This window comes from Bombina bombina, chromosome 5, assembly GCF_027579735.1.
Source record: "Bombina bombina isolate aBomBom1 chromosome 5, aBomBom1.pri, whole genome shotgun sequence".
Taxonomy (NCBI): domain Eukaryota; kingdom Metazoa; phylum Chordata; class Amphibia; order Anura; family Bombinatoridae; genus Bombina; species Bombina bombina.
This window is the reverse complement of record NC_069503.1, coordinates 103665125-103809303: the sequence shown is the minus strand read 5'-3', so window position 1 is coordinate 103809303 and position 144179 is coordinate 103665125. Positions and strand designations below refer to the sequence as shown.

Genomic DNA, 144179 nt, shown 5'->3' with positions numbered 1-144179 from the left:
GGCCTCGTCAGTGAGGTGCAGCCATATCCCTCTAGGCACACTGAGCAACGGGTCCACGTCTGGATTCCCGCATCACACTTAGGGAGACTTCCCAAAATGTCATAATTTGCATAAATAAAAAGAGAGAAGCGCTCAACCTGGAAACGAACAATAGCATAATAGCTTGTTCTATGGCTAGTTACCACTCAAGAAGCAGGCTCTTTTTGCTCAAAATGTGCCTTTCACAGAGAAAAACTTTCCTGAAGCATATCAGTCTGATCCTGACTTCACAGTACAGTCCAGCCCCGAAATACCAGGCAATCCTTCTCTGAACAAGAGAAACAGCAAAACCCCAGACGTACGTTTCGGCCTATTGTGGGCCTCGTCAGTGAGGTGCAGCCATATCCCTCTAGGCACACTGAGCAACGGGTCCACGTCTGGATTCCCGCATCACACTTAGGGAGACTTCCCAAAATGTCATAATTTGCATAAATAAAAAGAGAGAAGCGCTCAACCTGGAAACGAACAATAGCATAATAGCTTGTTCTATGGCTAGTTACCACTCAAGAAGCAGGCTCTTTTTGCTCAAAATGTGCCTTTCACAGAGAAAAACTTTCCTGAAGCATATCAGTCTGATCCTGACTTCACAGTACAGTCCAGCCCCGAAATACCAGGCAATCCTTCTCTGAACAAGAGAAACAGCAAAACCCCAGACGTACGTTTCGGCCTATTGTGGGCCTCGTCAGTGAGGTGCAGCCATATCCCTCTAGGCACACTGAGCAACGGGTCCACGTCTGGATTCCCGCATCACACTTAGGGAGACTTCCCAAAATGTCATAATTTGCATAAATAAAAAGAGAGAAGCGCTCAACCTGGAAACGAACAATAGCATAATAGCTTGTTCTATGGCTAGTTACCACTCAAGAAGCAGGCTCTTTTTGCTCAAAATGTGCCTTTCACAGAGAAAAACTTTCCTGAAGCATATCAGTCTGATCCTGACTTCACAGTACAGTCCAGCCCCGAAATACCAGGCAATCCTTCTCTGAACAAGAGAAACAGCAAAACCCCAGACGTACGTTTCGGCCTATTGTGGGCCTCGTCAGTGAGGTGCAGCCATATCCCTCTAGGCACACTGAGCAACGGGTCCACGTCTGGATTCCCGCATCACACTTAGGGAGACTTCCCAAAATGTCATAATTTGCATAAATAAAAAGAGAGAAGCGCTCAACCTGGAAACGAACAATAGCATAATAGCTTGTTCTATGGCTAGTTACCACTCAAGAAGCAGGCTCTTTTTGCTCAAAATGTGCCTTTCACAGAGAAAAACTTTCCTGAAGCATATCAGTCTGATCCTGACTTCACAGTACAGTCCAGCCCCGAAATACCAGGCAATCCTTCTCTGAACAAGAGAAACAGCAAAACCCCAGACGTACGTTTCGGCCTATTGTGGGCCTCGTCAGTGAGGTGCAGCCATATCCCTCTAGGCACACTGAGCAACGGGTCCACGTCTGGATTCCCGCATCACACTTAGGGAGACTTCCCAAAATGTCATAATTTGCATAAATAAAAAGAGAGAAGCGCTCAACCTGGAAACGAACAATAGCATAATAGCTTGTTCTATGGCTAGTTACCACTCAAGAAGCAGGCTCTTTTTGCTCAAAATGTGCCTTTCACAGAGAAAAACTTTCCTGAAGCATATCAGTCTGATCCTGACTTCACAGTACAGTCCAGCCCCGAAATACCAGGCAATCCTTCTCTGAACAAGAGAAACAGCAAAACCCCAGACGTACGTTTCGGCCTATTGTGGGCCTCGTCAGTGAGGTGCAGCCATATCCCTCTAGGCACACTGAGCAACGGGTCCACGTCTGGATTCCCGCATCACACTTAGGGAGACTTCCCAAAATGTCAAAATTTGCATAAATAAAAAGAGAGAAGCGCTCAACCTGGAAACGAACAATAGCATAATAGCTTGTTCTATGGCTAGTTACCACTCAAGAAGCAGGCTCTTTTTGCTCAAAATGTGCCTTTCACAGAGAAAAACTTTCCTGAAGCATATCAGTCTGATCCTGACTTCACAGTACAGTCCAGCCCCGAAATACCAGGCAATCCTTCTCTGAACAAGAGAAACAGCAAAACCCCAGACGTACGTTTCGGCCTATTGTGGGCCTCGTCAGTGAGGTGCAGCCATATCCCTCTAGGCACACTGAGCAACGGGTCCACGTCTGGATTCCCGCATCACACTTAGGGAGACTTCCCAAAATGTCATAATTTGCATAAATAAAAAGAGAGAAGCGCTCAACCTGGAAACGAACAATAGCATAATAGCTTGTTCTATGGCTAGTTACCACTCAAGAAGCAGGCTCTTTTTGCTCAAAATGTGCCTTTCACAGAGAAAAACTTTCCTGAAGCATATCAGTCTGATCCTGACTTCACAGTACAGTCCAGCCCCGAAATACCAGGCAATCCTTCTCTGAACAAGAGAAACAGCAAAACCCCAGACGTACGTTTCGGCCTATTGTGGGCCTCGTCAGTGAGGTGCAGCCATATCCCTCTAGGCACACTGAGCAACGGGTCCACGTCTGGATTCCCGCATCACACTTAGGGAGACTTCCCAAAATGTCATAATTTGCATAAATAAAAAGAGAGAAGCGCTCAACCTGGAAACGAACAATAGCATAATAGCTTGTTCTATGGCTAGTTACCACTCAAGAAGCAGGCTCTTTTTGCTCAAAATGTGCCTTTCACAGAGAAAAACTTTCCTGAAGCATATCAGTCTGATCCTGACTTCACAGTACAGTCCAGCCCCGAAATACCAGGCAATCCTTCTCTGAACAAGAGAAACAGCAAAACCCCAGACGTACGTTTCGGCCTATTGTGGGCCTCGTCAGTGAGGTGCAGCCATATCCCTCTAGGCACACTGAGCAACGGGTCCACGTCTGGATTCCCGCATCACACTTAGGGAGACTTCCCAAAATGTCATAATTTGCATAAATAAAAAGAGAGAAGCGCTCAACCTGGAAACGAACAATAGCATATTAGCTTGTTCTATGGCTAGTTACCACTCAAGAAGCAGGCTCTTTTTGCTCAAAATGTGCCTTTCACAGAGAAAAACTTTCCTGAAGCATATCAGTCTGATCCTGACTTCACAGTACAGTCCAGCCCCGAAATACCAGGCAATCCTTCTCTGAACAAGAGAAACAGCAAAACCCCAGACGTACGTTTCGGCCTATTGTGGGCCTCGTCAGTGAGGTGCAGCCATATCCCTCTAGGCACACTGAGCAACGGGTCCACGTCTGGATTCCCGCATCACACTTAGGGAGACTTCCCAAAATGTCATAATTTGCATAAATAAAAAGAGAGAAGCGCTCAACCTGGAAACGAACAATAGCATAATAGCTTGTTCTATGGCTAGTTACCACTCAAGAAGCAGGCTCTTTTTGCTCAAAATGTGCCTTTCACAGAGAAAAACTTTCCTGAAGCATATCAGTCTGATCCTGACTTCACAGTACAGTCCAGCCCCGAAATACCAGGCAATCCTTCTCTGAACAAGAGAAACAGCAAAACCCCAGACGTACGTTTCGGCCTATTGTGGGCCTCGTCAGTGAGGTGCAGCCATATCCCTCTAGGCACACTGAGCAACGGGTCCACGTCTGGATTCCCGCATCACACTTAGGGAGACTTCCCAAAATGTCATAATTTGCATAAATAAAAAGAGAGAAGCGCTCAACCTGGAAACGAACAATAGCATAATAGCTTGTTCTATGGCTAGTTACCACTCAAGAAGCAGGCTCTTTTTGCTCAAAATGTGCCTTTCACAGAGAAAAACTTTCCTGAAGCATATCAGTCTGATCCTGACTTCACAGTACAGTCCAGCCCCGAAATACCAGGCAATCCTTCTCTGAACAAGAGAAACAGCAAAACCCCAGACGTACGTTTCGGCCTATTGTGGGCCTCGTCAGTGAGGTGCAGCCATATCCCTCTAGGCACACTGGGGAAGTCTCCCTATGGGTGATGGGGGAAAACCAGACGTGGACTCCTTGCCCAGTGTGCTTAGAGGAATGTGGCTGCACCTCACTGACGAGGCCCATAGAAGGCCGAAACGATCGTCTGGGGTTGTCATGTTCCTTGTTCAGAGGAGAATTGCCTAGTATTTCGGGGCTGGACTGACCTTACTTGGCGGGATCAGACTGATATACTTCAGGAAAGTTTTCTTCTGTGAAAAGCACACTGGTCTAAAAGAGGCTGCTTCCGGGTGGTAAATCGCCATAGAACAAGCCACTGAGCTGTTGTTCGTTCCTGGTAGAGCGCTTCTCTCTTTGTATGCAAATTATTATGACCCTGGGGAAGTCTCCCTATGGGTGATGGGGGAAACCAGATGTGGACTCCTTGCCCAGTGTGCTTAGAGGAATGTGGCTGCACCTCACTGACGAGGCCCATAGAAGGCCGAAACGATCGTCTGGGGTTGTCATGTTCCTTGTTCAGAGGAGAATTGCCTGGTATTTCGGGGCTGGACTGACCTTACTTGGCGGGATCAGACTGATATACTTCAGGAAAGTTTTCTTCTGTGAAAAGCACACTGGTCTAAAAGAGGCTGCTTCCGGGTGGTAAATCGCCATAGAACAAGCCACTGAGCTGTTGTTCGTTCCTGGTAGAGCGCTTCTCTCTTTGTATGCAAATTATTATGACCCTGGGGAAGTCTCCCTATGGGTGATGGGGGAAACCAGACGTGGACTCCTTGCCCAGTGTGCTTAGAGGAATGTGGCTGCACCTCACTGACGAGGCCCATAGAAGGCCGAAACGATCGTCTGGGGTTGTCATGTTCCTTGTTCAGAGGAGAATTGCCTGGTATTTCGGGGCTGGACTGACCTTACTTGGCGGGATCAGACTGATATACTTCAGGAAAGTTTTCTTCTGTGAAAAGCACACTGGTCTAAAAGAGGCTGCTTCCGGGTGGTAAATCGCCATAGAACAAGCCACTGAGCTGTTGTTCGTTCCTGGTAGAGCGCTTCTCTCTTTGTATGCAAATTATTATGACCCTGGGGAAGTCTCCCTATGGGTGATGGGGGAAACCAGACGTGGACTCCTTGCCCAGTGTGCTTAGAGGAATGTGGCTGCACCTCACTGACGAGGCCCATAGAAGGCCGAAACGATCGTCTGGGGTTGTCATGTTCCTTGTTCAGAGGAGAATTGCCTGGTATTTCGGGGCTGGACTGACCTTACTTGGCGGGATCAGACTGATATACTTCAGGAAAGTTTTCTTCTGTGAAAAGCACACTGGTCTAAAAGAGGCTGCTTCCGGGTGGTAAATCGCCATAGAACAAGCCACTGAGCTGTTGTTCGTTCCTGGTAGAGCGCTTCTCTCTTTGTATGCAAATTATTATGACCCTGGGGAAGTCTCCCTATGGGTGATGGGGGAAACCAGACGTGGACTCCTTGCCCAGTGTGCTTAGAGGAATGTGGCTGCACCTCACTGACGAGGCCCATAGAAGGCCGAAACGATCGTCTGGTGTTGTCATGTTCCTTGTTCAGAGGAGAATTGCCTGGTATTTCGGGGCTGGACTGACCTTACTTGGCGGGATCAGACTGATATACTTCAGGAAAGTTTTCTTCTGTGAAAAGCACACTGGTCTAAAAGAGGCTGCTTCCGGGTGGTAAATCGCCATAGAACAAGCCACTGAGCTGTTGTTCGTTCCTGGTAGAGCGCTTCTCTCTTTGTATGCAAATCATTAATCTTAGATTAACTGCACATATATCTATATGGGTTTACCAAGTTATAGTATTCTCATTTGATACTGTGCTACAAACCTATATCACATTCATCCATACTAAGCACGCTTGAATCTTACACAAACAAATATTCATTTTGGTGTGGAAGACATCTTTTTTTTTTACCGCTCCGGTCAAGGGGCAGTGCCACAAAGTAAGATTCTAAATACAATTATCTTACTTGTTAGACAATTAATATTAAAACATTGGAAAGCTAAAAAGATGCCCGGCTTCTCAATTTTTATTAAAGAAATTCAGACACAAATTATATTTGAATCTTTCCATCTCTGGGAGGCAAATGAAAAAGAAATTAGAAGGTTCTTATTGGGATGGTTACCCATAATCAAGACATATTCGGAAGATGTACAAAAGACAATATTATACCCATTCTTAAGTTCTGAATGTTTTTGTGATTTGGTTTTATCAGGAGATTTCACGGCAGATTGGGTCTCGAGTTACAGATAGATTAATAGAATTGTTGGTATATTTGCTTTTAAAATGTAATAACATGCATTGCAAAGTGGGCAGGGGTTGATCAAATATAATGCTCAATATTTCTATAATCAAACCGGCACAAACGTTCATTTTTATAGTACAAATCAAGAGAATCTCAGCATAAATGAATTGTATATTTGTTTTTAAAATGTAATCATGTGGAGGGCAAAGTGGGCGGAGTTTGATAATATATAATGCTTAATATCTCCAAAACAAAACTGGTACTACTGTTAATCTTTGAAGCACAGATCAGCACAAACACATCACAAATTATGTTATGCTTGTTTTTAAAATGTAATCATGTGGAGTGCAAAGTGGGCGGAGTTTGATAATATATAATGCTTAATATCTCCAAAACAAAACTGGTACTACTGTTAATCTTTGAAGCACAGATCAGCACAAACACATCACAAATTATGTTATGCTCTTGTTTTTAAAATGTAATCATGTGGAGTGCAAAGTGGGCGGAGTTTGATAATATATAATGCTTAATATCGCCAAAACAAAACTGGTACTACTGTTAATCTTTGAAGCACAGATCAGCACAAACACATCACAAATTATGTTATGTTTGTTTTTAAAATGTAATCATGTGGAGTGCAAAGTGGGCGGAATATAATGCTTAATATGCCCAAAACAAAACTGGCACTAATGTTAATTTTTTAGCACAAATCCGCAGAAACACAGCACAAATGAATGGTATGTTTTTATATACATTTTAAAAACATGGAGTGCCAACTTTACACTGCTGAGGTGAATTGGATGTCGGGTTACATCATTTTCACTGACAAAAAAAAATATTGTTATAACTGAAAAACCAAAGCAGCACAAATAAAAAATGTAACGGCACAAACACAGCACTAAGCAACCAGCCCGGTTTCATGTCTTTTGGCTGTTGTAGGGGGGCTAGGTGATCTGTATTAAATCGCTAATAAGTCAAAAACAAAACAAGATAGAACAGAGATTTAAATGGCACAAATGTAGCACTAACCAACCAGCCGGTTTAATGTCTTTTGGCTGTTGTGGGGGGACTGGGTGACTTTGGTGACCTTTATTTAATCGGTAATAACTCAAAAAACAATTGCTATTTTCGTTAAAAAAAAAGAAGCACAAATCTTAATTTTTGCAGCACAAAACAGCACAAATGTAGCACTAACAAACAGTTAGATTTTTTTATTTGTGACGATTGTAGGGGGCCAGCTTCACACAGCCCCTTTTCGCTTATGTATCCGGCTAAACTCAAGATATTTACAGGAAATACTATAAAGATTTTTTTCCAATCCAGAAGATGCTCAAAAGTTTATGGAGAAAAGAGCAATGAATAAACCCAAGATTTTTCTATCTCTTTTTTTTTAACCCTTTAACGACCAGCGACGTACCCTGTACGATGCTGGCCGTTATGCCCTTAAAGGACCAGTGACATACCCTGTATGTCGCTGCAGTCCTGGGCTTCTCTCTGCCACAATCTCGCTCAAAATTGCGAGATCTTGGGGGCATGGAGCTACATCGTTGTCAGGGTGCCAGGAATCAGACTGAGACGAGAAGTGCAAAAATAGTCACACTTTTATTAATAGCAAAAAATAATAAAAAGTCCACAAGTCAAATAACAAGCCAGGAGTCAAAACCAGAGCTGGTAGTCAGACGAGCTGAGTCAGGAGCCAAAGTGAATAGTCAGACGAGCCGAATCAGGAGACAAAGCAAGTAGTCAGACGATCCGGAATCAGAAACAAGGAAAACAGCAGAGTCAGGAACAAGCCAAGGATCAGGAACCAGGAAGGACGTCAGACAGCCAGGTAATACACAGGAACTCTCACAAACAGGTCTGAGACAACGCAAAGCATACTGAACAGAGGCCCTTTAAATAATAAGTGATGACATCACAATTCTGAGACTGCTTCCTGTCTCACACGGATGATGCACACCAGTCTGGCCATAAAAGGAAGTGCAGGAATGAGCAGCATCCCCCACAATGCACCATAGTCAGCAAGAGAGGTGAGTAAAATGGCTGCCAGCAGCACATGGCAAACAAAACAGGGAAAAAACCCTGAAAGCCGTGCTGGGACATGGCAGCAAGGTAAAGCTCCTGGCCCATATGGGTTTGGAAACACCTACTACTACAAATTTCTTACTATCCTATCCCCTCATCTCCTTACTTATTTCAAAGACATAGACAATAATAAATATTTTCCTCCATCTGCCCTCCAAGCACACATATCCCCAAACCAAACAAGCCTACAGATCAAATCCCTAACTACCGTCTGATTTCATCGCTAAATATTAGAGAAAATGATAACAGACTTAATTAAATTCTACCGCACATAATCCATCAGGACCAAGTAGGTTTCATTCCCAATAGAGATGCAAAAGACAATACTGTACGTAATATCCATTTGATTTTGCATACCAAGGAAATTAAAATACCAACTGTGTGGCTTTGGACAGATACAGAGAAAGCTTTTGACTGCGTTAGTTGGTCCTTCCTAAAAGCAACACTACAGACATTTGTTATAGGAAATACTATGCTACACAGAATCTTCGCATTATACGATTCCCCTAGTGCTCGCATCTCCCTTAACGGTATTCTCTCCCCCTCCTTTAACATTACTAATAGAACCAGACAGGGTTGCCCATTATCTCCCTTGTTATTCTCCTGTTTGTTCGAAACCCTAGCTACCAAAATGAGAAAAAAAGGGCTATTTTTACATTTCTGCTGTGTTTTTGTTTAGCTGTAAATTTCCTATTACTCATTTACTGTACACACACATATTATATACCATTTTCTCACCATTAAATGGACTTTCTAAAGATAACATTATTTTCATCATATCCTATAATTTAATATAAAAAATTATAAAATATGATGAAAAAATGTAAAAAAAACACACTTTTTCTAACTTTGACCCCCAAAATCTATTACACATCTACAACCACCAAAAAACACCCATGCTAAATAGTTTCTAAATTTTTTCCTGAGTTTAGAAATACCCAATGTTTACATGTTCTTTGCTTTTTTTGCAAGTTATAGGGCAATAAGTACAAGTAGCACTTTGCTATTAACAAACCATTTTTTTCAAAATTAGCGATAGCTACATCTGTCTGGAATCCCTGAATAACCCTTCACATGTATATATATATATATATTTTTTTAGTAGACAACCCAATGTATTGATCTAGGCACATTTCGGTATATTTCATGCCATGCCACCTTTTCACCACCAAATACGATCAATTGAAAAAATTGTTAACTTTTTCACTAACTTTTTCACAAACCTTTAGATTTCTCACTGAAATTATTTACAAACAGCTTGTGTAATTATGGCACAAATTGTTATAAATGCTTCTCTGGGATCCCCTTTGTTCAGAAATAGCAGACATATATGGCTTTGGCATTACACCACACTTGTATTATGCCCAGCAGTAAAGGGGTTAATTAGGTAGCTTGTAGGGTTAATTTTAGCTTTAGTGTATGTTATGGTATAACCTGGATATCAAGGGTTAATACCTGATGAAAGATGCCCTGAATACGGGATCAGCAACACACAAACCCAGTTAATTCCCCCCAAACACGAGACCAAGCTCCATCTTGAGGGTAAAACAGAATGTGTTTTATTGAGGGCTATATGCCCAGTATTTATGCAGGTCTCCCACCTGGTTGACACTCCCTAGGTGGGGGATTGGAAGAGTATAGTACATTAGATAGAGGGAAGACGCCCTTTTACAGGATACAATAGAATTACATTACTTAACCAAATAAACAATTAAACACAAGAAAACAAGGGAGTCCTTCTTGACACCTGGCAGTCTGATTAAACAATGTGAACGCTTATCAATTAAACTTAATTACAGTAAACAATAGCTGATGTCAGGAAACCTGTTTTCAGAAAATAGTTTCTCAAAGCTGAACAAAGTTAACCCTTCCAGTACTGACAGAGGGGTCTGTCACACGGCTCCCTCCTGGTGGGACACTCCGGCAGACCCGACTTGACCCTTTGGCAGGTCAACTTGGGGATGACCGGACTAGGAGGTGGTAGGAATGTCAGCTTGCCAGGACAATCCATCTGCATTCCCGTTATGAGAGAGAATTCCTGTCCGTATAAATAAGGGTTCAATTTCTTCAGTGCCCAGACCAGGGCTAAACAGTTCTTCAAGTATTTGTTTTCAGAGACGCTTCTTTCCAGTTGGAGACAAATCTAATTGGCTTCTTTACGAGTTTTTTGTACCTGCACTTTATAGGTATCCACAAGCCCTTCATACTGACGTAAGTTGCCCTTGAGTTGCTGCACCTCACTATGAGCCAGCGTCAGCTTTTTCTCCAGTGTCGCTAAGTTTGTCTCTATTGTTTCATGTTCCACTCTGAAGCTGGTGTTTTCTGCGGTCTGTCGGTGCAGCATGTCTAGCAGAGATTCCCGTTCTAAACGTGCTTTTTCCTCTGCGCTCCTCTTCTCTCCCGCTATCACTGTTACGTGATTGTTTAACGTGACCATTTCATCCTCTACTTGACTCTTCTCCTTCATCACTGCATTATAACGGGACTTCCACGTATCAATAGCAGATAGAGATTTACTGAGCTCAGCATCCTGGAGCTTAGCAGCAGATGGGTCGGTCTCGGCGGCACGGATCTGAGCACGGGTAGTCACAGGGTTAACATCAGTGGGACCCATGGGACCGTAGGCAGAAACAAGGGGGGTCAAGTCATTTCCAAGGAGAACATCAGCTGGTAAGTCCTTCATGACCCCCACATTCACATGTCTAGAGCCCACTCCCCAATCCAAATGTACTCGGGCAACAGGTAGACGGAACACAGTGCCCCCTGCCTCCCTCACAGCCACAGTGTCTCTGGTGTGCTGGTTCTCAGACACCAAGTTCTTTTGGAGCAAAATCATGGTAGCACCAGTATCCTGTAGACCACTGACCTCCTTCCCATTCACTTTAACCAGTTGCCAGTGTTGTTGCCGGTTATCCCGGTGGGCAGCTTGCATGGGGTCTGCTTCATGTAGGATGCCCCAGCATTCTTCCTCCTCTACGCAGTGGGCAGCAGGCTGAGGGTTACGTGGGTTTTCGCTGGCAGGTCTTCTCCAGGACTGTGCTTGGTTCGCTGTGTTTAGGGGACACTCTGGTCTTTTGTGCCCTAGTTGCTTACATCCAAAGCACCGAATAGGTTGTGAGTAGTCCCGTGAGTTGAACCGGGCTGTCTGAGGATAGTTTGTGGCTGGAGGTGGTGTGGTAGAGCGGTGCGCTGGGGGTTGGTAACTGGTAGCTGCTGGGGTGACTGTGGGTCGGTACTCCACTCTGGCAGGGGGCTTAGTGGTAGCAGTGTCCAGTTTGCGGGCATCCATATACTCATCTGCCAGACGAGCAGCTTCATGCATGGTGGAGGGTTTACGGTCCCAAACCCACTCTCTAACTCCTGCTGATAACTTGTCAAAGCAATGTTCCAACAGGAATAGCTGCAGCACCTCTTCCCCAGATACAGATACGGCTTGGCATCCCGCCATCCAGTGAGCTGCTGAGCGGTGCACCTTACATGCCCACTCAACGTAGGAATCTCCAGCTAGTTTAACAGTGTCTCTGAACCGCCTCCTGTATGCCTCCGGTGTAATCGCATACCTGGAGAACAGCGCCTCTTTTACAGCATTATAATCGCCGACTTCCTCATCCGGAATGGCCCGAAAAGCCTCGCTGGCCCGGACGGATAATTTTCCGGATAATATCGTGACCCAGTCCTCTGCGGGTACCTTGTGTAGGGCACATTGCCTCTCAAAATCCGCAAGGTACCCATCAATCTGTCCTTCTTTTTCCAGGAAGTTTTTAAAAGCTGCAAAATGTACCTTTCTCTTTTCCACTGGGGTTGCTGTGACTTGGGCTGCTGCAGCGCCACTTTGGCGAAGTAGGTTGGCCTCCACAGCTGCTATGACTCGGTCGATAATTTCGGCAGACGGGTTGGGGCCATAATGTGCCAGTCTTATTTTAACTGCCTGGTCAAAGCTTGCTTCTTCGGGGGCTCTGTCTGATATGCTGGGCTCATTGGTTCCTTCGGGCCCTGGTACTCCATCCATCTCGGTCAGTATTGTAATAATCTCCCTCTTCCTGAGGTTACTGGCTTGTCGGCCGCGTTGTTCTAGGTCTTTAAGGGTGGCTCTTTTCAGCCTTTCATACGGTATTCCCATTAGGTCCGGATGTGTAGTTGCTCTTCTGGGCGATAAGGATCATCCCGTCGCTTGCCGCCAATTGTTATGGTATAACCCGGATATCAAGGGTTAATACCTGATGAAAGATGCCCTGAATACGGGATCAGCAACACACAAACCCAGTTAATTCCCCCCAAACACGAGACCAAGCTCCATCTTGAGGGTAAAACAGAATGTGTTTTATTGAGGGCTATATGCCCAGTATTTATGCAGGTCTCCCACCTGGTTGACACTCCCTAGGTAGGGGATTGGAAGAGTATAGTACATTAGATAGAGGGAAGGCGCCCTTTTACAGGATACAATAAAATTACATTACTTAACCAAATAAACAATTAAACACAAGAAAACAAGGGAGTCCTTCTTGACACCTGGCAGTCTGATTAAACAATGTGAACGCTTATCACTTAAACTTAATTACAGTAAACAATAGCTGATGTCAGGAAACCTGTTTTCAGAAAATAGTTTTTAAAAGCTGAACAAAGTTAACCCTTCCAGTACTGACAGAGGGGTCTGTCACAATGTAGTATAAAAGACAACCCAAAGTATTGATCTAGGCCCATTTTGGTATATTTCATGCCACCATTTCACTGCCAAATGCGATCAAATAAAACAAATCATTAACTTTTTCACTAACTTTTTCTCACTGAAATTATTTACAAATAGCTTGTGCAAGTATTGCACAGATAGTTTTAAATGTTTCTCTGTGAGCCCCTTTGTTCATAAATAGTAGATATATATGGATTTGGCATTGCTTTTTGGTAATTAGAAGGCAGCTAAATGCCGCTGTGCACCACATTTGTATTATGCACAGCAGTTAGTGGGTTAATTAGGTAGCTTACAGGGTCAATTTTAGCTTCAGTGTAGAAATCAGCCTCCCATTGACACATCACACCCACTGATCTGCCAGTATAAAAATAAAGGTGTTTCTTTTTAAAGATTTTTTTTTTACATCTTTTATTTAATGTAAGATCCCCCAACCTCCCTGATTTCCCCCAAACAGCTATCTAAGCCTCCCCCTCGACCTATTGGCCTCCATCTTAGGTACTGGCGGCTGTCTGCCAGTACCTAGTTTACTACAAAATGTGTCCTTTTTTGTCTAAAAAAATAATAAAACCCCCAATTTCTGTAGTGTAGCTGCCCACCCTAAATACCCAACCTACCCTTCCCCATCCAGATCCCTTCCCCAACATTTTCCCTCCCTCTCCCTTCTTTGACTGTTAACTGAATGTAGCGTGCACACGCTCGCACGCTCCCGACCCCCTGCCTCCTCGCACGCTCCAAGAATCCCAGAGGGGACAGGATCCGGATATCCACAACAATGGGCCACCCACCCACCTCCCTGCTATGGTTCCCACCCACCAACGATCGGCACCATCACTTGCAGATGCAGAGAGGGTCACAGAGTGGCTCTCTCTGCATCGGATGCCTACATTTTTTTATTGCAGGATGCCTCAATATCGAAGCATCACTGCAATAACATGAAAGCGGCTGGAAGTGATCACGAATGCTTCCAGCTCTTGAAAACTCATCCTTGGTCATTATGTGACAGTTTATGTAGGACGTACCCTGTAGGTTAAACAAGATAACACAAATGCGCATTAACGATAACACACACTCAACAGATAAGCCATTGGCACTCATAAACATGCTAAACAATTAAATGGGACACTTTAAATGAACAAGTTTAAATGTTAAAGTTTAATTTGTAATTGTAAAACTGACAACCATTGCATTACAGAACGCATGTAACGATAATTACTGTATTGTTATTCAATTTGTATTACTGTACCAAACTATGTAAAATATAAAGATTGTCAATAAAAGATTATGAAAAAAATTGTGAGATCTCGCTATTTCTGCATGCCACATGAGTGGGGTAATGCAGAAATAGATTTGCAGAGTTACGCATCGGACAGAGGTGGTGTCGATTGTTGGTGGGTGGGAGGGTAAGGATGGAGGCGGGTGGGTGGCCCATCGCTGTAGGGGATGGGAAGAGGACGGGTGCAGACGGGACCGCTACGCCACACTGCAGGGAAGCCAAAAAAATTAAATGCGTAATTGAGGAGGAAGGAGGGAGGTAGGGGCAATGAGGGGGATTCTATGTGGGATCTGTTGCCATACAGGGATTTGGGAGGGGGTAGGGTAATGAGGGGGGGCAGCTACACTACAGAAAAAAATTTGATTTTTTTTTTTTAAATGCTTACAGGAAACACACTTAACAGACACTGAACATGAAAAATGAAAACAGACCTGGGTGAATGAAAAATACTATCTTTAAGAGGGGTGGGGATATTATTGAATAAAAACTGAAATACAAGGTTAAAAAAGTAAAAACCGAAAAGCAAGGGGAATACGTTATAATACACTTAGAAATAGATGAGAAGGATTTGATCATCTGTAACGTATATGGCTCTAATAAAAAAGATCAAACGTTTTGGGCCAAAATTAAAAAAAACATTGATCAAATACATTGAGACAGATATTATTATAGCCGGAGATTTTAACGTAGCTACAAACCCGACTTTAGATAGAACAAATATAAGGGCAAGGGGTAACATAAACAATAAAGTTAATAAATATATAAAAAAGAATAATAGAGGACATATGTAAAGCACTGGGGGTGGAAGATATTTGGAGATAAATAAATCCAGATAATCTTCAATATACCCATTTATCCAGAGTGTATGACACCTCCTCAAGAATAGACTACTTTTTAACACCTAAAAAAAATATACTGATGTAGAGATAAGGGAGATGATAATCTCTGGCCATGCCCCAGTTACAATGTCATTCAATCAGATAACTAGAATGAAGAGAAAAAGGTTCTATTACCCTAATTATCTTAATAACTCTTTAAAAATTAAGAATCACCAAGAGGAACAATGGGATGAATATAAAGAGAACAATAAACTGCATATCAATAATACACAACTGTTTTGGGAAGCAGCAAAAACCGTTCTGAAAGCTGACATTACAAATTATGCTATTAAAATCAATAAGCAGAGAAAAACAACAGAACAAAATGTAACAAAACAATTAGCTGAGTCCTATGCAGAGTACAGTTCTGACCCTTCATAGAAAAATCAAACAAAATACTTCCAAATTAAAAAGCAAAGAGATGAATTCATCTTGGAACAAACACAGGTAGAAATTAAGCGAAATGTAAGAAAATTATATAGATGGGGCAACCATTCTGGCAAATTATTGGCGGCAGTGGTTAAAACCCAAAATATGGATAATAAAATTAGTGCCATAAAGGGCAAGGATAAAATATTAAATGCCACAAATTTAGGATATTTTTGCAGAATATTATAGTCAATTATATAAATCAGAAAAAAAGTGAGAAAATATATGAAAGTAATATATGGGAGAAGATCAAATTACCTAAAATAACAACAGACCAACAAGAAAAAATAAATTTGGTGATAGTAAAAGAAGAGATAATTAAAGCTATCCAAAAATTACCAATGGGAAAAGCAGCAGGGCCTGACGGTTTAGGGTCAGAGTGTTGGCAATGGCGTCACTAGAGGAGTGCGGACCGCACCCGGGTGACACGTTCCAGGGGGTGACACCACCAGGTGCACAGATATCCCCATCAGCAGCAATAATAATATATAGCCTTTGCCTTTTTAATTAGCCGGAATCTGTAGCAAAATTAACACACCCGACTAAGCACTGAGAGTATTCAGTGTATTCTACTGTTTACAGCATAGCGTGATTATTGCTGTGTGTCCCAGAGCTCCTAAAAAAATGTGACCTGGCATGGTGTCAAATGTTAGGCACTGAGGAGAAGAGCAAGAATAACTGCTACACTTCTTCTGGTAGAGGCTTACGTTAGGGTGACCAGGTGTCCCCGATTTCCGGGGACAGTTCCCGGATTGAGGAGACTGTCCCCGGACAAATTATGTCCTCAGAAATGTCCCGGGAAGCAGGCATGCAGAGATATGCTGGGTGCTATCAATATATATGGGTTATGTATCCAATCCACCTTAACCTTAAGGCATCCACCATCCCTGAGTTACCACCTTAACCACCACAGGCTGATGACATCACCCCCTGGTGCCAGGTTGAGTAAACTAGCCCTAACTGTGAAAGTCAAGTAAATCCACCTTATGTAAATTAAATAAACAAAACGACCGTGAGAGCGGCAAGCACGGGGTGTGCAGCTGAGTACTGGTGCAGGTTGTTGGTATATATTATTATTATTATTATTATTCTTTATTTATAAAGCGCCAACAGATTCCGCAGCGCTGTTCATAGGTAACAAAGATAAAAGGACAGTACAATATGAGACACCAGACAAAATTTAACAAACAAATACAGGAGGAATTGGGAGCCCTGTTCCCGTGGGAACTTACAATCTAAATGGGTAGGAGGGTGAGAAACAGGAGGTGGGGACTGCAAAGGTGGGAGTGATGTTAGTGTGCAGTTAGATGAGGGCAACTATTAGGCAAGTGGAATTCATTAGTTACTGATTTGGTTATAGGCTTCCCAGAACAAGAAGGTCTTTAGGGAGCGTTTAAAGGAGGAGAGGTTGGGGGAAAGTCTGACAGCACGAGGAAGTGCGTTCCAGAGGGTTGGTGCCGCACGAGAGAAGTCCTGTAGTCTAGCATGAGAGAAGGTGATGGTAGAAGAGGCAAGGAGTAGATCGTTGTTGGATCTTAGGGGACGGGCTGGAGTATATTTGTTGATGAGTGAGGACAGGTATGGGGGGGCTGCATTGGTAAGGGCTTTGTAGGTCAAAGTGAGAATTTTGAATTTAATTCTGCTGTGAATGGGGAGCCAGTGAAGGGACTCACAGAGGGGTGCGGCAGATACAGAGCGTCGGGAGAGGTGGATTAGCCTAGCAGAGGCATTTAGGATGGATTGAAGGGGGGAGAGGCGGGAGAGAGGAAGGCCAGTTAGTAGGTTGTTACAGTAGTCAAGCCGGTAAATTACTAGGGAATGGATTAGCTGTTTAGTAGTTTCAGCGCTCAGAAAAGGACGGATTTTGGAGATATTGCGTAGGTGGTTGCGACAGGATGAAGAGAGCGATTGGATGTGGGGTATGAAGGACAGATTGGAGTCAAGTGTAACTCCAAGGCAGCGGACTTGGGGTGATGGGGAGATAGTGGTGTCGCCGACAGTGATAATAAAGTTAGAAACTGGAGTAGAATTAGTTGGGGGGATTAGAAGAAGCTCAGTCTTGGACATGTTGATTTTTAGGTGGTGAGAGGCCATCCAGGAAGAAATGCCAGATAAGCAGCTGCTGATGTGGGAAAGGACAGACGGAGAGAGTGCAGGAGTGGATAGGTAGATCTGAGTATCATCAGCATAGAGGTGATAGTTGAAGCCATAGCTACTAATAAGTTGACCCAGCGAGGAAGTATAAATAGAGAAGAGTAGAGGGCCTAGAACAGAGCCTTGAGGTACTCCAACAGACAGAGGCAGTGGAGAGGATGAGTCACCAGCAAATGAGACAGAAAAGGATCTATTAGAGAGATAAGAGTGGATCCAGGAGAGGGCAATGTCACAGAGTCCAAGGGAGCTGAGAGTCCATAAGAGGAGGGGATGGTCAACAGTGTCAAAGGCAGCAGACAGGTCAAGTAAGATAAGTATAGAATAGTGGCCATTGTTTTTAGCAGAAAGAAGATCGTTCGTAACCTTGGTGAGGGCAGTCTCAGTTGAGTGTTGGGGACGGAAGCCAGATTGCAGGGGGTCAAGCAGTGAGTTGGAGGATAGGAAGTGTGTTAGGCGATCGAAAACTAGTTTTTCTAGGACTTTAGAAGCTATATACTAAAGTTACTATAATATTTACCATTATCTTAGCAGTTGCCAACGAATAAAATATATATACGTAACAATATATTTATTATAATCAATATTTATTCCTTAATTCTAGATTAGTTATCGTTTATAGATGTCACGCTCGGCCGCTGGAAGCTCTGGCAGTCCTCTCTGTGTGCTTGATTGACAGGTAGTCTGAGCTGCCCCTTCCTGATGATGTCACGACCAGGCTTTTTATTCCAGGCTTCCTGTTTCTTCAGTGCCCGTTTGTTTGTTCCTCTTTATGGCTTCTGTGAGGAATTTGTTGTGGAAAATCTCTAACTGCTGATTTTCTGTTGCCAATCTCTTCAAGGACTGACTATGCTGGGTTAACCTTCAAACTACCTGATTACCTGTTTCCAAACAATGCAAGTACTGTTTATTCTGTGAAACTCTCTAACTGCATGTTAACCTGCTGCCAAACTCTGCAAATATTGTTTATTCTGTGAAACTCTCAAAGTGCATGTTAACCGGCTGCCAAACTCTGCAAATACTGTTTATTCTTTGAAACTCTCAAACTGCATGTTAACCTGCTGCCAAACTCTGCAAATACTGTTTATTCTGTGAAACTCTCAAACTGCATTTTAACCTACTGCCAAACTCTGCAAATACTGTTTATTCAGTGTAAACCTTCAAACTGCTTGATATCCTGTTGCCAATCTCAGCAAGTACTGATTAATCTGTGTTAACCTTCAAACTACTTGATATATTGTTGCCAGACTCTGCAGGTACTATTCAGTGTTAACCCTCAAACTGCCTGATAACCTGTTGCAAACTCTGCAAGGACTGACTATTCAGTGTTAACCTTCAAAACTGCCTGATAACCTGTTGCAAACTCTGCAAGGACTGTCTACACAGTGTTAACCCTCAAACTGCCTGATATCAAATTACCTACTCCTGCATTATTAACTGTTTCTTGTTTTACCCTTCTTCTGTCTGAGTATAAGTGGACTATCCCTGCTCTCCTGATTCTGTGGAAGACATTTCCTGAAACCAGTTCCTTATTCAGAAGTCTATCTGGCTGATATCTTGAATTACTTTGGACACAGGCTAACCCTGCTCCATATCGTGAGTACATTGTTTTTTTTTAGGTTGTCATGGGGTCACGTCCTGGATTAAACTCAGAGTGCAAGGGTGTTGTTTAAGTTCCCCCTAGCATTTGGGTCTTCTTCTGGACATTTCCTAACCTGACAGTAGAAACGGGCCATAATATGGACACTGATGAGTTATCCAGGGCTGTGGCTCTACAAGGGCAACTTCTAGGAAATCATTCTGCTCCTTTGCAATCTTTGGATTCCAAGCTTGACCAAATTACTGCTCTGCTACATAACCTCTCCGCTCCTTCTCAAGCTACGGCGACTCCTGCTGCCGCTGCTACTAGCTCCAATGCTGTCTTTAAGCCACCTTAACCTGTTGGACAGAATATACCACAAATCCCACTTCCAGATAAATATGACGGTAATCCTGAAGAATGCAGTGGATTCCTTAATCAATGTCGTTTACACTTCCGAAACAATCCCCAAGTTTTTTCCAATTCTACTTCCAAAATCATCTTTATTATTTCCCTCATGAAGGGTAAGGCTCTAGCCTGGGTGTCCCCTCTTTTAGAGAAGAATGATCCTTTACTACAGGATGTGGCATTATTTGTGTCCATTTTTTCTTCTGTTTTTGACAAGCCTGGGAGGTCTGCAGCTGCTGTGGCAGGATTGTTGGATCTGAGACAGGGATCCCTTTTGGTAACTCAATATGCTATTGAATTCAGGACTTTAGCCGCAGAAACTGATTGGAACCATGGAGCCTTACAGGCAGCCTTTCGCAAAGGACTTTGCGAATGCCTGAAGGATGAACTTGTATTTCAGGAACTCCCCGATTCATTGGAGGGTCTTATCAATTTATGTATTACTCTTGACGCCCGGCATTCTTAACATCTTCAGGAGAGAGATAGGAATCGGAGATCCTTTGTTAAATATTCTTTTCGTCCTCCTATTCGAACCTCAAGTCTTTCTAATAATAATTCCCAATCTCCTGAGTCTGTGGAACCCATGGAAGTAGGAGCTATTAAATTGTCAGAAGCTGAACGCCATAGAAGGCGTACTCTTGGGTTATGTCTGTATTGTGGTACCAAAGGACATTTACTGAAGGACTGTCCTATCCGGCCAGTAAAAGCCAAGGCTTAACTTTTGATAGAGGGACAGAGTTAAGCCAGAATCCCATGTCTTCCCTCAATTCTAAACTTTTTGTTCCTGTAACTATCACTTTTGGAAACACCAAGTTTCGAGCTCAAGCACTCATCAGCTCTGGAGCTGCTGGAGTTTTAATTGATTCAAACTTTGCTGACTCTCTCAGGATTCCTCTTCAAGCCAAGAAACAGTTAATTAAGGTAACTACTGTTAGTGGACAGCCTCTAGGTTATGGTATCATACAACATTCTACCATTCCTCTTCTTTTGTCTGTGGGCATACTTCATTCTGAAACTATTTGTTTTGATGTCATCTCTTCTGCCCACATACCATTGATTCTGGGGTTACCTTGGTTGCAGCTTCATGATCCAGTTTTCTCATGGTCTAAAGGAGAACTTATTTCCTGGGGAACTACCTGTTTCAAACATTGCCTGCAAAATCCCTCTAAACCATCTTGTCCTGTCGTAGCTATGGTGGAAGTTCCTGATTTATTGCCTAATTACTATCATGCCTTTAGTGATGTGTTCTCTAAAAAGGAGGCTGAGATGTTACCTCCACACCGGATATTTGACTGTCCTATCAAATTGTATTCAGGGGCTCCTTTACCTAAGGGAAGGACCTATCCCCTCTCTCGTCAAGAAAATGTCTCTCTTGAGGAATACATAAAGGACAACTTAGCAAGAGGATTTATTCATCCTTCCTCATCACCTGTGCGTGCTGGTTTTTTCTTCATTGGGAAAAAAGATGGAGGTCTTCGTCCCTGTATTGATTATCAGGCCTTGAATCAGATTACTGTCAAAAACAGCTATCCTCTGCCGCTCATTTCTGAGTTATTTGATAGTCTTCATGGTGCTTCTATTTTTCCAAGTTAGATCTCCGTGGGGCCTACAATTTGGTCAGAATCCGTAAAGGAGATGAATGGAAGACGGCATTTAACACTAGATTTGGTCACTACGAGTATCTAGTAATGCCATTTGGATTGTGCAATGCACTAGCAGTATTTCAGCACTTTGTTAACGAAATCTTCAGAGATGATCTAAATCAATTTGTTATCATTTATCTCGATGACATTCTGATCTATTTGAAAACATTACAGGAACATGTACATCATGTAAGACTGGTACTTCAGAGGTTACGAGACAATTCCCTGTTCGCTAAATTGGAGAAATGCTCTTTTCATCAGAGTTCCATTCCCTTTTTGGGGTATATCATTTCTGAATCAGGTTTTGAGATGGATCCTGCTAAACTTTCGGCTATCAAGGACTGGCCCAGACCAACTACTCTCAAATCCCTGCAGAGGTTTCTTGGCTTTGCCAATTACTATAGAAAGTTAATAAAGAACTTTGCTGACATCACGTCTCCGCTCACTTCTCTTACTAAGAAAGGGCAAAATTGTAAGAACTGGTCCTCTTCGGCAATACAGGCTTTTGAAATGCTAAAATCAGCATTTTCTTCTGCACCTCTTCTCAGTCATCCAATTCCTGGTCTCCAGTTTATTTTGGAGGTTGACGCTTCCTCTATAGCAGCTGGAGCTGTTCTCTCCCAAAGTGATCTGACTACCAGCAAGATACATCCTGTGGCGTTCTTTTCGAAAAAAAATTCAATACTGCCGAGTTAAATTATGATGTGGGCAATAAGGAGCTTTTGGCTATAACATTAGCTTTGGATGAATGGAGGCATTGGTTAGAGGGTACCAGTCAACCTTTTTTCATTCTGACAGATCCCAAGAATCTTTTATACCTCCAAACAGCTACACGTCTCAATCCTCGTCAGGCTCGGTGGGCCTTGTTCTTCTCCAGGTTTAATTTTGTACTTTCCTATGTTCCTGGTTCAAAAAACTCCAAGGCAGATGCTTTATCTAGGCAGTTCCAATCTTCTGAACCTTCTCCATTGGATTCTGAACCTATACTACGTCCAGTCAAAGTTTTGGCTCAAGTATCCTCTTTTCCAGTACAGGCTTTACATTCTGCTCAAGTCCGGGTAGCATCTTCTTGCAAACTACCTTCTGGTATCCTGTATGTACCCAAAGGATTACATCTTAAGCTTCTATGTTGGGCTCACGACAACATTTCAGCAGGTCATCCTGGAGTAACCAATACTTTGTGGAAACTGAAGCAGCATGTTTGGTGGTCCCCTATGAGGAGGGATGTCAAGGATTATATTGCTGCCTGTAGTTCTTCTTGTGCTTCGAAGAAACAATCTTCTCATCGACCGTTTGGTCTTTTACACCCTCTTCCTATTCCTCATTACCCTTGGTCTCACTTATCCATGGACTTTGTTACAGATCTTCCTGTTTCTGCTGGAAATACGACCATTTGGGTAGTGGTGGATCGGTTCTCCAAGTCTGCTCACTTCATACCTCTTCCAGGCTTGCCTTCAGCTCAAAGACTTTCTGAACTCTTTGTTCTACATATATCTCATTTACATGGTTTTCCCACTGACATAGTCTCAGATCGTGGAGTCCAATTTGTTTCCAAATTTTGGAGGGCTTTTTGTAAGCACTTCGGAATCAACATATCTCTTTCTACTGCACATCATCCTCAATCCAACGGACAGACTGAGCGTGTAAATCAAGCCTTGGAATCTTTTCTTAGACATTATGTAGACCATCACCACTCCAACTGGTCTCAGTTATTGCCTTTGGCGGAATTAGCTCACAACTCACGTTATAACGCCTCATTACAGACCTCTCCCTTTAAGGCAGCTTATGGTTTTGAACCTAGAACCTTTCCTATGATTACCAGTTCTACTGAAGTTCCTGGAGCAGATCGTATAGTGAAAAATCTCAGTAACCACTGGCAACTCATTTGTCAAAATTTACTTTCTTCTTCCTTAAGACATAAGAAATATGCTGATCGCGGAAGGTGCAAGGCTCCATTACTTCATACTGGAGACAGAGTATTTTTATCCACCAGATTCATATGTCTAAAACAACCTTGTACTAAGTTGGGTCCTAAGTACATTGGACCTTTTTGAATTGTTTCCAAAGTTTGTTCTTCTGCATACCGCCTGGCCTTACCCAAGACTCTCAAGATCCATCCAGTGTTTCATGTCTCCCTACTCAAGCCAGTCATCTACAATTGGTACTATATCAAGAGTAAACCACCTCCTCCACTTTCTGTAGAGGGAACTTCTGAGTTTGAAGTCAGCCAGATTCTGGATTCCAAGCTACGGGGCAATCGGCTGTACTACCTGGTCCATTGGAAGGGTTATCCTATCTCTGAACGATATTGGGAACCGGCCTCTCATGTTCATGCTCCAGCTCTTGTCAAGTCTTTTCACAAGAAATACCCTGCCAGGCCCGGTCGGGTCCCCCGGAGGGGTCCTTGAGGAGGGGGCACTGTCACGCTCAGCCACTGGAAGCTCTGGCAGTCCTCTCTGTGTGCTTGATTGACAGGTAATATAAGAAGAAGAAATGGATATACCTGAGCACTCAAGATAAGCTAATAGAAATTAATTCATAATGTGAGTAGATGTGTAGGACTGGGTTATTTATAAATAAAACATAACTTTTATTATTATTGAATAAAAAATATATTGGTGATAAACATTCACTCCGTGTATTGTGTATTAAAATCAATTAAAAAGATGAATGCTGCAGTGCCAAACAATGGCCATACAATGTATGTCAAGTGGGTAACTAACAATCTCAAGCACTATTGAGTGCTTAGCATTAGCAACAATGCCAATCCAATACAAAAAGGGAAGATACACTTCCACAAATTACGATGCTAAGTACAGAGCTCAGCCAATGTGAGCTTGAATTAACATCACACACTCTGCATATAGTTACACACTAGGATTGAGCTATAAAGAAGTATACCTGAATTATGAATCAAGATAAGACCCAATAACAATTGAAAGGTGTGAGTGTATAAGCTATACCGCTAGCATGTATATGTTGCTATAAATAATTATTCCCACAAGAAGTGTGTGCGTGGAGGGTATATCTGGCAGGGGTGTACCACAATATGCTCACGGATTGCACATAAAACTAATCTAAAAAGAGGATTGACCTCGCACAAATTATCTAGCTAGTGCAATACTGGAGCGGTACTACACCTTGTCAGACGGTACTACACCTTGTCAGATTCCCATACTATATATCATATTGCTTAAGAAATACTGGTGACCAGAGTGAAATCAGACACATTAGCCAAGTAAAGGGCTAATGAAATAAAGGGGATACTTCGTAATAAGTATATGACAATGCATCTAAGTGTTTCCCAAATAAGCACACACACACACTATACTACTGTCAACATTCAAATGGAGCGCCTGATGCGCATTTCGCCACCTCCGTGGCTTTCTCAAAGGCTAACCCATCCTGCCTCCACTCGAGCGGTTAAATACCGCTCAGAGCCAATCACGGGTGAGTAATCATACACACCCTTTAACAGCTGGCCAATCATTTGTCATCTACCCTATTAAAATTTGAATGCTGACAGTAGTATAGTGTGTGTGTGTGCTTATTTGGGAAACACTTAGACGCATTGTCATATACTTATTACGAAGTATCCCCTTTATTTCATTAGCCCTTTACTTGGCTAATGTGTCTGATTTCACTCTGGTCACCAGTATTTCTTAAGCAATATGATATATAGTATGGGAATCTGACAAGATGTAGTACCGCTCCAGTATTGCACTAGCTAGATAATTTGTGCGAGGTCAATCCTCTTTTTATGTGCAATCCGTGAGCATATTGTGGTACACCCCTGCCAGATATACCCTCCACGCACACACTTCTTGTGGGAATAATTATTTATAGCAACATATACATGCTAGCGGTATAGCTTATACACTCACACCTTTCAATTGTTATTGGGTCTTATCTTGATTCATAATTCAGGTATACTGCTTTATAGCTCAATCCTAGTGTGTAACTATATGCAGAGTGTGTGATGTTAATTCAAGCTCACATTGGCTGAGCTCTGTACTTAGCATCGTAATTTGTGGAAGTGTATCTTCCCTTTTTGTATTGGATTGGCATTGTTGCTAATGCTAAGCACTCAATAGTGCTTGAGATTGTTAGTTACCCACTTGACATACATTGTATGGCCATTGTTTGGCACTGCAGCATTCATCTTTTTAATTGATTTTAATACACAATACACGGAGTGAATGTTTATCACCAATATATTTTTTATTCAATAATAATAAAAGTTATGTTTTATTTATAAATAACCCAGTCCTACACATCTACTCACATTATGAATTAATTTCTATTAGCTTATCTTGAGTGCTCAGGTATATCCATTTCTTCTTCTTATATTTCTATGTTAATACAGGATATTGAGCACCCCCCTCCTTTACTACTTTGATGAAGGAAAGACAATTTTCCTCCCTATAGATAGGACTTAATTATGTTGGGGAACGTATAAGTACTGCAAATACAGTAATATTCCTCTTCCTTAAATTCTTAAACTATTGATTGACAGGTAGTCTGTGCCGCCCCTTCCTGATGATGTCACGACCAGGCTTTTTATTCCAGGCTTCCTGTTTCTTCAGTGCCCGTTTGTTTGTTCCTCTTTGTTGCTTCTGTGAGGAATTCGCTGTGGAAACTCTCTAACTGCTGATTTTCTGTTGCCAATCTCTTCAATGACTGACTATGCTGGGTTAACCTTCAAACTTCCTGATTACCTATTTCCAAACAATGCAAGTACTGTTTATTCTGTGAAACTCTCTAACTGCATGTTAACATGCTGCCAAACTCTGCAAATATTGTTTATTCTGTGAAACTCTCAAACTGCATGTTAACCTGCTGCCAAACTCTGCAAATACTGTTTATTCTGTGAAACTCTCAAACTGCATGTTAACCTGCTGCCAAACTCTGCAAATACTGTTTATTCTGTAAAACTCTCAAACTGCATTTTAACCTACTGCCAAACTCTGCAAATTCTGTTTATTCAGTGTAAACCTTCAAACTGCTTGATATCCTGTTGCCAATCTCAGCAAGTACTGATTAATCTGTGTTAACCTTCAAACTACTTGATATACTGTTGCCAGACTCTGCAGGTACTATTCAGTGTTAACCCTCAAACTTCCTGATAACCTGTTGCAAACTCTGCAAGGACTGACTATTCAGTGTTAACCTTCAAAACTGCCTGATAACCTGTTGCAAACTCTGCAAGGACTGTCTACACAGTGTTAACCCTCAAACTGCCTGATATCAAATTACCTACTCCTGCATTATTAACTGTTTCTTGTTTTACCCTTCTTCTGTCTGAGTATAAGTGGACTATCCCTGCTCTCCTGATTCTGTGGAAGACATTTCCTGAAACCAGTTCCTTATTCAGAAGTCTATCTGGCTGATATCTTGAATTACTTTGGACACAGGCTAACCCTGCTCCATATCGTGAGTACATTGTTTTTTGGAGGTCGTCATGGGGTCACGTCCTGGATTAAACTCAGAGTGCAAGGGTGTTGTTTAAGTTCGCCCTAGCATTTGGGTCTTCTTCTGGACATTTCCTAAACTGACAATAGAAACCTTGAATTATATTTATGTAGAAACTAGACTATGAACCAATTATATGTCTATGCTGTTACAATAATCTTTACAAAGCAAACCAAAATATACTACTAAAATTGATCTTACCCACAATGAATCGCCCTAAAATATCACAATGAAAATACCAGAATATGGACCGCTATATCCCCCCTCTTTCTCATCCCCTCTTTCCCCCTCTCTCCCCCTCTCTGTCTCTCCCTCCTCTCTCTCTCTCTCTGTCCCCCTCTCTCTCTCTCTCCACTGTCTCTCTCTCCCCCTCTCTTTCTCTCTCTCCCCCTCTCTCTCTCTCTCTCTCTCCTCTCGCCCCTCTCACCCCCCCCCCCAAAAAAAAGTCCCCGTATTTCATTTTAAAAATCTGATCACCCTTACTTTAAGTGACAGTTCCATGAATTCTCAGTCTAACTCCCCTGGCGAAGTTGAAGATAGCAGCGGGGGGCTGGGAATTCAGCATGGAGAAGACAGCAAGCAAGAGTGGTATGTTTACTGTGCAAAATTCCCTGTTTCAGGCTGATAGTTTTATGGCTTTTCCCTCCATGACAACACCATAGTTAGCAAGGCCGGATTGGCCTATGAGGATACCAGAAGATTTCCCAGTGGGCCGCAGCAGGTAGGCTGGAAAACTAAAATTTGAAGGGGTGATTAATGGATGTAATTGGGTTGTAGGTTGCCTATATAACAACACTCTGACACTTTTTTTAATACCAACTAATATAATATAATTCTGGAAATAAACGTTGGTGAAGGAGTATCCCAGTAATCTCCGTTGAGAAAAAGGGGGAGGGCGCATTATATGGAGTACACAGAAAATACGGCTGGTCCCAACATTTTCCAGGGCTGCTTTTTATTCCCAATCTGGCCCTGATAGTTAGTTAGCGACACATCAACAGCTAATGTTGTGTCTCCAGCTAGTATCCCCTATATCTGTGTGAAATGAGAGAACAGGAAGGGGGGGAACAGAAGTAGGACTTAGTAGATATATGTTTCATTGGAACTAACTGCACAAATCTAAAAGGTAAGATAAATGTGCTCCCTTCTCAATATATATATACAGGGAGTGCAGAATTATTAGGCAAATGAGTATTTTGACCACATCATCCTCTTTATGCATGTTGTCTTACTCCAAGCTGTATAGGCTCGAAAGCCTACTACCAATTAAGCATATTAGGTGATGTGCATCTCTGTAATGAGAAGGGGTGTGGTCTAATGACATCAACACCCTATATCAGGTGTGCATAATTATTAGGCAACTTCCTTTCCTTTGGCAAAATGGGTCAAAAGAAGGACTTGACAGGCTCAGAAAAGTCAAAAATAGTGAGATATCTTGCAGAGGGATGCAGCACTCTTAAAATTGCAAAGCTTGTGAAGCGTGATCATCGAACAATCAAGCGTTTCATTCAAAATAATCAACAGGGTCGCAAGATGTGTGTGGAAAAACCAAGGCGCAAAATAACTGCCCATGAACTGAGAAAAGTCAAGCGTGCAGCTGCCAAGATGCCACTTGCCACCAGTTTGGCCATATTTCAGAGCTGCAACATCACTGGAGTGCCCAAAAGCACAAGGTGTGCAATACTCAGAGACATGGCCAAAGTAAGAAAGGCTGAAAGATGACCACCACTGAACAAGACACACAAGCTGAAACGTCAAGACTGGGCCAAGAAATATCTCAAGACTGATTTTTCTAAGGTTTTATGGACTGATGAAATGAGAGTGAGTCTTGATGGGCCAGATGGATGGGCCCGTGGCTGGATTGGTAAAGGGCAGAGAGCTCCAGTCCGACTCAGACGCCAGCAAGGTGGAGGTGGAGTACTGGTTTGGGCTGGTATCATCAAAGATGAGCTTGTGGGGCCTTTTCGGGTTGAGGATGGAGTCAAGCTCAACTCCCAGTCCTACTGCCAGTTTCTGGAAGACACCTTCTTCAAGCAGTGGTACAGGAAGAAGTCTGCATCCTTCAAGAAAAACATGATTTTCATGCAGGACAATGCTCCATCACACGCGTCCAAGTACTCCACAGCGTGGCTGGCAAGAAAGGGTATAAAAGAAGAAAATCTAATGACATGGCCTCCTTGTTCACCTGATCTGAACCCCATTGAGAACCTGTGGTCCATCATCAAATGTGAGATTTACAAGGAGGGAAAACAGTACACCTCTCTGAACAGTGTCTGGGAGGCTGTGGTTGCTGCTGCACGCAATGTTGATGGTGAACAGATCAAAACACTGACAGAATCCATGGATGGCAGGCTTTTGAGTGTCCTTGCAAAGAAAGGTGGCTATATTGGTCACTGATTTGTTTTCTCCAACATAGGTGTGTCCGGTCCACGGCGTCATCCTTACTTGTGGGATATTCTCTTCCCCAACAGGAAATGGCAAAGAGCCCAGCAAAGCTGGTCACATGATCCCTCCTAGGCTCCGCCTACCCCAGTCATTCTCTTTGCCGTTGTACAGGCAACATCTCCACGGAGATGGCTTAGAGTTTTTTAGTGTTTAACTGTAGTTTTTATTATTCAATCAAGAGTTTGTTATTTTAAAATAGTGCTGGTATGTACTATTTACTCAGAAACAGAAAAGAGATGAAGATTTCTGTTTGTATGAGGAAAATGATTTTAGCACCGTAACTAAAATCCATGGCTGTTCCACACAGGACTGTTGAGAGCAATTAACTTCAGTTGGGGGAACAGTGTGCAGTCTCTTGCTGCTTGAGGTATGACACATTCTAACAAGACGATGTAATGCTGGAAGCTGTCATTTTTCCCTATGGGATCCGGTAAGCCATGTTTATTACGATGGTAAATAAGGGCTTCACAAGGGCTTATTAAGATTGTAGACTTTTCTGGGCTAAATCGATTCAGTTTTAAAACATATTTAGCTTTGAGGAATCATTTTATCTGGGTTTATTGATATTATAATATCGGCAGGCACTGTATTAGACACCTTATTTCTCTGGGGCTTTCCCAAAGCATAAGCAGAGTCTCATTTTCGCGCCGGTGTGGCGCACTTGTTTTTGAGAGGCATGGCATGCAGTCGCATGTGAGAGGAGCTCTGATACTTAGAAAAGACTTTCTGAAGGCGTCATTTGGTATCGTATTCCCCTTTGGGCTTGGTTGGGTCTCAGCAAAGCAGATACCAGGGACTGTAAAGGGGTTAAAGTGTTAAAACGGCTCCGGTTCCGTTATTTTAAGGGTTAAAGCTTCCAAATTTGGTGTGCAATACTTTTAAGGCTTTAAGACACTGTGGTGAAAATTTGGTGAATTTTGTACAATTCCTTCATGTTTTTTCGCAATTGCAGTAATAAAGTGTGTTCAGTTTAAAATTTAAAGTGACAGTAACGGTTTTATTTTAAAACGTTTTTTGTACTTTATTATCAAGTTTATGCCTGTTTAACATGTCTGAACTACCAGATAGACTGTGTTCTGAATGTGGGGAAGCCAGAATTCCTGTTCATTTAAATAAATGTGATTTATGTGATAATGACAATGATGCCCAAGATGATTCCTCAAGTGAGGGGAGTAAGCATGGTACTGCATCATTCCCTCCTTCGTCTACACGAGTCTTGCCCACTCAGGAGGCCCCTAGTACATCTAGCACGCCAATACTGCTTACTATGCAACAATTAACGGCTGTAATGGATAATTCTGTCAAAAACATTTTAGCCAAAATGAACCCTTGTCAGCGTAAGCGTGGCTGCTCTGTTTTAGTTACTGAAGAGCATGACGACGCTGATATTAATATCTCTGAAGGGCCCCTAACCCAATCTGAGGGGGCCAGGGAGGTTTTGTCTGAGGGAGAAATTACTGATTCAGGGAACATTTCTCAACAGGCTGAACCTGATGTAATTGCATTTAAATTTAAGTTGGAACATCTCCGCATTCTGCTTAAGGAGGTATTATCCACTCTGGATGATTGTGAAAAGTTGGTCATCCCAGAGAAACTATGTAAAATGGACAAGTTCCTAGAGGTGCCGGAGCTCCCAGAAGCTTTTCCTATACCCAAGCGGGTGGCGGACATTGTTAATAAAGAATGGGAAAGGCCCGGTATTCCTTTCGTCCCTCCCCCCATATTTAAAAAATTGTTTCCTATGGTCGACCCCAGAAAGGACTTATGGCAGACAGTCCCCAAGGTCGAGGGAGCGGTTTCTACTTTAAACAAACGCACCACTATACCCATAGAGGATAGTTGTGCTTTCAAAGATCCTATGGATAAAAAATTAGAAGGTTTGCTTAAAAAGATGTTTGTTCAGCAGGGTTACCTTCTACAACCAATTTCATGCATTGTCCCTGTCACTACAGCCGCATGTTTCTGGTTTGATGAACTGATAAAGGCGCTCGATAGTGATTCTCCTCCTTATGAGGAGATTATGGACAGAATCAATGCTCTCAAATTGGCTAATTCTTTCACCCTAGACGCCACTTTGCAATTGGCTAGGTTAGCGGCTAAGAATTCTGGGTTTGCTATTGTGGCGCGCAGAGCGCTTTGGTTGAAATCTTGGCCGGCTGACGCGTCTTCCAAGAACAAGCTACTAAACATTCCTTTCAAGGGGAAAACGCTGTTTGGCCCTGACTTGAAAGAGATTATCTCGGATATCACTGGGGGTAAGGGCCACGCCCTTCCTCAGGATCGGCCTTTCAAGGCGAATAATAGACCCAATTTTCGTCCCTTTCGTAAAAACGGACCAGCCCAAAGTGCTACGTCCTCTAAACAAGAGGGTAATACTTCTCAAGCAAAGCCAGCTTGGAGACCAATGCAAGGCTGGAACAAGGGAAAGCAGGCCAAGAAGCCTGCCACTGCTACCAAGACAGCATGAAATATTGGCCCCCGATCCGGGACCGGATCTGGTGGGGGGCAGACTCTCTCTCTTCGCTCAGGCTTGGGCAAGAGATGTTCTGGATCCTTGGGCGCTAGAAATAGTCTCCCAGGGTTATCTTCTGGAATTCAAGGGACTTCCCCCAAGGGGGAGGTTCCACAGGTCTCAGTTGTCTTCAGACCACATAAAAAGACAGGCGTGCTTACATTGTGTAGAAGACCTGTTAAAAATGGGAGTGATTCATCCTGTTCCACTAAGAGAACAAGGGATGGGGTTCTACTCCAATCTGTTCATAGTTCCCAAAAAAGAGGGAACGTTCAGACCAATCTTAGATCTCAAGATCTTAAACAAGTTTCTCAAGGTTCCATCTTTCAAGATGGAAACCATTCGAACTATTCTTCCTTCCATCCAGGAGGGTCAATTCATGACCACGGTGGATTTAAAGGATGCGTATCTTCATATTCCTATCCACAAGGAACATCATCGGTTCCTAAGGTTTGCATTCCTGGACAAACATTACCAGTTCGTGGCGCTTCCTTTCGGATTAGCCACTGCTCCAAGGATTTTCACAAAGGTACTAGGCTCCCTTCTAGCGGTGCTAAGACCAAGGGGCATTGCAGTAGTACCTTACCTGGACGACATTCTGATTCAAGCGTCGTCCCTTCCTCAAGCAAAGGCTCACACGGACATTGTCCTGGCCTTTCTCAGATCTCACGGCTGGAAAGTGAACGTGGAAAAGAGTTCTCTATCCCCGTCAACAAGGGTTCCCTTCTTGGGAACAATTATAGACTCTTTAGAAATGAGAATCTTTCTAACAGAGGCCAGAAAAACAAAACTTCTAGACTCTTGTCGGATACTTCATTCCGTTCCTCTTCCTTCCATAGCTCAGTGCATGGAAGTGATCGGGTTGATGGTAGCGGCGATGGACATAGTTCCTTTTGCGCGCATTCATCTAAGACCATTACAACTGTGCATGCTCAGTCAGTGGAATGGGGACTATACAGACTTGTCTCCGAAGATACAAGTAAATCAGAGGACCAGAGACTCACTCCGTTGGTGGCTGTCCCTGGACAATCTGTCTCAAGGGATGACGTTCCGCAGACCAGAGTGGGTCATTGTCACGACCGACGCCAGTCTGATGGGCTGGGGCGCGGTCTGGGGATCCCTGAAAGCTCAGGGTCTTTGGTCTCGGGAAGAATCTCTTCTACCGATAAATATTCTGGAACTGAGAGCGATATTCAATGCTCTCAAGGCCTGGCCTCGGCTAGCGAGGACCAAGTTCATACGGTTTCAATCAGACAACATGACAACTGTTGCGTACATCAACCATCAGGGGGGAACAAGGAGTTCCCTAGCGATGGAAGAAGTGACCAAAATCATTCTATGGGCGGAGTCTCACTCCTGCCACCTGTCTGCTATCCACATCCCAGGAGTGGAAAATTGGGAAGCGGATTTTCTGAGTCGTCAGACATTGCATCCGGGGGAGTGGGAACTCCATCCGGAAATCTTTGCCCAAGTCACTCACCTGTGGGGCATTCCAGACATGGATCTGATGGCCTCTCGTCAGAATTTCAAAGTTCCTTGCTACGGGGCCAGATCCAGGGATCCCAAGGCGGCTCTAGTGGATGCACTAGTAGCACCTTGGACCTTCAAACTAGCTTATGTGTTCCCGCCATTTCCTCTCATCCCCAGGCTGGTAGCCAGGATCAATCAGGAGAGGGCGTCGGTGATCTTGATAGCTCCTGCGTGGCCACGCAGGACTTGGTATGCAGATCTGGTGAATATGTCATCGGCTCCACCTTGGAAGCTACCTTTGAGACGAGACCTTCTTGTTTAGGGTCCGTTCGAACATCCGAATCTGGTTTCACTCCAGCTGACTGCTTGGAGATTGAACGCTTGATTTTATCGAAGCGAGGATTCTCAGATTCTGTTATCGATACTCTTGTTCAGGCCAGAAAGCCTGTAACTAGAAAGATTTACCACAAAATTTGGAAAAAGTATATCTGTTGGTGTGAATCTAAAGGATTCCCTTGGGACAAGGTTAAGATTCCTAGGATTCTATCCTTCCTTCAAGAAGGATTGGAAAAAGGATTATCTGCTAGTTCCCTGAAGGGACAGATTTCTGCCTTGTCGGTATTACTTCACAAAAAGCTGGCAGCTGTGCCAGATGTTCAAGCCTTTGTTCAGGCTCTGGTTAGAATCAAGCCTGTTTACAAACCTTTGACTCCTCCTTGGAGTCTCAATTTAGTTCTTTCAGTTCTTCAGGGGGTTCCGTTTGAACCCTTACATTCCGTTGATATTAAGTTATTATCTTGGAAAGTTTTGTTTTTAGTTGCGATTTCTTCTGCTAGAAGAGTCTCAGAATTATCTGCTCTGCAGTGTTCTCCTCCTTATCTGGTGTTCCATGCAGATAAGGTGGTTTTACGTACTAAACCTGGTTTTCTTCCAAAGGTTGTTTCTAACAAAAACATTAACCAGGAGATTATCGTACCTTCTCTGTGTCCAAAACCAGTTTCAAAGAAGGAACGTTTGTTGCACAATTTGGATGTTGTTCGCGCTCTAAAATTCTATTTAGATGCTACAAAGGATTTTAGACAAACATCTTCCTTGTTTGTTGTTTATTCAGGTAAAAGGAGAGGTCAAAGAGCAACTTCTACCTCTCTCTCTTTTTGGATTAAAAGCATCATCAGATTGGCTTACGAGACTGCCGGACGGCAGCCTCCCGAAAGAATCACAGCTCATTCCACTAGGGCTGTGGCTTCCACATGGGCCTTCAAGAACGAGGCTTCTGTTGATCAGATATGTAGGGCAGCGACTTGGTCTTCACTGCACACTTTTACCAAATTTTACAAGTTTGATACTTTTGCTTCTTCTGAGGCTATTTTTGGGAGAAAGGTTTTGCAAGCCGTGGTGCCTTCCATTTAGGTGACCTGATTTGCTCCCTCCCTTCATCCGTGTCCTAAAGCTTTGGTATTGGTTCCCACAAGTAAGGATGACGCCGTGGACCGGACACACCTATGTTGGAGAAAACAGAATTTATGTTTACCTGATAAATTTCTTTCTCCAACGGTGTGTCCGGTCCACGGCCCGCCCTGGTTTTTTAATCAGGTCTGATAATTTATTTTCTTTAACTACAGTCACCACGGTACCATATGGTTTCTCCTATGCAAATATTCCTCCTTAACGTCGGTCGAATGACTGGGGTAGGCGGAGCCTAGGAGGGATCATGTGACCAGCTTTGCTGGGCTCTTTGCCATTTCCTGTTGGGGAAGAGAATATCCCACAAGTAAGGATGACGCCGTGGACCGGACACACCGTTGGAGAAAGAAATTTATCAGGTAAACATAAATTCTGTTTTTGTTTTGTTTTTGAATGTCAGAAATGTATATTTGTGAATGTTGAGATGTTATATTGGTTTCACTGGTAAAAATAAATAATTGAAATGGGTATATATTTGTTTTTTGTTAAGTTGCCTAATAATTATGCACAGTAATAGTCACCTGCACACACAGATATCCCCCTAAAATAGCTATAACTAAAAACAAACTAAAACTACTTCCAAAACTATTCAGCTTTGATATTAATGAGTTTTTTGGGTTCATTGAGAACATGGTTGTTGTTCAATAATAAAATTAATCCTCAAAAATACAACTTGCCTAATAATTCTGAACTCCCTGTATATATATACACACACAAAAAGAAAATATATATATATACACACACACACCCACCCACCCACACATATATATATATCTATATATCTATATATATATATATATATATATATACACACGTGTGTGTGTGTGTGTGTGTGTGTGTGTGTGTGTGTGTGTGTGTGTGTGTGTGTGTGTGTGTGTGTGTGTGTGTGTGTGTGTGTGTGTGTGTGTGTGTGTGTGTGTGTGTGTGTGTGTGTGTGTGTGTGTGTGTGTGTGTGTGTGTGTGTGTGTGTGTGTGTGTGTGTGTGTGTGTGTGTGTGTGTGTGTGTGTGTGTGTGTGTGTGTGTGTGTGTGTGTGTATATATAATTCATTAAAATGATGGTGGAGATAAGAATCTGAAATTAAAATCCTCCATATCACTAAAGTAAATCAATATAAATTGTTGCACAGGACATGAGCACATCTAGGCAAGTGTCACCGTTTGCTTTCACCCAAAAAAACTCCATATACACTGTTGCCAATGCACTAGAGGATTCTGGGTGAGATATGCAAATTAGATATACAACATCTCAGATTTTTTGCTCCAATACTGTGTTAACACACAGCAATTAAATGCAGCAATACAGAAATCACTGCTAGACAAACTTGTTTTGTTCTTTTTGGAACTCTTCAGTAGCAGATAGATTTCAGATTGCTGCTTAGGTAGAGCTTATTTCAGGATTAAATAAAAATTCATTAAAATAATGGTGGAGATAAAAATCTGAAATTAAAATCCTCCATATCCCTAAAGCAAAACAAATGCACTCACAGGATTTTTAGTTAAAGAAAATTCACAAATTTAATAGAACGTTTTTAGGTAAAACTTCCCCTTCATCAGCATCATAACACTGTGACAAACCCACACTTAAATACAGAAAGTGGAGTACAAAGCTTAATAACATTATACCAAACCTGTGTGTACACTCAAAAAAGCGCCAAAATTACTGTGTACGAACGCAAATTGTGCGTTCCAATGCAATGCAGACAGGAAGCGAATATCAACAACGTCACTTCCGGTATATCGACATACAGATATTACATCAAAATAATTGTAATTAAATTATAAGGGTGTAGGGCAATACAAAATGAAAACACACAAAACCTGCAGTAATACTTTCTTTTTAACTCATAAGTGCCCTATGTAAGCCTCATTGTTAAGTGTTAAAGCTCAGCTGTTAACGCCACTGCACATAAGCCAAAAGTGTTAACTTTATCTTATAACGATGTGATGAGTAAATATAGACTACTGCCTTAGTAATCATACTTTACATGTGTCCACTTCTAAAGCATTAGTGTAGGCTCACTGGAGCACAAGATGTATGTTCCACTACACAGAGAAACCGGAAGTGACGCAACTTGACTACTTCCGACAAGATCCAACCTGTGCAAATGTCCATGTTGCTTGTCCAAAAAAACTTTCTCTACCATACTCATGAAAGTGTGAATCACTGTGTGCCAAATATGTGAGCGACCCAAAGTGATGTATTTGAGTTTTATTTAAAAAGGAGCATTGTTATGCTCATTACCAAAACTAAACCTGGAACAAGTTACAAATGGTGTAGTGGTTGCAATATTATATAAAACCAGAATGCACAACCTTGATCTTATCTTACACTTCCCCATATACCCTGTGCATGCTATCATTTGCTCATGAAATGGTTGTAATAAAATTGAGATTCACTCTCAGAAGGAGTGGAATACATGCGGACCGTATAATGGAGTACAGAGGAATGTAACTCTATACACATCTAAAATACAATTAGTCTTTTTGGCGTAATAGGACATGTGTAAATCATAATGCAATCAATGATAGGTATGGGATACAGCACCTGTTGATTTTTTGTCCTGTGGCAAGGAATAGGACTAGCCAGGTTCCAATGTAATGCTCAAACAAACGGATTTCCAGCCTCCAGGATATAATAAAAAGACCTTTATTTTCTTTTCACAGGGACCATTAACAAACAACAACGTTTCAAACCACTTACTGGTTCTTAATCATGTCTCATGATTAAGAACCAGTAAGTGGTTTGAAACGTTGTTGTTTGTTAATGGACCCTGTGAAAAGAAAATAAAGGTCTTTTTATTATATCCTGGAGGCTGGAAATCCGTTTTTTTAATCATAATGCAATGACATGATATAAAGAAATAGGTACTACATATAGTGTACTAAGATTAAACACTAATGAAATAGAACACACATTAAAATCTCTGTTTGGATTGCTAAAAACAAAAAAGGTGTTACTGTTGCATCACTAATGCCCAATGGTTATTGAGCTCTCATATAGAATCTGTGTACATTCTTCTCTCTGCCATGTGTGTGTAACTATGTACAACCATCATTTTCTTCAATATGGTACAGATAACCATGTTACACACACCACCAACACCAACACCTTTATTTTAGATGTGTATAGAGTTACATTCCTCTGTACTCCATTATTAGGGTATATGGGGAGGTGTAAGATAAGATCAAGGTTGTGCATTCTGAGTTTATGTAATCTAGAAACCACTACACCATTTGTAACTTGTGCATAACGATGCTTCTTTTTACATAAAACTCATATACATCACTTTGGGTCGCTCACATTTTTGGCACACAGGGATTCACACTTTCATGAGTATGGTAGAGAAAGGTTTTTTGGAGAAGCAACATGGACATTTGCACAGGTTGGATCTTGCCAGAAGTAGTCAAGTTGCGTCACTTCCAGTTTCTCAGTGTAGTGGAATGGACATCTTGTCTCCAGTGAGACGGCCTACACTAACGCCTTAGAAGTGGACACATGTAAAGTATGATTACTAGGGCAGTAGTCTATATTTACTCATCACATTGTTATAAGATAAAGTTAACACTTTTGGCTTATGTGCAGTGGCGATAACAGCTGAGCTTTAACACTTAACAATGAGGCTTACATAGGGCACTTATGAGTTAAGCAGGAAATGTTACTGCAGGATTTGTGTGTTTTAATTTTGTATTGCCCTACACCCTTATAATTTAATTCCAATTTTTTTGATGTAATATCTGTATTTCAATATACCGGAAGTGACGTTGTTGATAATCACTTCCTGTCTGCGTTCCAACACTGTAATTTTGGCGCTTTTTTGAGTGTACACACAGGTTTGGTATAATGTTATTAAGCTTTGTACTTCACTTTCTGTATTTAATTGTGGGTTTGTCGCAGTGTTATTATGCTGATGAAGGGGAAGTTTCCCCCGAAAACGTTCCATTAAATTTGTGACTTTTATATAACTAAAAGTCCTGTGAGTGCATTTGTTTTGAGGAATATTTACTATATTTATGCACCCAGGCGGATGACCATTGGAGGGCAACACTGTAGATTGGACTGTTGAGATATATATATATATGTATTTATACGTTGATTGGAGTAGCCGTTATAGTCCAATGATTTAGATATCAAAATAACAAGAGTATTGTATTGAGCAATGATACTTTTTTATTGCACTAACTATACATTTAGAAGTTGACAAGCTTTCGGAAGTAATTCCTCCTTTTTCAAGTCTGAAGCAATACTGACAAATTCAATGGAATTTACAGATTGTATCTTAAAACACAGGATGGCTTAAAAAAAGAACAGAAAGTGTTTCAGAGGTCTGAGTGCAGGGAGAGGAGGGGGGAGTCGTAAAAATCATGAGGGGGGCTTAGGTGAAAGAGGCAGACAGTGTCCAATGTAGAAGAACAGACAGAGGAAATATATAGTTTTACACAGAGCATATACTGATATAAAGTTATAAATCAACATGCAATATGTTTAAAGATGTGAAATTATGTATACACGAGGAGTATAAATAGTAGAAAACGAAGAAAGGAAAGAAAGAAAAAAAGGGAATAATAATAATGGCAAAGGTGTGGACATAGGCTTACATGTGTCCCTATGTTGTCATGGTTAACCAATTCTGTACTGTCTCTTTAAATTGTGACTATAAGTTAGTCCATCCCCCTACCTACTTTGCTTAGTATTTTGTTTGCAGCTGTAACTTCCTGTTGTGCACGCTGCAGCACCAAGCCTCTAAGCTCATTTTTTAACAGAAGCTGGAGCGTCTCTTATTACAGTTCCTGTGGCTGCCTCTCTCAGAAAAGGATCAACAGTCTCTCTCATAGCCGCAGTAAGTCTGCATTAACCGCATGAACTGTGGTCTGTGATCTCTGATGCAAAACCTCTCAGAACAGGGCTTATCCGACACTGTAAATTTCCTCTGAACTCCAAGCAAGTAAGTGCTGTTATATATAAATCATTTTCACACCGAGAATCTGCACAGTTGATCAGACATCAATCAAGTAAGCTGTTGTATATAATTGTTTTCATCTCAGTGAGACTGCATTCCTTATGGACATTGTATCTAACTCTGGCAATCTTCTCTAACTGAAAAGACGTTACATTGTATCTAGCTCAGTTATTCCCTACTGTGTTTGTATTTGTGTGAACGCTCAACATGTGAGGAATGTGAGCAAGTTTATTCCTGTTTATATCAGCACATATATTTGATCTTTGCATGAATACTTTAGAATGTCTTGGAATACATTAATGTGGATAACAATACAGCACTTATAATCATTGTTTTTACTTACTAATTATTTGTGCGAAATATACCACATATTGAATTATTATCTTATACGTGTAATTGGATATTATACCCTATTCAATAATTAAAGCCCTGCATATAATACTTTACTCATTGTGTTTGTTACACTTGCAGATTTCATTTAATTTGAAGCCTTTCATTTCAACTCGTAAAGTTGACCCACAGTTGATGATCAAAACAGAGGTTGTATTTTATTCTGATCCTGATAACTTGTGAAACTGTGTGGCTCACTAAGCAAAGATTCCCTCCTCCTGTTTAAAACCTTACATAATAGTAAGCCAATTAAAATTGGAATCATAGAGTTGTCTGAACTTACCAATCGTGTCAGTGCATTATCACAAACCATGGATTTACTTATAGAAGGACTCAGGGAGATTCAATCAGAAAACCAATATTTAAGAATGTTTATTATAGAGAACATTAACAACAGGACTGTTCCATTAGATACAACACCAGATCCCCAGGTTTGCCCTTCTGAAAGGTTTTCTGGGGACAGATCACAATTTAAGGATTTGAAAAATTCCTGCTTGCTTTATTTCTCCCTAAAACCAAAGACAGACCCCACAGAGAGAGCTAAAGTTTTGACAGTCATTTCTTACTTAAAGGGTGAAGCCAAATCCTGGGCAACCAATTATTATGAATCTAATGATCCCATATTGGATTCACTGAATTTATTCTTTGAAACAATGTCCACCCTTTATGACAATAAAAATAGAGTACTGCTGAAAATGTTCTAAAGACTTTAATGCAGGGCAAAAGACATGTTCTGGAATGAGGCAGCCCTCGGGTATCAGTTCAGAATAGGACTATCTGAACTGGTTAAGATGAGCTTGCTAGATCTGAACTGCCAACAGCATTAGAGACTCTTATGTCACTAGCTATCTCCATTGATTGCTGTATCTGTGAGAGGAGAAATTAAAAGGGATTGTTGGATTCAAACTGTAAAAAATATCAACCTACTGTTTATGCCAATCCACCACAAAAATCCTATTAGGAACCCATGGATATAGTCTTTACTATAGGTCCCCTCAAACCAGAGGAGAAAATGAGGAAAAGGATCAATAATTTGTGCCTTTATTGCACTTCAAAAGAGCATGGAGTAAAATATTGTCCCATTCTTTTAAAACAGAAGGGTAAGACAAATGATACAAGAATTAGCTATACCACCCATGCTAATGTTATTACTCATTGTAGTATTTCTGTTTTTCTACAGTGGGAAGCTCAAAAAGTGGAGACACAGGCAATTATTGATTCTAGAACACTTGGAAACTTTATTGACATTAAATTCACGCAGTTGTATAATATACTACTACTTAAGAAAAATTCACTCACAATCCGTGTAATTGATGGGTATTTAATTTCCTCAGGTCCAATAACACAACATACAATACCATTACGACTTTAAACACATTCTGGTCATTCTGAACTAATAACTTTTGACGTTAGAGCTTCTCCTCTCTTTCCTTTAGTTTTGGATCTTAGATGATTACAAATACATCAGCCAAATATTATTTGGAAAGACTCTCATGTTGACTTCAAATCAGACTTTTGCAATAAAACATGTTCTTCTAATAATCACATTCTTCAGACTACTATACAACCCCTTCCTGAATATTATGCTGATTTTTCTGACGTTTTCAACAAGATTCAGGCAGAATCATTACCACCACATAGGTCCTATGACTGCTCCATCGATCTTTTGCCAGGCTGCACTATCCCATAAGGGCATATATATCCCCTCTCTGAGCCAGAATTAAAATATCTCATAGAATACTTAAAGGAAAATCTGAGAAAAAGCTTTATAAGACCTTCCATCTCTCCCGCCGGTGCTGGCATATTTTTCATGCACAATAAAGATGGATCTTTAAGGCCTATAATAGATTATAGGGAACTTAATAAGCGCACAAAGAAAAATAGATATCCTTTACCCTCATTCCCGAGATAATTGAAAGGCTCCAAGGTGCAACTATTTTCACCAAGTTGGACCTAAGAGGTGCCTACAACCTTATTAGAATTAAATCAGGTCATAAATGGTTAACAGTGTTTTCGGACAAGGTTTGGCTTGTTTGAATACGTTGTTATGCCATTTGGGTTATGTAATGCCCCTGCCACTTTTCAGTGCTTCATTAATGACCTTTTTTGTGACCTTCTTGACGTATGTATGGTGGTGTATCTTGACAACATTCTTATATATTCTAACACCCAACAACAACATACACAACATGTTAGAACTGTTTTACATTGTCTAAGACAAAACTCTCTGTATGCCAAACTTGAAAAATCTATAGTTAAACCATTAGCTACATTAACGGGTAACCACCCAAAATTCATTTGGACATCTCAAACTGAAGAAGCCTTCAAGAAATTAAAGAACAGTTTCACAACTGTTCCTATCCTCCAATTACCTAACGACAAGTTGCAATACATCTTAGAAGTGGATGCTTCTGACTATGCCATTGGGGCTATTTTATCACAGCGCAAGTCTCCTAAAGATCCTGTTCACCTAGTTTCTTTTTTCTCTAGAGTGATGAGTCCCTCTGAAAACAATTACCCGATTGGCGAAAAAGAACTTCTAGCAATAAAAAGCTCTTTGGAGGTTTGGAGGCATTTACTAGAGGGCACAACATATCCCATCTTGACTTATACCGATCATAAAAACCCAGAATATCTTAGGTCAAGCAAAACCTTAACTTCCTATCAAGATTTGATTTTCATATTACATACAGACCCGGAAGGAAAAATGGGAAAGCAGATGCTCTATCCCGAAAAGACCTAAGACCTATCTACTACCCATTAATAAATCTGTCATACCTCTGGATAGATTCCTAGGATTTTCTACTGATAATATGTCCTTGTTCCGCTCTTCCACTCTATAGTCAACCTACCTCCTTCCAACAATCATACAGTCATACTTGTAGTGGTGGACATTTTCACTAAAATGGCCCACTTCATTCATTCACATTCATTACCAACAGCAGCTGAGACTGCTAAACTTTTCCTGCAATTCATAGTCAAATACCATGGTCTTCCTGACACAATAACTTCGAATAGGGGGTCTCAATTCACCTCTCGGTTCTGGTCCCAATTATGTACCATTCTAAATATACAACACAGACTCAGCACTGCATATCACCCCCAGATGAATGGGCAGACAGAGCGAACAAATCAAACTCTGAGAAACAGTGCCTTAGATGTCATTGTACATCTTCACAAGATAATTGGTCCACAATCCTGCCAACAGCGGAGTTCGCGTATAACAATTCTGCTAACACCTCCACTAAAGTCTCCCCATTTTATGCCAACTACAGATTTCATCACAGGTATCATTTATATCCTAGAGAGGAGACACCTTCACCACTAGTTAATGACACTATCAATGAACTGGCTCAGGGATTCACTTTAATTCAAGATAACCTAAAAAAAGGCTCAAGCAAACCAGAAAAAACATTATGATCTCAGACAATGTAACGCACCTGATTATAAAATTGGGGATTTTGTTTGGCTCTCTTCAAAATATCTGAACCTTCATATCCCGAGTAAAAAGTTGAGTGCTCTCTATTTGGGTCCATACAAAATTATTAAAGTGGTTAATATGAATGCTGTCACATTAGATCTTCCAAACTCATTCAGCGTTCATCCTATGTTTCATGTATCTCTACTCAAGCCCTATACTCCAGTCTGTTTAGCTGTACCTTTTCCATAGCTATCCTCTTCTGATAACCAGGTACCTGAGTACGAGGTACACTCCATTCTGAACTCCAGATATTACCGCAACAACCTCCAGTACCTCATCCATTGGAAGGGTTATGGTCATGAGGAAGACAAATTAATTAACAAAACTTTAAAAAAACATTGGCACTTAGTGCAAAGTACCCGAATATCCTAGGATAATATATAGGAGAGCAAAAAATCTGAAAATCACTTTAGCTCAGAGTGAGTTAAGACCAAAAAAGACTCAGAGTCAAGAGATAAATCTAGAAGGAAATAAAATAATGGGCTTCTCCCCATGTTTTGGTTGTCGTTCTTGCAAATACAGCTGCAAATTGAAGGAAATAGACGTAAATAACTTCAAATTTAAAATTGAGGACACTATTAGGTGTCAGGATAAAGGAGTTATCTATATTATTGAATGTTCATGCAAAAAATATTACATAGGGGAAACGACTAGAACCCTTTGGGAAAGGATCAGGGAACACCTTTCATGTATTGATAGGGGAAACCTTGATACACACCTATACTCACACTTTAGAGAATTTCACAAAAATAACCTTAAACATTTCAGATTTTGGGGCTTATTAAAAGTAAAACGAAATTGGAGAGGGGGCAATTTTGAAAAACAACTCTTAAAATTAGAAGCACAAATGATCTATAATATGGACATGCTACATCCAATAGGATTGAATTCAGAGCTAGATATCTCCCCTTTCTTATAATATGTCTTCACCTAGTGTTTGAATACATCATACTCCATCTTATTCTATTACACTTCATATAGGTTTATAATATATCCTTACAGGTTCTAACTGCACAGACCATTCATTAGACATGTGCGATTCGATTCGGTTCGGTTCGATTCGGAAATTCAGAAAATTCTGCAAATTCTGAGATTCGGATCGAACCGAATCTCCGAATTAAAATAGTGGCGAATCTACCGAATAAATCCGAATTACTTCGGATTTATTCGGATTTTTTCGGTAGATTCGGATGACCATGGATTACACTAGTATTGTACAGTATATTAGGTTATATCACTCTGCTATGGGTAACACCTAATGTACAGTACATAATACTAGTCTAATCCCACCTAACACTTACCGAAATTCCGAATTTCCGAACCGAATCGAACCGAATCCAGCCGAATTTATTAGAATCCGAATAAATCCGAAACAAATCCGAACTGAATTTATTCGAATCCGAATGAATCCGAAACAAATCCGAACCGAATTGATTCAAATTTTTCCGAATTCGAATCGCTCCGAACCGAAATTAGAAAAAATCCGAATCGATCCGAACCGAACCAAATTTTTTCGCCATGCACATGTTTACCATTCATCCCTTTCCTCACCGTTCATTACCTGGCCCTGTTTGGTCTTTTATTAAAAAAGATACTTCAAAAGATACGTTATACAGTGCATATATATATTTATGAAATATATATTTTGATACGTAATAAGGGATTTCCTCCTTTAGATTGAAACCAAGTTTTCCTCCATACCACCTTAGATATCTCCCCTTTCATATAATCTGTCCTCGTCAGGTGTTTGAATATATCATACTCCATCTTACTCCACTACATCCCATATAGGTATATAATATTTCCTTAAAGGTTCTAACTGTACTGACTGTACTGACTGTACTGACTATTCATCCTTTTTCCCCACCGTTCATTACCTGCCCCTGTTGGGTCTTTCTTTATAAAGTACATTTTTGAAATATCTTTTTCAATATGTAATAAAGGATTTCCACCTTTAGATTGAAACCAAGTCTTTCTCCATTCCACCTTAAATTAACTGAATTGTATACCCAATCAGAAAAGTTGGAAGTGTTTAAATATTTCCCTAGGTGACACAGACAAACATGTCTTGATAAAGCCTAAGGGTGAAACACGTTGACCTTGATATTGTTGTCACCTTGTATCCTGGCTTATTGTGCAATCAATAAGGATTTACTCTGACCTAAGGAATCACTACCTGCAATAGGAATCTGCTGAATAGTTTCCTTTAGGTACTATTAAGAGTCATTTAGTCGCTACTAGCGACTGCCAAGCCTACAAGTTATTGTGAGTTACTACATAGTTCTCTTCACTAATAAAAGGAATTGCGAAGTCCACAAAGTGACCGAAGACCATTTAGTCACAGCTAGTAACCGCCAAGTTTATTTCCATTGTCCCCCAGGACTTACTTTCTCTGTTAGGAAATAGGGGACAAGTACTGAGGTTATATATCCTATATATTCTCAACATCCTATTTTACTAGGATCTCCTGCAACACAAAGTGTCTCTGCATATCCAACCATTGATTCGGTTTTCAACATTGCAACAGTGACGTCAGAGAGATCATGTGAGTCTTTCATAAAAAGCCGCCTTCCGTTAACAGCCGGTAACGCCAAAATGTACACAAGCCGCTAGATCTGTCCACAAAGAGCACATTACATTTGTTTCCTCTCATCAGTGAGGACTTCACTGGAACTAATTACGGACACTTCAAGGTACCTTCATCTTATTTTAATAGCCACAGGCCTTGGCTACATTGTATTCATTAACTTTTTAAAGCATAAGTGACTTTTAGCTCATACCAGGCTATTTTAGGAGCCAATTTATGCTACAAGGGAGACGTCCCTTTTCCATTTAATTGTTTTATGTATTTTATTAAATTGTAATTAATTCTCTTCTCACCCTTGATAGTTGTTCTTTGTTTATAGAACACATTATATCGATCTTTTACTTTGCATAATTGTACATTTATATTTCACAGTGTCCTCCTTAGGCAATTATTTACATAAGTATTTAACACACATTATAGTTATATTGTATATTTAGATCTGTGCTTTTAGCGCTTTATTCCCTTTTTACACTTTGACATAATTTTGTTTTCTTTGAGAGGAACACACTAGTTTAGCAGGGTCCTCATTTTCCTTCAGCGCTTCTTCTTTTCTTTCTTTACGTTAATATGAATGCTGTCACATTAGATCTTCCAAACACGTTCAGAGTTCATCCTACATTTCATGTATCTCTACTCAAGCCCTATACTCCAGTTCGTTTAGCTGTACCTTTTCCACAGATATCCTCTTCTGATAACCAGGTACCTGAGTACAAGGTACACTCCATTCTGAACTCCAGATATTACCGCAACAACCTCCAGTACCTCATCCATTGGAAGGGTTATGGTCATGAGGAAGATTCCTGGGAGCCCTCTACCAATGTCACAGCTCCCAGACTAATTTTCCTTTTTTACCAACGTAATCCCGACTGCCCCAGGCCTTGAGCCATGGAGTGGCTCCTTGAGGAGGGGGTTCTGTCATGGTTAACCAATTCTGTACTGTCTCTTTAAATTGTGACTATAAGTTAGTCCATCCTCCTACCTACTTTGCTTAGTATTTTGTTTGCAGCTGTAACTTCCTGTTGTGCACGCTGCAGCACCAAGCCTCTAAGCTCATTTTTTAACAGAAGCTGGAGCGTCTCTTATTACAGTTCCTGTGGCTGCCTCTCTCAGAAAAGGATCAACAGTCTCTCTCATAGCCGCAGTAAGTCTGCATTAACCGCATGAACTGTGGCCTGTGATCTCTGATGCAAAACCTCTCAGAACAGGGCTTATCCGACACTGTAAATTTCCTCTGAACACCAAGCAAGTAAATGCTGTTATATATAAATCATTTTCACACCGAGAATCTGCACAGTTGATCAGACATCAATCAAGTAAGCTGTTGTATATAATTGTTTTCATCTCAGTGAGACTGCATTCCTTACGGACATTGGGGCATATCTATCAAGCTCCGACCACTGCTCCATAACCTGTCCGCCTGCTCTGAGCAGGCGGACAGACATCGTCGGAAATCAACCCGATCAAGTACGATTGGGTTGATTGACACACCTGCTGGCGGCCTATTGACCACGAGTCTGCAGGGGGGCGGCGTTGCACCAGCAGCTCTTGTGAGCTGCTGGTGCAATGCTGAATACGGCGAGCGTATTGCTCTCCGTATTCAGCTAGGTCTGTCGGACCTGACCCGCACTGTCGGATCAGGTCCGACAGACCTTGATAAATAGAGGCCATTGTATCTAACTCTGGCAATCTCTAACTGAAAAGACGTTACATTGTATCTAGCTCAGTTATTCCCTGCTGTGTCTGTATCTGTGTGAACGCTCAACATGTGAGGAATGTGAGCAAGTTTATTCCTGTTTATATCAGCACATATATTTGATATTTGCAGGAATACTTTAGAATGTCTTGGAATACATTAATGTGGATAACAATGCAGCACTTATAATCATTGCTTTTACTTACTACTTATTTGTATGAAATATATCACATATTGAATTATTATCTTATACCTGTAATTGGATATTATACCCTATTCAATAACTAAAGCCCTACATATAATACTTACTCATTGTGTTTGTTACACTTGCAGGTTTCATTTAATTTGAAGCCTTTCATTTCAACTCCTAAAGTTGACCCACAGTTGATGATCAAAACAGGGGTTGTAATTCATTCTGATCCTGATAACTTGTGAAACTGTGTGGTTAATTAAACTAAGATTCCATCCTCCTATTTAAAACCTTATATATGTATAAAATACTTGTGATAATGTATGTGGAATCCCTGTACAGCAATGTTGCCCATAAAGATGGTATTGATGCCTCCTTAAATAAAATATTTACAAAAATGTGAGGGGTGTACTCACTTTTATGGGACACTGTATACTGTATATACAGTGTATATATATATATATATATATATATATATATATATATACTGTATGTATGTATGTATATATATATATATATATATACTGTATGTATATGTATATATATATATATTCTGTATATATGTCTCTTTATATTTATTAGACATGTATGATTAGCGTATCTATGTTGTAATTGCTTCTGTCCCACAAATGTGTATTAAATTTGTATGTTGTGTATTGAATGTACCTGTACTGTTTTTTATGTAAATTTGTATAGGGAGTGTCTGCAGTATCTGTGTGTGAAAATTTGTTTTTCTGAATGAGTGCCTGTTAGTTTTCTATCTCTGATCTGTGCCTGTGACTTGAATGTATGAGTGTTTGATGTGTGGGTTTGTGTATATATTACTGATATAACTCTTAGGGGTCAATTTATCAAGCTCTGTATGGTGCAATGATAAATGCCGACAGTGTATGCTGTCGCCATTTATCGATGTGCGGCAGACATGATTTGCTATAGTGGATCATGTCTGTCTGCACCATGATAAATTTACCCCATAGAGTGTTTGGTTCTGTTATTGAAGGCCTGTTTGCGATATATGTCTATAGAGAGATGAATGGGGCCAAGAATGTGGTTGTGTGGGTGTTGATGGTGCTTGCATGCAAGTGGATATTTATGGGTGCTTTTGTGTGTATGAATGTGAGTGGCTGTAAGCCTATGAGACTTAGTTTAGCAATGTGGTAAGTGGAACACAGATATTAACATTGTAATAATGTAAAAATAGGTAATGTGACAAGTGTGGATGACCACCTACTACTAAGTAGACAGTTTAAGTACCCACCTTGCTTTAGCCTGATTCCTGCTTAACAAGCATACACCAGTAGTATATGTGTCCATGCTGAAGGTGGGCAGGATAGAAAAAATAAGTTGCAAATAGCGAGGTATCTATTTTGCAGAGGAGGTCTTAGTGCAATTATAACCAAACAACAAGTGGAGGTAACAGGTTCAATGTAAGCTAGATATGAGACAAGATAAGTATACTGAGGTGACTTTGGTTGGTACAGTTATGGTACTCATGACCCTTGGCAAGTGAATAAGAGAAACACGTCTAATCCACTGTTTTGCTGGAGGCTGTGAGACTGCAGATTCTGCTAGAAGAGGGCCGTGTCTGATGACGTCTCTCTCCTGTGAGAAGGAAATCACCTGACAGACGCATGTAAGCACAGAGGGAGACAAATCAGGATTTTTTCTTTTTGCATAATCTTATTTTTAATGTCAAAACATCGTATCAACACTGAACCATTGATTGATTGATTTGCACTGACATCACCAACATCACTTTGGATTTCAGAATTGACACTATTTATTATTCTTTTTTATCTTTTTTTCACCTTTTTTCATCTTTTTTATAACACATTTTTTGGAGGGATCTCATCATCTTTTTATCATCATTTTTTTCATCACATAGAGTGAACACACATTTTTCACCACTTTTTTCTAAATTGTTGTATTGGACACTGATCGCACCTAAATCTTGATATTTTTTTCTCCTGCACAGTATTGGATTACAATTAACCCTATACTACTTACCAGGAGCATCTTACATTTACTGGACTCAACCAAGGTGTTAATCACATACAGATACCCAGCATAAAAAGGCTATATCATCAGCCACTGACTCTATCAGTATTTATAATTGTTTTTGTTATTATATTGTTTTGTTTTTATTATTATATTGTATTGTATTTTACCCAACACTATAATTTGCTATCATTTGTAACATGGATCCATGAACAACTAACAGTGTATATTGCTCTTTTATTGCTCTTTTTTAATTCATTGTATGGAATAAATAATTCTTAATTTTATATTCTACCAGCTCATCTTAGCCTATTTTGGCGTTCCCTACCCTACCCTCAGCCTTCTTTTGGCGCTCACCTCTACTTTGCATAGCTCTGAAATATGGCCAAACTGGTGGCAAGTGGCATCTTGGCAGCTGCACGCTTGACTTTTCTCAGTTCATGGGCAGTTATTTTGCGCCTTGGTTTTTCCACACGCTTCTTGCGACCCTGTTGACTATTTTGAATGAAACGCTTGATTGTTCGATGATCACGCTTCAGAAGCTTTGCAATTTTAAGAGTGCTGCATCCCTCTGCAAGATATCTCACTATTTTTGACTTTTCTGAGCCTGTCAAGTCCTTCTTTTGACCCATTTTGCCAAAGGAAAGGAAGTTGCCTAATAATTATGCACACCTGATATAGGGTGTTGATGTCATTAGACCACACCCCTTCTCATTACAGAGATGCACATCACCTAATATGCTTAATTGTTAGTAGGCTTTTGAGCCTATACAGCTTGGAGTAAGACAACATGCATAAAGAGGATGATGTGGTCAAAATACTCATTTGCCTAATAATTCTGCACTCCCTGTATATACACATACACATATATATTATGAGCACAAGTTAACCTGCACGCAAACTATTGCAAAAACCTTTGTGAGCCACTTGTAATCTAGCCCAGTATTAGTTGGTCATCTCATATTAAAGGTCCATTATAGTAAAACAATTACATGCATGTTAATTTAACACTAGCAACCATTTAATTCTATGTGTTTAACCCCTGCTGGTAGAAATTCTGCTGGGGACCCACAGAGCTATGCAGGTCCCAAGTGGAAATGACCTGCTCTAATGAATTAGAGCATGTCATTTTTTGACTGTAATGGCCCTTTAATATTGTCTTCTAATCAAATGAACAACATTACAGAAGATACATTTGATACCAGTGCATTTTGCAGCATGTTTATGTTTGCAAAAATGTTTTGCTAAATTGGAATAGAAGATTTTTACATTCACACATGCTGTTAGCAGTAGAATCACATAGACCTTAACTGTCAGTGTATAGCTATCACATATATAGCAGTTAAATTACCCAGTGCCCTAAACACACTATATAGCATTGAGAATTGGCGTTGTATAGAACAGGCTAAATATAGCTGGAACAAATAACTGAGTGGCATAATTACATTTACTGAGATGTCTAATGTTGGGCTTATGGAAGAACAAGTATAACTCCTTAGTGAATTTGATGTTACACTATATATTAAACCCCTCAGCCCCTCAGTCTGTTCTATAAAACCATATGTTTCAAATCTATCAGACGTTACAGCACCTGTTAAGAGACGCTTATCCTGTCACTATGACAACATGCATCCCCTCCTCCATATAGTAAATGTATAATATCACAAGGGATTCTTATGCTGTTTCTGACAGCATTCCATTTTCTTCTATATTAAATTATGCCACCCTAGCCCATATGTACAACACACACTACCACCATGGGGCTACTACATTTTTCTACCTTACCTTTATTAATATTATTTTTCCCCTTGCTTTGCCTAGAGCTCTGTTCATTTTTAAAATAAAATAATCAGTGCTACTATTACAAATTTTGTCCAGCTGGTTTATGGGTGCTAAATTAATAAATGGCACTGAACAAATTTCTAAGGCCACAAGGTCCCAAAAAATGCAATTTCATAACAAATGTCCTTCTATTAGCTCAAAAATGGAGCCTTGCCTGCAGATAGATATCACTTGGGGCATAGGTATGTAGGCTAAGGTTGGACTCTAGTCTCATAAAATCAAATGAAGTTGCCTGAACAGTAAGTGAAAACTTTTCATGACATTTGTTAAATAGACAGCAAATTCTAACATGGAGCTGGGAAGGGGACAGGGTCCAGACTAGATAGATCCTTCCTTATTTGGAGGAGCGGCTATGTTTTAAACAGTCTGTTCTGAGGGCTGAGGCCATACACGGCTCTGCATTTCCTACTGTGCCCCCCAATGCAGGTTTGTCTCTATGACAACCCAGCGCGGCTCTCTTATCTCTGCACAGCTGGTGTTCCGGGCAGGTGCAGGCATGGTTTGAGCGGTGCAGTCTCTGTAGCCCATTCTCCTCCCCCACCCAGACTTACATGGTTACGCTGCCTCAGATTCTATAGCTAGCTGTCACATCACATATCACATCGCAGTCGCACTACAAGCAGGCTGTGTGTGGCCCCCCATAACCTGATCTGTCAAGACTCCTTCACCTGGAACTCCGGCTGCCTGCCTTTCTTACATCACATGATCAAATCCACCACGGCAGTAACACAGTCATCCTGCCAATTTCACACGTTCCGGTTGTGTGATACTTGATTTGTTGTTTTACTCGTCATGGACTACCTGGTCCTGGTGCTCTGCTGCTGCATAAATCAGTGACTCACTACTACTGACTACACGTGCAGTCAGTCAGGAGGCGCTAATGTGAGCGCCAAAACGGCTTAGTTTTGGGCAGCTGAAACTAGAAGTGAAAGTTGAAACAAACAAACAAAAACAAAAAAACACGCAAAAGAAAAGTATTTTAATGTGCTGAAGCTGGGGGGCCCCCCTGAGGGGCAGACCTCAGGGGCCCGGTCGCAGTCGCGACTTCTGCACCACCGGTTGTTCCGCCCCTGTATGTGTCTGAGTTTGTTTTTGTACATATCTGAGTGTTAGTGTGTAAGTCTAAATATTTGTGTGTGTCTGCGTTTTTGTATGTCTGAGTCTTTGTGTGTGTGGATCTGAGTGTTTTTGTATGTGTGTTTGTGCCTGAGTGTTTTTGTGTGTGGGTCTGAGTGTTTGTGTATTAGTCTGAATGTTTGTGTGTCTCTATGTTTGTGTTTGTGTGTGTCTGAGTGTTTTGTATGCGTGTGTGTGCCTGAGTGTTTTTGTGTGTATGTCTGAGATTTTGTGTGTGTGGGTCTGAGTATTTGTTTGTGTGTGTCTGAGTTTTTGTGTGTGTGGGTCTGAGTATTTGTGTGTGTGGGTCTGAGTTTTTGTGTGTTAGGGTCTGAGTGTTTGTGTGTTAGTCTGAATGTCTGTGTGTGTCTGTGTTTTTGTATGTGTGTGTGCCTGAGTTCTTTTGTGTTTATTAGTGTTTGTGTGTGTGTGTGATTCTGTGGTCTCTATTTATCAAGGTCTGTCAGACCTGATCCGACAGTGCGGATCAGGTCCGCCAGACCTCGCTGAATACGGCGAGCAATACACTCACCGTATTCAGCATTGCACCGGCAGCTCACAAGAGCAGCTGGTGCAACGCTGCCCCCTGCAGACTCGTGGCCAATCGGCCACCAGCAGGGGGGTGTCAATCAACCCGATCGTACTCGATCGGGTTGATTTCCGGCGATGTCTGTCCGCCTGCTCAGAGCAGGCGGACAGGTTATGGAGCAGCGGTCTTTGTGACCGCTGCTTCATAACTGCTGTTTCTGGCGAGCCTGAAACACGGGGCATCAAGCTCCGTACGGAGCTTGATAAATATGCCCCTATGTGTGTGCGTGTGTCCTGTGTGTACCATGCAAGCCACAAAAAAATCCCCCCAATTTTTTTTTAACTAAACCATACATAAAAAATCTCAGCAAATCTTCTTAGGACCGCTGTTACTTAACTTCTGCTTCAGGCAGAACTGAAGCGGAGTGGGTCTGAAGCAGCATCCGCTACTTCATAAATCGACCCCCATGAGTTTCCGCACCGGGTGACACCAACCCTAGTGATGCCACTGAGTGTTGTTCCATAGAATAACCGATCCACTACACGAGATAAATCAGAGCACGTATAATGGAGAAGGATCAATCCAGCAAGTATTTAAAGCTGCAAATATTGTGGTCATCCCAAAAGAAGGGAGAGATCCTACACTACCGCAGTCATATAGGCCACTGTTAAATGCAGACTACAAGATACTAATGAAGATAATCACAAATAGACTTAACAAAATCATACCGGATATTATAAGGAGAGAACAGGTAGAGTTTATTCAGGGCAGATCTTCCACGACACATATAAGAACAATTCTGCACATTTTAGAAAAATATAGAGCAACCAACCAGTTAGAGGGTAGCAAGGATCCACCGGAGACCTTACTGCTGTCCTTGGATGCAAAGAAGGCCTTCGATAGGGTCGAATTGGACCCATATGCTGAGTACACAGGGACGATTTTAACAGCTCTTTTTAAAATTTCATTTAAAGTATAGTGAAAAAAATCTCTACAGAATTAGAGGAATAATATGAATTTCCCAACAGCTAATACACAGATATGGACCACTTCTGTACAACAGATAACTGTTCCTATGTACAGCATGTGAGGGGGAAATAAGGTTATCAGATGATTTCTCTTTCCAATTTACATAGAAAAACTGAAGTCATTGTAAAACAAACAAACACTCTGAGGATGGACATTATGGTGCTGAATAAATAAAGGTCTCAGGGATGGAGAAATTATTTAAAGGGATAGTAAAGTCCAAATTAAACTTTCTTGATTCAGATAGGGGGGCATATTTATCAAGCTCCGTATAGAGCTTGATGCCCCATATAGAGCTGCTGCTCCATAACCTGTCCACCTGCTCTGAGGTGACAGACAGAAATCAACCCAATCGAATACGATCGGGTTGATTGACACCCCCTGCTAGCAGCCTATTGGCCGCAAATCTGCAGGGGGCGGTATTGCACCAGCAGTTCACAAGAACTGCCGGTGCAATGATAAATGCCATCAGCCTATGCTGTCGGCATTTATCAATGTTCAGAGGACTTGATACGCTACATCGTATCATGTCCGCTCGCACTATAATAAATTGACCCCAGGGTGTGTCATTTTAAACAACTTTCTAATTTACTTTTATCATCAAATTTGCTTTTTTCTCTTGGTATTCTTAGTTGAAAAATAAACCTAGGTAGGCTCATATGCTAATTTCTAAGCCCTTGAAGGCCACCCCTTATCTGAATGCATTTGACATACAATTTTAAGCAACCTTCTAATTTACTCCTATTTAAGGTTGCCACCCAGCCGGTATTTTAGTAATCGGTGATTAGGAGCCGGTGCCGGCATAAGTAAAATACCAGCAATGCAAAAGCCTTTTTTTTTTTCAGCCACTCAGCTTAGTCATGAGAAAACCAAGCAGAGGTCGCAAGGCAGCTGCTAAGTACAGTGCAGCTCTTAAGTAAGCATGTGACACTTCTGGGGTGGCTCGCATGCCGCTGTCAGCCTAGGCTTCTTCCTTAGCCCAGCCACCCTCTACTGCAACGTAGTCCCGCCCCTTTCTTGGATTTATTGGCTACACTGTATGTTGGCCCTCATAAATGTTGTGTCCTGTAAAGAATTAAAGTGGACTCATATCAAAGATTTTCGTTTATGAATATATGTAATGTACTGAACAACATTGAAAGTAGATAGAGATTTCTTGGCTAGCCAATAAAAAAGCTGTTTTCGGTAATAGGTGTAGCGCAAACAAGAATATTGATGGTTCTTAGGTCAAGGGGGCGGGGCATTTCTGTAGTTATTTCACTATAAATTCAGCAACCACATTACCACAAAGCTTTATATCTGGGTTACGAAATGGATCAACGTTCATTTATGATCAATGTTTGCTGTTGCATTTATAGTTTCACACGTACTCTCTTCAACACTTTAGTTTTATATATGTTTGTTTAAAACAAAATTATCTGTGAATGTGATGGGAACTATATAGCTGCAGTTGTGAAGTAGTTGAAAAAATAGCAACAAAACATTGTGCTCAGTGTCACCTTAGCTAAACTTCTGTGTTGTGACCCCATCAGTATTTTACTGTATTTTTTATTCTTAGTTGTTAATATAGAACAGGATTTCTCAAATCTGTTAAAAAAATGTAGGAGAAAAGACAAAAAAATAAGAACCGCACATGCTGACATAAATGGGGGTACCCTTATGTGTAGATATGTATGAATAAGTAAATATGTGTATATACCCATGCATGTCGGCATATATGAGGGTACACTGATGTATATATTTATATGTATGAGTGATTATTAAAAGAAGATAACACTTTGGGGTGGAGGTAATGGTGCACACATTAGATCCTGAAATTAAAGGTAAAATGACATTTGTTTTGTACGTTTTTTCTTTTTGTTTACGCACTTTTGTGGACCCGCCCCTGTGAGTCTCCACCCTCAACTGTGGCTGGTATTTTTTAGGCAACCCTACTCCTATTATCAATGTTTCTTCATTCTCTTGGTATCTTTATTTGAAAAACCAGGAATGTAAACTTGCGAGCTGGCCCATCTTTGGGCTCTCTGTGCTAGTGAAGGGTTAATACACACTGTTCTGCTCTCTGTGCTAGTGAATGATTAATACACACTGTGCTGCTCTCTGTGCTAGTGAAGGGTTAATACACACTGTGCTGCTCTCTGTGCTAGTGAAGGGTTAATACACACTGTGCTGCTCTCTGTGCTAGTGAAGGGTTAATACACACTGTGCTACTCTCTGTGCTAGTGAAGGGTTAATACACACTGTGCTGCTCTCTGTGCTAGTGAAGGGTTAATACACACTGTGCTGCTCTCTGTGCTAGTGAAGGGTTAATACACACTGTGCTACTCTCTGTGCTAGTGAAGGGTTAATACACACTGTGCTGCTCTCTGTGCTAGTGAAGGGTTAATACACACTGTGCTGCTCTCTGTGCTAGTGAAGGGTTAATACACACTGTGCAGCTCTCTGTGCTAGTGAAGGGTTAATACACACTGTGCTGCTCTCTGTGATAGTGAAGGGTTAATATACACTGTGCTGCTCTCTGTGCTAGTGAAGGGTTAATACTCACTGTGTTACTATTTGTGCTAGTGAAGGGTTAATACATACTGTGCTACTCTCTGTGCTAGTGAAGGGTTAACTCACACTGTGCAGCTCTCTGTGCTAGTGAAGGGTTAATACACACTGTGCTGCTCTCTGTGCTAGTGAAGGGTTAACTCACACTGTGCAGCTCTCTGTGCTAGTGAAGGGTTAATACACACTGTGCTGCTCTCTGTGCTAGTGAAGGGTTAACTCACACTGTGCAGCTCTCTGTGCTAGTGAAGGGTTAATACACACTGTGCTGCTCTCTGTGCTACACTCCAACTGTCACAGATTTTCACGGAACAGTCACGATTTTAGGGGTCTGTCCCGCATTGCCCATGCATTAAAAAAATAATAATTTGTTTTTAAATTCTATTGGGCCCATACTCAGAAGCAGCTGGCTTTGCTCTCACAGGGTTAGATATCTGTTATATTCCCTGTGAAAAGGAATGGTGTGTGGGTTAAGCAGGAGTAAGAAGGCTGTATACACTCTAACCACGGGTAATGGTGACCTCTCTAACCTACCTCTGGTAATGATGATGTCTAACCCCTGGTGATAATACTAGCATGCCTTCAGTTTTATACAATGAGCAGTGCTAATACCAGGGTAACGAACAGTGTAACGAACAGTGGCAGCCGCAGACTGCCAGCTAATGTGCTTGCCAACTTCAGGACCTCATGCAATGAATTACAGATACACACACATACTACATCATATATGGGTATCTGTATGTATAACTGTGTGTGTGTGTATCTCCATGTATAAGTTTATGCTATGTAGTGTGTGTGTATCTGTATGTATAAGTGTATGCTATGTAGTGTGTGTGTATCTGCATGTGTAAGTGTATGCTATGTAGTGTGTGTGTATCTGCATGTATACATGTATGCTATGTAGTGTGTGTGTATCTACATGTATAAGTGTATGCTATGTAGTGTGTGTGTATCTGCATGTATAAGTGTATACTATGTAGTGTGTGTGTATCTGCATGTATACATGTATGCTATGTAGTGTCTGTGTATCTGCATGTATAAGTGTATACTATGTAGTGTGTGTGTATCTGCATGTATAAGTGTATGCTATGTAGTGTGTGTGTATCTGCATGTGTAAGTGTATGCTATGTAGTGTGTGTGTATCTGCATGTATAAGTGTATGCTATGTAGTGTCTGTGTATCTGCGTGTGTAAGTGTATACTATGTAGTGTGTATATGTGTGTGTATCTGCATGTATAAGTGTAAGCTATGTATAGTGTGTGTATATGTGCATGTATAAGTGTATGCTATGTAGTGTGTGTGTGTGTATATCTGCATGTATAAGTGTATACTAAGTAGTGTGTGTGTGTATCTGTATGTATAAGTGTGTGTGTATCTGCATGTATAAGTGTATGCTGTGTAGTGTGTGTGTATCTGCATGTATAAGTGTTAGCTATGTAGTATCTGTGTGTGTATCTGCATGTATACGTGTAAGCTATGTAGTATCTGTGTGTGTATCTGCATGTATAAGTGTATACTATGTAGTGTCTGTTTGTGTCTGCATATAAAATTGTATACTATGTAGTGTCTGTGTATCTGCCTGCATAAGTGTATACTATGTAGTGTGTGTATCTACATGTGTAAGTGTATACTATGTAGTGTGTGTATCTACATGTGTAAGTGTATACTATGTAGTGTGTGTATCTACATGTGTAAGTGTATACTATGTAGTGTGTGTATCTACATGTGTAAGTGTATACTATGTAGTGTGTGTATCTACATGTGTAAGTGTATACTATGTAGTGTGTGTATCTACATGTGTAAGTGTATACTATGTAGTGTGTGTATCTACATGTGTAAGTGTATACTATGTAGTGTGTGTATCTACATGTGTAAGTGTATACTATGTAGTGTGTGTATCTACATGTGTAAGTGTATACTATGTAGTGTCTGTGTATCTGCCTGCATAAGTGTATGCTATGTAGTGTGTGTGTGTGTGTGTATCTGCATGTGTAAGTGTATACTATATAGTGTGTGTATCTGCATGTATAAGTGTATACTATATAGTGTGTGTATCTGCATGTGTAAGTGTATGCTATGTAGTGTGTGTGTATCTGCATGTATAAGTGTATGCTATGTAGTGTGTGTGTATCTGCATGTATAAGTGTATACTATGTAGTGTGTGTGTATCTGCATGTATAAGTGTATGCTATGTAGTGTGTGTGTATCTGCATGTGTAAGTGTATGCTATGTAGTGTGTGTGTATCTGCATGTATATGTGTATGCTATGTAGTGTGTGTGTATCTGTATGTATATGTGTATGCTATGTAGTGTGTGTGTGTCTGCATGTATAAGTGTATACTATGTAGTGTGTGTATCTACATGTGTAAGTGTATTCTATGCAGTGTCTGTGTATCTGCCTGTATAAGTGTATACTATATAGTGTGTGTATCTGCATGTGTAAGTATATGCTATGTAGTTAGGGTCACTGTACGTGCTGATCACTCTGTGTATATGAGAGGTGCCCAGTAGGGATAGTACGTGCTGCTCACTGTGTGTATATGAGAGGTGCCCAGCAGGGATGGTACGTGCTGCTCACTCTGTGTATATGAGAGGTGCCCAGTAGGGATGGTACGTGCTGCTCACTGTGTGTATATGAGAGGTACCCAGCAGGGATGGTACGTGCTGCTCACTGTGTGTATATAAGAGGTGCTCAGCAGGGATGGTACGTGCTGCTCACTGTGTGTATATGAGAGGTACCCAGCAGGGATGGTACGTACTGCTCACTGTGTGTATATGAGAGATGCCCAGCAGGGATGGTACGTGCTGCTCACTGTGTGTATATGAGAGGTCCCCAGCAGGGATGGTAGGTACTGCTCACTGTGTGTATATGAGAGATGCCCAGCAGGGATGGTACGTGCTGCTCACTGTGTGTATATGAGAGGTCCACAGCAGGGATAGTACGTGCTGCTCACTGTGTGTATATGAGAGGTACCCAGCAGGGATGGTACGTGCTGCTCACTGTGTATATGAGAGGTACCCAGCAGGGATGGTACGTGCTGCTCACTGTGTGTATATGAGAGGTGCCCAGCAGGGATGGTACGTGCTGCTCACTGTGTGTATATGAGAGGTGCCCAGCAGGGATGGTACGTGCTGCTCACTGTGTGTATATGACAGGTACCCAGCAGGGATGGTACGGGCTGCTCACTGTGTGTATATGACAGGTGCACAGCAGAGATGGTACGTGCTGCTCACTGCGTGTATATGAGATGTGCTCAGCAGGGATGGTACGTGCTGCTCACTGTGTGTATATGAGAGGTGCTCAGCAGGGATGGTACGTGCTGCTCACTGTGTGTATATGAGAGGTTCACAGCAGGGATGGTACGTGCTGCTCACTGTGTGTATATGAGAGGTGCTCAGCAGGGATGGTACGTGCTGCTCACTGTGTGTATATGAGAGGTGCTCAGCAGGGATGGTACGTGCTGCTCCCTGTGTGTATATGAGAGTTGCCCAGCAGGGATGGTACGTGCTGCTCACTGTGTGTATATGAGAGGTACCCAGCAGGGATGGTACGTGCTGCTAACTGTGTGTATATGAGAGGTCCTCAGCAGGGATGGTACGTGCTGCTCACTGTGTGTATATGAGAGGTGCCCAGCAGGGATGGTACGTGCTGCTTACTGTGTGTATATGAGAGGTGCTCAGCAGGGATGGTACGTGCTGCTCAATGTGTGTATATGAGAGGTGCCCAGCAGGGATGGTACGTGCTGCTCACTGTGTGTATATGAGAGGTGCCCAGCAGGGATGGTACGTGCTGCTCACTGTGTGTATATGAGAGGTGCTCAGCAGGGATGGTACGTGCTGCTCACTGTGTGTATATGAGAGGTGCTCAGCAGGGATGGTACGTGCTGCTCACTGTGTGTATATGAGAGGTGCACAGCAGGGATGGTACGTGCTGCTCACTGTGTGTATATGAGAGGTGCTCAGCAGGGATGGTACGTGCTGCTCACTGTGTGTATATGAGAGGTGCTCAGCAGGGATGGTACGTGCTACTCACTGTGTGTATATGAGAGGTACCCAGCAGGGATGGTACGTGCTGCTCACTGTGTGTATATGAGAGGTACCCAGCAGGGATGGTACGTGCTGCTCACTGTGTGTATATGAGAGGTGCTCAGCAGGGATGGTACGTGCTACTCACTGTGTGTATATGAGAGGTACACAGCAGGACTGGTACGTGCTGCTCACTGTGTGTATATGAGAGGTGCTCAGCAGGGATGGTACGTGCTGCTCACTGTGTGTATATGAGAGGTACCCAGCAGGGATAGTACGTGCTGCTCACTGTGTGTATATGAGAGGTACCCAGCAGGGATGGTACGTGCTGCTCACTGTGTGTATATGAGAGGTACCCAGCAGGGATGGTACGTGCTGCTCACTGTGTGTATATGAGAGGTGCCCAGCAGGGATGGTACGTGCTGCTCACTGTGTGTATATGAGAGGTGCCCAGCAGGGATGGTACGTGCTGCTCACTGTGTGTATATGACAGGTACCCAGCAGGGATGGTACGTGCTGCTCACTGTGTGTATATGACAGGTGCACAGCAGAGATGGTACGTGCTGCTCACTGCGTGTATATGAGATGTGCTAAGCAGGGATGGTACGTGCTGCTCACTGTGTATATATGAGAGGTGCTCAGCAGGGATGGTACGTGCTGCTCACTGTGTGTATATGAGAGGTCCACAGCAGGGATGGTACGTGCTTCTCACTGTGTGTATATGAGAGGTGCTCAGCAGGGATGGTACGTGCTGCTCACTGTGTGTATATGAGAGGTGCTCAGCAGGGATGGTACGTGCTGCTCCCTGTGTGTATATGAGAGTTGCCCAGCAGGGATGGTACGTGCTGCTTACTGTGTGTATATGAGAGGTACCCAGCAGGGATGGTACGTGCTGCTAACTGTGTGTATATGAGAGGTCCTCAGCAGGGATGGTACGTGCTGCTCACTGTGTGTATATGAGAGGTGCCCAGCAGGGATGGTACGTGCTGCTTACTGTGTGTATATGAGAGGTGCTCAGCAGGGATGGTACGTGCTGCTCACTGTGTGTATATGAGAGGTGCTCAGCAGGGATGGTACGTGCTGCTCACTGTGTGTATATGAGAGGTGCCCAGCAGGGATGGTACGTGCTTCTCACTGTGTGTATATGAGAGGTGCTCAGCAGGGATGGTACGTGCTGCTCACTGTGTGTATATGAGAGGTGCACAGCAGGGATGGTACGTGCTGCTCACTGTGTGTATATGAGAGGTGCCCAGCAGGGATGGTACGTGCTGCTCACTGTGTGTATATGAGAGGTGCCTATCAGGGATGGTACGTGCTGCTCACTGTGTGTATATGAGAGGTCCCCAGCAGGGATGGTACGTGCTGCTCACTGTGTGTATATGAGAGGTGCCCAGCAGGGATGGTACGTGCTGCTCACTGTGTGTATATGAGAGGTGCCCAGCAGGGATGGTACGTGCTGCTCACTGTGTGTATATGAGAGGTGCTCAGCAGGGATGGTACGTGCTGCTCACTGTGTGTATATGAGAGGTGCACAGCAGGGATGGTACGTGCTGCTCACTGTGTGTATATGAGAGGTCCCCAGCAGGGATGGTACGTGCTGCTCACTGTGTGTATATGAGAGATGCCCAGCAGGGATGGTACGTGCTGCTCACTGTGTGTATATGAGAGGTGCTCAGCAGGGATGGTACGTGCTGCTCACTGTGTGTATATGAGAGGTGCCCAGCAGGGATGGTACGTGCTGCTCACTGTGTGTATATGAGAGGTGCCCAGCAGGGATGGTACGTGCTGCTCACTGTGTGTATATGAGAGGTGCCCAGCAGGGATGGTACGTGCTGCTCACTCTGTGTATATGAGAGGTGCCAAGCAGGGATGGTACGTGCTGCTCACTGTGTGTATATGAGAGGTGCTCAGCAGTGATGGTACGTGCTGCTCACTGTGTGTAAATGAGAGGTGCACCGCAGGGATGGTACGTGCTGCTCACTGTGTGTAAATGAGAGGTGCACAGCAGGGATGGTACGTGCTGCTCACTGTGTGTATATGAGAGGTGCACAGCAGGGATGGTACGTGCTGCTCACTGTGTGTATATGAGAGGTGCACAGCAGGGATGGTACGTGCTGCTCACTGTGTGTATATGAGAGGTGCCCAGCAGGGATGGTACGTGCTGCTCACTGTGTGTATATGAGAGGTACCCAGCAGGGATGGTACGTGCTGCTCACTGTGTGTATATGAGAGGTGCACAGCAGGGATGGTACGTGCTGCTCACTGTGTATATGAGAGGTGCACAGCAGGGATGGTACATGCTGCTCACTGTGTGTAAATGAGAGGTGCACAGCAGGGATGGTACGTGCTGCTCACTGTGTGTAAATGAGAGGTGCACAGCAGGGATGGTACATGCTGCTCACTGTGTGTAAATGAGAGGTGCACAGCAGGGATGGTACGTGCTGCTCACTGTGTGTAAATGAGAGGTGCACAGCAGGGATGGTACGTGCTGCTCACTGTGTGTATATGAGAGGTGCACCGCAGGGATGGTACGTGCTGCTCACTGTGTGTATATGAGAGGTACCCAGCAGGGATGGTACATGCTGCTCACTGTGTGTATATGAGAGGTCCCCAGCAGGGATGGTACATGCTGCTCACTGTGTGTATATGAGAGGTGCCCAGCAGGGATGGTACGTGCTGCTCACTGTGTGTATATGACAGGTGCCCAGCAGGGATGGTACGTGCTGCTCACTGTGTGTATATGAGAGGTGCCCAGCAGGGATGGTACGTGCTGCTCACTGTGTGTATATGAGAGGTGCCCAGCAGGGATGGTACGTGCTGCTCACTGTGTGTATATGAGAGGTGCTCAGCAGGGATGGTACGTGCTGCTCACTGTGTGTATATGAGAGGTGCCCAGCAGGGATGGTACGTGCTGCTTACTGTGTGTATATGACAGGTGCCCAGCAGGGATGGTACGTGCTGCTCACTGTGTGTATATGAGAGGTGCCCAGCAGGGATGGTACGTGCTGCTCACTGTGTGTAAATGAGAGGTGAACCGCAGGGATGGTACGTGCTGCTCACTGTGTGTATATGAGAGGTGCACAGCAGGGATGGTACGTGCTGCTCACTATGTGTATATGAGAGGTGCCCAGCAGTGATGGTACATGCTGCTCACTGTGTGTATATGAGAGGTGCCCAGCAGGGATGGTACGTGCTGCTCACTCTGTGTATATGAGAGGTGCCCAGCAGGGATGGTACGTGCTGCTCACTGTGTGTATATGAGAGGTGCACAGCAGGGATGGTACGTGCTGCTCACTGTGTGTATATGAGAGGTGCACAGCAGGGATGGTACGTGCTGCTCACTGTGTGTATATGAGATGTGCACAGCAGGGATGGTACGTGCTGCTCACTGTGTGTATATGAGATGTGCACAGCAGGGATGGTACGTGCTGCTCACTGTGTGTATATGAGAGGTGCACAGCAGGGATGGTACGTGCTGCTCACTGTGTGTATATGAGAGGTGCCCAGCAGGGATGGTACGTGCTGCTCACTGTGTATATATGAGAGGTGCCCAGCAGGGATGGTACGTGCTGCTCACTGTGTGTATATGAGAGGTGCCCAGCAGGGATGGTACGTGCTGATCACTGTGTGTATATGAGAGGTGCTCAGCAGGGATGGTACGTGCTGCTCACTGTGTGTATATGAGAGGTGCCCAGCAGGGATGGTACGTGCTGATCACTGTGTGTATATGAGAGGTGCACAGCAGGGATGGTACGTGCTGCTCACTGTGTGTATATGAGAGGTGCCCAGCAGGGATGGTACGTGCTGCTCACTGTGTATATGACAGGTGCCCAGCAGGGATGGTACGTGCTGCTCACTGTGTGTATATGAGAGGTGCTCAGCAGGGATGGTACGTGCTGCTCACTGTGTGTATATGAGAGGTGCTCAGCAGGGATGGTACGTGCTGCTCACTGTGTGTATATGAGAGGTGCACAGCAGGGATGGTACGTGCTGCTCACTGTGTCTATATGAGAGGTTCCCAGCAGGGATGGTACGTGCTGCTCACTGTGTGTATATGAAAGGTTCCCAGCAGGGATGGTACGTGCTGCTCACTGTGTCTATATGAGAGGTTCCCAGCAGGGATGGTACGTGCTGCTCACTGTGTGTATATGAGAGGTACCCAGCAGGGATGGTACGTGCTGCTCACTGTGAAGATATGAGAGGTGCCCAGCAGGGATGGTACGTGCTGCTCACTGTGTGTATATGAGAGGTGCTCAGCAGGGATGGTACGTGCTGCTCACTGTCTATATATGAAAGGTGCACAGCAGGGATGGTACGTGCTGCTCACTGTGTGTATATGAGAGGTGCTCAGCACGGATGGTACGTGCTGCTCACTGTGTGTATATGAGATGTGCTCAGCAGGGATGGTACGTGCTGCTCACTGTGTGTATATGAGAGGTGCTCAGCAGGGATGGTACGTGCTGCTCACTGTGTGTATATGAGAGGTGCTCAGCAGGGATGGTACGTGCTGCTCACTGTCTGTATATGAGAGGTGCTCAGCAGGGATGGTACGTGCTGCTCACTATGTGTATATGAGAGGTGCCCAGCAGTGATGGTACGTGCTGCTCACTGTGTGTATATGAGAGGTGCCCAGCAGGGATGGTACGTGCTGCTCACTCTGGAAGTGGAGGGCCCTCTAGTGGGCCTGTAGCAAAATTAAGGGGCAAGGGACTTGAAGTCTGGATGGTTCTAGGTGAAACAATGTTGCAATGAGGGGGGCGGGGGTTGTCTACTCACCTTTAAAGGTTCTTGTTGCAGTAGATCCGGCCTCTTTGTTCCAGTGCACAGACTTCAAGAAGAACTTTTGTTGCTGTAGCAAGATGAGGCGAGCAAAGAGAAGAGCTGTTCCTCCAAGGAGATATGCCGAAGTGGTGAAGGAGGTCCCAGGGATGAGAGGCCCTGCAAGAGCAAGAGAAGAATCAGGTTCTGAGGGAGTTATACCTCCCACCCCCAGGGCTCAGTCAGTTAGTAAAAAAGGGGCCGGAGCTAGGCCAGGGGCTAGGAGAAGCCTGGGGTTACAGGGAGGAGTTGTTAGGCAAGAGGCCCAGCAGGGAACCGGGGCTCAGGAGCTGAATGCCCCAGGTTTGGTAAGGGCCCTCTCTGGAAATACAGAACCGGAAGGGCCGGCAGGTAGTGGGGCAGCTGGGAGGCCCACAGCTAGTAGCGGGCAGCATGGACAGCGGCCTGCAGTGGACTCTGCGGCCGCTCCCATGCTCCCGGTCATTCAGGATGGCACGGCGGTGCCCCAGGAGCCGAGGACGGACTCGGCGGTTGAGGCATGGCTGGCCACATGCCAGCAATTGCGGGGCTTACCCTCGGAGGCCTTGGCTTCCGTGGCCTCCTTGGCCCAGTCCCTAGCGGCGTACATCGCCCCTGGTGCGGCTGGGGCGGGCGGCGACGGTGAGGTCCCGGGTGGCAGCGGTGCGGCCTACAGGCCTCAGAGGGCTACTAGGCCGCGTCGCGCGTTACGATAGGGCTCCCACTGTGTACGTCTTATCCAGCTGTGTGTAGACACAGGTCCCATCAGGGTGGTACAGTGCTGCTTCACTGTGTGTAATACTGAGATAGGTTTCCCAGCAGGGATGGTACCGTGCTGCTCACTGTGTGTATATGAGGGGTGCACTGCAGGGATGGTACGGGCTGCATCACTGTGAGTATATGAGAGGTAGCCCAGCAGGGATGGTACGTGCTGATCCACTGTGTTGTATATGAGAGGTCCCCCAGCAGGGATGGGTAGCTGCTTGCTCACTGTGTGTATATGAGAGGTTCCCAGCAGTGGATGGTACGTGCCTGCTTCACTGTGAGTATATGAGATGTGCCCAGCAGGGATTGGTACGAGCTGCACTCTGTGTGTATATGAGGGTCCCCAGCAGGGATGGTACGTGCTGCTCATACTGTGTGTAAATGAGAGGTGCCCAGCAGGGATGGTACGTGCTGCTCACTGTTGTGAATATGAGGAGGTGCCCAGCAGGATTGTACGTGCTGCTCACTGTGTGTATATGAGAGGTGCACACAGGGATGGTACGTGCTGCTCACAGTGTGTATATGAGAGTGCCAGCAGGGATGACGTTGCTGCTCACTGTGAACTGAGAGGTGCCCAACAGGGATGGTACGTGCTGCTCACTGTGTGTATATGAGAGTGCCCAGCAGGGATGGTACGTGCTGCTCACTGTGTGTATATGAGAGGTGCCCAGCAGGGATGGTACGTGCTGCTCACTGTGGTGTATATGAGAGGTGCCAGCAGGGATGGTACGTGCTGCTCTCTGTGTGTATATGAGAGGTGTCCCAGCAGGATGGTACGTGCTGCCTCACTGTGTGTATATGAGAGGTGCCCAGCAGGGAAGGTATCGTGCTGCTCACTGTGTGTATATGAGAGGTCCCCAGCAGGATGGTACGTGCTGCTCACTGTGTGTATATGAGAGGTCCCAGCAGGATGGTACGTGCTTGCTCACAGTGTGTATATGAGAGGTGCCGAGCAGGGATGGTACGTGCTGCTCACTGTGTGTATATGAGAGGTTGCCCAGCAGGGATGGTACGTGCTGCTTCACTGTGTGTATATGAGAGGTGCACCACAGGGATGGTACAGTGCTGCTCACTGTGTGTATATGAGAGGTGCCCAGCAGGGGATGGTACGTGCTGCTCACTGTGTGTATATGAGAGGTGCCCAGCAGGGATGGTACGTGCTGCTCACTGTGTGTATATGAGAGGTGCCCAGCAGGGATGGTACGTGCTGCTCACTGTGTGTATATGAGAGGTGCCCAGCAGGGATGGTACGTGCTGCTCACTGTGTGTATATGAGAGGTGCCCAGCAGGGATGGTACGTGCTGCTCACTGTGTGTATATGAGAGGTGCCCAGCAGGGATGGTACGTGCTGCTCACTGTGTGTATATGAGAGGTGCCCAGCAGGGATGGTACGTGCTGCTCACTGTGTGTATATGAGAGGTGCCCAGCAGGGATGGTACGTGCTGCTCACTGTGTGTATATGAGAGGTGCCCAGCAGGGATGGTACGTGCTGCTCACTGTGTGTATATGAGAGGTGCTCAGCAGGGATGGTACGTGCTGCTCACTGTGTGTATATGAGAGGTGCCCAGCAGGGATGGTACGTGCTGCTCACTGTGTGTATATGAGAGGTGCCCAGCAGGGATGGTACGTGCTGCTCACTGTGTGTATATGAGAGGTATCCAGCAGGGATGGTATGTGCTGCTCACTGTGTGTATATGAGAGGTGCTCAGCAGGGATGGTACGTGCTGCTCACTGTGTGTATATGAGAGGTACCCAGCAGGGATGGTACGTGCTGCTCACTGTGAAGATATGAGAGGTGTCCAGCAGGGATGGTACGTGCTGCTCACTGTGAAGATATGAGAGGTGCCCAGCAGGGATGGTACGTGCTGCTCACTGTGAAGATATGAGAGGTACCCAGCAGGACTGGCATGTGCTGCTCACTGTGAATATATGAGAGGTGCCCAGCAGGACTGGTATGTGCTTCTCACTGTGAATATATGAGAGAGGTGCCCAGCAGGACTGGCATGTGCTTCTCACTGTGAATATATGAGAGAGGTGCCCAGCAGGACTGGCATGTGCTTCTCACTGTGAATATATGAGAGGTGCCCCGCAGGACTGGTATGTGCTTCTCACTGTAAATATAAGAGAGGTGCCCAGCAGGACTGGCATGTGCTTCTCACTGTGAATATGAGAGAGGTGCCCAGCAGGACTCGCATGTGCTTCTCACTGTGAATATATGAGAGAGGTGCCCAGCAGGACTGGTATGTGCTTCTCACTGTGAATATAAGAGAGGTGCCCAGCAGGACTGGCATGTGCTTCTCACTGTGAATATATGAGAGAGGTGCCCAGCAGGACTGGCATGTGCTTCTCACTGTGAATATATGAGAGAGGTGCCCAGCAGGACTGGCATGTGCTTTTCACTGTGAATATATGAGAGAGGTGCCCAGCAGGACTGGCATGTGTTGCTCACTGTGAATATAAGAGAGGTGTCCAGCAGGACTGGCATGTGCTGCTCAATGTGTATATATATATTAGAACGGGGACACATTTTAATGAATAAGGATGTTTTTAAAATGTATATCAACGGAAAGAAAAGCAGCTAGGGTTGTCTGGTGTTTCTGTAAGCAAACAACATTAATAGTAAAATTTTAGGTTTGCTTACATGTTATGTTTAAATGTGGCCGTTAGTACTCTTAAAGGGACACTTAACCCAAATGTTTTCTTTTGTGAGTCAGATAGAGCATGCAATTTTAAGCAACTTTCTAATTTACTCCAATTACCAATTTTTCCGCAATCTCTTGCTATCTTTATTTGAAAAAGAAGGCATCTAATCCATTTTTTTGGTTCAGAAGACATGGACAGCACTTGTTTATTGGTGGGTGAATTTATCCACCAATCAGCAAGAACAACCCAAGTTGTTCACCAAAAATGGGCCGGGATCTAAACTTACATTCTTGCTTTTCAATTAAAGATTAAAGATAAAGAGTGTAATGATGTGTATGCTTTATGTTATAGTTTAAGTTCAATAGTTATGCTTAGTTCACTCTGTGCACTACAAACAGTTAACATTTTAGTCATGTGATTGGAGGGGCGGGCAGTTATTGTTAAGATGGATGCTGCTGAATAAAGTCTGTATTCTTGTTCTCTCTCCTTGCTGTTTGCTAATACATTATAAAGATCATCACATGGTACCAGAAGTGGGGTGAAAAGTGACATGGCAGCAAACAGCAACACAAAGAACATTCCTTCTCTGGATTTAGAGTCAGAGAACATTTCTGATAATTGGTCAAAGTGGAGGGAGCTGATTGAACTTGTGTTTGCAGGCCCAGATGCAGACAGATGGACTGATCAACAGAAGGCAGCACACTTTCTGATATGTGTGGGACAAAAGGGACGTGATGTATGCAGAGCCTGGCAGGCAAGCGGGGATATCACTGCAGATGACAAAAAAAAAACAGAGGTATTGTTTGCAAAGTTTGAAGCATACTGCAATCCAAGGAAAAACATCACAGTGCAGAGGAAAATGTTTTATGAGAGGAATCAGTGTGGAGGTGAATCCGTGGATGAATGGGTGACACAGCTGCGCTTGCTTGCCAAAGACTGTGCTTTTTATGATGCAGGTGATATGATAAAAGACCGTATTCTGATAGGCAGTAAGTTTAAAGAAGTTCAGGAAAAGCTGCTGCAGGAAGAAGATTTAAATCTTGAGAAAGCCATCAGGATTGCTAGAGCATATGAAATGTCAAGAAAGGACATGCAGGTACTGGAAGGAACACCAGATCAGTGCTATAGAAAATCAAAGCAGCAGATACTGGCAAGAAAGAGGACACAAGGGGATAAAAAGCAAGTGGGACACTGGGACAAGTAACACACAAGCAACCTGTGGCTACTGTGGAAACATGCACAACAAAAATGCTGCCTCTCCTGCAATGTGGCAGATATGTAATAAATGCAAGAAAAGAGGACATTTTGCCAGGGTGTGTAAACTGTTTTCCCATATTGCAAGGACACAAACACAGGCTGTACACACCATAGAGGACAATGATGACAATGCAGGGTTAGACTCAGATTGCACCCCAATATATCTTGCAGCAGTACAGAAATCACACAAGTCTGCAGATGAAGCAAATGTAATCCTACAGATAGGGGCTCACAAAACTCCAGTCACATTCAAAATAGATACAGGGGCACAAGTAAACTGTGTGCCAAGCCACACATACCTGGAACTCCTTAGAAAAGAATTCCCCTTAGAGACTCAAGACCTACCAAAACTGTTGGGATATGGTAGTGAAAAGCTGAAAGTGATGGGTCGCTGCCATGCAAAATGTTTTTACAAGGGATCTGAAAAGGTCTTACAATTGTTTGTGATAGAAACAAAAGCCCCAGCAGTATTAGGTCTAAAAACAAGTAAAGATATTGGACTTGTAAAGATCATTATGGCTGTAGATGGTGGGTGCAGCAAACTGTCAAAGGACAACATTAAGCATGAGTACAGTGATCTATTCAAAGGCCTAGGGTGCCTCCAGGGGCTTAGAAGAAAGAGGGTGCACAGCATGTCATTCATGCCCCAAGGAAAATACCTCTATCCCTTGAGGCTAAAGTCAAACAAGAACTAACTAGGATGGAGAAGTTGGGGGTAGTAAAAAAGGTCACAGAACCATCAGAATGGGTCAGTTCTATGGTTGTGGTAGAGAAGAAAAACACAGGCGCAATTCGTATTTGCATTGACCCACGTGATTTGAACAAAGTAATAATGAGAGAACACTACAAACTCCCCACCATAGATGATAAAGCTCACAAGCTAGTAGGAGCAACAGTGTTTAATGTACTAGATGCACAATCCGGTTACTGGCAATTGCGTCTTGATGAACCCAGCAGTCACCTGACCACTTTCAACTCCCCCTTTGGACAATTGCGTTTCACAAGGGTACTTTCGGCATTGCTTCTGCTCAGGAGATATTTCAAAAGAAATCACATGAGTTGATTGCTGGTCTACATGGTGTTGAAGTAATAATTGATGATTTGCTGGTTTATGGAAAGGATCGTACAGAACATGACGAAAACCTTATTGCCTTACTAAAGCGGTGTCGGGAGAAAAATCTTAAACTCAATCCAAACAAAATGCAAATTGGGGTAGAAGAGGTTACATATTTTGGACACCTTCTAACCAAAGAGGGTTTAAAGCCTGATCCAAAGAAGATAACAGCAGTTATTAGCATGAAGGCCCCATCCTCCAGGAAGGAACTAGAGACATCATTAGGCATTTTTAATTATCTATCCAAGTTTTCTCAGGGCCTCGCTCAGCTGACAGCCCCACTACGTGCATTGCTACAAAGGGATGCTATTGGTCTTGGGACGCAAACATGGAAAAGACATTTGAGAAAGTAAAAAAACTGATCACTAAACACCCGGGGCCAATACTGAAATATTTTGACGTAAACTGCAACACTGTGCTTCAAGTGGATGCATCCCAGTTTGGGTTAGGTGCTGTGCTAATGCAACAAGGACATCCTGTTGCATATGCTTCACGAGCTCTAACAACAACACAAGCCAATTATGCTCAAATTGAGAAGGAGATGTTGGCCATTGTAAATGGATGTGAGACATTTCACCAGTATATCTATGGTCGCCCAGTGGTTGTGGAAACTGATCACAAACCATTGGAGTACATCATGCAAAAACCACTATCTGCTATACCTCCACGCCTGCAGAGGATGGTTATGAAACTACAACAGTATGATCTCCCAGTGAAATATAAACCAGGAAAGGAAATTCCGATGGCAGATACGCTGTCTAGGGTGTTTCCAGAAGGACATGAAGCACGGGATGAACCTGAATTGGAAGAACAGGTACATACAGTACTAGTAAATATTCCAATAGCTGATGTACGGCTGGAAAAAATTAGACAGGATACCAAACAAGGTAAAGTACTAGAAAAACTAATTCGTGTCATGTGCAATGGCTGGCCAGAAAAACGAAAGAAGCTTTCTATGGAGTTGCAGAGATTCTGGCCTGTGAGAAATGAACTATCCTTTCATATGGATATCATATTCATGGGTGACCGTATTGTTATTCCTAAATCACAGCAGGCAGAAATATTGGAGCAAATTCACCAGGTACATTTGGGCATTACTCTTTGTAAGCGCAGAGCACGGGATGTGGTTTACTGGCCTAATTTGGACCTTGATATTGAGACACTTGTGAAGACATATGAAACCTGCCAGACATTTCAAAAAAACAATGCAAAAGAACCTCTCACACCATGGAACACTCCTTCACGGGCATGGCAGAGACTGGCCACAGATATTTTTCATTTTGAGGACAACCACTACCTGATAGTAGTAGATTACTACAGCAAATTCTTTGAGTTAGTACAGCTGAGAAATCTAAAAGCATCAGCAATCATATGGGCTTTCAAAACAATACTCTCGAGACATGGAGTGTGTGAAGAATTTGTGTCTGATAATGGCCCGCAATTCTCAAGTGCTGAATTCCAGTACTTTCTGCGTTAATGGGGAGTCAGGCACAAACCAGTAAATTTGTATCACTCACAGGCCAATGGTTTAGCTGAGAAGTATGTTGGCATAGCAAAATCCATTATCCGAAAAGCACAATCATCAGGGCAGGATGTGTACCTAGGCCTGTTAAACTATCGTGCAACACCCATGGAGGGTTTATGTTCACCTGCACAGCTGCTGATGGGTAGAGCACTGAGGACCACAGTGCCTATTGCACTACAGAAATTGCAGCCTCAGACTATCCCACAGGATCAGGTAACAGGTCAGAGGAACATAAACATGAAAAAGCAAAAGCTGTATTTTGACAAATCTACCAAGTTACTTGGTCCACTCAGGGCTGGGCAAGCTGTGAGGCACAGAGTCACTGGGGATACATGGGAACCTGCTCGAATTGTCAGTGAAGCTAATTCACCAAGGTCATATATAATCAAAACCAAGTGTGGACAGAAACTGAGACGCAACAGGCGTCATCTTCGACCAGACACTGCAGCTGATATTCTACTCGGGGAACCAAGCAGCAATGACAATAAAGAGCAAAGCAATGAATGCACAGAATTCCCTAACATGGATGTAAAGTCTACTGAGGACTTTGAGGACAACATAAGTGTATCAGCTTGCGATAATGCTGGGAATGACTCTCAACCTGATACTGATTGTACTGCTAGTGAGCCAGCAGTTACTTTCTCTCGTTATGGTCGAGCTATCAAACCAAAAATATGGGAAGACTTTGTCTCATGTTAAGTGTTTCATATTTGAAGGGGAAGATCTAATGATGTGTATGCTTTATGTTATAGTTTAAGTTCAATAGTTATGCTTAGTTCACTCTGTGCACTACAAACAGTTAACATTTTAGTCATGTGATTGGAGGGGGCGGGCAGTTATTGTTAAGATGGATGCTGCTGAATGAAGTCTGTATTCTTGTTCTCTCTCCTTGTTGTTTGCTAATACATTATAAAGATCATCACAAAGAGAATGAAGACAATTTGATAATAGGAGTAAATTAGAAAGTTGCTTACAATTGCATTCTCTATCTGAATCACGAAATATATATATTTTTTTGTTCAGTGTCCCTTTAAAGGGATAGTAAACACCAAAATCGTTATTTAATCCCTTTATTTACCATTCCCCAGTTTTGCAATAAAAATTTACTTTTTACCTCTAATTACCTTGTATCTAAGCTTCTGTAGATAGCCTCCTTATCTCAGATCTTTTGACAGACTTGCATTTCAGGCAATAAGTGCTGACTCTTAAATAACTTTACGTGCAATGAGCATAGTGTTTTAAGCCGTTCACAGACTGTTTACTGTTCATAAAATGCGCCGTGGTCCGGACCATGTGCATCATTCATGCTGCACGCCACCATAATCCCATCCATCCATTGCGGCAACAGCATACTAACTTTACTGAAAAGAGATAGTGGTAGTAAACAAAGAGTAAGTTAACCTGTCCACTCTCCAGACAGTTTAGTATCCTCGACCTTACCAGTGCAAGTCTTCTTGTTGTAATGAAACAGAAGCAGCACACAGTCGGTAAGCGTCAGCCACCCCCACAGTCAGTCATGTGACGTCACCCACGTTTGCAGACAGCGCTGCGCAGGCATGGATTGGAATTATGGACTCACAGCCTAAGGCAGATTATCTCAACGATGATAGAAGATGCCGTCTGGATGAAGACTTCTGCCAGCCTTGAGGACGACTTCTTGCCACTTGGATGAAGACTTCTCCCGGTTTCGTTGAGGACTTCTGCCCACTTGGATGAAGACTTCTCCCGGCTGGATGAGGATGGATGTCCGGTCTTCAAAAACTGTAAGTGGATCTTTGGGGGTTAGTGTTTAGTTAGTGGCTTTTATTAAGGGTTTATTGGGTGGGTTTTATTTTTAGATTAGGGTTTTGGGCACAAAAAAGAGCTAAATGCCCTTTTAAGGGCAATGCCCATCCAAATGCCCTTTTCAGGGCAATCAGGAGCTTAGGTTTTTAAGGTAGTTTTTTGGGGGGGTTGTGTGGGTGGGTGGTATGTTTTACTGTTGGGGGGTTGTTTGCATTTTGTTTTACAGGTAAACGAGCTGATTTCTTTGGGGCAATGCCCCGCAAAAGGCCCTTTTAAGGGCTATTGGCAGTTTAACGTAGGCTAGGGTTTTTTATTTTTGGGGGGCTTTTTTATTTTGATAGGGCTATTAGATTAGGTGTAATTAGTTTAAATATTTGATAATTTCTTTTTTATTTTCTGTAATTTAGTGTTTATTTTTTGTAATTTAGTACATTGTATTTAATTATTGTAATTTATTTAATTTTAGTGTAATGTTAGGTGTTAGTGTGAGGCAGGTTAGGTTTTATTTTACAGGTAAATTTGTATTTATTTTAACTAGATAGTTAGTTAGTAAATAGTTAATAACTATTTACTAACTAGTCTACCTAGTTAAAATAATTACAAACTTGCCTGTAAAATAAAAATAAACCATAAGCTAGATACAATGTAACTATTAGTTATATTGTAGCTAGCTTAGGGTTTATTTTACAGGTAAGTATTTAGTTTTAAATAGGAATTATTTAGGTAATAATGGTTTTATTTAGATTTATTTTAATTATATTAAAGTTAGGGGTGTTAGGGTTAGACTTAGGGTTAGGTTTATGGGTTAATATATTTATTTAGTGTTAGTGATGTGGGAGGCCAGAGGTTTAGGGGTTAATAACTTTAGTGTAGTGGTGGCGGCAGATTAGGGGTTAATACATTTATGTAGGTGGTGACGACGTTGGGGCAGCAGATTAGGGGTTAATAATATTTAACTAGTGTTTGCGATGCAGGAGTGTGGCGGTTTAGGGGTTAATATGTTTATTATAGTGGCGGCAATGTCCGAAGCGGAAGATTAGGGGTTAATAATTTTATTTTAGTGTTTGCAATGCGGGAGGACCTCGGTTTAGGGGTTAATAGGTAGTTTATGGGTGTTAGTGTACTTTGTAACACTTTAGGTATGAGTTTTATGTTACAGCTTTGTAGCGTAAAACCCATAACTATTGACTTTATATGGCGGTACAAATCTTGTCGGTATAGGCTGTACCTCTCACTCTTTGGCCTCCCAGGCAAATCTCATAATACTGGCACTATGGAAGTCCCGTTGAAAAAGTAGTTTTTTTGCGTTACGGCCAAAAAGGTGTGCGGTACAGCTATACCTACAAGACTTGTAACAGCAGCGGTAGTGAAAAAGAAGCGTTATGAGCCATAATGCAAAACTCGTAATCTAGCCGTTAGTTTTATTTTACTGCCTTTAACATTGTGATAATAATTAACCCAGTCAGCACCAAATCTGTGTTTGATCATTGGCAGTCCTTTTGGACTTTACAATAGCGGAATATAAATGTGCTACCCTATTTTCAAACAGTAAAACCCAATTTAGTAACCGAGTTCAGTACTGAGACAATAGTCAAGCATATCGTTTTGGGTCAGATTACTGGTATTTAGCCAGGGCAACCTTCAATGCTTTTGATTAAAAATCTGTAATTCGTCTATGTGCTTTTTCAACCTATAAATATATTCAGCACTTGTGCAAAGAGGTTTAACTGTTTCTAAAAAACATAAAGGCTGTAATATAGACAATCTAGTTTATCTGATTTATATTCAGCGTTTTATCCATTTTTGACACCCCTTGACCATTTACGTTAACTATATATTTTAGGAATTCAAGTCCTTCAATCAGTACCAGTGCTGCAGTGTTTTTATAAGTTTCTTATGGGGCAGCAAACAGTGTATCTGTTCGTATCTTGCTGTCGATATATTTTGAAACAATAAAAGTTACATTTTAACATTGATTCTCACTATTTCTTAAACCCTTAGTTTTGTGTTTAGAGGCATTTCTCTTTTTCATCCTGCTCTAGGGATGTGTCCTTTTTGTAAAAAAAGTTTTATTAAAGATTTTGCGATGCAGGAGGGCCTCGGTTTAGGGGTTAATAGGTAGTTTATGGGTGTTAGTGTATTTTGTAACACTTTAGTTATGAGTTTTGTGTAACAGTTTTGTTGAGTAAAACTCATAACTACTGCTCTCAGATTGCGGTACGGATCTTGTCGTTATAGGGTATAACGCAAGCTTTTTAGCCTCACCGCAAAACTCGTAATGGCAGCGCTATGGAAGTCCCATGCAAAAACGTAATTTTTTCGAGTGCGGGACTGATGTTGCGTTACAGGCTAAAAGATATGCGGTACAGCTATACCGACAAGACCCGTAATGGCTGCGTTGCTGTTTTAACGCTGAAATTACCATTTTTGCAGCGTTAAAACACGAACGCACAACTTGTAATCTACCTATGTGTTAATTATGGTGAGAAGACAAATAAAAAATAATAAAGAATTATTTATTAAAAAAATATATTGTAGGTCCCCATTACCTGAGGTCAGAGTGTATACAGCCTTCTTACTCCTGCTTAACCCACACACCATTCCTTTTCCTCAGGGAATCTAACAGATATCTAACCCTGTGAGAGCAAAGCCAGCTGCTTTTGAGTAGGGGCCCAAAAGAATTATTTTTTTAATACATGGGGCAATGCGGGACAGATGGTTAGCAACCTGGGACAGCGGGACAGACCCCTAAAATCGGGGGGGCTATGTGATTTTATTTAGAATTTTATTTATATTACTTTGGTCTTATAATATTTTTAAACATCATCCCTGTTCTTGCCCAGCACATATCAACATATAACTTTGCCGTGGGGGGTGGGTGTCCCTCTTTTTTGAATTTTGAAATGTTGGGAGATTAATACACACTGTGCAGCTCTCTATGGTAGGGAATGGTTAATACACACTGTGCTGCTCTCTGTGCTAGTGAAGGGTTAATACACACTGTGCTGCTCTCTGTGCTAGTGAAGGGTTAATACACACTTTGCTGCTCTCTGTGCTAGTGAAGGGTTAATACTCACTTTGCTGCTCTCTGTGCTAATGAAGGGTTAATACACACTTTGCTGCTCTCTGTGCTAGTGAAGGGGTTAATACACACTGTGCTGCTCTCTGTGCTAATGAAGGGTTAATACACACTTTGCTGCTCTCTGTGCTAGTGAAGGGGTTAATACACACTGTGCTGCTCTCTGTGCTAGTGAAGGGTTAATACACACTGTGCTGCTCTCTGTGCTAGTGAAGGGTTAATACACACTTTGCTGCTCTCTGTGCTAGTGAAGGGTTAATACACACTGTGCTGCTCTCTGTGCTAGTGAAGGGTTAATACACACTGCTGCTCTCTGTGCTAGTGAAGGGTTAATACACACTGTGCTGCTCTCTGTGCTAGTGAAGGGTTAATACACACTGTGCTGCTCTCTGTGCTAGTGAAGGGTTAATACACACTGTGCAGCTGTCTGTGCTAGTGATGGGTTAATACACACTGTGCTGCTCTCTGTGCTAGTGAAGGATTAATACACACTGTGCTGCTCTCTGTGCTAGTGAAGGGTTAATACACACTATGCTGCTCTCTGTGCTAGTGAAGGTTTAATACACACTGTGCTGCTATCTGTGCTAGTGAAGGGTTAATACACACTGTGCTACTCTCTGTGCTAGTGAAGGGTTAATACACACTGTGCTGCTCTCTGTGCTAGTGAAGGGTTAATACACACTGTGCTGCTCTCTGTGCTAGTGAAGGGTTAATACACACTGTGCTGCTCTTTGTGCTAGTGAAGGGTTAATACACACTGTGCTGCTCTTTGTGCTAGTGAAGGGTTAATACACATTGTGCTGCTATCTGTGCTAGTGAAGGGTTAATACACACTGTGTAGCTCTGTGCTAGTGAAGGTTTAATACACACTGTGCTGCTCTCTGTGCTAATGAAGGGTTAATACACACTGTGCTGCTCTCTGTGCTAGTGAAGGGTTAATGCTCACTGTGCTGCTCTCTGTGCTAGTGAAGGGTTAATACACACTGTGCTGCTCTTTGTGCTAGTGAAGGGGTTAATACACGCTGTGCTGCTATCTGTGCTAGTTAAGGGTTAATACACACTGTGCTGCTCTTTGTGCTAGTGAAGGGGTTAATACACATTGTGCTGCTCTCTGCTAGTGAAGGGTTAATACACACTGTGCTGCTCTCTGTGCTAATGAAGGGTTAATACACACAGTGCTGTTCTCTTTGCCAGTAAAGGGTTAATACACACTGTGCTGCTCTCTGTGCTAGTGAAGGGTTAATACACGCTGTGCTGCTCTCTGTGCTAGTGAAGGGTTAATACACACTGTGCTGCTCTCTGTGCTAGTGAAGGATTAATACTCACTGTGCTGCTCTCTTTGCCAGTAAAGGGTTAATACACACTGTGCTGCTCTCTGTGCTAGTGAAGGGTTAATACACACTGTGCTGCTCTCTGTGTTAGTGAAGGGTTAATACACACTGTGCTGCTCTCTGTGCTAGTGAAGGGTTAATAGACACTGTGCTGCTCTCTGTGTTAGTGAAGGGTTAATACACACTGTGCTGCTCTCTGTGCTAGTGAAGGGTTAATACACACTGTGCTGCTCTCTGTGTTAGTGAAGGGTTAATAGACACTGTGCTGCTCTCTGTGCTAGTGAAGGGTTAATACAGACTGTGCAGCTCTCTGTGCTAGTGAAGGGTTAATACACACTGTGCTCCTCTCTGTGCTAGTGAAGGGTTAATACACACTGTACAGCTCTCTGTGCTAGTGAAGGGTTAATACAAAATGTGCAGCTCTCTGTGCTAGTGAAGGGTTAATACACACGGTGCTGCTCTTTGTGCTAGTGAAGGGTTAATACACAATGTGCTGCTCTTTGTGCTAGTGAAGGGTTAATACAAACTGTGCTGCTCTCTGTGCTAGTGAAGGGTTAATACACACTGTGCTGTTCTCTGTGCTAGTGAAGGGGTTAATACACACTGTGCTGTTCTCTGTGTTAGTGAAGGGTTAATACACCGTGCTGCTCTCTGTGCTAGTGAAGGGTTAATACACTTTGTGCTGCTCTCTGTGCTAGTGAAGGGTTAATACACACTGTGCTGCTCTCTGTGCTAGTGAAGGGTTAATACACACTGTGCTGCTCTCTGTGCTAGTGAAGGGTTAATACACACTGTGCTGCTCTCTGTGCTAGTGAAGGGTTAATACACACTGTGCTGCTCTCTGTGCTAGTGAATGGTTAATACATACTGTGCTGCTCTTTGTGCTAGTGAAGGGTTAATACACACTGTGCTGCTCTCTGTGCTAGTGAAGGGTTAATACACACTGTTCTGCTCTCTGTGCTATTGAAGGGTTAATACATACTGTGCTGCTCTGTGTGCTAGTGAAGGGTTAAAATACACTATGCAGCTCTCTGTGCTAGTGAAGGGTTAATACACACTGTGCTGCTCTCTGTGCTAGTGAAGGGTTAATATACACTGTGCAGCTCTCTGTGCTAGTGAAGGGTTAATACACACTGTGCTACTCTCTGTGCTAGTGAAGGGTTAATACACACTGTGCTACTCTCTGTGCTAGTGAAGGGTTAATACACACTGTGCAGCTCTCTGTGCTAGTGAAGGGTTAATACACACTGTGCTACTCTCTGTGCTAGTGAAGGGTTAATACACACTGTGCTACTCTCTGTGCTAGTGAAGGGTTAATGCAGACTGTGCTGCTCTCTGTGCTAGTGAAGGGTTAATACACACTGTGCTGTTCTCTGTGCTAGTGAAGGGGTTAATACACACTGTGCTGTTCTCTGTGTTAGTGAAGGGTTAATACACCGTGCTGCTCTCTGTGCTAGTGAAGGGTTAATACACTTTGTGCTGCTTTCTGTGCTAGTGAAGGGTTAATACACACTGTGCTGCTCTCTGTGCTAGTGAAGGGTTAATACACACTGTGCTGCTCTCTGTGCTAGTGAAGGGTTAATACACACTGTGCTGCTCTCTGTGCTAGTGAAGGGTTAATACACACTGTGCTGCTCTCTGTGCTAGTGAATGGTTAATACATACTGTGCTGCTCTTTGTGCTAGTGAAGGGTTAATACACACTGTGCTGCTCTCTGTGCTAGTGAAGGGTTAATACACACTGTTCTGCTCTCTGTGCTATTGAAGGGTTAATACATACTGTGCTGCTCTGTGTGCTAGTGAAGGGTTAAAATACACTATGCAGCTCTCTGTGCTAGTGAAGGGTTAATACACACTGTGCTGCTCTCTGTGCTAGTGAAGGGTTAATATACACTGTGCAGCTCTCTGTGCTAGTGAAGGGTTAATACACACTGTGCTACTCTCTGTGCTAGTGAAGGGTTAATACACACTGTGCTACTCTCTGTGCTAGTGAAGGGTTAATACACACTGTGCAGCTCTCTGTGCTAGTGAAGGGTTAATACACACTGTGCTACTCTCTGTGCTAGTGAAGGGTTAATACACACTGTGCTGCTCTCTGTGCTAGTGGAGGGTTAATGCAGACTGTGCTGCTCTCTGTGCTAGTGAAGGGTTAATACAGACTGCTGCTCTCTGTGCTAGTGAAGGGTTAATACACACTGTGCTACTCTCTGTGCTAGTGAAGGGTTAATGCAGACTGTGCTGCTCTCTGTGCTAGTGAAGGGTTAATACAGACTGCTGCTCTCTGTGCTAGTGAAGGGTTAATACACACTGTGCTGCTCTCTGTGCTAGTGAAGGGTTAATACACACTGTGCTACTCTCTGTGCTAGTGAAGGGTTAATACACACTGTGTAGATGTCTGTGCTGGTGAAGGGGTACTACAAATTGCAGCTATTTTGAGTGCTAGTGAAAGTGCTAATATATATTGTGTAGCTTTATGTATATAGTGTAGCTGTAATGCACTAGTAGAGGATATGACAGTGACAATTTGTTCAGTTACTAATTTTATTTATTTGCAGCATTTAAACATGTTAAAGCATCCAATTGTCTTTGAAATAGCAGCATATTTTCTTTTGTCTGATTGGCTGCTGCTTAACATGTGACTTCTCAGCATGTATGCTGGGAGATGTAGTTCAGTATTGAACTGGCATTTGTTACCCTCCCATCTACTTCCTGTGAAGCTCTTGCTGGGTGAGTAAGTCAGGCTGTATGTATTGTGTGATAAAAAGTCTATAATTGTTATAAATGTTGTCATTTTGGTGTATGTTACTCATCTGCTTTTGCCAGGCAATGGGATACTAACTGCTGTTCAACTCTTTGGGTTAGTGAAGGGTTAACTCACACTGTGCAGCTCGTTGTCTTAGTGAAGGGGTTAATACACACTGCACTGCTCTCTGTGCTGGCAAAGTGCAGCTCTTCTCAGTGCCAGTGAAAGTGCTAATATATATTGAGTAGCTTTATGTATATAGTGTAGCTTTAATGTTCTAGTAGAGGATATGACAGTGACAATGTGCTCAGTTACTAATTTTATGAATTTGCATCTTTTAAACAAGTTAAAAAGCATCCAATGTGTCTTTGAAATGGTTGCATATTTTCTTTTGTCTGATTGGCTGCTGCTTAACATGTGACTTCTCTGCACAAATTCTTGGAGATGTAGTTCAGTATTGAACTGCTCTTTGTTCCCTTCCCATTTACTTCCAGTGCAGCTGTTGCTGGGTGAGTGAGTCAGGCTGTGTGTATTGTGTGATAAAACGTTTTAGTCACTTTCTAGTATTCTTAATAAATGTATTATTGTTATAAATGTTCTTTTAATGCATGTTATTCATCTGCTTGTGCCAGGCAATGGGATACTAAGTACTGTACAACTCTCTGTGCTAGTGAAGGGTTAATAAACACTGTGCTGCTCTCTGTGATAGTGAAGGGTTAATACACACTGTGCTGCTCTCTGTGCTAGTGAAGGGTTAATACACACTGTGCTGCTCTCTGTGATAGTGAAGGGTTAATACACACTGTGCTGCTCTCTGTGCTAGTGAAGGGTTAATACACACTGTGCAGCTCTCTGTGATAGTGAAGGGTTAATACACACTGTGCAGCTCTCTGTGATAGTGAAGGGTTAATACACACTGTGCAGCTCTCTGTGATAGTGAAGGGTTAATACACACTGTACTGCTCTCTGTGCTAGGAAGGGTTAATACACACTGTGCTGCTCTCTGTGCTAGTAAAGGGTTAATACTCACTGTGCTAGTGAAGGTTTAATACACACTGTGCTGCTTTCTGTGCCAGTGAAGGGTTAATACACACTGTGCATCTCTCTGTGCTAGTGAAGGGTTAATACACACTGTGCTGCTGTCTGTGCTAGTGAAGGGTTAATACACACTGTACTGCTGTCTGTGCTAGTGAAGGGTTAATACTCACTGTGCAGCTCTCTGTGCTAGTGAAGGGTTAATACACAATGTGCAGCTCTTTGTGCTAGTGAATGGGTTAATACACACTGTGCTGCTCTCTGTGCTAGTGAAGGGTCAATACACACTGTGCAGCTCTCTGTGCTAGTGAAGGGTTAATACTGTGCAGCTCTCTGTGCTAGTGAAGGGTTAATACACACTGTGCTGCTCTCTGTGCTAATGAAGGGGTTGATACACACTGCGCTGCTCTTTGTGCCAGTGAAGGGGTTGATACACACTGTGCTACTCTCTGTGCTAGTGAAGGGTTAATACACACTGTGCTGCTCTTTGTGCCAGTGAAGGGGTTAATTCACACTGCACTGCTCTCTGTGCTAGTGAAGGGTTAATACACACTGTGCTGCTCTTTGTGCCAGTGAAGGGGTTAATTCACACTGCTCTGCTCTCTGTGCTAGTGGAGGGTTAATACACACTGCACTGCTCTCTGTGCTAGTGAAGGGTTAATGCGCACTGAGCTGCTCTCTGTGCCAGTGAAGGGTTAATGCGCACTGAGCTGCTCTCTGTGCCAGTGAAGGGTTAATGCGCACTGAGCTGCTCTCTGTGCCAGTGAAGGGTTAATGCGCACTGAGCTGCTCTCTGCGCCAGTGAAGGGTTAATGCGCACTGAGCTGCTCTCTGCGCCAGTGAAGGGTTAATGCGCACTGTGCTGCTCTATGTGCCAGTGAAGGGTAAATACACACTGTGCTGCTCTCTGTGCTAGTGAAGGGGTTAATACACACTGTGCTGCTCTCTGTGCTAGTGAAGGGGTTAATACACACTGTGCTGCTCTCTGTGCTAGTGAAGGGGTTAATACACACTGTGCTGCTCTCTGTGCTAGTGAAGGGGTTAATGCACACTGAGCTGCTCTCAGTGCTAGTGAAGGGGTTAATACACACTGTGCTGCTCTCTGTGCTAGTGAAGGGTTAATACACACTGTGCTGCTTTCTGTGCTTGTGAAGGGTTAATACACACTGTGCTGCTTTCTGTGCTAGTGAAGGGTTAATACACACTGCAGCTCATGGTGCTAGTGAAGGGTTAATTATAAACACTATGCAGCTCTCATTGCTAGTGAAGAGTTAATTCAAGCTGGGCTGCTCTCTATGTTAGTGAAGTGTTAATACACACTGTACAGCTCTCTGTGCTAGTGAAGGGTTAATACACACTGTGCTGCTTTCTGTGCTTGTGAAGGGTTAATACACACTGTGCTGCTTTCTGTGCTAGTGAAGGGTTAATACACACTGTGCTGCTTTCTGTGCTTGTGAAGGGTTAATACACACTGTGCTGCTTTCTGTACTAGTGAAGGGTTAATACACAATGTACTGCTTTCTGTGCTAGTGAAGGGTTAATACACACTGCAGCTCATGGTGCTAGTGAAGGGTTAATTATAAACACTGTGCAGCTCTCATTGCTAGTGAAGAGTTAATTCAAGCTGGGCTGCTCTCTATGTTAGTGAAGTGTTAATACACACTGTACAGCTCTCTGTGCTAGTGAAGGGTTAATACACACTGTGCTGCTTTCTGTGCTTGTGAAGGGTTAATACACACTGTGCTGCTTTCTGTGCTAGTGAAGGGTTAATACACACTGTGCTGCTTTCTGTGCTAGTGAAGGGTTAATACACACTGCAGCTCATGGTGCTAGTGAAGGGTTAATAATAAACACTGTGCAGCTCTCATTGCTAGTGAAGAGTTAATTCAAGCTGGGCTGCTCTCTATGTTAGTGAAGTGTTAATACACACTGTACAGCTCTATTTGCTAGTGAAGGGTTTAGAGCTTCAACTAACGATTATTTTCATTATCGATTAATCGGCCGATTATTTTTTTGATTAATCGGATAAAAAATAAATAAATATTTATTTCTTATATTTTAAATAAAATCCACATACTGAGTGTTACAAATATAAACTTCAGACTTAAACTTTACAACTTTACATTAACACAACTATTGGTCCAATTTTTTAAGCAGCAGAACAAATTTTTATAATTAAGCAAAACAAAACCACCAACTGTTTGAAAAGAGGTAGAACTAGTAATAGGTAGACTACCATTGCTTATAACATTCTGTTATTCACTCTTTCAGAAACTTTGCATTGAAATGCAAAAATGTCACCATGTTCACGTGCTCCTTACTGTGGCTGGCTCTCTTTTTTGCAAGCTATTTTGCCTGCAGCAGAGAAGAGGTGCTCAGATGGTGTTGAGGTGCCTGAGATGTATAAGTAGGGTTTTGCCAATTTCACCAAGGTGGGCTATTTATCTTTGTTAGCTCTCCACCAATGCAAGGGGCCTCTTAACAAAGTAAGCCTGGAATTTATTCTGACATAAAAATAATCTTAAATATCTATATGTAATGGTAAACAACCAGCTATAAGGTTAGGGAAAATTATATTTAGTCCACTCTTAAACTAACAGATATATACTTACAGAGGTTGAATTTGGTACATATTACATTAATTAAAAATATAGAAGAAAAAACAGATATCAGGATACAGCCTTACACGATTATCTATAGAGTACATATAATCAGCAATAGCAAGCGATCCGCTAATAATTGTGTAAACGGGTAATAGTGACATCAAGTCATATAACAAATCCCATCAATCTAGGGCTAGGTGTAAATAACAAGCTGGGCACTATATCATGCAAATCATAGTCCCAAATCACCTGATTTTAATATAAACAATCCAAATTTATTTATTTATAAAATATTTTACCAGGAAGGATACATTGAGATTTCTCTCGTTTTCAAGTATGTCCTATTTCAAATGATGAGTCCTATTTTTTTTTCTGGGTTGCACATAAGCCAGAAGTAGTTGTAAACTTAAAAAGAAACTTATAGTGTTCTGAAAAAGTGAAAAGTAAAATGTCTGTAGACGTCCTTTAGGCTAAGGGCATAACCATAAAACACAATACCATGTGCAGGAGCTCATCGGAGTGAAGCAGCTGGTGCTGTGATGTGTGCAAACCAACTAATTGCAAACCAACTAATCGATTATGAGATTCGTTGACAACTATTTTCATAATCGATTATTATTGATTATGCCTATTAGTTGTTGCAGCTCTAGAAGAGTTAATACACACTGTGCTGCTCTCTGTGCTAGTGAAGGGTTAATGCACACTGCTGCTCTCTGTGCTAGTGAAGGGTTAATACACACTGTGCAGCTCTCTGTGCTAGTGAAGGGTTAATGCACACTGCTGCTCTCTGTGCTAGTGAAGGGTTAATACACACTGTGCTGCTCTCTGTGCTAGTGAAGGGTTAATACACACTGTGCTACTCTCTGTGCCAGTGAAGGGTTAATACACACTGTGCTACTCTCTGTGCCAGTGAAGGGTTAATACACACTGTGCTACTCTCTCTGTGCTAGTGAAGGGTTAATACACACTGTGCTGCTCTCTGTGCCAGTGAAGGGTTAATACACACAGAAGCACAACTGTAGCACAAGTTATGTTTATGAGTTAGTCATTTACAGCAGCTACACACAGGGCAGGGGAATAAGATAAAACGTTATATAAATCAGTATTAGACACTGAGTATCATGTAATGTGTATAATGTGCAGCTCACGTGTCATCACACAGGTGTAGTTTATTCATTTGTAATCAGACAACAGCTAAAGTGTTATGTTATAAATAAATATATGTGTAGATATGAATGTATGGGAATGATTAGCTGCATTATGGTCAGATTTGCCCAGAGTAACACAGGTCAGTGATGGGCCCTAACTCACAGGGGCCCCAGGTCAGTATTTAGGTTATTTATGCGCTGCATATAAAGACAAATAATAATAATATTTACAACAAATGTCCAGTTGCACTGGGCAAGTTCCAGGGCTCTTGTTTGCCAACCTACCAGAAACCCCCAAAGGGCACATTATCAGTCATGCTTTATCTAGGGGCGCACAGTAACTAGTGCAGATGGGTGCACAGTAACTAGTAACCCCCATAGTCTGCCTTATTTGTAGGAGCCAATTTAATCTTGTTACGGAGTATACAAAGGGTTATGTTAATTATTTTTAGCCACACTTTGATTGTTTTACTTGATCTTATCACCCCTGCTCAGACTTATTAGGGGCAGATATGTAGCAGGGTTAAGTTTATAAAGCCTGTAATGTGCACTTATCATTCTAATGATTGGAAAACCCACAATTTTCAGAGTTTAAGAACTTTCATTTTACTATTTTCATCAAATTTGCTTTGTTCTCCTGGTAGTCTATATTGAAAGCTAAACCTTGGTAGGCTCATATGCTAATTTCTAAGCCCTTGAAAGCCGCCTCTTATCTCAGTGCATTTGTATAGGTTTTCACAGCAAGACACTGCTTGTTTGTGTGTGCCATATAGATAACACTCATCACTGATTGGCTAAAATGCAAGTCTGTCAAAAGATCTGAGATAGGGGGGCAGTGTGCAGAGACTTAGATACATGGTAATCACAGAGGTGAAAACATGGAATATTTCTGTTAAAAAGGCAAGTGTGTGTGATTCTTTATCATTGTACATAAATTGTGACATACGAATACAAATCTAAATATTTAAATGCAATCTTCTTCTTTTTAAGAATTACACTTTTGGAGGTTTTTTTTGGAAATACAACACAATTTTTTATTTTGGAATATACTTGCATATGAGAAAATACTGTCAAAAATAAATCTAGTTCCCAAGTGATGTCACAGCATTCATTTCAGTAGTTTGCCTGAGAACTATAAAAATAACTAACTATTCCTATAAGTACATTATTGGGGGAAAAAAGGCAGTGTATGCACTTTGGGAATGTTAAAGCATGTTTTATGGTAAAGCATAAAAACATACTCTGAAAGACGACCTCATGCTACAGTAAAATGTAATTTAAACATAAACATGAATATTCCTCTATAGTAGGGTTGCCCCCATCAATTAAAATACAGAACACTTCTAAGTTACACATGCTGCAGGGTGTGCAGGGAGTGCAGGGAGGAACATGAATAATTAAAAAGAGAGAAGTGCTCAACCTGGGAACGAACAATAGAATATTAGCTTGTTCTATGGCTAGTTACCACCCAAGAAGCAGCTTCTTTTTGCTCAACATGTGCCTTTCACAGAGAAGAACTTTCCTGAAGCATATCAGTCTGATCCTGACTTAGCAGTCCAGTCCAGCCCCGAAATACCAGGCAATACCTCTCTGAACAAAATGGCAAAACCCCAGATATACGTTTCGGCCTAGTGTGGGCCTTGTCAGTGAGGTGCAGCCATATCCCTATAGGCACACTGAGCAACGGGTCCACCTCTGGATTCCCGCATCGCACTTAGGGAGACTTGGGGCTCCATTTATCATTGATTTGTGAAATACAACTTTCAGTTCTCTGCAGCTCGGCCTCGGTGAGGCGCACATGTGCGCCAATTTTTATCATAAAAACGGTCGTATTTTAACGCCAATTTCCAAAGTCAAGATGCGGTGGATTAATGATAAATCTCGTCATTATTATTAGATATTCGCCTAATTTATCATTACAAAATCGTAAAAATTCCCCTATTTTTGGTCTTTAGTTTAATTTTTTATTGAAATCCAATGGTTTAAACTACAGATGACCGTGTTTTACCATATTTTTTTTTTTTTTAAATATTAGTGTAATAAAATCTAATATTTCTGTTTTCCATTATTATAAACCATGTAACCGAATACATGTAATGAAATCACTAAATACATTTTTATATTTCAAGTGTAAGAAATTAAAATATTATATTTTGTTGACACAAATTTTATCACCCTTAGGAACTAGAAAGAAAAAAAGAAAAGAAGTAATTATAGAAAATATACATGGAATTTTTGTTTTATTGCAGTTGTAAATGGAAACACTAACACATTGGACTTTCATGATTCACTGAGAGCATTCCAAAATTTTCTATCTCTCTCTTTCTATATTAGCATTTTTTATGTTAAATTTTTTATATATCGATATGTGTGTGTGTATGTATATATATATATATATATATATATATATATATATATATATATATATATATATATATATATATATATATATATACATAGTTATATAGAATCAAATATTATTATATATGTATGTGTGTGTGTGTGTGTATGTATATATATATGTATATATATATATATATATAGAGAGAGAGAGAGAGAGAGAGAGAGAGAGAGAAATATAGAATGAGAGAGAAAGTGAAAAAATAATTAATTTTCAATTATCTATAACTTATGTTACTTAAGTTTAACACATCAAAACCATGAATATTGAGTTTTCAATTTTTTTGTAATTATTATTGGTAGGATATTCAAATTTGTTTCACTATGACCCTGTTTTTTAGTTACTAGGATTTTTCTCAAACTTACCTTTAATCCGTATCATAGGGCTAGTAGAGTGATTATGAGTTCATATCCTTTTGAAAATCAAGTCTTCTGAATTTTCAATTTTAAAAAGTGGCCAACAAAATATGATATATATATATATATGTATAAATTTTGATAAAATTTCAACATCATCAAACATTTTATTGTTGTGTTAATATATTATTTTATTTTTTTCAAATTTTAGCAATAAGAAATGGGAAAATATCAACTCATAATATAGTGGTTAATTAAAATTTAAAAATAAATTACTACAACTACACTGTTCAACATCTTCAGGTTGCACCTGCTCTTCCTCCACCTCTTCCTCTTGCTCCAACTCGTCATCCTCTTGAACATCTTGTTACATCTCAATATTACTATTTTGCTCTTTTGCATCATAGGATTCATCACGCTGAATTTGTTCAGCGTTTATATTTTCGTCATCTACTTTGATGAATTGTAATATAAATTAAAAATCATTACAAATTTACTCAATATTTAACTAAAATTAAAAATATAACAAATATTCAAAATTACCTTGAAGTGATGGAATTTCTGCTTCTTCGGCCTCATTAGAGTCATTGTTATTATTCAATGGCCTTGCCCAACGATTTGTCCTCCTATGTCTTACTTTAAATATAAATAAAAAAATTAAAAATAATTGGAAATCAAAGATATATAATATATTACAAATAGGATTGCTATTTTAGTTTTTTTTAATTTAATACCTGTTCTATCAGTCCCATCCTTGTCCATGAATACAGTAGGCAGTGGGTCTAATTTCCCCCCAGAACTGGAAGAAGTTATCTCAATGGGGCAAAGGTACCTGGGCGCTCTTCTTGTTTTGACAAAATAAAACATATATAACAGAAACATAATTCAAATTAAAATTTAATATTTTAACATTTATACTATTAATAAATATTTTCTAAATATTAATTTAAATGTATTAAATAATTGCCATGTCTTCAAATAGAGCAAATACTTGATTGATTCAATCAACAATTCTATTCTTCCAAGACTAATATGTTAATCCTATTACTGTCTTAGTTGTATACATAGTTCAAGTGAGAGATTTTCAAGTGTGAAAGTCAAATTGACAAGACACAGACATACATAATAGAGACATAATGCATGTATTCATTAATATTGATAAAGACATTGAGGCCTATTTAACAAATGTCTTGGGGACCTGATCCGACAGTGCGGATCAGGTCTGCAAGACATTGCTGAATGCAGAGAGCAATACGCTCTCTGTATTCAGCATTGCACCAGCAGCTCACAAGAGCTGCAACGCTGCCTCCTGTCAATCAACCCGATCGTTCTCGATCGTGTTGAATTCTGGCGATTCCTGTCCGCCTGCTCAGAGCAGGAGGACAGGGTTATGGAGCAGCGTTCTTTGTGACTGCTGCTCCATAACTTGTGTTTCTGGCGAGTCTGAAGACTCGCCAGAAACACGGGCCGTCAAGCTCTATTCAGAGCTTGATAGATAGGCCCCATTGGCTCATTTTAATATATAAAAAGCATCAAGCCCATTGATAATAACATTATAAATTGTTGTAAAGATTTACATAAGTCTAAGATTCTTCCTAGAATAAGTTACAATATTATATTTGTATAATGCTTAAATTTTTTCAGGTAACTCCTGATCAGAGTCAGGAGTTTAGATTGCCTCCTGTACAAATTGTTGTACCTTTTTTCAGGCATTGTTTTCTTGTCCTAATTTGCCCAGAGACTCGCCTCACTCGACGCATAATCTCACATAGTATCCTATTTCTTCTATCCTTTTCCAGTGTGAAAATACCCTTTCTTTTTTTAGGAAAATATTTCTCCATTGTATACGATATTATCAATAATTTGCCAATTGAGAATTTTTTGGAATTAGTCATTTTCAATGGATCTATCTATGCTACAAAAAACTGTACTAATTAAAGGAACAAATTTTGTTTTAACACTGCACAATTGTGAGTAATAATGCACATCTTTATATATATATATATATATATATATATATATATATATATATATATATATATATATATACATATATACAGTATATATAAATATATTTTTTGTTTTTTTACATTTAATTTTAAATTAATATACATTGTATTCTACTTCTTCGCTTTTCTAAAGTATAATGTATCATTATTTTAATTTAATTCTACTAAAAAGATACATTATAAAGAAATGCGCAACATTAAGGACTTTTTTTTTCTAAACAATACCAACTTTACAATTTGTAACTGTTACCTATGTTTAATAATATTTTATTTATTTATAAAACGGTTACTAAAATTTAAATTAACCGATTCTTAAATATAATTTGTCTGTTTCTTTACAGTTAGAAATGTATTCCAAATCTAGGTATTTAAAAAAAAAAAAAAAGTTTAAAATTAAATCACATAACCAAAATAAAATGGAAAATCAAGTATACAATTTCATAGAAAATGCAACATAGGGATCATTCTAGAACAAAATAAATCTGTATATGCCTCTTTTTAACAACTTACTAGATACATAATCAAGCAGAGTGGTCAAACAAGCAGAGTTTAGCAGCAGCATATCAATCCAGCAATTTAGGGGTTAAGAGGCAGAGTAGTCACAGGCAGAGTTCAGCAGCAGTATATATACAAGGCAATCAGAGAAGTAACGGTCTATCACACCCAGGAGCACACAAAGTAACCCCTATACTTGGACAGTGATAGATCATTACTGAGAAGCTTACATAAGCGCAAGATTCGCGTCACAGGCGTCCGACCGGCATCAGAGAGAGAGAGGAGCCTGCGGCGATGATGTCAGCACTGCACGCATCCGGACCCGACACAGCCCCTGGCAATGAGCAGGGAAGGAGATGCCATGCCCCTAGCAATGGCTAGAGCGGCGCGGCGTGACACTTACTTACTTGGCAGGATCAGACTGATATACTACAAGAAAGTTTTCCTCTGTGAAAAGCACACTGGTCTAAAAGAGGTTGCTCCTGGGTGGTAAATCGCCATAGAACTAGCTGATGAGCTGTTGTTCATTCCTGGTGGAGCGCTTCTCTCTTTGTATGAAAAGGAATATTAATAGTGCTTTCCATAAACACAATACATGTTCCTCCCTGCACACCCTGCAACATGTGTAACTCATAAGTGTCCAGGAGAACATGGCTGAGGTGGCAACTCTACTCTATAGTGTTGTATGAGAATAATCACTTTTGGCATGTTAAGCCATGTTGTATGTTACATGATATATGTAAAAAAAGTTTACCTGGGATGTTGATGTGCTGGGTTTTACAGCCATTTCAGGCAAACTACTGAACTGAATGCTGTGTCATCACAAGTCCTTTAACAAAATGGGAACAATTTTTTTTTATTTTTGAGTGTTTTGACACATGCTAGAAGTGTAATTCCAAAAAAATAATTGTACTTCCAAATGAAAAAAAATGCGTTGTATTTCCAAAAAACAAATTTGTACTTCCAAAAAAAAAAGAATTGTATTTGTAATTAGGGATGCACCGAAATTTCGGCCGCAGAAAGTTTCGGCCGAAAATGCCATTTTTGGCTATTTCGGTTTTCGGTTTTTTGGCCTGTTATTTTCGGTAAAATTATTGTGTAGCATGTTTCAAATTTGATGCTAGCCTAGAGCTGCTGTTTAAGTTTATTACTTGACTTACTGTTCTGCATATAATGAGTTTTCTAGGACTATACTTTATTTGGAAAAAAAAAACCTGTTAAATATGATTCTGTTACATAGAACTAAATGAAGAATAATACAGTATATTAATATTTATAATTGTTTTAAGTAGGGATGGACCAAAATTTTGGTCGCAGAAACATTTTGGCCGAAAATGGAATTATTGTTTGCCTGTTTTTTTGTTTTTTTTCTTGGTAAAATTATTGTGTAGCATATTATTGTTTTAAGATATTTTTGTCCAATTTTAGTGTGTTAATTTCAATAAAAGTGTGGGATTTTTTTATTGGCTATAATTATTAAAAAAAAAAACTACAAAAATTAATTTAAAAAAATACATTTTCGGTATCAGTTTCGGTTTTCGGCCAAGTGCATCCCGGATTCGGTTTCGGTCCAGAATTTCCATTTCGGTGCATCACTATTTGTAATTAAAGATTTGTATTCATGTATCACAATTTATGTACAATGATAAAGAATCACGCTTGCCCTTTTGTCAGCAATCTTATTCCATAAAAAAAGTAAATTAACATGGCCACGTTATTTGTGCCAAACTGGGGAATGGGTAATAAAGGGATTATCTATCTTTTTAAACAATAACAATTCTGGAGTAAACTGTACCTTTAAATTGCAGTAAAAGGTAGCAAAATAAATATAGCATATTGCAAAGGTTTTATTATGATTGATCACATTGTAAACTCATAGGGTTTTTGCACTTATTGCATTTAAAGGGACAATCAGACAGAGCAGCAGTTTTAAACAATTTTCCAATTTTCTTTAATTTATCAAAATATGCACATTCTTTTTATATTTACACTTTGAGTCAACAGCTAACACTGAGCATGTGCAAACATTCACAGAATTTACATATATGCATTTTGTGATTGGCTGATGGCTGTCACATGATGCATTAGGAGTAGAAAAAGACATAATTTTGAAAATTGTCAGGGGAAAAAAAATCTACTACTTATTTGAAGTGCTATTGCATTGTATTTTTATCATGCATCTGTTAAATATGCAAATCTTCTGTATTTACTGGTCCTTTAATGATTTAGATAAGGTGTGTCACTGTCATTTTAAACAACTTTCCAATTTAGTTTCATAATCAAATTTGCTTTATTTTTTTTTGGTATTCTTAGTTGAAAGCTAAACATAGGTAGGCTCATATGTTTATTTCCATGCCCTTGAAGGCCGCCCTTTATCTCAGTGCATTTGACATTTTAACACAGCTAGACAGTTATAGTTCATGTGTACCATATAGATAACATTTGTGCTCACTCCCTTCCCTATCTCCCTTCTTACCTTATCTACCCCACCTTCCCCAGCACCTATTCCTTCCAGTTACACAACACCTTGTGCTGATTGTCACATTCTCTGTGGTTTTGTGTATTCTCAGATAATATTGTGCTTTGTTTTATATTCTGTCTGTTATTAACAGTTTGTATTATATCTCTTTTTTTACTTTACTGGTCTGCATTTTATTAATATCTCTGTTTCCTCTTGTCATGTGTATGTATATGGGAATATATTTCCTTCTTAATATGAGGAGAGTCCACGGCTTCATTCCTTACTTGTGAAAAATACTGAACCTGGCCACGAGGAGGAGGCAAAGACACCCCAGTCATAGGCTTAAATACCACCTCCAGTTAACTCATATCCTAGTCATTCTTTGCCTTTCGTCACAGGAGGTTTGCAGAGTAGTGTCAGCAGATAAGTTCCTTATTAAGGGTATCTACCCTTTGAAATGGGACTGGAGTTTTAAGTGGTCTTGTCAGCCTCTCAGTGAGAGCATTGATGAAAGTTAGGGTCTGGAGATGCATGGCAAGTCTTCCTGTGAACCCATCCAGACCTGTATTAACAGCTCCTAAGCAATCAGTGTTGACGAGTTTCACTGTCTGCTTCCATCACTCAACTCCATGTCAGGAGTGATGCTGCAAGACTGTCAAACTTGAGAGACTGTGTTTCTGTTTCACGGCATAGATTCCGGTAAGATCGATTCATTTTTTATACACATTTGATAACATAAGACAGGGTCACAGTGTGGCTCGTTTTATCTGTATGGAATCAAGGGTTAATATCTCCAGAAGTTGATTATTGAACAGGGGGAATTAATCACATAATTTGTTTTTTATTATGTTTTATGCTGCGACATGTGTGAGATGAGGCTCAGGCAGATGTTGGAACGTACAGGTTTTTACTTTCGTTTTGGATAAGCTACGCAGTCTGTTAGGTTTGGCGCGCACGTTACTATAGCAGTCACACTGATTTCCTCATCTTCCTGACCGCGTGGTTTACCGGAGAAGATGTGGTTTCTCTGTTGGGCCTGGGTCATAGGAGGTGGTGCGTGCCCCAGCCGTTGAGGGTATAAAGGTGCCATTTATCTTTTTTTATGTAGTCCGGTTATAAGCGCAAGCTATGAAGGACTCTGATATGTTAGAGGGTGCTCCCTCTTTACCTAAGTCTAATACCTGTCTATATTGTGAGGAGGCTATGGTATACCCGTCTGCTCAATTATGTTCCACATGCCTCAATAAGGTAATCTTGCCAAAGAAAGTCAATATGTTAACTACCAATGAGCTGTTCACCTCTGAGAAGTCTCCGTCCAGTGAGGTGCGCACCCTAAGTCATCTCCTAACACACATGCAGCTTCTCATAGCACTCCTAATCCTCCATCTGGAGGGGCCCTGTTACCGCCAGACTTTACTGAACAGTTACAAATGGCAGTGTCTGCGGCCTTCAGTGCTTTACCTCGCCCTGCTAAGCGCAAGCGAAAGGTTAAATATTGCTATCCTTCCCAGGGGTCATCTGCTAGATTATTGGAGTTATCCAATACCAGATTATCCGTTGATGAAGACGTCTCTGATACTTCAGAGGATGCTCTTTCTGGGTCGAAATCTGCTGCCTCTAGACCTCCAGCTGCGGAGGAACCAGACTTTAGATTTAAGATTGAACATTTCTGCTTTCTGCTAAAGGAAGTTTTGGCTACTTTAGAGGTTCCTGAGACTAAACTGCCTGTGGAACCTTGTATTCCTAAATTAGATAGGGTTGTTCCACAGACTTTCCCGGTTCCTGTTGAGATGGCGAACATTATTAAGAATGAATGGGAGAGACTTTGTTCTTCTTTTTCCCCTTCTTCTTTTAAGAAATTGTTCCCTGTTCCAGACTCTCAATTGGAGTTGTGGGGTTCCATCCCTAAGGTGGATGGCGCTATCTCCCCACTTGCTAAGCGCACCACTATCCCTCTTGAGGATAGTTCATCATTTAAAAGAGCCCATGGATAAGAAGTTAGAAACTCTGTTAAGAAAGATGTTTCAACAGGATATTTGTTTCAACCAGCAGCGGCTGTTGCAGCGGTTGCTGGAGCGGCTACCTATTGGTGCGCATCCTTATCTTAGTTGATCGAGGTGGAGGGTCCCCTCGACATGATCCAGGAAAGAATTAAGACCTTGAGAGTGGCTATTTCTTTTATTTGTGATGCAAATATGCAGATTATTAGCATGAATGCCAAGGCTTCAGGATTTTCTGTTCTAGCCCGTAGGGCACTCTGGCTGAAGTCTTGGTCTACTGACATGACTTTGAAATCTAGACTTCTTTGCCTCTGATTTAAGGGAAAATTATTTTTGATCCAGGCCTGGACTCCATCATCTCCACGGTTACTGGAGGCAAGGGTACCTTCTTACCGCAGGATAAGAAGAACAAATCTAAGGGACAAGGTCCTAATTTTCGTTTGGATAAATCCCAACGTCAGCAACCCTCTGTAAAGCCTGAACAATCCAAGGGGACTTGGAAATCAGCTCAGTCCTGGAATAAATCCAAGCAGAACAAGAAGCCCACTGAGACAAAGTCGGCATGAAGGAGCGGCCGCCAATCTGGATCTGGTAGGGGGCAGACTGTCACTCTTTTTGGAAGCTTGGTTTGGGGATGTGCAAGACCCATGGGTCCTGGAGGTCATCGCTCAGGGATACAGGATAGGTTTCAAGTCTCATCCACCCAGGGGCAGATTCCTCTTGTCAAACTTGTCTTCAAGGCCAGAAAAGAGAGAGGCCTTTCTAAGGTGTGTGAGGGATCTCTCCTCCCTGGGAGTCATTGTACCGGTTCCTCGGTAGAAAGAGGTCTGGGATACTACTCAAACTTTTTTGTGGTCCCAAAGAAGGAGAGAACTCTTTGCCTGATTCTGGAACTAAAGTGCTTAAACAAATTTCCATCCGTCCCCTTGTTCAAGATGGAGACAATAAGGTCCATCCTTCCCTTAGTTCAGGAAGGACAGTTCATGACCATGATAGATCTGAAGGATGCTTACCTTCACTTTCCCATTCACAAAGAACACTTCCGGTTCCTAAGGGTTGCGTTCCTGGATCAGCACTTCCAGTTTATTGCACTTCCGTTTGGTCTAGCTACTGCTCCAAGAGTTTTTATAAAAGTTCTAGGGGCTCTGCTTGCAGTGGACAGAACCACAGGTATAGCAGTAGTGCCATACTTGGACGATATTCTGGTTCAGGCTTCATCCTGTTGTCTGGCAGAAGACCATTTGAAAGCTCTTATAATTCTTCTTTGATCTCATGGATGGAAAATAAACTTAGAAAAGAGTTCACTTATTTCCAATACCTGGGTGGAATTCCTGCGTACTATAATAGACTCCATATCCATGAGGATATTTCTTACAGACCAGAGACGTTGCAAACTAGCCTCCACTTGTCTTGCCCTCCAGACCTCCTTAAGGCTCTCTGTGGCTCGGTGTATGGAGGCTTTTGGTCTCATGGTGCCCTGCATGGACATCATTCCTTTTGCCAGATTCCATCTCAGACCGCTTCAGCTGTGCATGATGAGACAGTGGAACAGCGATCATTCAGTTCTGTCTCAACAGATTTCTCTGGACAACCGGTCGAGAGACCATCCTGGGAGATTGTGAATACGGACGCAAGTCTCACAGATTTGGGGAGCTGTTTGAGGTGCCAGGAAGGCACAGGGCCTGTGGACTCGAGAGGAATCCCTCCTCCCAATCAACATTTTTGAACTTCGAGCGATCTTCAATGCTCTGAAGGCTTGGCCTCTTCTGGGTTTGTCCCAGTTGATCATATTCCAATTCTGACAACATTATCTCGGTGGCTTACATCAAACATCAGGGGGGAACGAGGTGTTCCCTAACAATGAGGGAAGTATCTCGGTTTCTGGAATGGGTGGAGGCCCACAACTGCTCTCAGTCAGCGATCCACATTCCGGGTGTGGAAAACTGGGAGGCGGATTTCCTCAGCAGACAATCCTTTCATTCGGGGGAATGGTCTCTCCATCCCGAGGTGTTTACAGAGATTTGCAGCAGATGGGGACACCGGAGATTGATCTTATGGCGCCCTGGCTCAATTCCAAGCTAATTATGTAAATATGGTTTTATCTTTAATTTTATTGTAACTTTTTCCTGAGATTTTTTTTATGTGACTAGTTAAGATGATTAGTACAACTAGGAATACATATTCCTTGTTTGTCCATAAGATGGCACTGTTGTAAAATGAAAAAATCACATGAGAACAGGTGTAGGGTATATAAATGATGAACCTGTGTGTTTTAAAGTATACATGACTAAGGGCCTATAGCAGGCCTGAAACGTTGTAGTTTTTTGCTTGGACCCAAAATGAAAGAATAAAGGTCTTTTAAAATTGTTGGTGGCTGGAACAATCTTTTGTTTGTTTCAATTCCAAGCTAGCCAGATATGCGCCGTGGTCCAGGGATCTTCAGGTGGAGCTAATAGATGCATTAGCAGTACCTTGAAGGTTCAATCTGATTTACATTTTTCCGCCGTTACCACTTCTACCTCGTGTAGTGGCCCGCATCAAGCTGGAGCAGGTATCAGTGATTCCAATTGCTCCATCATGGCTGGGGCAAGATCCTTTTGTTCATCAAAATCTAGATTCTCTGAGGCTGACTGCGTAGAGATTGAACGCTTAGTCCTCGCCAAGAGAGGTTTTTCTGAGAGGGTTATTGATACTCTCATTCAAGCACGTAAGCCGGTTACTTGTCGCATCTATCATAAGGTGTGGAGAACCTACTTATTCTGGTGTGAGGAACGTGGATTTCCCTGGCATAAAGTCAGGGTCTCCAGGATTCTTTCTTTTCTCCAGGATGGTCTGGAGAAGGGCCTTTCTGCTAGCTACCTTAAGGGACAGATTTCGGTCCTATCTGTTTAACTGCACAAGAGGCTCGCTGAGCTTCCGGATGTCCAGTCTTTCATTCAGGCTCTGACTAGAATCAGGCCTGTGTTTAGATCTAGCGCTCCTCCTTGGAGCTTAAATCTAGTTCTTAAAGTTCTGCAGAAGGCTCCATTTGAGCCTATGCATGTAGTTAACATCAAATTACTGTCTTGGAAGGTTCTGTTTCTACTGACTATTGCTTCAGCGCACAGAGTATCTGAGATTACTGCCTTGCAATGTGAGCCTGTTTACCTAGTATTTCATGCTGATAAGGCTGTTCTTCGTACTGGGTTAGGTTTTCTTCCTAAGGTAGTTTCAGATCGCAACATCAATCAGGAGATTGTGGTTTCATCCTTGTGTCCTAATCCTTCTTCTTCAAAGGAACGGTTACTTCATAATTTGGATGTGGTTTGGGTCCTGAAGTTCTATCTTCAGGCTACAAAGGAGTTTAGACAGACTTCTTCTTTGTTGTCTATTCTGGGAAGAGTAGGGGCAGAAGGCCTCGTCTACTTCCTTATCTTTTTGGTTGAGGAGCATCATTCGCTTAGCTTATGAGACAGTGGGATATAAGCCTCCTCAGAGGATTAAGGCTCATTCTACTAAAGCAGTGGCTTTCTATTGGGTCTTCAAGAATGAGGCCTCTATGGATCAGATTTGTAGGTCGGCTACCTGGTCCTCCCTACATACGTTTTCAAAATGTGACAAGTTTGACGTTTTTGCTTCGGCTTTTGGGAGAAAGGATTTTACAGGCTGTGGTGTCCTCAGAATAGGGTCCGCCTCTCTTTACCCTCCTGTTTCATTCAGTGTCCTCTAGAGCTTGGGTATGTTTCCCACAAGTAAGGAATGAAGCCATGGACTCTCCTCATATTAAGAAGGAAAATCTAAATTATGTTGACCAGATAGTTTCCTTTCCTTCTGTATGAGGAGAGTCCACGGCCCCTCACCCGTATTCTGCGATGGGCGGACCAAAATTTTTGTTTTGTTCTTCTGGCACCATTTATACCCTGATATTTCTCCTACTTTTCCTTGTTCCCTTGGCAGAATGACTGGGGTATGAGGGAAGTGGGGGGAGGTATTTAAGTCTTCGGCTGGGGTGTCTTTGCCTCCTCCTGGTGGCCAGGTTCAGTATTTCCCACAAGTAAGGAATGAAGCCGTGGACTCTCCTCATACAGAAGGAAAGGAAATTATCTGGTAAGCATAGTTTATGTTATATATAGTACATTAGCTAAAAAAATTACTTTAGCCCCTTAAGGACCGGGCATTTCAGAGTAATACATCCCTCAAAGACCAGAGCATTTTTAGCATTTTTACCATTACTCAATATAAACAGAAATAGAGTTTTGTTTTGTTTTTTCTTTACCTATTAAAACTATATATTTATTTTTAGTAGACAACCCAAAGTATTGATCTATGCCCATTTTGGTATATTTCATGCCACCGTTTCACTGCCAAATGCGATCAAATAAAAAAAAATCATTCACTTTTTCACAAACTTCAGGGTTAAAATGAAAGCATTGCTACTCCTTTTTTCCTAGATTTGCGGGGGGTTGCAATATCATCTCCCACCCATTTCATCTGAAGATTCTCCATTTCTTGTAAATTAAGATGGCTCTCTTGGATACCAGCAATATCTGGATTATTCTTACCTAGGTGTTTGATAATAAGCTTCCTCTTAATTGGGGACATAATACCCCCCACATTCCATAAGATGTTTACTCCTCTGGATATCTGACCTTGGATTTAACAAAACAATTGGAGGAAAAGGGAAGAGAGCGCGTGTGAGGGGGAGAAGGAGGAGAGAGAAGAAAAAAAGGGAAAAAAGGAAAGAAAGAAAATGACCTTATCCCACTCTACAAAACTGAAGATCACAGACATTCCATTATAGCTGAAGGTACCTCATGCCGCCTAATATTTACACTAGCATTGGCCATTTTAGCTATGTACTGTGATAATAATGTATAGGGCTAAATACATTTTGATTATTGTTCTTAAAATGAACTGCTATACATTAATATCTATTGTTAACATATTGAATCAGCTAGTTCTATTGGGCTTATGCAGATTCTTTAAAAAAAAAAAAAAAAAGATGCCTCCTTAAAATTTTCGAATATTAGGGTTTCATCTTTAGTAAATATTTTTTAATTTAGCAGGTATAAAACTGTAGCTTGATAGCCAGCTTCAATGAATTTTAAACAAAGGGTTGCTATCTCTTTTATTTGACATCTCTGCAGAGAAGCCTAGAAATAGAAATACCCTTGCCTGATGAATAGAAAAAAGGTGTTTTTTTTGTCTATACATTCTCATCTGTATTATCTCTTAAAAAAACAACAATGTACATACCATAATAATAATAATAGTAATAAATATATACAGGTGGCCCTGGGTTTACAACGGTTCAATTTGCACCGTTTCAGAATAACAACCTTTTTTTCCCAGTCATGTGACTGCTATTGAAAAGCATTGAGAAGCAGTGCATTGGTTAAAATAGCCAGTAGGTGGAGCTGTCCGCTTGTATTGCAGCAAAGATATGCAAGCTAAAATTAATCAGTATAACTAGACCTGAGCTATCGAGCAGCTTTCATAGAAACACAATCTTCCTGTCTATAAATCAGTCCAGATTGGAATGCATAGAAATAATTGTTTGCAGAAAAATACAAGTAAAGTCTGTGTTGTGTGATTATTTTATTAGGTTTATAATGCTGTTGTTCATGTAACTTAGTTTAATTATATATTCTGTGTTGTGTGATTATTTTATTAGGTTTATAATGCTGTTTAGCATTTAAAGTCTTCATTTTAAAGCTTTAAAAATAATGTATTAGGTTCCAGGCCCCCCGTAAAATTGTCATAAGTAACACCTAACTCCCTCACTTCCTATTGACTTACATTATGAACTGGGTTTCAATTTACAACGGTTTTGATTTACAACCATTCCTTCTGGAACCTGACCCCGGCGTAAACTGAGGGCTACCTGTGTGTATGTGTATATATATATATATATATATATATATATATATATATATATATATATATATATATATATATATATATATATATATATATATATATATATAAAAAATGTAATTGACTTTTCGGGGATGTTTCCCCCCTTCTTCAGAACAAACAAATGGTGTAAAACACACTCTTAAATAGGGCAAACACTAATACAATCATTACCTCATTCCCTGTGTAAAGGCGCCAAACAAAATACAAACTCAACACAAATCGTCAAACCGGAAGTGGTAAAACAAGCAACAGTGAATATCTACTTATAGTATAAAAGACTTAAACACCCACATAATGGTTCTAACTCCTTTCTCTACAGTCCTTTTTATTCATAAACACTTTTTTGGAGTGGGTCTGTAACACATAGCCAGTGATTGAGTACTTCTTTACATTTACATTTATACATGCTTACTTATTTACATATTTTTGCATTTATTCTTGAACATGGTTCTTATATACACATACTCAACTTATTATTATTTATTGAGCTAATAACTAACTATTGTTCTTTATCACACACTTAATTTGTTATGTGACATAATGACACACATGTCACTATTATTTTTCATTGAATACAGTGTTTAAGTATGGCTATTAGCTCAGTGTGTGTTTACATTATGCCCCACTTCCGGTTGGAAACCGGTTATCCCTTTACACACACATTTGTTTGGAATGCCCCACTTCCGGTATATACATGTGATGTCACATCCGGGTTTGCAGTTAGTACCCATTCCAGATTCTCCTTGTATTTACTTTCATTTACTTTTGTTTTATGTTAGTTTGTATTGTTGTAAATATTTAGCACAACTAGTGACCATTATGTGGGTGTTTAAGTATTTTATGCTATAAGTAGATATTCCCTGTGGCTTGTTTTAGTGTTTGCCCTATTTAAGAGTGTATTTTACACCATTTGTTTGTTCTGAAGAATGGGAGAAACATCCCCGAAACGTATAATTTGGCTAATTTGATTGCTTTTTTGCATGCTTTTTTATATTATAAATTTTCTTTGAATAATTTAAGTGCCCTACATTTTTTTCCTAATTTCTCTTAAAGGACCAGTCAACACAGTAGATTTGCATAATGAACACATGCAAGATAACAAGACAATGCAATAGCACTTAGTCTGAACTTCAAATGAGTAGTAGATTTTTTTCTGACAATTTTAAAAGTTATGTCTTTTTCCACTCCCCCTGTACCATGTGACAGCCATCAGCCAATCACAAATGCATACATGTACCATGTGACAGCCATCAGCCATTCACAAATACATACACACTTATTCTTGCACATGCTCAGTAGGAGCTGGTGACTCAAAAAGTTCAAATATAAAAAGACTGTGCACATTTAGTTAATGGAAGTAATTTGGAAAGTTGTTTAAAATGGCATGCTCTATCTGAATAATGAAAGTTTAATTTTGATTGAGTGTCCCTTTAACACATTTTATTTAGCCACATTGGCTTTGATTTTTTATTTTGATTTTTATAACCATATGGTATTTGTTGATATGTCTATGTATTTAACAAAGTTTTTAATTTTATCCATGTATCCTCTGTATTTTTATTAGAGAATACATTGTCCCAATTTATATTATTTAATGATTTCCTTAAATCGTTGAATTTTGCTTTCTTAAAATTAAAAGTCTTAGTTAAACCTTTAAGACACTGCATATGAAAAGAGATTTAAAATGTGAGCATGTTATGATTACTGTTACCCAAATGTTCTTTGACTTCTATGTTTGATATTATATCTGTATTGTTTGATAGCACTAAATCCAATATAGCTTTACTCCTAGTTGGTGCCTCTATTAATTGAGACAAGAAGTTATCCCTGAGAACATTTAAAAATTGATCCCCCTTAGTTGAATTACTAGTTTCTTTGGCCCAGTTTATATCAGGGTAGATAAAATCTCCCATAATTACAGCACTGTTATTAGCAGCCTTACCTATTTGGATAAGTAGTTGAGTTTCCTCCGGGTCAACTCTGTCGAAGGTCTTCTCTGCATCCAAAGATAACAGGAAGGCCTCCGGCAGAGCTGAGACATCAACCCCCCAGGTATCTTCACTATATTGGCAAATCACTTGCATAATTTTCCTGATACTTAACTCAGAAGTTCTCCCCATGACAAAACTTACTTGATCTATATGTAAAAGTTTTGGGAGAATTAATTTCAATCTATCTGCTATGGTCTTCATAAAGATCTTGTAATCAAGATTCATAAGTGAGAGGGGTCTATATGAGTACACCTGTGTGGGGTCCTTATCTTCCTTTGGCAATAATATTATATTTGCTGATTTAAATTGGGATGAAATGTTCTTATTCTGTGAGTAATATTGTTCATAAAGCTCCTTAAAGGGACATGAAACCCACATTTTTTCTTTTATGATTTAGAAAGAGAATGCAATTCTAAACATCTTTCTAATTTACTTCCATTATCCAATTTGTTTTATTCTCTTGATATTCTTTGCTGAAAAGCATATCTAGATATGCTCAGTAGTTGCTGATTGGTTGCTGCACATAGAAGCCTTGTGTGATTGGCTCACCATGTGCATTGCTTTTTCTTCAACTAAGGATATCTAAAAAATGAAGCAAAATAAATAATAGAAGTAAATTGTAATGTTGTTTAAATTTGTATTCTTTATCTGAATCATGAAAGAAAGATTTTGGGTTTAGTGGCCCTTTAATATCATAAAAGATCTCTTCTTTTACTAGCCAATAAAATTCAAGAGGGAGCCCGTCTGGCCCTGGGGCTTTCCCCTTCCTCATATGTTTCATGGTGTTAATAATTTCGTTATCAGATACAGGTGCATTTAACATCTCCATGTCTTATGCACCTATCTCTGGTAATTTTAAATTATTCATAAATCTCTGGATACACTCTTTCTTAGGATTCTGGGAGGCATATAAATGTTCATAATACTTCTGAAAATGTGAGGTTATCTCCTCTGGATTATTAGTAATTGTTGGTCCTTCCTTAATTAACCCTATAGATTTTCTCTTTTTTGATTTATTAAACAGACTCGCTAAATATTTCCCCACCTTGTTCCCATATCTCTCAAAGTGTGTTTGTTTTTTAAATAGTGCTTTTCCCGCCAGAGTTAACAAAAACAAATCTCTCTCTTTTTTAGATTTCACATAGTTATATCTATTTTCTTTAGATTGGTGCAGTCTGAGTTGGGAATATGCCGCTGAGAGATTGTTGGCAAGCTTAGCATTTTCAATATTCCCTTCCTTCTTCAATATAATTAGAAATGACTTTACCTCCACTTTTAACGTTACTTTGGCTGTTTCCCAATAAATTACCTTATTGTCTCTGTATTCTATGTTATTAATACTGTACTCCGTCCATTTTTGTTTAAAAAATGCTGACTTAGCTTGGTAGTTAAGAAAATAAAAAGAGTTGTAATTAGCTTTAGATGGTTCATTTAAGATTAAGGAAAATAGGGCATGATCCGAAAGAGCAGATTCCTGAATATTAGTTTCAATGACTCTCGTTAATGTTGAATCTGATATGAGAAATAAATCTAATCTAGATAGGGTATTATGGGATTTGGACATACAAGTAAATTCTAGACTGTTACGGTTAAAGTGAAGGTAAACTTTGGTGAATGAAAGCCTGTTTTTAAAAAATACTATTAAAAACAGAGGCACTTTCATTCATCAAAGTTTACAAAGCAGCCGTTTTGATTAAAAACTTACCTTTGTTCTTCTCACAGCCAGAACAGCTTCCCCCTCCTGGAAATCCTCTCTTCACATGTCAGCAATGACTAATCCGGCTTCCTCCAATCATGGCTTTCCCCCCAGGGTGGTCATTGCCTGAGGCCATGCTGTGATTGGAGGAAGACAGATTAGTCATTGCTGACGTGTGAATAGAGGATTTCCAGGAGGAGGAAGCTGTTCTGGCTGTGAAAAAAACAAAGGTAAGTTTTTTTTTTTTTTTAATCAAAACGGCTGCTTTGTAAACTTTGATGAATGAAAGTGCCCCTGTTTTTAATAGTATTTTCAAAAAATAGGCTTTCAATCACCAAAGTCAATCACCAAAGTTGATTGTTTAGGAGTTTTTTTTCTGTCTAGTAAAGAGTTAGGAGTCACATTAAAATCCCCCATGATTATCACTTTTTTATCTGGAAATGTATCTAAGATCATAGATATTTTATTCCAAAATTTCCAATCCGCATTGTTAGACCCATAGATGTTTCCAAGTATATAATCAATATCATCTATAATAATGTAAATAACAATATACCTCCCTTCCTTTATCTATTATTTTATTTTTTATTTTAAGTTTCTGTTTATCAAAAATGCTACCCCTCTTGCTGCTTTAGAATATGAGGCACTAATAACCTCCCCTAGCTTATGATATCTGCTTAATGATATTAGTTTAACCATTAATTTGTGATTTATATATGTGTGTCCATAAATACACAAAACAGGGGAGAAGAGAGGGGAAAAAAGGAGGAGAGAGAGGGGAAGAGAGAAACCCCCCCCCCCCCCCCACGACAAACACTCAACAAATATTGTATACCCATCTTGGCAAATTTGTACAATGACTCTTTTGCTAATAATTCATTTTTTTCTTTCCAGAGTTTTAAGTCTGGCTTCCCTTCCAAGCAAGACAGAGAGAAAGAAAAAACCCCACAAAAAACATGTCACAGTAACTCACTACAATCTATTATTACAGCAATTCCCACTTCAACTTTCATCCCTATTTTAACAAACAATGCATTTCCATAAACTTTACATTGCAGCAAATGACCTCTTTGTGACTTTGCTGGCAGCCCAAAGTTATATTCATTAAACCATTGATGCCCTGTGTTTCCGGCGAGCCTTTAGGCTGCTTCATAACCGCTGCTCCATAACCTGTCTGCCTGCTCTGAAGGGCGGCGGACAGAAATCTAATATGATCGGGTTGATTGACACCCCCTGCTAGTGGCCGATTGGCCGAGAATCTGCAGGGGGCGGCATTACACCAGCACTGGTGCAATGATAAATGCTGAGAGCGTATGCTGACGGCATTTATCTATGCAGCTGACATGATCCGCTATATCGGATCATGTCCCCTCACACCATAATAAATAGGCCCCATAATATAAACCTCTATTAATAAAAAAATAAACATATCACAGTAACTCACTACAATCTGTTATTACATATTGTTGTTAACAATTTTCACTTCAGCATGCGTTCCTATTTTAACAAATGTGATGTAGAAAGAATGTTTCAATGAGCATTACTTTGAAACAAATGACCTCTTTATGACTTAGCTGGCAGCCCAAAGCTAGGCTCATTAAATCATTTAAGGTCTTACCCCTAACATGTAATATAAACCTCTGTTAAAAAAAAAAGCGGGGTTCCTAACTGCATGTTCACTGTAGTCTTTTTATTCATTACTTAAGGTGACTAATTATACTAAAATACCTCTAAGTGAATCAAAACCAAACCTTTAAGTTGCAATAAAAATTTACTACGTGACTTGTTGATACAATTTGCCTTTCAAATAATTATTTTCTCTTTTCCTTCTTTCTCATTCCCTCCTTTTAAATGTACCCTTTTTGGGGTCCAATTACAAGTGATGTGCCTTTTAAAATGTTAAAATCCTTCCCTTAACAAACTGGGGAGGTTCGCTAAATAAATAACCTGTTCATCCCTTTTACCCTTGCCATTTGTCTGTGAGCATTTTAACTGAGAATCCACTTAACTAGTACAATATCTAATCCTAATATAATATTCACACTCCCCCCCCCCCCGTGTCTTACTTGAAAGTTGTTACATAATAATAATGTCCCTCTACTAAGATTTAGCCTTGTCTGTGAAGCAGTGTAATAACATAAACCCCATAGTCACCTTAGTGGGAATTTCGTTGGGACCTAGTTGTGCGTCACTTAATCTGACTGATATACTCAAGGCTTTCTATATAGATTTTTACGCCATGCATTTAGCTTTCAGTAACCTTCTCCTACCTATTTTTTTGTGACTTATTAATACCTTTTACTCTGAAAACCTTTATATGCCCTTTGTAAATTCACACCACCAATATTATGTCTAGAGGTGCTATGTGACGTTAGCAAAATGCCTTAACTGATTAATCTAATACCATCCTTTATCATTGTTGCTTTCATGAACTTTTGACAGGGTCATATGAGAAAAAAAAAAAGAAAATACAATTCCTTATTTCAAACAATAACCATGAAAAGGAAGCCATGTCTGTGCCTAACTGGCGTTTTTCTCCTTAGCCAAAAAAATCTGTGCTTGAAATCATTGCCAGCTTGAATCCTTAGCCTGGCTGGGTAAAATAATGAAAAAAAAATCCCTTCTTTCTCTTGTTAAGTGTATCCAGTCCACGGATCATCCATTACTTGTGGGATATTCTCCTTCCCAACAGGAAGTTGCAAGAGGATCACCCACAGCAGAGCTGCTATATAGCTCCTCCCCTCACTGTCATATCCAGTCATTCTCTTGCAACTCTCAACTAAGATGGAGGTCGTAAGAGGACTGTGGTGTTTTATACTTAGTTTATTTCTTCAATCAAAAGTTTGTTATTTTTAAATGGTACCGGAGTGTACTGTTTATCTCAGGCAGTATTTAGAAGAAGAATCTGCCTGCGTTTTCTATGATCTTAGCAGAAGTAACTAAGATCCTTTGCTGTTCTCACATATTCTGAGGAGTGAGGTAACTTCAGAGGGGGAATAGCGGGCAGGTTTTCCTGCAATAAGGTATGTGCAGTTAAAATATTTTTCTAGGGATGGAATTTGCTAGAAAATGCTGCTGATACCGAAGTAATGTAAGTAAAGCCTTAAATGCAGTGATAGCGACTGGTATCAGGCTTACTAATAGAGATACATACTCTTATAAAAGTGTATTTTAAAACGTTTGCTGGCATGTTTAATCGTTTTTTACATATGTTTGGTGATAAAACTTATTGGGGCCTAGTTTTTTCCACATGGCTGGCTTGAATTTTGCCTAGAAACAGTTCCCTGAGGCTTCCCACTGTTGTAATATGAGTGGGAAGGGCCTATTTGGCGTTTTTTTGCACAGCAAAAATTACAGACACAGACATCCAGTTTCTTCCTGCATGATCCAGGACTTCTCTGAAGGGCTCAAAAGGCTTCAAAAGTCGTATTGAGGGAGGTAAAAAGCCACAGTAGAGCTGTGGCAGTTGTTGTGACTGTTTAAAAAATGTTTTTGTCATTTGTTATTCAGTTTTTGGTATTAAGGGGTTAATCATCCATTTGCAAGTGGGTGCAATGCTCTGCTAACTTATTACATACACTGTAAAAATTTCGTTAGTGTAACTGCATTTTTTCACTGTTATTTCAAACTTTGGGAAAATTTGTGTTCCTTAAAGGCGCAGTAACGTTTTTTATATTGCTTGTAAACTTGTTTTAAAGTGTTTTCCAAGCTTGCTAGTCTCATTGCTAGTCTGTTTAAACATGTCTGACACAGAGGAACCTACTTGTTCATTATGTTTGAAAGCCATGGTGGAGCCCCATAGGAGAATGTGTACTAAATGTATTGATTTCACCTTAAACAGTAAAGATCAGTCTTTATCTATAAAAGAATTATCACCAGAGGGTTCTGTCGAGGGGGAAGTTATGCCGACTAACTCTCCCCGCGTGTCAGACCCTTCGCCTCCCGCTCAGGGGACGCACGCTAATATGGCGCCAATTACATCAGGGACCCCCATAGCGATTACCTTGCAGGACATGGCTGCAATCATGAATAATACCCTGTCAGAGGTATTATCTAGATTGCCTGAATTAAGAGGCAAGCGCGATAGCTCTGGGGTTAGGAGAGATACAGAGCACGCAAATGCTGTTAGAGCCATGTCTGATACTGCGTCACAGTATGCAGAACATGAGGACGGAGAGCTTCAGTCTGTGGGTGACATCTCTGACTCGGGGAAACCTGATTCAGAGATTTCTAATTTTAAATGTAAGCTTGAGAACCTCCGTGTATTGCTTGGGGAGGTATTAGCTGCTCTGAATGACTGTAACACAGTTGAAATTCCAGAGAAATTGTGTAGGCTGGATAGATACTATGCGGTGCCGGTGTGTACTGACGTTTTTCCTATACCTAAAAGGCTTACAGAAATTATTAGCAAGGAGTGGGATAGACCCGGTGTGCCATTTTCCCCACCTCCTATATTTAGAAAAATGTTTCCAATAGACGCCACTACACGGGACTTATGGCAGACGGTCCCTAAGGTAGAGGGAGCAGTTTCTACTTTAGCAAAGCGTACCACTATCCCGGTTGAGGACAGTTGTGCTTTTTCAGATCCAATGGATAAAAAATTGGAGGGTTACCTTAAGAAAATGTTTATTCAGCAAGGTTTTATTTTACAGCCCCTTGCATGCATTGCGCCTGTCACTGCTGCGGCGGCATTCTGGTTTGAGGCTCTGGAAGAGGCCATCCAGACAGCTCCATTGAATGAAATTATTGACAAGCTTAGAACGCTTAAGCTAGCTAACTCATTTGTTTCTGATGCCATTGTTCATTTGACTATACTAACGGCTAAGAATTCCGGATTCGCCATCCAGGCGCGTAGGGCGCTATGGCTTAAATCCTGGTCAGCTGACGTGACTTCAAAGTCTAAATTACTCAACATTCCTTTCAAGGGGCAGACCTTATTCGGGCCTGGCTTGAAGGAAATGATTGCTGACATTACTGGAGGCAAGGGTCATACCCTTCCTCAGGACAGGACCAAATCAAAGGCCAAACAGTCTAATTTTCGTGCCTTTTGAAATTTCAAGGCAGGAGCAGCATCAACTTCCTCCGCTTCAAAACAAGAGGGAACTGTTGCTCATTCCAGACAGGCCTGGAAACCTAACCAGTCCTGGAACAAGGGCAAGCAGGCCAGAAAGCCTTTGCTGCCCCCAAGACAGCATGAAGGAACGGCCCCCTATCCGGTAACGGATCTAGTGGGGGGCAGACTTTCTCTCTTCGCCCAGGCGTGGGCAAGAGATGTTCAGGATCCCTGGGCGTTGGAGTTCATATCTCAGGGATATCTTCTGGACTTCAAAGCTTCTCCTCCACAAGGGAGATTTCATCTTTCAAGGTTATCAGCAAACCAGATAAAGAAAGAGGCATTCCTAAGCTGTGTGCAAGACCTCCTAGTAATGGGAGTGATCCATCCAATTCCGCGGACGGAACAAGGACAGGGATTTTATTCAAATCTGTTTGTGGTTCCCAAGAAAGAGGGAACCTTCAGACCAATCTTGGATCTAAAGATCTTAAACAAATTCCTCAGAGTTCCATCATTCAAAATGGAAACTATTCGGACCATCCTACCCATGATCCAAGAGGTGCAGTAAATGACCACAGTGGACTTGAAGGATGCCTACCTTCACATACCGATTCACAAAGATCATCATCGGTTCCTAAGGTTTGCCTTTCTAGACAGGCATTACCAATTTGTAGCTCTTCCCTTCGGGTCGGCCACTGCCCCGAGAATTTTTACAAAGGTTCTGGGCTCACTTCTGGCGGCTCTAAGACCGCGAGGCATAGCGGTGGCTCTGTATATAGACGACATCCTGATACAGGCGTCAAGCTTTCAAATTGCCAAGTCTCATACAGAGATAGTTCTGGCATTTCTGAGGTCGCATGGGTGGAAAGTGAACGTGGAAAAGAGTTCTCTATCACCACTCACAAGAGTCTCCTTCCTAGGGACTCTTATAGATTCTGTAGAGATGAAAATTTACCTGACGGAGTCCAGGTTATCAAAACTTCCAAATGCTTGCCGTGTCCTTCATTCCATTCCACGCCCGTCAGTGGCTCAGTGCATGGAAGTAATCGGCTTAATGGTAGCGGCAATGAACATAGTGCCATTTGCGCGCCTGCATCTCAGACCGCTGCAATTATGCATGCTAAGTCAGTGGAATGGGGATTACTCAGATTTGTCCCCTCTACTAAATCTGGATCAAGAGACCAGAGATTCTCTTCTCTGGTGGCTTTCTCGGGTCCATCTGTCCAAGGGTATGACCTTTCGCAGGCCAGATTGGACGATTGTAACAACAGATGCCAGCCTTCTAGGTTGGGGCGCAGTCTGGAACTCCCTGAAGGCTCAGGGATCGTGGACTCAGGAGGAGAAACTCCTCCCAATAAATATTCTGGAGTTAAGAGCAATATTCAATGCTCTTCTAGCTTGGCCTCAGTTAGCAACACTGAGGTTCATCAGATTTCAGTCGGACAACATCACGACTGTGGCTTACATCAACCATCAAGGGGGCACCAGGAGTTCCCTAGCGATGTTAGAAGTCTCAAAGATAATTCGCTGGGCAGAGTCTCACTCTTGCCACCTGTCAGCGATCCACATCCCAGGCGTAGTGAACTGGGAGGCGGATTTTCTAAGTCGTCAGACTTTTCATCCGGGGGAGTGGGAACTCCATCCGGAGGTATTTGCTCAACTGGTCCATCGTTGGGGCAAACCAGAACTGGATCTCATGGTGTCTCGCCAGAACGCCAAGCTTCCTTGTTACGGATCCAGGTCCAGGGACCCGGGAGCAACGCTGATAGATGCTCTAGCAGCTCCTTGGTTCTTCAACCTGGCCTATGTGTTTCCACCGTTTCCTCTGCTCCCTCGACTGATTGCCAAAATCAAACAGGAGAGAGCATCAGTGATTCTGATAGCGCCTGCGTGGCCATGCAGGACCTGGTATGCAGACCTAGTGGACATGTCATCTCTTCCACCATGGACTCTGCCTCTGAGGCAGGACCTTCTAATACAAGGTCCTTTCAATCATCCAAATCTAATTTCTCTGAGACTGACTGCATGGAGATTGAACGCTTGATTCTATCAAGGCGTGGCTTCTCCGAGTCAGTCATTGATACCTTAATACAGGCACGGAAGCCTGTCACCAGGAAAATCTACCATAAGATATGGCGTAAATATCTTTATTGGTGTGAATCCAAGAGTTACTCATGGAGTAAGGTTAGGATTCCTAGGATACTGTCCTTTCTCCAAGAGGGTTTGGACAAAGGCTTATCAGCTAGTTCTTTAAAAGGACAGATCTCTGCTCTGTCTATTCTTTTGCACAAGCGTCTGGCAGAAGTTCCAGACGTCCAGGCATTTTGTCAGGCTTTGGTTAGGATTAAGCCTGTGTTTAAAACTGTTGCTCCCCCGTGGAGCTTAAACTTGGTTCTTAAAGTTCTTCAGGGAGTTCCGTTTGAACCCCTTCATTCCATTGATATTAAACTTTTATCTTGGAAAGTTCTGTTTTTGATGGCTATTTCCTCGGCTCGAAGAGTCTCTGAGTTATCTGCCTTACATTGTGATTCTCCTTTATCTGATTTTTCATACAGACAAGGTAGTTCTGCGTACCAAACCTGGGTTTTTACCTAAGGTGGTTTCTAACAGGAATATCAATCAAGAGATTGTTGTTCCATCATTGTGTCCTAATCCTTCTTCAAAGAAGGAACGTCTTTTGCATAATCTGGACGTAGTCTGTGCCTTGAAGTTTTACTTACAGGCTACTAAAGATTTTCGTCAAACATCTGCCCTGTTTGTCGTTTACTCTGGACAGAGGAGAGGTCAAAAAGCTTCGGCAACCTCTCTCTCCTTTTGGCTTCGGAGCATAATACGCTTAGCCTATGAGACTGCTGGACAGCAGCCCCCTGAAAGGATTACAGCTCATTCTACTAGCGCTGTGGCTTCCACCTGGGCCTTTAAAAATGAGGCCTCTGTTGAACAGATTTGCAAGGCTGCGACTTGGTCTTCGCTTCACACCTTTTCAAAATTTTACAAATTTGACACTTTTGCTTCTTCTGAGTCTGTTTTTGGGAGAAAGGTTCTACAGGCAGTGGTTCCTTCCGTTTAAGTTCCTGCCTTGTCCCTCCCATCATCCGTGTACTTTAGCTTTGGTATTGGTATCCCACAAGTAATGGATGATCCGTGGACTGGATACACTTAACAAGAGAAAACATAATTTATGCTTACCTGATAAATTTATTTCTCTTGTAGTGTATCCAGTCCACGGCCCGCCCTGTCCTTTTAAGGCAGGTCTAAATTTTAATTAAACTACAGTCACCACTGCACCCTATGGTTTCTCCTTTCTCGTCTTGTTTCGGTCGAATGACTGGATATGACAGTGAGGGGAGGAGCTATATAGCACCTCTGCTGTGGGTGATCCTCTTGCGACTTCCTGTTGGGAAGGAGAATATCCCACAAGTAATGGATGATCCGTGGACTGGATACACTACAAGAGAAATAAATTTATCAGGTAAGCATAAATTATGTTTTTACCAGTTGAGAGCGTGTGCTTGAAAATAATCTCCTTTTTGTCGCAGTCTCATGTGAGAAGTCCTGAAATAACAGAATATTTCCTTCTCTATAGGTCAAGTGCTAAACTCTTTTATAAGCTCTTTTTATCTCCATTTAGCTTGGAAATTCAGGTATCTCACAACTACCTGTCTTGACCTATTAGGCCTCTGTTCCGTTATGTCTTGGACTCTCCCTGTTGTGTGAGCTCTTTCCACTGTGAATTTAACACTTGAGCCTTCCAGCTTTAGAAGGGAAGGTAATGTTTCTTCAGAAAATTTAACCAGGTTCTCTGTTCTTACTTCTTCGGGCAGGCCTTTAATCCTTAAATTATTTCACCTGCTTCTGTCCTCTAGCTCTTCTATTTTAGCAGTTAATCTGTGGTTTTGTTTCAGGATTATATCAAATTTAGGATTCATAGCGATTTGCCTGTCCTCACAATCAGATAACCTTTGCTCCATTTCAGTAATCCTGCTGTTCTGATTTTTAATTTCCTCCATTATTGTGGAAAGCTTTAGGTTAATCTCCTCTATTTTGGGGAATATGAGCGCCGAGACCTGGGTGGCTATGCTATTGGCCTCATTGACTTCTTCTCCGCTTTCCACAATCAATGAGTCTCCAGTTACGTTTATGCTTTTAGGGTTTTTCCTTTCCACTGGTTTGACTTTAGGGAACAATTTTTGTGATTTTATATATTTGTCCATCAGGTCACATTTGGTTACTTTTTTGTTTTTACTTTTATATTTATTTTCTCTATAGTATATATTTATGCTTTCTTCCTCAAGTCTGCATTTTAAAGCATAAAGAATCCAGGAAAAGGGTATTTTAAGCCATGTATCTTGCAACCTTACCCCAGGATTGAAGCTGAGTTTTATAGTTGCTATATCAACATGTTTGTGTAGCCATTCTAACCCAAAGACGTGGGTTCTATATAAGGCTGCGTAACTTTTAGGGAGACACTACCCCCTTGCAATTAGTGAACAGGTTAAACAATCACTTTTTGGGCCATTCCCAATCTCTCAGAGCCTCTGGTCCTCCCACTAAGTAGTTTACAGAGCAGTTTGCAAAGTTAACAACAATTCTATTCCATGCTCTTAACTACCACACACAGCAATATGTCTCTGTTTTTCGATATACTGTGACCGGGGTGTGTATATGAATCATTACTTGTTGCATATTTCAGATACCTAGCAACATATTGGTGTATAAAGATAGGCACAAAACATTATAATAAAAAGGAATTAACACACCTTTGTCCAGGTCACCTAAGCCTCTGTGTCTTCCAGCTGTGTGAGTGTATTTATGCAGTCAGTTGCCACTCTGCCTGGTTCATAGGGGAGCAGGTCTCATCCACATCTGTTTGAAGCTTGAACAGGGCCAAACAAAAAACAGGCCAAACTCTTGATGCGGTTGAGCTTGACCGGCTCTCTGCTTGACTGAGAACCTATGTCTCCTACCATGCCGTGGTGCTAAAGGAGCCACCAATCCAATTATTGTGGTAATCGCCTCTCACCACCGCTCTCTTCCCCAGCCTTCTGCTACACGCTGCCTTCCATCGCATGTAACGTGGTGACGTCACCACTCGGCACCTCCCCTGCATTTGTCTTTTCGAGTGTGATAACATTTAGATGTAAAACCAATTGGATAACATTATATTGGAGACCTATATAAGGTAACTTTTTAGATGTAAAATGTGTGTTTTAAGAAGTAGAAATATTTATACATTCAAAATATAAAGCTGACCCTTTTAATTTAAATATATGCAGCTTTACAGACAATTTAACAATTTGTATGTAGTTGTTTTTTTTTTTTTTTTTACTATTTTCTTATTTTAACAAAATGCTAGATGATGCTAATTATAACAAACACACACAACTGCAGGACTGTTATTTTAGAAATTCGAGTAAAATCTTATATTTTAGGCTTTTGCAAAGTATGGATTTATGACAGAGCAATATGTTTTGTGTATATGTATCTAAGTATATATTATATGTATGGAAATAAATGTTACATATCTGATGGGGGCTTCTTTTGAATACAAAAAGTAATACAGTGACTAATTACAAAAGCACACAGTTAGTTGCAGAGTACAGCAATTTATATGTGTACCAGGGTCGGCTCTAAGGGGGGGGCATTGGGGGTCAATGCCCCCCCAAATGGAATGCTGTTCCCCCCAGGGCAAAAGAAGTGATTTAAATTTTTTTATTTATTTATTTTTACATTTTAAAAGTGACGGAACGTCCAGGGTCCCAAATGTTGCATCAACCATTTGCAGCCACTGGACCCTGGAAATCCACCACTGGGGGGCCCAGCTAATCTCTTTACTCTCCTCTATTTACAACCAGATAACAAATAAAGTTGCATTTCCCTGCTAGTGCTCTCACAGTTGACCTAGGGCTTGCAATGCCCCTCCTCCTGCTAGCCCACTTACTACAGAGCTGAAGTGAGATGATGACATCATCAGACCTCTGCAGGAAGTGCTGGGAGAAGCTAACAGTCAGTGAGAGGGAAGGCAGAAGTAAGTTTGTGAAAACACAGCCGTATAACCAATGTGTGTGTGAGAGTAGTATCCCTTCCCTATTGTGCTTTATATCCTGGCAGCCACAGATAAAGAGGCAAATTGGTCATTCCTTGGTTTCCCCACTGCAGGTCACACAAAACAAGTGTGCATTGTGCCTGCTTTATCTGCAGTGATCAGTGTAAAGTGTGTCAGATTATAGCCTTATGTTTATTATTTACATGTTTCAAAACATCTCCTACTTGTCCCCAAGGTTGTTTTATTATATATATATATATATATATATATATATATATATATATATATATATATATATATATATATATATATATACATATATATATATACACACATACATTCAGGTGATCTCTGAGTTTTCCAACTTTATACCTGGCAATTGTTGCTGAATAAACTACTTGGTTATAAAGCTTCAAGTCTCCGGTTGTCCATCTCTCCTTTCGGAACCTGGTTTCCTACATACATACACACAATACACACACTGTGTGTGTATGTGTGTATATATATATATATATATATATATATATATATATATATATATATATATATATATATATATATATATATATATATATATATATATATATATAGTTTGTGTGTGTGTATGTATATATATATATATATATGTGTGTGTTTGTATATACATATATACCGTGTGTATGTGTGTGTGTATGTGTATATATATATATATATATATATATATATATATACTGTGTGTGTGTATATATATATATATATATATATATATATATATATGTGTGTGTATATATATATATGCGTGAGTTTTTAAAGAAAGAGTAAATCCTGGAAAAATATATATACCTGGATTAAAGACAGGGAATTCAGCACTCTTTTTAAAAAGTTTTATTTAGCTCATAAAGATATTCGCAAGGTGTATCCAAAAAAATGGAGCTTAGATAGCTAGAAGAGAAGGTGATCTCTAACACCCTCTAACATATATCACTAGGTATATGTGTTAATAGGTAATAGCACAAAGGAAACCCAAATAGTATATATAATCACCTTAAAAAGATAGATATTGCATAGAAAAATTCAACATTCAAACCTGACCGGTCAGGGGACAGTGTTCATGCCTGTACAGAAAAAATATACATGCAAAATAGTTTGCTAATATGTCAGTTAACATCAGATAGAGTATTCTACTGATAGAAACCCCTTATATCTTTACATAGCAAGCGTAGGCATCTCAGTGTACATACATGAATGTAATAAAGATATATTGGTGGGGAACAGAGATCAGACTACTACACCCTGCTGCGTGCGGCACCTTAATATGTAAGGCTTAATGCCGGGCAGGTATTAGAATGGGATCTAAGTCGTTTCTGATAATGTGCCCCAGAATATGTACATATATCTTATAAAGACCAGTCTGCAAGCAAAACATTAGGCAATGTTAAAGATAGAGTGACTCAGCAAGATAGGTAAACAGGTAATCGCATAAGTTACTGTAGGTCGTTATATAAGTAGTTAAAGTCCTTTGAATTGGTCATGCATGCAGGCAATGTATTAGCCATAAAGCAAGAAAAAGCATGATGCGGAGTGCAGGATAGCAAATGAATAAAGCGTGAAATTAGTACGCCTCAAGCGTTTGTCAAAGATTGCAGTTTCCTTTCACAGTTAAGGACTTTTAAAGTGCCCCCCTCATCAGGGTGGCGATATCCAGTTCGATAGTAAATATGCCTATCAATCAGGCAATAGTTGTGACAATATACGACCTGTCTCCAGAGTTATCTTCTTATTAGAACAGCAGGATTACTGAAATGGAGCAAAGGTTATCTGATTGTGAGGACAGGCAAAAACTCAGTGATAGGAATCCATCAAGTGCATTTGCTTGCAACGTGTCTGTTCTTTGGCATCAACACAGACCACATGTTCCGGTTCGGCTTGTCCAATGCCGACGCGCGTTTCACCCGCTAGGTGTGTCGGGCTTCGTCAGGGCGTAATGACGTGAGGAGCATATCATCTCCCTTTTAAGCTTGCCGGGTTATACGCCCCTACTGGGGAATACCAAGAATCTAATAATACCTCAATGAGAAAGAAAGTTAAAAAGGTACAAACTACCTAAGACATACCTAAGCCAAAGCATTCTAATAATGAAGAGTATTGAGATTTATCTTGTATGCTTAAGTGAAAAAATATATTTCTTCTGTTATGTGTGATCAGTCCACGGGTCATCATTACTTCTGGGATATAACTCCTCCCCAACAGGAAATGCAAGAGGATTCACCCAGCAGAGCTGCATATAGCTCCTCCCCTCTACGTCACTCCCAGTCATTCTCTTGCACCCAACGACTAGATAGGATGTGTGAGAGGACTATGGTGATTATACTTAGTTTTTATAACTTCAATCAAAAGTTTGTTATTTTACAATAGCACCGGAGCGTGTTATTGCCTCTCTGGCAGAGTTTGAAGAAGAATCTACCAGAGTTTTTACTATGATTTTAACCGGAGTAGTTAAGATCATATTGCTGTTTCTCGGCCATCTGAGGGAGGTAAAAGCTTCAGATCAGGGGACAGCGGGCAGATGAATCTGCATTGAGGTATGTAGCAGTTTTTATTTTCTGAATGGAATTGATGAGAAAATCCTGCCATACCGTTATAATGACATGTATGTATACTCTACACTTCAGTATTCTGGGGATGGTATTTCACTGGAATTACTCTGTTAAAAGTACATTAAACCTTTTAATAGGTATTTATTATGTTAAACGTTTTTGCTGGAATGTAGAATCGTTTGCATTTTCTGAGGTACTGAGTGAATAAATGTTTGGGCATTATTTTTCCACTTGGCAGTTGCTTGTTTTAATTGTGACAGTTTCGTTTCTCTCTCACTGCTGTGTGTGAGGGGGAGGGGCCGTTTTTGGCGCTCTTTGCTACGCATCAAAAATTTCCAGTCAGTTACTCTTGTATTTCCTGCATGATCCGGTTCATCTCTCAGAACTCAGGGGTCTTCAAACTTCTTTGGAGGGAGGTAGATTCTCTCAGCAGAGCTGTGAGACTTATATATTGACTGTGATTAAAAACGTTGCTCTGTAATTTTTATGCTTCAAATTTAATTATTGTTACTTTACTAATGGGAACAAACCTTTGCTAAAAGTTGTGTTGTTTTTAAGGATTGATGCTATAACTGTTTTTTTCAGTTCATTATTTCAACTGTCATTTAATCGTTTAGTGCTTCTTTGAGGCACAGTACGTTTTTGTTAAATAAGATTGTAACCAAGTTGCAAGTTTATTGCTAGTGTGTTAAACATGTCTGATTCAGAGGAAGATACCTGTGTCATTTGTTCCAATGCCAAGGTGGAGCCCAATAGAAATTTATGTACTAACTGTATTGATGCTACTTTAAATAAAAGCCAATCTGTACAAATTGAACAAATTTCACCAAACAGCGAGGGGAGAGTTATGCCGACTAACTCGCCTCACGTGTCAGTACCTGCATCTCCCGCCCGGGAGGTGCGTGATATTGTGGCGCCTAGTACATCTGGGCGGCCATTACAGATAACATTACAAGATATGGCTACTGTTATGACCGAAGTTTTGGCTAAATTACCAGAACTAAGAGGCAAGCGTGATCACTCTGGGGTGAGAACAGAGTGCGCTGATAATACTAGGGCCATGTCTGATACTGCGTCACAGCTTGCAGAGCATGAGGACGGAGAGCTTCATTCTGTGGGTGACGGTTCTGATCCAAACAAATTGGATTCAGATATTTCAAATTTTAAATTTAAATTGGAGAACCTCCGTGTATTACTAGGGGAGGTTTTAGCGGCTCTTAATGATTGTAACACTGTTGCAATACCAGAGAAATTGTGTAGGTTGGATAAATACTTTGCGGTACCGGCGAGTACTGACGTTTTTCCTATACCTAAGAGACTAACTGAAATTGTTACTAAGGAGTGGGATAGACCCGGTGTGCCGTTCTCACCCCCTCCAATATTTAGAAAGATGTTTCCAATAGACGCCACCACACGGGACTTATGGCAAACGGTCCCTAAGGTGGAGGGAGCAGTTTCTACTTTAGCTAAGCGTACCACTATCCCGGTGGAGGATAGCTGTGCTTTTTCAGATCCAATGGATAAAAAATTAGAGGGTTACCTTAAGAAAATGTTTGTTCAACAAGGTTTTATATTGCAACCCCTTGCATGCATCGCGCCGATTACGGCTGCGGCAGCATTTTGGATTGAGTCTCTGGAAGAGAACCTTAGTTTAGCTACGCTGGACGACATTACGGACAGGCTTAGAGTCCTTAAACTAGCTAATTCATTCATTTCGGAGGCCGTAGTACATTTAACCAAACTTACGGCTAAGAACTCAGGATTCGCCATTCAGGCACGTAGGGCGCTGTGGCTAAAATCCTGGTCAGCTGATGTAACTTCTAAGTCCAAATTACTTAATATACCTTTCAAGGGGCAAACTTTATTTGGGCCCGGTTTGAAAGAAATTATCGCTGACATTACAGGAGGTAAGGGCCACGCCCTGCCTCAAGACAAAGCCAAAGCTAAGGCTAGACAGTCTAATTTTCGTCCCTTTCGGAATTTCAAAGCAGGAGCAGCACCAACTTCCACTGCACCAAAACAGGAAGGAGCTGTTGCTCGTTACAGACAAGGCTGGAAACCTAACCAGTCCTGGAACAAGGGCAAGCAGGCCAGGAAACCTACTGCTGCCCCAAAGACAGCATGAACCGAGGGCCCCCGATCCGGGACCGGATCTAGTGGGGGGCAGACTCTCTCTCTTCGCCCAGGCTTGGGCAAGAGATGTTCAGGATCCCTGGGCGCTAGAGATCATATCTCAGGGATACCTTCTAGACTTCAAATTCTCTCCCCCAAGAGGGAGATTTCATCTGTCAAGGTTGTCAACAAACCAGATAAAGAAAGAAGCGTTTCTACGCTGTGTACAAGATCTGTTATTAATGGGAGTGATCCATCCGGTTCCGCGGTCGGAACAAGGACAAGGGTTTTACTCAAACCTGTTTGTGGTTCCCAAAAAAGAGGGAACTTTCAGGCCAATCTTGGATTTAAAGATCCTAAACAAATTCCTAAGAGTTCCATCGTTCAAAATGGAAACTATTCGGACAATCTTACCCATGATCCAAAAGGGTCAGTACATGACCACAGTGGATTTAAAGGATGCTTACCTTCACATACCGATTCACAAAGATCATTACCGGTATCTAAGGTTTGCCTTCTTAGACAGGCATTACCAGTTTGTAGCTCTTCCATTCGGATTGGCTACGGCTCCAAGAATCTTCACAAAGGTTCTGGGTGCCCTTCTGGCGGTACTAAGACCGCGAGGAATTTCGGTAGCTCCGTACCTAGACGACATTCTGATACAAGCCTCAAGCTTTCAAACTGCCAAGTCTCATACAGAGTTAGTTCTGGCATTTCTAAGGTCGCATGGATGGAAAGTGAACGAAAAGAAGAGTTCTCTCTTTCCTCTCACAAGAGTTCCATTCTTGGGGACTCTTATAGATTCTGTAGAAATGAAGATTTATCTGACAGAAGACAGATTAACAAAGCTTCTAAATGCATGCCGTGTCCTTCATTCCATTCAACTCCCGTCAGTAACTCAATGCATGGAGGTGATCGGCTTAATGGTAGCAGCAATGGACATAGTACCCTTTGCACGTCTACATCTCAGACCGCTGCAATTGTGCATGCTGAGTCAGTGGAATGGGGATTACTCAGACTTGTCCCCTACTCTGAATCTGGATCAAGAGACCAGAAACTCTCTTCTATGGTGGCTTTCTCGGCCACATCTGTCCAGGGGGATGCCATTCAGCAGGCCGGACTGGACAATTGTAACAACAGACGCCAGCCTACTAGGTTGGGGCGCTGTCTGGAATTCTCTGAAGGCTCAGGGACAATGGAGTCAGGAGGAAAGTCTCCTGCCAATAAACATTCTGGAATTGAGAGCAGTTCTCAATGCCCTTCTGGCTTGGCCCCAGTTAAAAGCTCGGGGGTTCATCAGGTTTCAGTCGGACAACATCACGACTGTAGCTTACATCAACCATCAGGGAGGGACAAGAAGCTCCCTAGCAATGATAGAAGTATCAAAGATAATTCGCTGGGCAGAGTCTCACTCTTGCCACCTGTCAGCAATCCACATCCCGGGAGTGGAGAACTGGGAGGCGGATTTCTTGAGTCGCCAGATTTTTCATCCGGGGGAGTGGGAACTTCATCCGGAGGTCTTTGCCCAAATACTTCGACGTTGGGGCAAACCAGAGATAGATCTCATGGCGTCTCGCCAGAACGCCAAACTTCCTCGCTACGGGTCCAGATCCAGGGATCCGGGAGCGGTTCTGATAGATGCTTTGACAGCACCTTGGAACTTCGGGATGGCTTATGTGTTTCCACCCTTCCCGCTGCTTCCTTGATTGATTGCCAAAATCAAACAGGAGAGAGCATCAGTGATTCTAATAGCGCCTGCATGGCCACGCAGGACTTGGTATGCAGATCTAGTGGACATGTCATCCTGTCCGCCTTGGTCTCTACCTCTAAGACAGGACCTTCTGATACAGGGTCCATTCAAACATCAAAATCTAACTTCTCTGAAGCTGACTGCTTGGAAATTGAACGCTTGATTTTATCAAAACGTGGGTTTTCTGAGTCGGTTATTGATACCCTGATACAGGCTAGGAAGCCTGTTACCAGAAGGATTTACCATAAGATATGGCGTAAATACCTATACTGGTGCGAATCCAAAGGTTACTCCTGGAGTAAGGTTAGGATTCCTAGGATATTGTCCTTTCTACAAGAAGGTTTAGAAAAGGGTTTATCGGCTAGCTCATTAAAGGGACAGATCTCAGCTCGGTCCATCTTGTTACACAGGCGTCTGTCAGAAAATCCAGACGTCCAGGCCTTTTGTCAGGCTTTAGCTAGGATCAAGCCTGTGTTTAAAACTGTTGCTCCGCCATGGAGTTTAAACCTTGTTCTTAACGTTCTACAAGGAGTTCCGTTTGAACCCCTTCATTCCATTGATATAAAGTTGTTATCTTGGAAAGTGTTATTTTTAATGGCTATTTCTTCGGCTCGGAGAGTCTCTGAGTTATCAGCTTTACATTGTGATTCTCCTTATTTGATTTTTCATTCAGATAAGGTAGTTCTGCGTACAAAACCTGGGTTCTTACCTAAGGTAGTCACTAACAGGAACATCAATCAAGAGATCGTGGTGCCTTCTCTGTGCCCGAATCCTTCTTCAAAGAAGGAACGTCTTCTACACAATCTGGATGTAGTTCGTGCCCTCAAGTTCTACTTGCAGGCAACTAAGGATTTTCGACAAACGTCTTCCCTGTTTGTCGTGTACTCTGGTCAGAGGAGAGGTCATAAGGCTTCGGCTACCTCTCTCTCCTTCTGGCTTCGTAGCATAATTCGTTTAGCCTATGAGACTGCTGGACAGCAGCCTCCTGAAAGAATTACAGCTCATTCTACTAGAGCTGTGGCTTCCACTTGGGCCTTTAAGAATGAGGCCTCTGTTGAACAGATTTGCAAGGCTGCAACTTGGTCTTCGCTTCATACTTTTTCCAAATTTTACAAATGTGACACTTTTGCTTCTTCGGAGGCTATTTTTGGGAGAAAGGTTCTTCAGGCAGTGGTTCCTTCTGTATAATGAGCCTGCCTATCCCTCCCGTCATCCGTGTACTTTTGCTTTGGTATTGGTATCCCAGAAGTAATGATGACCCGTGGACTGATCACACATAACAGAAGAAAACATAATTTATGCTTACCTGATAAATTCCTTTCTTCTGTTGTGTGATCAGTCCACGGCCCGCCCTGTTTTTTAAGGCAGGTAAATATCTTTTAAATTATACTCCAGTCACCACTTCACCCTTGGTTTCTCCTTTCTCGTTGATTCTTGGTCGAATGACTGGGAGTGACGTAGAGGGGAGGAGCTATATGCAGCTCTGCTGGGTGAATCCTCTTGCATTTCCTGTTGGGGAGGAGTTATATCCCAGAAGTAATGATGACCCGTGGACTGATCACACAACAGAAGTAAGGAATTTATCAGGTAAGCATAAATTATGTTATATACATATTGGAATTTGACAAGGTTTTAGTCAAATATATACATTTTAGTAAAGACAATAAAGTTAGGAAAAAAGATTTACCTATTAGCCTAAAAAGCCCTAATTTTATGTCATTAAAGCATTCTAGTACATAAGATAATTTTTGTTGTAGGATAGATATATGTCTGGTCTAAGAAGGATATGTTAGGGTTAACTTCTAATAATGGTAACTGTGTCTTATAAAAAGCAAGCCATATCTATTCTGTCATTTAACCCTTTAGGTATCTGGGTCTCTAGGATCGAAATCCACCTACATATATATAAAAAATGTGTGTGTATATACTGTGTCTAAACAACAGGGGTTTACAATGGCACTACTATGGCAATCCCTACAAATGTGTATCTGATTAACTAGGTCCTACTTATAGCCTTTCAATTGTGCCACAAGTAGAATAAACTCAATTGTAAAAATGTGGGTTGGTGCTATGCATTAACTTGAACTAAAACTAAATTACACACATCAATTCACAGAAGGGGTTCGTTATCAGGGTATTACAAATCCAATTGATTTTATATTTAGAGACACCTACTCTACTGAGAAACTCATTTGTTAGTTACTCTGAGAGACAAACTGTGACTGACAGGGTGTATGTACAATTATAACTCTAACATATCCATATACTGAAGTAAGTTGGGCTGAGACTGAGCAGCAGTACAAATTCGTTATTTTTAATATTAAGCCAGACAGCCCAGTCTACTCTTATCTCAGTTACCTGATCCCAGGTGGCCACTGGCAGTCCCCCACTCAACTTAACTGAGGATATTATAATTTCTATAGGTGATAGCATTATTTACTAGAGGCCAATTTCTGGAATACAATAGCTATCACCCCAATATAGAAACAATACTTAACAGAGTGTGGATTTTAACAAGTGTTTGTGTGTTTGTGTGTGTTTTTAACGTTTATTAATAAAAGCTATGTTTTAATTATACCCGGACCGCACGCCTTCTAGTCTAGGCATAGAGTGCTGCTTGCATTCTTTCAGTGGATCTCTGTCCGCTATCCGTTTGTTTTGAATATACTGTGTGTGTGCTGGTAAATATCATCAATAATATCTGTACAAGTAATGTACTGCTTGGCACTCAAACTTATTGTCACGTAAAAGCTTATTTGATCATTAGTAGGGTCATTGGTAGAGCTACACATGCAAACAGTGTCCACTGGCTGTGTCATATGTGGGAGACATTCCTGAGATATGACAAATGTAACCCCTGCACTGCCATAAATCTGGTAAATGTAACTGCTGCGGCACTGCCAGACATCTTATAAATGTAACCCCTATACTCCTTGAGATATGACACATGTAACCACTGCACTTCCAGAAATATAAACAAATCTAACTCCTGCACAGCCAGAGATCTGATAAATGTAACCCCTGGACTGCCACAGTAGGTCTGCTCTTATTTTGACTCTCATACATGCTTTTTAAATGCGTGCCCCCTCATGAAAAAAAAATGCCCCCCCATTTCATTTGTTCTGGAGCCGACCCTGATGTGTACTGTGTTTTTAATCTAGATGATGCATATCTCTTTAAAGGATCCATTTTAGGTGTTTTATTAGGCACATGTTTTTGCTATATGAGCACATTGCTTATTATTGTCACTTGAGTATTGTCACTTTTTTATATATATTTAAATATTTATAAGTCACATGTTCCACATTATGCCAATGATGTTTTTTTGAATATACACCATCACTATGGCAACCATTTTTGGCACAATTTTGTGTTGGGGGTGGGGCTTATGAAGGTATTTATTTTTTTCCACTTGATTTGGTTGGTCTGAAGAAGGGGCATTGTTGCTCTGAAACATCACTATAATAAATATCACAACTGACATAAGTACAGTGCGTGTGGATTTTTACTATATTGGATACAATTAATTTTTCCTGGCAGTTGCAGCTGTTTCTTTTGAGATGCGAGTGTAAATCCACCCTGACTGTAATTTATAGTGTCTAATAACATGTTAATATAATAAATCTGTTTGCAACTAAGTTCTGTTAAAATAACAATTATCATCAATAAAAACTTAATATAATGCTGTATCCTGAGATATTTTAGGACACAACAGAAAAATCTCTCACATTTAAATAAACCGTTTATTTGCTCCTTACTTATCCATATGATAATCACACCCTGAGGGGTGTATTCATGTGACACCAGAGGGGACAATAGACATCTATATGAGAACAAAAGTCCAGGTGTGACCCTCTCATTGTCTCCCAACTGACAAGTTGTATTCATGTGAGTCATACAGAGAAAGGTGACACTCCCACATTAGTATAAATATCTGTGTAGCACTCAGTGATATCACAGGAGGAACCAGAGAGACTTCATAGTTACAGAGCTTATGCAAAACCTGACATAAATCTTTATTAACAGCCTCACACTGTTGTGTTTTATATAATGATAAGAAAAAATTGTTCTTTATTTTGTTATGATAAAGATAAAATATTTCACATCATATAAGAAACTGAGTTTATATAAAAAAACTCAACTGTACTTATTTAATTTGTTTTTGATATTTTTTCATGATGTGTTAATTAATTTTACGTTAAGTTCTTTCATTTAAAAAGCCCAATTTAATTCATAATGATTTATAGCATTTTGTAAAATGAATGTTTGTAGCAGAACCAAACCATATTTTAAAGCTTGATTCCTGTTATCCAAGATTTTTAAGTATCAGCCAATTAGAATCCAGTATTTCCCTAAAGGTTTATAATTAACTGTAGAGCCCAGATAAACCATTTTTATTTAATATTAGTCTGAAGCTGCTATTTGCTCCAGTAATATCACTCATCTTATGGCCCTGTTGTATCAGTCTCATCACATATACTGATCTAATCATAAATATCTTGTGATCTGCATATTATGTTATTTCTAATGAGGTTATTTTATAATACATTTCTTATTTCTATTAGCTGCACCTGTTTATCATCAGAACGTTTATCCCACTGATCTGTGACTGATTCTTGTTGTTAGAAAAAACCTTAGTAAGTGTATTCTGCACCTTCAGCTTGCTGCTGTTTATGTCACATGATAAGACTTAAAGGGACAGTGTCCTGTAAATTTGGGTTTCCCTTAAAATAACAAGAAACCCCACATGTTTTTAATTATAGATTTAAACAACTTTCCAATTGACTTCTATTATATCTGCTTCATTCTCTAGATATCCTTTATTGAAGCAGCAGCAATGCACTGCTGGGAACTATCTGAGCACGTCAGGTGAGACAATGACAAGAGGCTTGTATGTGCCACTAATCAGCAGCTAGCGCACCATAGTGAATTATATGCTTTGCCACAAAGGTCCCCAAGGGAATAAAGCAGATTTGATAATAGAAGGAAATTAGAAAGATGTTTAAAATCAAATCATAAAAGGTTAATTGTGACTTTGCTGTCCCTTTAATGTGTTTCTAATGATTGTTTTACCAGTGTATAAAATAGTATAAAGTGTATAGGAAATTTCACCTTTAGGTTTAGTTTTAGCAGTCCTTTCCCACATCAGCAACTGCTTATCTGGCATTTCTTCCTGGATGGCCTCTCACCACCTAAAAATCAACATGTCCAAGACTGAGCTTCTTCTAATCCCCCCAACTAATTCTACTCCAGTTTCTAACTTTACTATCACTGTCGGTGACACCACTATCTCCCCATCACCCCAAGTCTGCTGCCTAGTATTTACACTCAACTCCAATCTGTGCTTCATACCCCACATCCAATCGCTCTCTTCATCCTGTCGCAACCACCTACGAAATATCTCCAAAATTCGTCCTTTTCTGAGTGCTGAAACTACTAAACAGCTAATCCAATCCCTAGTAATTTCCCATCTTGACTACTGTAACAACCTACTAACTGGCCTTCCTCTCTCCCGCCTCTCCCCCCTCTCCCCCCTTCAATCCATCCTAAATGCCTCTGCTAAGCTAATCCACCTCTCCCGCCGCTTTGTATCTGCCACACCCCTCTAAGTCCCTTCACTGGCTCCACATTCACAGCAGAATTAAATTCAAAATTCTCATTCTGACCTACAAAGCCCTTACCAATGCAGCCCCCCCATACCTGTCCTCACTCATCAACAAATATACCCCGTCCCCTAAGATCCAACAACGATCTACTCCTTGCCTCTTCTACCATCACCTCCTCTCATGCTAGACTACAGGACTTCTCTCGTGCGGAACCAACCCTCTGGAACGCACTTCCTCGAGCTGTCGGACTTTCCCCCAACCTCTCCTCCTTTAAACGCTCCCTAAAGACCTTCTTGTTCAGGGAAGCCTATCACCATTACACAGCCTTTTAAATGACCTGAGGCACCAGCCCCTACTTAGCATATGCAGGAGTTCACATTATATAAAAATATGAGTCTGTTATTGGCTGATAGCTATCACATGGTACAGGGGCAGAACTACATTTATCAGAAACAATCTATTGCTCTTTTAAAAATCATAGTACGTTTTATTGCATTGTATTTTTATTATGCATCTGTGGTGTTGTAATTATATATTTTTTGATCCTTTTAAATGGACTGAATCTGCCAAAAGAACATGGGGCCGATTTATCATCACTCTGCGGATCATGTCCGACAGATATTGATAAATGCTAACAGCATACGCTCTAAGCATTTATCATTGCACAAGCAGTTCTTGTGCAATGCCGCCCCCTGCAGATTTGCGACCAATCAGCCACTAGCAGGGGGTGTCAATTAGCCCGATTGTATAGGATCGGGTGGATTGATGTCCGCAGCCTCAGAGCAGGCGGACCAGTTAAGGAGCAGTGGTCTTAAGACTGCTGCTTCTTAAATCCTGTTTCTGGTGAGCCTGAATGCTCGAGTGAAAACAGGGAGATTTGGTCCCATTTGGGCCATCATAAATCGACCCTAATATCTCATTATATTATCACTCTATGTAAACACAAATTCTTCCTTTTCTTAACTCTATTCAAAATAACAATTGAAATGAACATTTTAGTGTCTATCTCTCACACACACATACAACCTTGCAGTGTGATTTAACATAACTCAGTATTGACCAAGAGAAGTTAAAGGACTCGGCGTGGAGATCATGACAAAATGTTTGACAGTGAGAATTAGTAGGAAGTACAATACCAATATTGCAGTATGCAATTTAACTTATATTCAAACAAATGGTATTTAACATTTATTTCAGGAGAAAGTATTGTTTCATATAAATGATAGAAAACAAAGATTATAATATATTTGTAAATCTGTGATATGGCCACCCTTAAAAAAAATTCTACCATTATGTTGTATTGATCTGGAAAGATTCATATTTAAGGGGAAATTATAAAACTCACAGAGCTAACTACTGTATACTAAATGCTTGTGGTGAATCTACATCACATATGTAAAAACCTAAACAGCTGATCTGTATCACATGAATTGTTGTGTGTGCCTTTAATTATACCATGCGTACAGTTAATCAGAACCATTATTTATTATCTGTCTAAACCATTTAATATACTTTTTACAGACACGACCAGAGCACCAAGAGATATCAGGTATTGATGTAACTGGAGTGAATAAGGGGGAACCTTCTTCCTGAGCACAGACATTGGAGCCTGTTATCAGCATGAACTCATATGTGTTAGGTGAGTAAAATAGATATTATGCTGACTTTAATTACTGAGAAAATAGAATAGATAATTCATTAAACAAATATAAACTATTATATTTATATCTGCATCTTTAAATACATTTGTGTCAGCAACGTTATAAAGAAGGAGCAACCCCCATTGGGCTGAGGAAGAGGGTAAAAAAATACTTCCCCCCCCCCTCTGTCCTTTTAGACAGATCATGTCCAACAACTGCCTACCCTCACCCCCTGACCTGGTTCATTACTCAGAACACCTGCAACTTCATCTTCCCCTGCCCTGACCTCACTCATGGAACACCCATAACTGCACTTATGACTACCTTGTTCCCATGTGTGGAACACCCACTAATTCCCCACTGTTCTCCACCCCAGAACCACCACTGATTTATGTGCTTAAATTTACAGTGAGTATTATTAAACTAATAACGTTTTTGGCTGTTTATATAAATAGAACATCCATAGCCAAAAGCTAAAGATAATCATAAGGTCACTGCTTCTTACCCTCTTAAAACATCTCACACTGATTATTAGTCTGTGATGATTAAGACGTCATGTTCTCACCCAACTGGGCAGAGCTGTATGTGCAGTTACTTGTGCAATGTTAAATGAGGATGGTGGATTCTACCTCTCTTGCCCAGAATACAGATGTACTTGTTCCCTGACTGAAAACATTATCCACACGCACCTTGTTTAATGGGGCCCTATAACTTGTTTTCATCAGTAATTTAGTTTACAATGATGTAGAAATGTTTACATTCTTTGTCGTCCTTTTTTAGTTTGTGATTTACAGGTAAATACATTTAAAAATAAACACAATTTAAGATATTTTTTGAGTATAAAAGAATATGATTTTTTATTAAGATGGATTATATTATAAAGAATAAACATTCTTATTTTTCTTTATTCCATTTCTTTTTATGTAGATAAACACGTGAATAGTTCATATCCATCCTTCACTACAGGAAGCATCAGAATGATTCCACAGGCTCCAACATTTTTAGACACTAATGACTATTCACAAACATTGGGGATATCACAGCAGATATTTAAAGGCGATGGTGAATTGGCAGGAACTGGGCAGCAATCATTATGTACAGAGAGTAATTTAGTCATCAAACAAGAGGACAACCTTTATGTCTTATCTAGTGAAATGATTATCCCAGAGAATAAACCCCACATATGTACTGAGTGTGGCAAATGTTTTATACAAATGACAAAACTTATAGCTCATAAAAGGACCCACACAGGGGAGAAACCATTCACTTGTACAGGGTGGGGAGTACAGTTTACCCAAAGTTCCAGTCTCTTTGTTCACAAAATAATTCACACAGGAGAAAAACATTTTATATGTACAGAATGTGGGAAAATGTTTGCTGACGAGTCAACTTTGCGAGCACACAAACATATTTACACAGGGGAGAAACCATTTACCTGTACTCAATGTGGAAAATGTTTTAAACAAAAGGGAAAACTGAAAACTCATGAAAGGATTCACACAGGAGAAAGACCTTTCATATGTGCAGAGTGTGGGAAATGCTTCACACAAAATAAGCATCTTAGAAAACATAAAAAGATCCACACAAAAGAAAAGCCTTTCACATGTGATGAGTGTGGAAAAAGTTTTACAGAAAAGAGTAATCTGAAAAGTCATGAAAGGATTCACACAGGAGAAAAGCCTTTCACATGTACAGAGTGTGGAAAAAGTTTTAGAGAAAAGAGTACTCTGAAAACTCATGAAAGTTTTCACACAGGAAAAAAGCCTTTCACATGTACAGAGTGTGGAGAAGGTTTTACAGAAAAGAGGAATCTGAACACTCATGAAAGGATTCACACAGGAGAAAAGCCTTTCACATGTACAGAGTGTGGAAACAGTTTTACAGAAAAGAGTAGTCTGAAAAAGCATGAAAGGATTCACACAGGAGAAAAACCTTTCACATGTGCAGAGTGTGGAAAAACATTTACACATATAAGTACTCTGAAAAAACATGAAAGGATTCACACAGGAGAAAAACCTTTCACATGTGCAGAGTGTGGAAAAAAATTTACACAAATGAGTAGTCTGAAAAAACATGAAAGGATTCACACAGGAGAAAAACCTTTCACATGTACAGAGTGTGGAAAAAGTTTTATAGAAAAGAGTAAACTGAAAACTCATGAAAGGATTCACACAGGTGAAAAACCTTTCACATGTACAGGGTGTGGAAAAAGTTTTACAGAAAACAGTACTCTGAGAAAACATGAAAGGATTCACAAGGGAAGACACTTTTCACATGTTTAGTGTTAGATATAACCTAGGTTACAATATCAATTATACTCTAATCCAGTGGTAACTTCTAACGTATTATATATTTACGTAACAATATTTCCAAAGTTCTGATCAGTCAATCCTTATTAAAACACAATGATTATATGTATGTAGAAAATAGATTTTGAATCAATTATATATGTCTTTGCTGTTACAATTTTCTATACCAAGCAAGCTATAAAATAAATATTTATATAAATTAACCTTACTCAAAATGAATCACTTATTAAAATCACACCTTACTATTAAACTTACAAGGCAATTTGTAATTAGCAAACACAAGTCCAATGCCAAAATATGGATCACTAACTTACAATGCTTAAACAACAACTAGAGAAGTCTGTATATTATCAACACAATAACCAATTTATGTGCAGTTCTTAAGAGATTTCACAATAAATAAGACTGACTTATAAATATAGTATCCAAAATCTTTTCCAGCAATATTTTTTTTTTATCACCAATATAATTATTTCTAAACTACACATAAGTTTAAAATACAAAATACCATTTTAAGTCACCAGCATCAATTAAACTACAGCAACAATAAATACCTTTGCTTTAAAATATTAAATTACAAAAATCACCATACATTACAAAATACCCATATGAGAGTTCAGCTTTTTCCAATATTCTGTTGGTCATACATGAAACAATATTCCACTATTTGCCAGGGTAGACGCCTCAAAGTTATCTTTTTTGTCCAAAGAAAGGGTTCCAACAAAATGGAGTCAGAGAAACTAGCGCAACGTGTGTATCTGTTTTAGCCCAGTGAGTGTGTGCCAACCAACCGAGTCTGTAGCCAAAAAGATCTCCAAGAGGTTTTGTTTCTATGAATCTGTTTGAGTCTGTATAAATCCCTTCTCACAGCTAGTGTAGCAGCTTTTATCAGTGATAAGCCACTCCACTTCTAATCATTCCAACAAGATTGGTTACTCCCTTAATCGAAGCTTGTCCCTCACCCTTTGAGAATGTACATGGCTTTTTTAAATTCCTTGATAATCTAAAATACCTTTAGGTTGCAATTCTCACATAAAACACCAGGGGGACGACTAGTAAACTGGAATGCATTTTCATTTCATATAGAAAACATTCTATTTCTTAGTATATATTTTTATTAAATGTCTATACTTAAATATACTCATGTTTTCTAGTATTAATAAACTTTCTGGACAACATGTATGTGACTTTCTGGCTTAATTGAGCATGTGTATTTTAATTTAAAAAAACAAATCAGTAGAAGACTGATAGAAGAGTACAAATATAGCACTCAAGAACGTTTTAGAAAAATATTAGATTATAGCAAAGAATGAAAAAATATATAAAACTTAACTTTTACTTAATTGGTTAAAAAACTAAGGGTATACATATAACGTTAAAATTAGCACATGCCTACTAAAGCTGGGCTATATAAATACATTAGCCCTATTATAAATGGAAACCCTCTAGGGTCTCAATGGTACATAATAGGTAGACGATTTAGGGGGTTGTAGTAACCACTAATCTGATATCCACTAGAACCAAAGTCTGTGAATTATATAGGTGGTTGAGGTAATATGAAACAACAACTGGTTCTATATCAGGAAAGGGAGAGGGGGATGCCACTGACATGTTTCACCGCAGTGGCTGTTTCAAAGGGCAGTCTCAATAATGTGTTTGCGATTGGCAGAATTTGTAGGCCTGACATATTATGGAAGTGATGATTGGATGTAAAAGTGGGTCAATCCTTATCGCGCATTGCAATTGGCTGGTTCTACGTTATTCATTACATATATAATTAAGATTGATTCAAATTATATCTTTACTCGTTTTCAATAACTCTGTGTGTAATAGCTTTCTAGATTGTATGTAATATATTGCCTAATATTCCATCATATGCAATATAATACTATAACTGCTAAGTTAGTTCTCATTGGTGGAGATATCCGTCACACTTGTCATTGGATCATGTAGCTGTCAATCTTCACAATTCGTTGTGATTGGTAGACAATATACATGTCATTCCAGATTATCTGTAAACGAAAAATCTCACTGTAAAATGAGAAAAATATGTATGTAAACTGTAAACTCAGATGCGTGTTTGCAAACTACTTGTTTTGACTGAGCTTGAATCAAATATCGGATACATGTCTTGGGTAATCGCAAACGAGAGTTATACATTCTGATTGGTCAGTGTCTCTGTTCATCATTACAGCCGCCAATGAGAAGCTGAAAAGCGAGATGATCAATAAGGATTTTCCGGGCATCATTAAATACTTTGACATGTTAACTGAATTATCTATGTTTGTATTTTATGCTTAGTCTCTGTTGTACCATAGATCTTAATAATGTAATATAGGAAACATGTTTTCCCTAATAAACCATTATTATAAATGATCATATAAAGGGGAACATTTTTTGATCCTAAGTAGTGCCATTGTTACTCTTTTTGATCATGTGTATTTTAATACCAGACATGAGTATATTTAGAATATACATATACATGATAATATTTCCTCCTATTTTAGTGCTAACGATGGCTCAGAGCCGTCGCTAGCACTCACCTACCTTAAAAGCAATCTGGAGACTCCCATCGACTCCCACCCCGGTGATCGGGCCTGTATAGTGACAGACATTGCCGGGGCTTTCCGTTACGTGCGGTGAAGTCATGCACAATGATGTGATGATGTCACCACACTACTTTATTTAAAAATTATGTATTCTGGTTGTAGTAGACCTAGCGCCAATGGGTACACCTACAGCTCTCTTCAGTGGGTCTCCTATTGGATTGTAGTAATATGTGTAGATGAAGTGAGCGCCTAAGTTAAAGGCTGGGGTGGAGTGGTTGAATGAATGATAGTGATTTATTATAAACAGTTATACAATTAAAAACAGTAGGGGATAAAAAATCATGGATCCATGAGTGGCATACAAATAGATACAATTAGCATTCTATAAAAACAACAAGAATAAAAATAAAAACTGGCATAAGTAATAGTAGAGACAAAGAGAAATGGCCTATCTATAGCGGTGGAGTCTCACTATTTAAAAGTAAAAAGTCTCAATATAAGACAGTACACGTATAGGTGTCCCAAATGGTGTGTCCAATAATCCTTACAAGGGAAAAGGTGTCTGTGCAGATAATTGTAAAATCCCTGTGCACATATGATATGTGTGTCCAAATCTCCTAATACAATAAAATTTTATAAAACGTCCAAATGTGATATAGAATAGTAAAAAGGTGGAAAAATGTGATAAAAAGCAATAAAAAGGATGAGCAAAAAAAAATGAAAATAAAAATAAAAAATTGAGTATCGAGTCTTGAGAAGGGCCTGTCAACAGGCCGAAATGCATCAACATATTACTGGTAAGCACATTTTCCATACCCTAACTAGGTGTTCAATCTGTTCTGCACTATTGTATTTTTTGTTTTTCACAGGAGTATTCAAGATTTTTCAACCAGCAGATGGAATTCCACTAATAGGATCCACTAGAAGTTCACACCAACATTTTGGAAATATTTCTTTCTTTTTTTCCCCCCTTTTTTTCTATTTTTTGTGTCACCCAGCACTGAACCATATAACATTTCTTTTTAATTTTCATTTTTTTTGTTTCTTTTACTTATGTCAGTTTTTATTCTTGTTGTTTTTATGGAATGCTAATTGTATCTATTTGTATGCCACTCATGGTTCCATGATTTTATATCCACTACTGTTTTTAATTGTATAACTGTTTATAATAAATCACTATCATTCATTCATTCATTCATTCATTTAACCACTCCACTTCAGCCTTTCACTTCATCTACACACTCACTTCATCTACACATTTTATTTAAAAATTACAATGGACGGGGGCGGAGTCTGGCCACGCTAGAAGATGGCCGTGTTCTAAGAGGGCTCCAATATACCTGACGTGCAACCCCTTTTCCCCTCAAAAATCTCTCTTAAGTGACAGGGAGAGACCCGGTGTCAACTACATGGGACGCGGTAACAAAACTTTTAACGACCCAAGCTCTGAACGCACAGCTGCAAATACTGAGGCCTAGCTGCAGCGATCGCACCACGCACAAGAACAGAGACACTGCAGCGATCGCGCCACGCACAAGAACAGAGACGCCGGTCGTCAGAAGCAAGAGGTACTGTGCAATCGGCTGCCAATCCCACTACTATACCTTCTGTAGAATGTACTTGGACATACAAGGGGCTCTCTTGCATGTCCCTCGTCCCTCACAGCAACTCACTGACGGGCCCGCGAGACGGGTAGCCATTACGTACACGCAGCATTGGGGAGGAGGTAAACCCACATTGTGAACCACTATTATACCCGGGGGAGCCCTCGGTAGACTTCCAGGGAAGCTGGGGAGGACATTGAAATTGGCGATCCTTCTATCTGGGCCAACACTGAACACTTTACACAGTTTGCCGCAATGCTTCTTATGCAGCAGGGCGTTTACTTATAGGACCTATATACACTGCCACAAATCTGTGGTCTCTCCTAGGGCATTCCAGACTGCCTGCATTTAACATCCTAGTATAGAGGCAACATTGCCTGAACATACAAGAGGGACAATGCACTGGGGGTATAAAGATCCCTGCACTTCACATTATAACATTGAACAACTTCCCTAAATCTTAATAAAGGGGAACACCATAAAGGCAATTACTGTTTGGCACACACACCATAAGTTCCCGGGTAATGCCTTGTAAAAGGCAAAACAAAACAAACACACCAAAAACGGGTAAAACTCTGAAGCAATACCTCACAGCTAAAGATACCTCTTTTGAACCTAATAGAGAAGACATGGCTGACACACAACAAAACTAATCAGACCAAACCCACTCTGCTGATAAACCCTGTGAAAAGTAGGGTGTGGTGCACACCACTGTGCACCTACACCCTTAGGGGGTGCCTCCTAAGCCAACAAACAGTAACAATAAAAAACACCAGAAAAAATAATAAAATATACCAAACAAAAGTCCAATATGGGTAGTGATAAAAAAGTGTCCCAGAAACAGGTAATTCCAAAAACAACGTGGCAGCTCTCAGTCATAGGATGGTCTTCCTGGGGAGGTGGTAACTGGAAAAAGAGAAAAAACAGAGGCGCCAAACATGGCCTAGTACAGCCACAAGCAGAAACTTCACTCAAAACAGATAAAAATGGATACTCACAAAAGGAGCGCACCTTTTGGTGCTAGTGGTGCAGACTGGAGCCTCACAGTGGTCCAGCTCACTGGCAAGATCAGGCAGTTAATCAGGGTCCTTGATGAGAGTTAGGGCAAGATTCCTAGATAAACACAAAATATACAAAACATAGCCCAGTAACGTTTATAACAGGACAAAAGTTAGGTAAGCAATATCACTTACAGGATCCAAAGCACCTGCAGGTGCACTCACAGCAGACTGGGACCTAACAGTCGCCCAGTAGACTGATACCTCCAAGCAGAAGCAGGATATCTCTCTAGTTGCCAGTTTTAAAAAAAACCCAGAAGAAATCCACAGAAAATTTCTCCAATAAGGAAAGCAAGTTTATAAAAGTAAAATCTTTATTAACATGCAACGCGTTTCTCAGCTATCACAGAGCTGTTTCATCAGGCTAAAAATATAACACATTAAAAATACACTTGGTGGGGGGCGGAGCCAGCTGGCGTGACTGATGGCCGCACTTTAATGTGAGCTCCGACCAAAATTGCCCAAGATAGCTATTACAGGGGCACTTGAGCACAGATTGGAGGAGCAATACTTTCAATTCACCTCCGGAACAGATGGAGACCTGAAGGGTGGTGACCAAACTGCCTCAGCCAAATCTTTGATGCCACTAAGGTTTGAGGCCTAAATCGCGGCCGCCATTTTTGGAGCCTGGGGTTGAAATGTAACACCGGAATCCTCCGGATCTCCATCTCAATTAGCACAGTGAAGCAGAGGATTCCGGAGAAGACTATGGCACACAGGTAATCCCTGATTGTAGAATGCGGGTCAGGTGAGACACTATAGATACGGTACCTTATCATAACCGCCATCTCCATAGCCCTGAGACGTGACATGCTGCATAAGAGTATAAATAATCCCATCACCACAGGCATTAAACTAAACTATTTGAATATATTCGCTATTGATATGTATTTGTCAATGACTAGTCTCATATGAACTGTGACACAACAGGCAGCAGATCGTAGACACATTTCACAACAGAGACTGGGATCTGAAAAAGAAAGTATGGTATGGGAACAAGAAAGGTTTTGACATCCTTTATTTACAGCAACCACAGATGGCCTGGCTGTTTGACTAAATTCACTATACAGCACATAGTAACAGCCTAAGTACTGAAAGGGAGCGCAATACTGGCCATGCTTGCATACTGCCTCATTTAATACCATCACAGCTCACAATTGTTGAGGGAGCTTTCTAACCTACTCTCCAAGTATCATTATAAGAACTGATCCTCTATCCTGGTCTAATTCTTAATGAATGAAAGTGATAACAAACTAAAGGAAAGGAATTAGGTTATAATACTGCATGAAAATGTCACCAAAAAAGATAGTTAAACCGGGCAGAGATACAAAAAAACCTGCTGCAACAAAACACTCGGTGAGCTCTTTCTTTAGACCTGCAGAAACCTCACAGTCTATCCTATCTGAACAAGCCACACCACGGAGACCTGAGATGTCACCCTCAGACAGTGAGGACAGTGATATGGAAGACTCTGTGCAAATAACTAAATCCTTCCTGGCAACTATACCAACTAAACACGATCTGGATAACATAGTTGTCAAGGTTAGAGATTGTATAAAAGAGGAATTAGCCAATCTACGAAAAGATATGTCAGAAATTGGTAACAGGGTAGAAGCCCTAGAAGAAGATAACGAGTTTATGAGTCATGAACTCTCCAATTTGCAAGCTACAGCTAATATACACGACTCAATGCTCTCACAACTGCAAGACAAACTAGAAGATTTAGAGAATAGAGAACGACGGCAAAATCTTCGTGTTAGAGGGATTCCAGAAACAACTTTGCCCAACACCATTCCTGAATTCCTTAAAGGCCTTTTCTCTTTTCTACTGGGCCCCACTTCTACTACAGATCTATCAATGGATAGGGCTCACAGGGCTCTAAGACCAAAGCCTCCAGATCAAGCACCCCCAAGAGATGTAATTCTCAAGATGACACATTTCCAAGCCAAAGAAGACATCATGAAAGCTGCCAGACGAATTAAGGATATCAATTTCCAGAACTGCCACCTGCAAATATTCGCGGATCTGGCCCCTCGTACTCTGCAAAGGCGAAAAGAATACCAACATTTAACAACGCTGCTCAGAGCCAAAGGAATACCATACCGATGGGGCTTTCTGTGTTCTATTAACATCTCCCATGGTGGCAATAAGTTGTCCTGTAAATCTTTGGACGATATACCAGAATTATGTGTGGCACTGGGGATAGACCCCCCTCAACCAACAATATCAAGAGAAGATGAAGAATCAGAAGTGTCACTCAAACCAGCGAGACCTCCCAAAGCACAATGGCAGCAGCACAAAATTAAAAGACCGAAGAAATCCCAAGATCTTGCACCTGTGGACAATCCAGGATGACGCTGACAGGATCTGAATGGGTGAGATAAATCCATTTTATCTATATGTTACATTACCTTTTCCTTCTTTTCACTATGAACATTGGCATACTTTTATCTGCTGGACTCTCAAGTAAAGAGACTGAACATGTATACATAAAGATTTGACATAGTCCTATATTAATAGTCGATAAGCGACACAATGTCCTTGTAATTGTTCATAAATGTACTTATAAGATTTTTCTTTATTAGGGGCAAACTAATTTCCCCCTGAATTGTGACATGTTATGTCAAACCATTTGTTATTTGTTTTTGTTATTGTTTTTGTTTTTACTCATGTTATTGTTTTGGTTATTGTTTACACGGTTTCAGTTTGATTCAACACTGTTTACATTGATATTTTTGCTTACACTCTACCTACCCATAATTAACCAACTCCAAGTGTATGCACCTTCCACAATATTCTTAAATGGCTCTTACAGCCTCATGGATAGATCTAGCATTCAGACAGATATTGACCCATTAAACAGGTAATGGCTGACAAAACAACAATTGTATGTATGACACAAAATGTAAGAGGGTTTAACATACCTCACAAAAGACGCATAGCATTCACTGACATTAAACATAGACAAGCAGACATCTTATTCTTACAGGAGACACACTACATAGCAGGACAAGAACCAGGATTTTTCACGTCCACATACACCAGACACTATCACAGCAGTCACCCATCCAAAAAAATCTCAGGAGTCAGTGTTCTACTTCATAACTCATTACAGTTCCACGTCCAACAAACAGAGGGGGACAGTGAGGGGAGATATCTAGCCCTGAGGGGATTACTTCAAGGGAAACCAATTACACTGGTCAATATTTATGCCTCTAACACGCACCAAGCTCCCTTCTTTCGCAAGATAACTAATAACATTTTAGCCTTTCACAAAGGATCCCTCATTGTAGGCTGCGATTTAAACACCCCGCTGAACCCAATGTTGGATAGTTCTACTGCACAATCACTAGTGTCAAAAAAGTCACTTAGGTCCATTAGAGAAGACCTGACACTACTGGGAATCCATGACATCTGGCGAATCCAGCACCCGAATAAAAAGAAATTTACCTATTACTCAGCACCACAGAACACTCACTCCCGTATAGACTACATATTCACAGACCATAACACCATTTCCTCAGTGACCTCATCTGACCTCACTCCGACCAGCTGGTCTGACCACTCGGCAGTTGTGTGTCGGTTACACTGGTCCTCACTCCCTTTTAAACCATTTCAATGGCGATTTGACGACACTATACTTAATGAACTACCACTATTACAACAAGTAGAGAAGTCGATAGTGGACTACTTTGAGCACAACAGCACCCCAAGCATAAACCCATTCTCACTTTGGGAGGCTCATAAGTGTGTCATTAGGGGTGAAATGATAAAAATTAAAGCTTTGCAAAATAAAATTAATAGATCACAACAAGCAGACCTTACTGCTTCTTATCAAAATGCAGAGAATTTATATAAGAACAATCTATGTGATGACTCCCTAAAATTAACAAGAGATCAGGCTAAGCAGAAACTTCGAAAATTTCTAGAATTAGCTGCCCAGAAACAATCACTAAAATTGCAACAGAAATTTTTTCTAGAGGGAAACAGGCCTGGGAAACTCTTAGCGAGAGCACTTAAAACTAAACAATCAGCCCACTACATTCCTACGTTACAAGACCCTTCTGGTAGGTTAACAGTGGAGACTAAGAGGATGACAGAAATCTTCAGAGATTACTACACTATGTTATATAATTTGACGCCACACAGGAATACTAAGACACATTTTACTGACTGTTGCAAATATTTAGATACTGTTACACTACCTAAACTGCCAACAGAAGATCTTAGCCCCTTTAACTCGGCAATAACAGCTGAAGAAATCACTAATGCTATAAACTCATTAAAACAGGGGAAAAGCCCTGGGCCGGATGGCCTCACTAGCGGTTATTACAAAAAATTCAAACATCTTTTGATCCCACATCTACTTTCAGTTTTTAATTATATAGATGAATCTCATGGCCTACCCTCCTCTATGCTTGAGGCAGTAGTTACACTCATACCGAAACCAGGTAAAGACCCGACTATTGCTTCAAACTACCGACCAATATCTCTCCTGAATATAGATATTAAGCTATATGCTAAAATTCTATCCACCAGAATTAATAAAGTACTCCCTTCATTGATCCATCCAGACCAGGTGGGCTTCGTGCCGCAGAGAGAAGCTAAAGACAACACTGTAAAAATCTTGCACTTAATGCAATATGCAACTATACATGACATTCCCTTTATTTTACTTTCGACTGACGCTGAAAAAGCTTTTGACAGACTAGACTGGACCTTTTTAAAAGTTACTCTTCAGAAATTTGGCTTCCCAGACAGTTTCATCCAAAAATTTTTAGCCCTTTATACTAACCCCACTGCCAAGATTAAAATTAATGGTACACTTTCCAATTCTTTTCCCATCCTAAATGGTACCAGGCAAGGATGCCCTCTGTCACCCTTATTATTTGTTCTCTCAATGGAAGTTCTTGCTACTAAATTACGTGACAACCCTGGAATAACTGGACTTACTATAAACTCCACCCATCATAAAGTGGCACTTTATGCAGACGGCCTACTACTGACATTAACTCAACCGACCATGGCTCTACCTGCGGCACGGAGCACACTGGAGGAGTTTGGCCTCCATTCTAATTATTTAATTAATAAACATAAATCCGAATTGCTCCCCATAAATTTAAATAAGACTGACATCCAAACACTCGGTTCACAGGTACCATATCAAATAAAGAGGTCCTCACTGAAGTATTTGGGTGTTCACCTCGCCAGCACTGTTCAACAACTATTTGAACTGAATTATGAACCACTCTTAAACTCTCTAACCAGAGATACATCTGCCTGGCTAAATAAAAATATATCCTGGTTGGGCAGGATAGGGGTAGCCAAAATGACCATCCTCCCCAAGATCCTCTACTTGTTCCAAACGGTCCCCATACCGCTCTCAGATACCTATCTTAACAGGCTCCAGTCTGTGATGAACTCGTATATCTGGAAAAAGAAACCTCCCAGAATAGCTAGAACAACTCTTTATCTATCAAAAACATATGGGGGTTTAGGAGTACCAGACGTAGTTAAGTATCGAACAGCTGTTTTTTTAAAGAGACTGATAGACTGGTGCACGACCCTTAACAAACACGACAAGATTCGGTTGACGTTAGAACACGACCTGACTATGTCCCCCCAACTCGGTGCATACTGTTGGCAACCGAATGGGAACCACC

General features: G+C 41.0%; 1 protein-coding gene across 8 annotated transcripts; it reads left to right on the top strand.

The window, feature by feature from the left end:
• Positions 1–39405: 39405 nt before the first annotated feature.
• On the top strand, positions 39406–134483 carry LOC128660007 (gastrula zinc finger protein XlCGF26.1-like). 8 transcript variants are annotated; one of them, XM_053713600.1, is made up of 4 exons: positions 47158–47256; positions 128564–128619; positions 130878–130995; positions 131924–134483. In XM_053713600.1, the coding sequence occupies exons 3-4, from the start codon at positions 130977–130979 to the stop codon at positions 133276–133278; spliced, it is 1374 nt and encodes a 457-aa protein (XP_053569575.1). In that variant the 5' UTR covers positions 47158–47256; positions 128564–128619; positions 130878–130976; the 3' UTR covers positions 133279–134483. The 8 variants fall into 8 exon arrangements, with proteins under 8 accessions (XP_053569576.1, XP_053569578.1, XP_053569577.1 ...); XM_053713601.1 differs by lacking the exons at positions 47158–47256; positions 128564–128619 and adding an exon at positions 39406–39642; XM_053713603.1 differs by lacking the exons at positions 47158–47256; positions 128564–128619 and adding an exon at positions 39406–39709.
• The last annotated feature ends 9696 nt before the right edge of the window (positions 134484–144179 follow it).